We start from the raw sequence: 110,219 nt of genomic DNA, 5'->3' as shown, positions 1-110,219 counted from the left end.
GCAAAGCCAGAATTAGAGAGGCAGGGGAGAATGGCTACTGAAGTCTCCATCTACCACAGTTCTAACAGGTCCCCTATTTTCCTGTCCTGGATGGAGTCTGAGATGTATATTCTTACCATACCCACCTCACACTACCCGCAGCTTTTCTCTTTTGCTGATTAGACAGGGTTTTAACTTACCATCAAACAATTCCTGACTAAATACATGACTTTCTACTTCAGACTGCTAAAAGTCAACATGAAGACATGCCCAGATAAGAATTTAGCACTGTGTGCTTGGTACTTGGGGAGAGATGAGCTAAACAGATCAAAGAGGTATCTTGAGTATTTCGGCACTTTGAAGAGTCCTCTATGAGGGAGTTTCTCCGTAACATTACATTCAATTACCAAACTTTGTCATTTCTACTTCTCAAATATTTTTCTTATCCATCTTCTCTCCGCATACATAGCCATCTCTTATCTAGACTGTAATTACCCTCTTAGGCAACATGAAAAGATGTAAGGAAACTTGCTGTTTTAAGAAAACTCACAAATTCCAAATCTGTGGAAAGAACTCATGGCCTTCCAATTTCATCTGATAACACTCACCTTCTCTTGGGGACTTCTCACTCATGACCCTTGCTTCCACCAGAAAAGGGCCAGTTTCCCTTGTACCACTGGGGCTGGTCCCCTTCCTCTTTCCTTAAATTATTCATAGCCCTACTGAATCCAGGCTGAAATAGTTTATATAAAGCTTTAGAAAAAGACTCATGAATAACAGAAGAAAAAGCAAAACACCGAGAAAGATGCAACTTACTTATTTTTGCCAACTAGGTGGGGCTTGCAATTATTATTCAACAAGTATTTGAGCATTCTATGATTACCTCTGTGCTTAGACTGATGATCCTCTCCCGCTCTCAAGAGGAATACGGTAGTGGGAGTGTGCTAACTGCTGTGTCGGGGGTAATACAGGATGAATGAGAGCATAAAGCAGCTCCTGAACCAGTATTTCAAGGTAGGGAATCAGTGAAGTTCTGCCTTAAAAAATTAAGACTTAAGATCAAGTAAGAATTAGCAGACATGAAATTGGGGAAAGGAACGGGGAAGGATATGAACTATTCCAGAAAAGACCAACAATGTGCAAAAGCCGAGTACAATGTGTAGATTGCAAGAGGTTTCTCCCTGTTTATGCTCAGGTGACAGGCCACTATCTCCCCTACCATCCAGAAGAACCCGCAAGCACATCAGGACTTCTCGGAATCCAGGCCAAAGAGAGACAGGTCTTCAAGGCAGGAGTTTCTGTTTTCCAAGTCAATGGCAGTCGATGGTCGACTTTTCAGTTTGTTTTTCCAGACTCAGGACTCACACCTCCATCCCAGGTGGCTAATGCCAGTAAAATCCTCATACTGTAAGATTTTTACTCTATGGCCTGGATAAGGACAATACAGAAAAACAGTCCATTGTCTTTTTGCGATCAGTGAGAAATGCTTCCTCATGTTGCCAACATTCTGAAGACTTTCTGAGGATCAAAATTGGGCTTTACATCTTTAGTTTAGGTATTAACTATGCCAACCGTTACAGTTCTCTTCATAGAATGAAAAATCAGGTTTACTTCCAACCTTTGTTTTGAGGATTAGAAAACTTCCCTAAAAATAATGTAATAAAGTCATTAAAGGAAAGGAAGCAAATTAAGTTTCTAGACATTTGTAAGGTAAGTACTGCACCGTGGTTTTTCCCTGGGCCAATGTTGTTACTCAAAGTCACAATGTGCCTAATTTTCTAGAGGCCCTAGTTCCTGTTCTCAAGCCAGTGATTTATTAAATTTTCCCCTCCAAACGGATGATGGTAACATGAACAAAGCAGGATGTTTTAGGCATCAATGATCTAAAATACAGATTTTTTAAAATACAGATATTCTTGAATATGCATTTTCAGTGGGGGCAAAAAAATCTTACTCTTTGTATATATAAAGCATAAAAACATACATCCAGTATATATGTGGTATTAAAATTTCATGGGAGCAGATGATTAGGGGAAAAAAATCTAAAAAGACTCTTTAGGGAGGTGAGAATAAAAAATTTGGAAAACACTGGTGCAGATTTTTTTGCTAAGTTGGGAATCTCCAAATTAATTCCATTTTAGTGATAATTCAAAATCCCTGGATGGACTAGAAAAACATGATTGTATTTCCTACCAATGTACTTGTGAACGGCTCGAATTCTTTGGCCTTTCTTCTAGCAGAAGTCACTAAAATTGTTCAAGAGTAAAGAAAACTCTAGGAATAATTTTTAAATAGGTATATGAATCATTAAGTTTATAACACAGAGAATACAAACCAAGAAAGTAAATTTATTTAAGTTACTAAAATAGCTTTTAAAGTCATTTACAGATCAGCTGCTACAATGATTTTTTTTCCTGATATAAGTAATATTAATTACTTTGAAATTATTTTGGTCAATGAAACACTTAATAAAAATGTTTGTTTATTCATAATATATATAATATATATATATATATATATATATATATATATATAAAATAAGCCTTTCAAAAACTCTTTGTTTTAGAATCCTCTATAAATCAGAATATCTGACTTCTGACAGGAACAAATTATAACAAGGGGTGTCAATTTATGAATACTGGTGGGCCTAGTGGGAAGAAACCAGGCCACACTCCACCATCAGTCATGGGATCCTCAGAAGGTATACGGTGAAGCCAATGAGAGGATCTAGCATTCTAAAAACAGTATTTTCATTTAAAGGTTTGTAGACACACACACACACACACACAAAAAGGTGGATCCAGAACTTTAAGAATCTAAGAAAACCAAAGCAGCTGACAAATGAGAGAGCTCAGTTAGAGATGCAAAGTTAAAACTGAAATACTGTAGCAGTACAGTAATACACAGCAGTACACCTTAACATTCTGCACCTACGGTAAGCTTCACTTTCCTTTTGGCTGGAGGCAGTCAACAGAATTTATCCTGTGCACAGTATATCTATTTGCTGTAAGTGTCAGTAAAGGACTTCAAATGCAGTAAGTAGACATGCAGAAAATCAAATCCTTCTTCAACAGCCCAGGAAAGCTGGTTAGTAAGTGGTTTGCCAATTCTTGAAATTATATTTCTTAACAAAACTTTCAGGATGTGACCAAAATAAACTGCTCTGAATGTACACATTCTTAAGAGCCAAGTAAACAAATATACTAAATTTCATCATATACATACTTCAAAATCTTTGGGAGGACCAAAAATTTCTTAAAGGAAAGTAAATGATAAATGAAAAACAAATCCCAACAGAATTCACTGAGAATGGAGTTCATGTGTGACTAACCCTAAGTCTCAGTGGCGTATTTTAACATTTCACCTTGAAGATTTTTCCCCCTTTTCCTTCCCCATTCCACAACTTCTTTTTCCTGGTCTCCTCCTCCCTTCCCTCCAAAAAAAAGAAAAAAAGTCCAAACACACACTCAGATGACCTTTCATTACTTTTGTTCCAAAAGCAGAAGCTGACTAAGGAATTCACATCTAAATGATATAAAAGAGAATAAAACAGGGAAAATCCACAGTCACATTTAGGGAGCTGCCTTACTAATAACTCAACAAACTCTGCAGAAAAGAAAAAAAACAAAGTTAAAAAAATTGGGAGGATTCATAAAAAAGAGCCTATCCCTCCCACTGGTCATACCACAGCAATAATGACTCAACCCAGAACCTAAGCAGATCCTCAGTGAGACCGCATATAATCTACAGTCCTCAGATATCATTAACACAGAATTTCAATCAAAACAGGGAAATGATTCTCTCAAGTAACAGATAATTAGGTTGAATACACAATTTAGATGTTCCATGTTTACTTAAGAAGTTAACTTCCTTTAAAAAGAAACCAGTTCTTCCAAAAAGAGCTCCGAATTCTGTCTCTGGTTACAAAGACTGAAAAATTCTCACTTGGGACATGATTTTCACCCCTTATAAGCAGATACCGCTTTTCAGGTCATTTTCAGGTTGTACAGGCAGGACTAAGTGAGAAATGCGGCTCCAGAGTCCACTCAATTTGTCTGGGTCCATATGTTTGTAGGAGTTGGGTGTGTCAGAATTGGTGAACTTTACTTTGAGGAAGTCCCTCACTTTTTCTTCAATTTCCTTTAGGCCTAGACTGGTTTCAAGTGTCTCCTCCTCCAACAAGACAGTCAGGACTAAGGCTACATCTTTGAAGGCTGCATTTTCATGGTCACAATACTTATAGAAGATCAAAGCAGAGCCTGCAGGCAGTGACTCGAAGCGGTGTACCACGGCTGCACTCTGGCCGTTTGTGAATCCGTTGGTCAGTTCCTGATCTACCTCTTGTTTGACAGTGTCACTGTCTTGAGTAGCTTTGCCTGCCCCATCAATCCGGATGGCAGGAACGCTGCGGAAGGAAGAATAGGCATCGGCAATTTGCTCACTCAGACACTTGAGTGCTTCCTCAGCATCTCGGGCAGCAGTGAGCAGCAAGATAGCAGGATGAGGCCGAGGCTGGGAGCTATTAAGATGTTTTTTCAGGAATGTCAGGCTCCTTTCCCACAGCTTCTCGTCTTGACTTTGGTACTTGTTCATAAGTTGCTTCATCTGGTTCTGGAACTCTTGAACAGCAGTGGTTTCTGCCTCAGGAGTAGGAGTGAACCAAAAACTCCCAATGACAAGAGCAGCTATCAGAACAAGTGGCCACCACCACTTCATCTGGACAAAAGATGCACTTTTGTGTTGTCCAGTCACGTCTGCTCAGGAAAAAAAGAGATACAAGTATTATTTTCTTAGATTCAAGGGCAAGTGACTTTTAAAGCCAATATGAATCTTTATAAACATATAGATAAAAGAGGAAGGAATTAAAGAAGGGAGCTGAATAATTTACTTCCTTAAAGAGATAATTTATCACAGGTGTTTTAAATTATGAGTGTGCCTATGTCTCATCAATGTCAAAATGATAAAAAAATCTTAGAGGAAAAAGGAGAACTTAAATATAGGAAATGGCAAATGCCAAGTCAGAAAGAATATAATTTATAAAGCAAAACTATTATTACCACTGCTGCTAATATTTGGGAGGTAAACAATATTCAAAGACACTTTACAAAAATAATTTTAAATTTAGAAATGTGGGATGTTCTGGAAGTACATAAAGGGATAAAGAAAAAGATGCACTGTAAGTGAAATCTTCCGTATATTATAATAGCTAGCTGTCCTTTTAATTGCACTGATGCCATCCTTTGGGGTTGCAAGTTAACACTAGCAAAATTTAGTTTTCAACTCATTCCTAGTTATTAACTGGCAATGATGATAATTATTTACATTCATCTAGTGCTTTTCAGTTTATAAAGCACATTCTCATATACCATCTCATTTAATCATTTATTTAAAAAAATTTTTTTCATTTAATCATTTAATATGACAGCAACAGTACTTTTACACTTTCTATTTATTGATTGACTGCTTTAGACTAATAATTGTACCACAGACCTCCTGTTTTTTTTTTCTTTCTTAAAAAAATTTCATTTTTATTATTTTACCATGGACTTTTTAGAGCAACAGTTCTCAAAGTGTGGTTGGTGGAGTATCTCAAGATCTCTTCAGGGAGGTCCTTGAGGTTAAAGCCATCCTCCTAACACTAAGATGTTATTTGACTTTTTCCACCATGTTGACATCTGCACTGATGGTGCAAAAAGCTATGGTAGAAAAAACAACTCATGATTTAGATGAACCATTGGGCAATGGCAGCAAACTGTCCTTGTACTTTCATAGCCATGCATTAAAGATTATCAGTTTCACTTAAGAACGTAATTCATGAAGCAGTTAAAATTATTTATCTTATTAAAACTCAATCCTCGAGTACAAATCTTAACATCCTATGTGAAGAAATGGAAAGTACACATAAAGCACTTCTGACATAGAGCACAGCACGGCTGCCCCAGGGAAAGAACTGTGCGCACCTTAGCTGTGGGCTGAACAGGTGCTTTTTTCACAGGATTTTTACTCGAAAGACCAAGTGACAAACTATGCTTAGTCAGACTTTTGTATCTGGAAGACATTTTCTTGAAAATGAACAAAGTTGAGCTTGTTGCTTCTAAGAGAACTGACAATATTTGTTTCCAATTCTAAAATTCAAGGTTTCAAGTGAAAATTAGGATTGTGGGAAAGTATTGTATCTGCCATTATGAGCTTAACGGCTTCCAATAGTTAAGACTTTTTTGTCTTGAGATTGGTGGTGATACTAACAAATGCTATCTTTTTATCTTGTATTACAAGTGTGTCAACATTTGGAAGATCTACATAACTTAGTGAAACAACATTTTCCAAATGACTAGTGCATACTCATACAAAGTACAAGAAAGACCAATGGATTTTAATGTAACAGAACACAAAAAGTTCATTAAAATTGTTTCAGATTTCACATTTCAAATAACATTTAGAAACTACCACTTGTTGAGTTTTAGAGAATATCAAAACAGAATATCCACAACTGTCTGAAGGCTATTATAATTTTATGTATCTGTTTAAAGCTGGATTTTTGCAGATAACTTCAACCAAAACAATATACTTTAACAGGTTAAATACAGAAGCAGATATGAGACTCCAGCTTCATTTTATTAAGCCAGGCATTAAAAAGATTAGAAAAAACACGAAGTAAGCTATCATTCTTCTTACTAAATTATTTAAAAATAAATTAATAAACATTTAAATTTCTTTTTAATTTTAATTTCTAGATAAATATGGACATATTAAATAAAAAAGCTCTCTTGGGGTATTTATTAATTTTGCTAGTGGAAAGTGGTATTGAGACCAAAGAGTCTGAAAATCACTGTTATTTTCTTAGTACTCATTCAGGATAATAAGCAGACTTAGAGAATTAAACAAACTTCCCCGAAGGCTATACAGAAGGTAAGCGGTCCAATCTAATTCAAATACAGTTCTTTAAACTCTAAAAACTACTATGCTATGTGCATCTTTCTTCTAACTCGGTGAGGTTCAATTGGTTAATAGTATTAGTTGCTTAATTATTAATTTTTACTTTAGGTCTTATGGATAATAAAGTGTAGGGGAAAACCAGATGTTGTTTCATACAGTTTGTCCTTAAAGATTTCCCTGCTAGTATATACATACACCTTTTCCTTTATAGTGCTTAAAATACCATTCTTCAAATAGCATGAAGTTATTTGGTGTGAAAAAAAAATTTAAAAACCACCATGATCACCAATTTTAGAGACTCATTTAATAAAAACTGAATAGATAAACTTACGTTGGCTGGAGGTTGATGGAGACTGGTTTCCAAGATCTGATTTCAGAACAGTGTCATCTAATGATAAAGTAATAGAGACTATCAGTTTATGTTTCATAATTTCAGTGTTTCCAATAGAAAAGGAAAATACAAATTCCACCAAGAGAAAATAAGGCAGAGACCAGCCAGAAACAGAAGAAAATGCAGAAGCTCTGAGTGCCCATGAGATTGACAGCTGCTTGAGAAACAGGACCTATTTCATAATTATTTATGGTATGTAAAAAGCATACTCTTAGTATATCAGTATTGTGAAAAAGCCTTGAAGTATTTGACCCAAATTATTTAGTGGGAGTGGTGAAACTTCTGGGACAAAGTTAAGAGGACAAAGAAAATAAGAACAACTATAATAAAAGGAAACACATTATACCATCTGAAAAACTGCCATATATTGAACTCTTGCTTGGTGATGATGCTGAAAAGAGGCAAAGAAGGACAAAATATGGATTATGGATTACTGAGCTCTCTGGATAAGAGTTTTAAGATAAAATGCAATCTTAATCCTCACTATTTTCTACCTCAGACTGTTTCGAATATTTCCTCTGGTGCTTCTGACCATTTCAAATACCAATAATATTCTAAAAATTACATTAAAAACTTTTCACCATTTCTGTTAATAGACCAGTAATTTTGTTTTAGCTTGTGGTAAAACAATAGATTTCAAAATAATTTTCTCATAATTCCATTCAATCTCTATTTTCATTATTACTTTAGAAAACAAATTAAAAACTATCCCAACTCTTTCCTTATTTCCTCCTTCATTCTTGGCATGGTCACAGATTTTGACATCTAAGAGAGAGGAAATGGAAGGACAGGATTCAGAGGGCGAAGAGGTGGAGTTTCTCATTCGTATGATCTACATTTACCAATACTGCCACCTGTCACTTGCTTGAAGTTTTATAACTTTTATGTAAGTACTTTCCCTGGTGTTTATCAACAGCTTTCATTTGAGGAAAACTGGAATAAACTGGAGGGATAAAATTAGCACTGCTAAGATACAAAAATAGCCTTATTTTTGGTCATATGACAAAAAAACATCAAATGAAACAAAATAACATCAACCTTAACTCTATAGGCATATTGTTTTGCAAATACCAGTTTAGCTAAGAAATTGCATCCTTAGAAGTTTCTAAGTTAGGTCACCAAAAGTCACAACTGACTTAACTAAAACAGAAAAAAAAAATCCATCAGATAATGTTTATCTTGAACACCTCACTCATGACTACAAAGATCAAATGAGATAATATATAAAAGTGCTGTACAATGCTATATACTATGATGATATTAATGATGAAGAATAGCTAAATAATTGCTATTATGAAACATATGTAACATTTATATGACTCAGAACACAAAATTTAAAAAAAAATTAACACAAACACAACTAAGAAAAATTTCCATTTACAACAATATCAACAAGAATAAAATATTTAGGAATAAGCTTAACCAAGGTGAAAGACTTATTACTGAAACCTCTAAAACACTGATGAAAGAAAAGCCTACACAAGTTAAAGGAAAGACATCCCATGGTCATGAACTGGAGAATTAATATTCTTAAAATATCCATACTACTCAAAGCATTCTATAGATTCAGTGCAATCCCTATCAAAATTCCAATGCATTTTTTACAGAAATAAAAAACAATCCTAAAATTCATATGGAGCCACAAAAGACCCCCAAAATAGCCAACTTTTTTTAAAACTTTTTTTTATTGAGTTATAGTCATTTTACAATGTTGTGTCAAATCTGAGCAAGAAGAATAAAGCTGGAGTATCACACTTCCTGATTTCAAAATATATCACAAAGCTAGAGTAATCACAGCATTATGGTACTACCATAAAAAGACATACAGACCAACGGAAGAGAAAACAGAGTCAAAAATAAACCCATGAAGATATATATGGTCAATTGATTGTCGACAAGGGTGCCAAGAATACACAAGGGGGAAAGGACAGTCTCCTCAATAAACGGTATTGGGAAGACTGGATAACTACATACAAAAAAATGAAATTGGATCTCATACCATCCACAAAAATCAACTCAAAATGGACTAAAGACTTAAACAATAAAAACCCAAACAATAAAACTCCCAGAAGAAACATAAGAGAAAAAGCTTCTTGAAGTTGGCTTTGACAATGATTTCTTGGATGTGCACCAAAAGCACGGGAAACAAAAGTAAAAACACACCATGGGATTACATCAAACTTAATAAGCACAGTGACACATGTGATCAAAATCACAATGAGGTATCACCTCACGTTATCAAATGTGATGTGGCTATTATCAAAAAACCAAGGTATATGGAGACGATGTGGAGAAAAGGGAACCCCTATACACTGTTGGTGGGAATATAAGTTAGTGCAACCACTATGGAAAAGAGTATGGTGGCTCCTCAGAAAGTTAAAAATGGAACTACCATTTTATACTATAAAATGATATAAGAGAGTACCCCTATAGAAGAGAACAGAGAGTTAATACTTGTATAGTCCATAGAACACAAACAAATTTAGCAGGGTAAATGCTGCTGAGGCAGGGCATTGTCTAAAAGGTAATCTCTATCCTTATTAAAAATATTATTGAAGACAATAATAAAAATTCCTAAAAAAAATTTTTTTTTAAAAAGGTAAAGGTCAAAGCTTTTCTAGTATGAAGAATATAGTAAAATCACTCTATAAAGTCAAGAGCAGAGGGCATGAATCTTTCAGTTATTACTACTGATTATTACATAATACACTGTTAACAATAAATAAGCATTAATTATGTGGTATTTAGACTTAAAAAATTATGTTCACATATAAAATAATCTAATTAAATAACCTAGTTATAGGCACTATAGTTCCTACTTTAAAGTTAGGAAAATTGAGGTTCACCAAGGTTAAGTGACTTTATTTACCAAGATAACTCAATTAGTAAGTAGAAAAGCTGGGACTGGAACCCAGTAATTCTAACTCTAAACTTCCCTCTTTTCTCTACACCACTTTTAAAGACAGATTCTAAAGCATATATGTATTAATGAAGCATAGATTCAGAGGTCTGACTCTCCACAGACAGTGTTCCTCATTCTCACCGTTCTATCATCTGGGAAACAGGAAAAATAAAGACAGTGGTTCTATCTTTCCCAAAAGGTTTGGATATAGGCAGAAACCTGAACTGGGACCTATCTAACCAGAGATAGATAGGGTGCTAACACAGGGTCAGAATAATGATCTAAAGTCCCAGATTCTTGCCAATAACTAAATCTGAAAATAATTGTTTTTTCTCACTGAAGCAGGTAGAATTGTATAGTTAAGACAATGAGATATGAAATTTGGAATGCCAAGGAAAAATTTTTTCAAATCATCTTGGATTAAAGAGGAATCTACAAGGCTGTTTGAAAAATCACTGCAGCCTTCTACTTTGAAAATATTTTCTTCCTGTTCATTGTTCTTAAAGTCCTCATGTGGTCAGAAATCTAAAAAATTCTGGTATCTGTACCTGCAAACTTCTGCTATATAATTTCTATTTAACTCTCACAGTCCTATATTTATGGTAGATGGCTATCAACCAGTATGTAACTATTTAAGCCATAACAAATATACAAACTTAAGACAAAGTAGGATTGCAAACAGAATGCAAAAATACTAAAAACGAGCTATCAATTTAGCAACCAAAGATTATTTCTACATTCCAACCAAACCTTCAAAATATTTATTTTCCCTTCTGCATTTCACTTGTACAGTTGTCTTATTAGAATAAATAAAAACACAAACTTTTTTTTGACAACAGTGTGTCTTACACTTTTCTGGAAGTAATTTATCTGCTACTAATTATACAAAATATATAGTTAAAATAAGAAATAACATAAGAAGTCTCTGAGCTTTTCATAGGATGTATATACTTAAACTCAGGCAGTTCTGCTTCCAAGAATATCTCTCAGATCTGATCTTTAAAATAAGTTTTAATTTTTAATACTGGGTGAAAACATAATCCTAAGAAGCTGAATGATTAATACTTGGTTTCCTAACTATAATAGGTCAGGAGAACAAATTTTAAGAGGAAATAGGCTTCTAATAGCAAGTGTATATACAGCAATAAGAAATGACAACCAACAGTACGGCAAGGGCAAAAAGCTATTTGAGTTTCAGGCAGTTAAAGAACTCACTTATATGTAGGGTAAAACTCCACTGCTGGGGAAAAATTAATTGTGACCATTGCTACTTTACTAATGGAAAAACAAAGCCTCTTGTCCAATTATAGTTAGTTATTTCGTGAGTAAGAGCTATATGATGCAGATTTTTATATCGTCTAAATGAAATATAAGGGGCCACCTGATGACCTTGAGACCTACTGTGGTTACATGAGTAAGGGATAGTGGTTAAAGGTCACTTACGGCATGGCATGGATTTTTTTTTTATACAATTAAGGTTTAATGTGGACACACTACTATAGAAATTACAATAGACACTGAATTCAAAGTATGATTGTTTTATCACGTTTACTTATGTTATTTCTTAAATCCTGTGACATTTAATCCTTCCTAAACCTAAACATGAAAATACAATTTAAAAATTTCAGCCTCTATTACTTGAAATAAGTACATAAAGCTGCTCTAAGTGGTTATTTATATAAAAGTAAATAATCTGGGATTTCAAAATTTGTAGACACTGATAGGCATATGCAGAATAGATAAACAAGATTATACTGTATAGCACAGGGAAATATATACAAGACCTTGTGGTAGCTCACAGCGAAAAAAAATGTGACAATGAATATATATATGTTCATGTATAACTGAAAAATTGTGCTCTACACTGGAATTTGATACAATATTTTAAAATGATTATAACTCAGTAAAAAGTGTTAAAGTACATAATCTGTTAAAAGTAACAAACAGGTAATGTCAAAAGAGTAGAGTTTCATTTTCATGTACAGATCGTACTGTTGCTAGATAGAACTGACAGTCTGTCAAGTACAGACCCATTATCTACTGGTTTTCTTACACCACCGTCTACACTTTACACCCAGTCCATCTCCTGCTAGTCCAAGTAGAAGGAAATAACTAAACCAGTAATCATAGATTTCCTTATAAATGAAATCACAAACAACCCGAATGCTTATCTGAAGAACTAAATAATTTTATATATTAAATAATCAAGAAAACAGAAAGTAATCTTAAAATTACTTCAATAACAGGTAGAGATTCATCAACTTACTTTTCATCCTAGTCCTTATTCTTGTGGCGTGTTCAATCCATTCCTGAGGGGTTTTGTGATATCCCGAGCCTGAGGTAAATATATACATACATATATATATATAACAAGCTATCAGTTCACACAGTTTGAAAATATATACTATACCCCAGTGTTCTAAGGTAAATTCATCAGAAAAGCAAAACAAAGTTGGGGAGAAAAGACACAAAAGGCAGTAATAGTTCAAAACTAAAAGATACTGTCAAAGGATCACATCAGTGAGAATGAACCACTTCCCACAGCAAAAGAGGCAGCAAATAAATACATAATCTCCGAAGAGACAAAACTACGTGCAAGTCCTTTGCTATGATCTCTGAGAATGACTGTGTTCATTAACACTTGAACTTCATTAACACTTCAGTGTAAATTAAGAAAAAAGCTAACCATTTACTTTCATAAATAAGTTATTTTCAGTAAAATAGCCCTGAACACATTTCCACATCACAGAGTAATTATCACCTATAGTACCAATTTGTGGTGGATTAAAAGGCAAAGAGGGCAGAATGACTTAAAATCCTATTTAAATTTTTGTTGGCAGAAAAAGATTGGGTTAGAATTGCTTAAATGATAAAAGAATAGACAACCAACCACTTACTAAGCACTAATGGTTGCTTATCAAAAGCTGTGTAGTTTCGACCTGAAACAGAAAACAGAGATTAAGTCATAGAATATTTGGAAATTAAAAAAAATGAAGAAGTTGCATAGACATTTTGCTTGTTTACTATGGATACCATATCCAAAAACAAACAAAAATCAAAACTTTCTTTTATTAGTCCCAAACATATACAATATGTATGTATTTTCCCTTTCCTAAACTTCAAAATGTTCAGGAATCAGATAATAAGAAGCCAGCTTTAAGATCAACATCATCAAAATAATGGCTAAAAGTACTGAATATTTACCAGGTACCGAGTACAATTTTATTAATTCTCACACTTTATGTGGTGGATACTGTTATTCCTATTTTACAAATATGGAAACTGAAATTGTTAATTTGTTCAAGATTACATATCTAAAGGTAGTATGACAGAGAATATAAATGCAGGCAGTTCATATATAACAGTATATACTATATAAGCAAATTTGTGAACACTGCAAAGTAGTTATGAAGTGAAAGATTCTACTTCATGTTTGGGATGGTATCTAAGTACAACTGTAAAATGATACAGTGGGATAATAAAAAAATGATATTACAATTGTAACAGGGTACATTTCCAAATCTGCCCTAAAGAAATTTACTTCTACCCTCTAATTCAAGTATCAGTATAACTTTATGTTCAACTTTATTTTTCTCTGACTACAAATGCAATATATGCTAGCTGTACAGAAATGCACCATTTTAAAAATGCATAACTTAAAAATTCATTAGTATCTATTAAGTGCCTACTATGTGCAAAACATTGTAGGAAAACCATGGTGAATAAGTCAGATAGATGTAGATACCAGATTTGTATTCAGTCTAACAAGGTACTTATCTAAAAAGTAGACATTATATTGTCTTTCATTGATTCTGAAGAAGTAATTTTTAAAAAACACCTCTGATTTAGGGCTGCATCTTATAATCAACAATATGTCACACTTTAACTGCATTTTCTTTCTTTCTCAGTGATATGTAAAAGCAGTGGCATCTTAGATTCAAGGAAATATATACTGATCACCTAACTGTATATAAATAACTCATTTTCCATAACTGAAATGTATTCCACTGCAAGAGTATAGCATAATTAATACAGGGAGACAAATTTCAGAGCTTCCAAAGACCAAAGATTTAGAAAAATAAAGGGCAAATATATTAAGATGATTCAAAAGTCATTTTCCACAAATGACTTATTTCTGTTTCAGTTGCTTTTGTTTTGTCTCAGTTTAAACTCCAAACCCAGAACCTACTAAAGACTAAAACAACAGATACATATATACACACATATAAAGTAGAATTCAATGAGCACAGCGATTATGAAACAGATTTCCAAAGACTTTTTCTTTAAATACAGTCTCATATTTTAAAAATATTGATGTGGAAGGAAAAAAAGTCTTGAAGATTTTACATTCAAGGGTATTTCTGGTTGATCAATAATTAATTTGAGTTCTGGGAATTGATTAAAAAATGGGAAAAGAAAACAGAATAATTTCTGCTTAACCTAAGAAATACGTATCAATTGTAGGTTATCTGCAAAATACAGAAAAAAGGTAAAAGAAAAATGTCAACAATGATTCTACCAACCCGATTATATTACTTTCCAATCTTTTTTGTGCATTACATTTTCTTTGAAAATGAAAATTTTCAAAGCTGTAAGCAAGGCTGTAAAACTTTTATATACCCACCACCTAACTTACCATTAACTTTTTACTATACCTGATTTATCACTTATTTATTCATCCTTCCAGACTTTTGCAACATTTGCAATGGTTGAAATCATACCATCAAGGCTCAAACTAATACCTTAATTAAACTAAAACAATCAACAAATTTATATTGCAAGCAAGGACATTCAACGCATCATAGAAAGCAGTTTTTTTGTTTTTTCAATTCAAATTCAAGTTTGGGCACAGAGATGATTAACTCAAGAAGGAAAGTCAAGATGCAAGATGAATTTCTTTTTTTAGAACTCACTCTACCTTTATTTCAACATTTTACGTTAAATTGCAAAAGAGGATCTTCAAAAACAAGAACAGCATTTCACCACACCCACAACAGACAGACTTTTAAGGATGTAAATTATGGTTTTACTTACTTTGTGATGACTGCCAAAGTGATTCTGGATATTGACTTGATGATCTAATGGTTTGGTCTAAAAATGAAAAAGAAATATAGTACACTATAGAGCTTATTTAACTTTTTAAGTGCACATTTTACCAAAGAACAATGAGTAATCAAAAGAGCAAAAAATATTCACACAAACCCTAGGGAATTCAACACTTGGACATGTAATTTATTTAAAAAAATAGTTTCTAAAGGGTCATGTTATATCTAAAAATTTAATTATCTATCTTTTCTTTTTAAAGAAAAAAATAAAAGAAGCCATAGAACATTGCATGACGTAAAGGAGATAATGAAACCTTTGAGTTGAGGAAAATTCTTAAAGTTTATAATAATGGATCTTCTTGAAATCATTACTATCCATTTCGCCTCAAAATTTTCTTGCAACTGGTCAATACACTATGTATTTTAGTCTTCCCTTCTTCAAACTTTTTCTTCATTTAAAAGTGGAATTTATAACAAAATCTGTTTAAAAGTGACCAGACTGCTATCTTGGAGGCAAAAGCATTTGACACATCCAGGAGGTGGCTAAGTATTTTTGTTAGTGCGCTCCTTTTACTAAAAAAGTTTTGAGCATCAATCTCCAAAACATATTTCTAACATTACATACATGAATCACTAAAATATTAACTAATATGTATTACTGTAAAACAAACAAAAATAGATATTCTAAATGGATGAAATAAAAAATAAATATACATGAAACTCTAATATTTTCTTCCTTCACTGTGATGTATCTTCTTGTACCTCTTCGGTTATAACTGGCCCAGAAGATAGTCTGAAAAATTAGTATTCTTATTCTGATGCCTCACCTCTTTGTTCTTTAGCTAGAGTCTTCTCTTGCATGGTGTCTGTGTGCTTCAATAAGAACTTACCAGAACTCTAAAGGGATCACAGAGCCTGGGATTTATGTATTTCAAAGGGTAGCAATGGTACCAATGGCATCAAACTACTGGCCACAAGAATGGCTTAATCAGTCTCTAATTTTTAGAGCTTTATGAAGCACATACGAAAACTAATAACAGGACTTAATTTGAGTGTTTACTATGTGCCAGGTACTTTCTAAGTAATTTAACCTTACAATAAGCCAGGTGAGAAAACTGAGGAGCATAAAAGTTAAGCAATTGCCTGAGGGCACAAACCTAGTAGTGGAGGAGTGAAACCTAGGGATTCTGGCTCCAGAGAACGTGTTCTTAACCACTATGCTAGGATGTTGCATGTCTCCTTTGGATTTCTGTATCAAGGAAGAACAGGGAATGAATATACGTATGTATATGCGTGACTGGGACATTGTGCTGTACACCAGAAATTGACACTTTGTAACTGTACTTTAAAAAAAAAAAAGAAAGAATGGGGGAAAATGAGGAAGGGTGGGAAATATACAGAATACCACATGCCCATAAACTAGCTTCTGAGCTTATTTTTAAAGTGGAATGATTAAGTAAAACGTAGGATTATAGAAATTCTCAAAAGGAGGTGAGTGAAAAATGGAGACTTAATCTTCCATGGGACTATTAAAACATAAAATTACTCATTATTTACGAAGTTTACAAATTTGATCAGCACCCTCATAAGCCTCAAGTTGGTGTTTTTTCTCTTCAGTCAGTTCTTTCCTTAAATAAATTTCAATATAAATTTACATGGATAATCAGAAACTGTTGTTGCTAATTTGGTGTGAATTTGAGCAATCCAGAGACAAAAGTAGTAATCTAAGTATATTAAAACTTCCTTTCAAAAAAGAAGAACAATCTCAAATAAACAATCTAACCCACCAGCTAAAAGAACTAGAAAAAGAAAAGCAAAAAAAAAAACAAAAACAAAAACTTCCTAAAGCTAACTAACACTCCTGACAGTGTGTAGTGAGTCAATGCCAGTGTGATATCAGTTTTTTTTGTTCAGATGCCAAATTTTTTTTTCATTGAGTTATAGTCAGTTTACAATGTTGTATCAATTTCTGGTGTACAGCACAATTCTTCAGTCATACGTATATTCATTTTCATATTCTTTTTCACTGTGAGCTACTACAAGATACTGAATATATTTTCCTGTGCTATACAGTATAAACTTACCTATTTTATATATACCTGTCAGTATATCTCAAACTCCCAGTTTAACCCACAAATCCCCCTCCCCACTGGGAACCACAAGTCTGTATTCTATGTCTGTGAGTCTGTTGTGAATCAGTTCCTCTATAAAATTTTTTTAAAAAACTACAAATAATTCTTGAGAACAAAAATCTTATGTTCTAGAAATATCAAAGCAAAATAAAAGTGATTTATTTGTTTAGACATTACATGACATTGTACTACCAATTAAATGTATATATGAAATAAGTAATTTTAATAAATATTAAAAAGTTAAACTTTTAAAAAACTCTTTAAAAATTAGTTTTAATAAATACTTTAAAGTATTTTTTTAAAAAAATAAGTTCACATAAATTCTTTATATTTTAACTAAAAATACAGCTCCTAAGATAAAAGTCATATGTACATAAAGCAATGTTACCTTCAGACTCAACAGAATCCCTGGATCTGACTTTAATAGTAGAAACATCACTGTCAGAGCTGTCTTGATCGTTTTCTTCAGTTTCTCCTAAAAAGAAGTAAAAATACACGAGTATAGTTTGTATTCCAAGGCTCTACAGATCTGGATTAAAAAACAAAAACAAGTAATTCAACCTTAAAATGAAGCCTTTTAAAATATCAGGTGTATAACTGCCACTTATTATGTTTACTATTCTGAGTCACAAAGTTGTAGATAAGCTAAAAACATTTTATGTTCTCTGGGGTATATAATTATGCCCCAAATATTCAGAGTAATATCAGCAAGATTACACTCTGAGGCTTTAATGTAGAGGCAAAGAGTAAACAAATGAGCATTAAATAGAAGGAAAGTTTTACTCCGTGGGGAGGAGAAGCACATATGGTATAGTATGCCCACACCCACACACAAACATTTCAGTATGCAGGTAACAATCTCAGATTATGCAAAGTTTGAAAATGGACTAAGTTTTACTGTAGTATTCAAACACAGCCTGGTTATAAGAATTTGAAAAACTGATCATTTTAATATCATAATCAAAGGCCAGCATATGCCAGAAACTGAAAATATTAGCTTTGCTTAAATTAACTCAACAGGGCAAAAGTTGCTTAAAATGCACATAAGGGCGATTATCACTCATTGTATCCTAATTTATCTATCCATTCAAGAGTTCAGATAAATGTGAATTCTTTTTTCCCCTGAAGAAAAGGACACTATTTTCTGTTCTCTCTTAAGTACCTATCAAAATTGCTTCTAATGCTAACAACAACAAAAAAGATTTAGAATATATTGCACGATATTTTAAAAGAAAATACCTTCTTCAGAGAAATTCACCTTCTCTTGGACACTGGTGGCTTCTAGAAGACAAAAGCATACATGTTGTATATAACATCAAAAGCTAAAGCTCAGGAATAAATAAGAGCATCCATTTGGGGGGGTGGTAATTAGGTTTACTGTTAATTTACTTTCTTTTTTCAGAGGAGGTACTGGGGATTGAACCCAGGACCTCATGGATGCTAAGCCTGTGCTTTACCACTTTGAGCTATACCTTCCCCACTAAGAGCATCCATTTTAAAAAGTGAACATAACATCACACCATTTAAACTTTTTTTTCTGTTAAATCATTAAAAAAAGAATCTATTTTTTCCTTTACATTATTTCAGGAATTAAGTCTACTACAAACTAGAATCAGAAAGAGTTTAATTTTCCTTCACCCAGAGGTCTATTTGTACTATAAAATATAGAAAACATGAAACTGTTGATAAGCAAATTCACAGTATTCTCACTCTCCTATTTGCTAGATGCCCTGCACTCCATTCAAAGGCCAACCATACAAGTAGAACCGAAAATCCAGTTCTTCAATGCACTGGTGTATCTAAAGGTAAGAAAGAAATTCTCCTACTTTCAGCAGGTCCACATAGACTATTTCTCATCCAGAGAATTTGGACAAAGATACATAAGCAAAACCTGTCAAACTTAAAATGCACTATTTTTACATGGGCTATTCTGAATTTTTTTTTAATAAAGGAAGATATACCCAAATGCAGTTATTGCATAATTGGGCTAAAATACTGCTGAGCAATATGTGAGGAGAAGTAGCATGAACCAGACTCCTTCCACAAAGCTGAAAAGTTTCTTTTGCTTCCAGCATTTTCCTCTCTTAATTTTAACGCCTATTTGCTTTTAACCCCTCTTTGCTTTTGCCTGTATTGTAAAAGGCAACTGTCAACACACTATATGGTGAATTTAGAAATATTTTTTTCAAATCAGTTTAGTTAGATTGGTATAATACTAGTCAAACTCCTCTTACTCAATAGTAGCAAGTGCAAAACAGCATTTGCCAACATTTTTGCCACAGAAAAAAAAACCCTGAGAAAATTATTAGTAGCACTGTTACTCTTTCCTTAGAAAGACTGACCTTTCATCTTTTTTTCAAGCAGAAAAATGGAAAGTCAAACTTGTCTTAGTGTTATTTCCTTAAAATTTATAAATACTTCCATTCATATAAAAAGGTATTGTTCCCTTTTTGAAGTTTTATTTTCTAAGCGCATAACTATTATATGAGTACTTTTTTGTACAGCAGTTTTGCTTTATTCACTTATACAGCTATTCACATAGCATACAAACAAGAGATATTTTCTTAAGAATCAATGGTTCATGTCATTTCAGCTTATCAATGATTTCCTTCATGGATCATGCCCCTTTGGTTTATATCTAAAAAGGCATCATCATATCCAAGGTCGCCTAGGTTTTCTCCTGTTATCTTCTAGGAGTTTTATAATTTTGTGTTTACATCTAGGTCTGTGATCTATGTTGAGTTAATTTTTGCAAAAGGTGGAAGGTCTGTATTTAGACTCTTCTTTTTTTTTTTTTTTTTTTGCAAGTGGATGTCCAGTTGTAGCAGTACCATTTGTTGAAGACTCTGTCCCATTGTATTGCTTTTGTTCCTTTGTCAGAGATCAGTTGACTATACGTGGGGTCTACTTAGGGGCTTTTTATTCTAGTCCAATGACCTCCTTATCTTTTCTTTTGCCAATACCATACTGCCTCAATTACTGTAGTTTTAGGTTTAGTTTAGCTTGAAGTTGAGTCCTGTCCTTCTACTTTGTTCTTCAATATTGTATTAGCTCTTCTGAGTCTTTTATTTCTCCATATAAACTTTAGGACCAATTTACCAATACCCATGAATTAACTTGCTGGGATTTTGATTGGGATTGCATTGGGAAGAAATGATATCTTGACAATATTAAGTCCTCCTATCCATAAACATGGAATATCTCCCCACTTACTTAGTAGTTCTTTGACTTCATCTTATCATCTTATCAAGTTTTGTAGTTTTATTCATATAAATCTACATATCTCAAGGCCCATCCACATTGCCACAAATGAGTAGTATTTCATTGTATACATCTACCATATCTTCTTTATCCATTCATCTGTTGATGAGCACTTAGGTTGCTTCCATATATTGGCTATTGTAAATAGTGCTGCTATGAACATCAGGATGCACGTATCTTTTTGACTTAGAGTTCTCATCTTGTCTGGATATATGCCCAGGAGTGGAATTACTGGATCATATGGTAACTCTATTTTTAGTTTTTTAAGGAACCTCTGTATTGTTTTCCATAGTGGCTGCACCAATTTACATTCTCATCAACACTGTAAGAGGGTTCCCTTTTCTCAACACCCTCTCCAGCATTTATTATTTGTAGACTTTTTGATGATGGCCATTCTGACCCATATGAGGTGATACCTCATTGTAGTTTTGATGCATTTCTCTAATAATTAGCAATGTTGAGCATCTTTTATGTGACTAGTGGCCATCTGTATGTCTTCTTTGGAGACAGGTCTTTTTAGGTCTTCTGTCCATTTTTTGATTGGGTTTTTCTTTTGACATTGAATTGTGTGAGCTGTTTATTTTTGGAAATTAATGGTCTCTCAATTCTGTTCCACTGATCTACATATCTATTTTTCTGCCAGTATCATGCTGTTTCTATTACTATGTCTTTGTAGTCTAGTTTACAATCAGGGAGTGTGATACCTCCAGCTTTGTCCTTTTTCTCAGGATTGCTTTGGCTATTTGCAGTCTTTTGTAGTTCCACGTAAGTTTTAAAATTGTTTATTCTATTTCTATGAAAATTTGTCCTGGAGATTTTGATAGGGATTGCACTGAATCTATAGATTACTTTCAGTAATAAGTACATTTTGACAATGTTAATTCTTCCAGTCTGTGAGTCTTTCCATTTCTTTCTTTCTTCAATTCAAAAATGTCTTATAGTTTTCAGTGCACACATCTTTTACCTCCTGGATTCAATCTATTTCTAGGTATTTTTATTATTTATGTTGTAATTATAAGAGTTGTTGCTTTCTTAATTTCTCTCTCTGCTAGCTCACTGTTAGCATATAGAAATGCTACAGATTTTTGTATATTGATTTTGTACCCTGCAACTTTACTGTATTCATTTATTATTTCTAGCATTTTTGATGAAGTCTCTAGGATTTTCTATATATAAAATAATATCTAAAAATAGTGAGTTTATTTCTCCCTTTCCAATTTGGATGGCTTTTATTTCTTTTTATTACCCAACTGCTCTGGCTATGACTTCCAATACTATGTTCAGTAAAAGTGGCAAGAACGGGCATCCTTGCCTTGTTCCTCTTCTTAGAGGGATAGCTTTCAAATTTTCAATATGAAGTATGATGCTAGATGTGGGTTTATCATATATGGGTTTTATTACATTGAAGTACGTCCCTACAATACACACTTAATTGAGTTATTATAAATAGGTGTTGAGCCTTGTCAAATGCTTTTCTGCATCTATTAAGATGATTATATGGCTTTTATCCTTCATTTTGCTAAGGCAGTGTATCAATCACACTGATTGATTTGTAAATATGGAATCATCCTTGCATGGACTAAATCTCAATTATGGCATATGATTTTTTTGATGTATTGTTGAATTTGGTTTGCTAATATTTTGCATCTATGTTCTTCAGATATACTGGCCTGTAATTTTCTTTTGCTGTGCTGTCATTGTCTGGTTTTGGTATCACGGTGATATTGGCTTCTTATTTAAAATGAGTTAGGAAGTATTCCCTTCTCTTCAGTTTTATGGCATAGTTTGAAGATAGGTATTAAATCTATTTTGAACGTTTGGTAGAATTCAGTTGTGAAACCATCCTATCCTGGACTATTTTTTTGTGGGGAGGGGAGCTTTTTGATTACTGTTTCAATCTCTGTACAAGTGATTAGTCTATTTAGATTTTCTATTTCTTACTGATTCAATCTTGGAAGGTTGTATGATTTTAAGAATTTGTCCATTTTTTCTAGGTTGTCCAGTTTGTTGGTATACAGCTGTTCATAATATTCTCATATAATCCTTTGAATTTCTGTGGTATCTCTTATTACTCCTCATTTGTTTCTATTTATCAAGGCCCCCTCTTGTTTTCTCTCAGTGAGTCTAGCTAATAGTTTGTCAGTTTATCTTTTCAAGGAACTAGCTCTTAGTTTCATTGATCTTTTCTACTGTCTTTTTAGTCTCTATTTCATGTATTTCTGCTCTGATTTTTATTTTTTCCTTAATTCTACTAACTTTGGGCTTCAATTGTTCCTTTTCTAGTTACTTTAGGTGTAAGATTAGATTGAGATTATTCTTGTTTCTTGAAGTAAGCCTTATTGTTATAAACTTCCCTCTTAGTAATGCTTTAATGGCTTTCCATAGATCTTGGTATGTTGTATTTTCATTTTTGTTTTTCTCACGTAATTTTTAATTTCTCCTTTAATTTCTTTATCGACCCAGTCATTGTTCAACAGCATGTTGTTCAGTCTCCACAATTTGTGGTTTTTCTAGTTTTCTTCTAGGAGTTGATTTCTAGTTTCAGCCCATTGTGATCAGAGAATATGAATCACATGATTTCAATCTTCTTAAATTTACCAGGACTTGTTTTGTGTTCCAACATATAGTCTATCCTTGAGAAAGTTTCATGTGTGTGTGAGAAGAATGCATATTCTGCTGCATTTGGACAGATACTCTTTAGAAATCAAATCCATCTTAATGTTTCATTTAAGGCCAGTGTTTCCCTGTTGACTTTCTGTCTGGATATATTTATTGATGTTAAAGTGGGGTGTTAAAGTCCTCTACTATTATTATGTTGCTGTCAACTTCTCCCTTTAGGTCTGTTAATAATTGCTTTATATTTTGGTGCTCCTATTTTAGATGCATATATATTAATCACTATTATGTCTCCTTGATAAATTGTCCCCTTTATCATTATATGCTGATCCATTTTTGTCTCTTCTTATCTTCTTTGGCTTGAAGTCTGTTTTTTTCTGACATGCGTATGGCTACTCCAGTTTTTTTTTGGCTATTTGCTTGGCATATCATCTTCCACTCCATCACTTTTAGCCTATATTTGTCTTTGCAGCTGAGATCTGTCTCCTAGAGACAACCTGGAGCTGTTTTTTCAATTCATCCAACCACTCTGTGCCTTTTGATAGGTGAATGCAATCCATTTATACTTAGGGTGATTACTGATAAGGACTTAGTATTGCCATTTTATCTACTGTTTTCTGGTTGGTCTATATCTCCATTGTTTCTTTCTTGTGTTTATGTCTACCATTTTGGTTTGGTGGTTTTCTACGATATTTTTCTGTATCCTCTTTTGTTATGTCTTGTGTCTTTGCTCTGTGTTTATGCTGTGTTTACCCTATGGTATGTAGAAACATCTCAGTTAAAATAGTCCTTTTTCTACTGATAGTATCTTACCCTTATTTACCTATACAAGTTGTCCTTTTCCTCTTCTCCTTTTATGTTGTTTTCTTAAATTACCCCTCTTTATGTTGTGAGTTTGGTATCCAAGTGAGATAGCTATATTTATGGTTTTTTTTCTCCTTTTAACCTTTATGCTATAATAGAGTGTCTAAAAACCTATTTTGATAGAGAGTTGTAATTTTCTGGTTCTATTTCTCACCTTGCTCAAAGTTCTGTATATTGTGGCCATTTTGTTTCTGGTTGAAGAGCTCCTTTCAACATCTCCTTTAAGGCAGATCTAATGGGGATGGACTCCCTCAGCTTCTGTTTGTTTGGGAAAGTCTATTTGTCCTTTATATATGAATGACAACTTTGCTGAATAGAGTATTATTGGATGACAATTTTTATCTTTCAGTATTTTCACAGCATCATTCTATTCCCTTGTGGCCTCTAGGGTTTCTGCTGAGAAATCTACTAATAGCCTAATGGGGGTTCCTTTGTAGGTCACCATCCTTTTTTCCCTGGCTGCCTTTCAAATGCTGTCATTGACTTCTGAAAAATTATTCTCTTAGAGGAGGTCTTTTTGCATAGAGGTAAATAGGTATTATTCTCTTAGCTTCATGGGTTTGTATACCCAGTTCCTTCCTCAGTTTGGGAAGTTCTCAGCTACTTCTTTAAATAATCTCTCTGTTCTCTTCTACCTCTATTCTCCTTCCGAGATACCCATTATCCTAATGCTGCCTTTCCAAAAAGAGTTGGACAGCTCTCACAGGATTTCCTCATTTTAAAAATATATTATTTCACTTCCCTCTTCTACTTGTATTATTTCTAGATTTATATCTTAGAGCTCACTAATTCTGTATGTGGCTTGCTCTATTTCTAATACTTTCTAATGTGTTTTTAATTTTACTGCATTCTTCAGCTCAAAAATTTGTCTCTTTTTTAGAATTTCAACACCTCTCGTAAAGTATTCCTTCTGTTCATAAATTTTATTCTTGAGCTCATTAAACTAAGTTTTATTGTATCTCACTGCCTGTTGTCATGATGGCTGTTTTTGAATTCTCTATCAGTCAAATTATGATATTTTGTGCTTTAAGTTTCATTTCCAGAGAACTATCATTTTCTTTTTTGTGGTTCTTCATGTTGTTTGATGAAGAACTGTTCCTCTGCCAGAACATCTGATATTAAATGATAGGTCAGAAGTTAAATTTCTTTCTTTTGTTTTCCAGGGATAGCACTATCATACAAGTTTTTAGTTTTTCCTACCTGAGCTGCCCCTCGTTATATTTGAGAGTGGCACTTTCCATGCTCCACCTTCTCTGTAAGAGGTGTGGCTCTGTGCCTTTGTTGTTGCTTTCTCACCAGCAGCACCACTGCTGCCTTGTTTCTGCCAGAGCCACTGTCATCCACTCTTTTCTTTGCATCTGAGATCCCCTGAGACACAGGCTCCACCATGAGGGCAGGAAACCAGGGGTGGCAGGGGCACCTCCATAGCTGTTGGGATGGGGTCCAAGGCCCCACTGCCACTGCTGCCAAGTTACCTGTGACCACAGATGCCAGTGTGATTAGGTGGCTAGAGTCACATGTGCAGCCTTTCCTTATGTTAGTGGGCTTTCTGAAGGTATGGGCTCTGCTGCCCCCCTCAGAGGGCCTGAATTCCAGGTCCCATCTTCCCTATTCCTCTGGTTCCACTTCTTCTAAGTGCCACAGTCCATCCACGTTTAGATGTATGTGTGGAATTCACTAGCGTCCTGTTGTGTTGGGCAGAGGCACCTCTGTTGAGGTGTGGATGGTTCACTGGTTGTAGCATGAAGGGGAAAGACAAAGTTAGATGTTTCACTCTGTCGCATTTTAGATGGTATTTTTTAGTTTTTTCTTATAAGTCTTTGTCTGGTTTTGGTATTAGCATAATGCTGGCCTAATGGAATGAGTTAGGAATTTTCTCTGCTTCTATCATCCAAGAGGTTGCAGAGACTCAGTATTTCTTCCTTAAATGTTTGACAGAATTCACTAATAAACTCAACTGGGCCTGGTGCTTTCTGTTTTTGAAGGTTATTATTGATTCCATTTACTCAAGAAATATATACCAATTTAGACTGTCCATTCTTCTTGCATAATTTTGGCAAATTATGCCTTTTAAGGAAATCAGTTCATTTCATCTAGGTTATTAAATTTGTAGGCATAGAGTTGTTCATAATATTCTTGTATTATCCTTTCAATTTCCATGGGATCTATAGTGTCCTCTCCTTTAATTTCTGATAATATTAGAGTCCTATCTTTTTTTTCTTAGTTTTTTTCCCCCTAGTTAGTATACTGTTCAACTTTGAAGGATAATTTTGCAAGGTACAGAATTCAAGGTTGGTGGTTTTTCCTTTGAACATTTTAAATACTTCACTCCAATCTCTTCTTGCTTACATGGTTTCTGAGATGTTGGATGTAATTCTTATCTTTGTTCCTTTACAGGTCATGTGTTTTCTTCCCTTCGCTTCTTTTGGGATTTTTTTTTCTTTACCTTTGATTCTAAGTGTGTGTGTGTGTGTGTGTGTGTGTGTGTGTGTGTGTGTGTGCGCGCGCGCGTGTTTGGCTTGGAGTGGGTTGGGCAGTCATTTATCTTGTTTGTGTTCTGTGAGGTTCCTGGATCTGAGGTTTGTTGTTTGACATTAATTTGGGAAATTCTTAGTCATTATTGTGTCAAATCATTTCTTCTGTTCCTCTCTTCTCCTTCTGTTATTCACATTATCTGTACATTACACCTTTCATAGTTGTTGCAGTCTAGGACATTCTGTATTATTCAGTTGTTCTCTTTGCTTTTTGGTTTTCAAGGATTTCATTTTTTAAATTGAGATACAATTGATATTTAACATTGTGTAAGATGTACAAAGTGTTGATTGTTACATTTCTATACTGCAATATGATTATCATGCAGCATTAACACACTTACCACACCACATAATTATCCTCTAGAAATTCTTCCCTTAGCTGTATCCAGTCCAATAAGGCCATCAAAGGCATTCATTTGTTACAGTGTTTTTTTATCTGTAGCATTTCTTTTTGACTCTTTCTTAGGATTTCCATCTCTCTGCTTACATTGTTCATCTGTTCTTGCATGTGGTCTACTTTATCCTTTAGAGCCCTTAGATATTAATTATAGTTGTTTTAAATTCCTGGTCTGATAATTCTAACATCCCTGCCAAGTCTGGTTGATGTTTGCTCTATCTTTTCAAATTGTGTTCTTTCATTTTAGCATGTCTTGTAATTTTTTCTTCATAGCTGGACATGAAGTATTGGGTAAAAAGAACTGCTGTAAATAGGCCTTTAGTAATGTGGTGAGGTACTGGGGGAGGGAAAGCATTCTATAGTTCTAGGTCTCGGTGTTTTAGTAAGCCTGTGCCTCTGCACTGTAAACTTCATAATAGTTCTTCCTTTTTTTTTTTTCCCCCTTTCCCCTTTAGGTGGGACAGGACATCCAGAGTGGTCTGGAGTTAGGTATTTCCCCTCCCTCAGGTCAGTTAGGCTTTGATAGTAATATAGTAGATTAAGATTTAGTTAACCAGATTTCCCTGGGGGCTTGACTTGTTAAGAAGAACAGGGTGCTCTGACATAGTTCAGAATGGGGAAAGCTCTCCCTTGCAGAGGTATGAGGGGATTTTTTGTTGATATTTGTTATGGGAGCCTGGTTGAGATTCTGGAGGTAAATCTCACAATATAGTGGGGACCTCTCTTTGACTGGGTCCCCCTGTAATTTTGAACTCTCAGACTTGTCCACACTGAGTCTCCAGCAATCCCTCAGTTGCAGCTCAGGTTTTCTTACCCAGAATGACTTCCTGCAGAGGTTCCTGCTTGTGAGTCTCTGCTCCAGTAAGCCATGACTCCCTATATTTGCCTGTCTTTCCAATCTTGGGGGCAGTGATTTGACCTGTGGCCTTTTAATGATCTAAGAAGAGTTGTTGATTTTTCAGCTGTCAGTTTTTTACTTGTTACTAGGTAGAAGTGGCAATTTCCAAGCTCCTTATACATGAATCAAAAATCTCCTTCAATAATTTTTTGAATAAATGAATGAATGATGAAGAAAAGGCTCATAAGTGAGCTCTTCCTAAAATGAGAGGCTCCAACAACACCTAAGTGTAAGTCATGTAATACAGTAGCTTTGCTTAAGTTACATTTACATTAGAGCATTACGTTGTATATAATTTAAAAATTATTTGGTGTAGCAAAATTTCTTTAAGGCTGAACCGATTTTTGAATCTGTATTAATGGAAAGAAAGTATGTTGAAGATTTACACTCATTCACTGAGCTATCAGAAAAAATAAATAGTACAGAAATCCCTCCCTTTTTCATCCTGATAAATTTATTTCCATATACTTTTGAAATTCCAGGTCAACTTGTCTAAAGTCAATTAGTTAATAATCAATGCTTCACATACCAGGTTGCCTAAAATTCAATTTTTTTCTATTTATGTTTATTATTGGATTTAAGAATTATTTTATAACCACATTATATAAGGGAGCTCCCCATTTACTTTTAATACTTCTAATATGTTATTATCATATTTGAAGTATTGAATAAATCATGGATTTAATCTATTTTTGAACACTTCTAAGACTTTTAATCTAGTGTCGAAAGATCCTTTCTTTAGAATTCCCTGTTCCTAACAATAAATATTTATCAGCAGTATCTAAAACATAAACAATAATTTGCCAGGCAAGGCTACCCTGATAATACCACTAAAAACAAAAAATAGTACTATTTTGTGCCTCATAATCCAGTAATATTTTATGAATTAGATAGCTTAAATAATAACACATCCTATATATTTGACAAGTAATCATCATAATAGGCTTTCATCTTGGCTATATATACATTTTTAAACATGGTTCTCACACTAGTAAGTGAATCTCTAGAAACCCAAGCCTACGGATTTAGAATGTCATTCTAAATAAGATCCCTCAAAGAGCCACAGCTGACGTGAGAGTGTTGTCTCTAATGTAAGGGAGTTTCTCACACTGCACAGACTCTAAAGGTCAAAGAACGACATTCCACTATAAGACAAACTGTAGTATTAGCAAATCTTCTTCCCCATTTTGTCTGCTATTCATCCTTCAAAACTCAATTCATATGCCATCTCCATAAAACCTTCCTGACCTCTTCCAGAGAGTAGGGTACTTCTCTAGACTACCGTGTACATATACCACTATGTTAACAAGTAACAATTTTCTTCTTCTTATCCCAAGCTGCAAAGAATGTACACATAAATATTTAAATGCAATCTGATGATGAATCACTAACAGCTAATGACTACAGAAGTTTTAATTTCATTTCCCTCTTTTAGTATTCAGCTTCCTTTATTTTAAATTTCTTGGCTGCTACATGTAAAAGGTTAAAGCATTTTTAAAAAATATTTTTTAAAAAAGGTAATTACTCTTCCCTATACTCATGCAGAAACTGTTAGAAATTACAGTCCTATTTGGAGCAATAATACCCTTTAACCAAAAAAAGTCATTTTAAGAAATTATAAAAGCTGTGGCTTTAAGACCAATGACAATAATTAAATGTGCTATTAAAGGAGGTGTCACTTTTCCAACAACTTCAACCAATTAGGAAAAGGTTCTTTAGGAAGTCCTAGGTCTTCACGTTTGTTATAAAATTAGATCACATACAATCATCTCTTCTGGTGAAGACTATCCACTAAATGTATCACTTTCTGTTCACTTTCTTTTGCCTGGTCACAGTTTTTAAGAAAAACACGAAGTTCAAGATATATTTCTACTACAGACTTTCCTATTCCTAGAGACTCACAGAATGTACTGCTGTGAGAATTGAAGGGTACTCAAGGAAATTTAAACTGTGTTTACTTGTGTTGTGACTGGGGTCAAAGATATGAAGATTCAGACCTGAGACTATCATGCTTTCTCAAAGAGGATGCTACACAGAATACAGGAGTCATTGTATCTCCTGTCTTTTTGTGTTGTCAGTAAAACCTAGTGTGGAGTGTTACACTAAACTATGTCCAGGCAAGTATGTAACTCTCTGAATTTGCTCTTAGAACAAACAAATGAAAATTTAGGTGATTTCCCGTCTTTATTTCTGCCATTGCTATAAATCAGTGGTTGGTAAACTTTCCCCATCAAGAGCCAAATAGTAAATATTTTAGACTTTTCAAGCCATGTAAGGTCTGTCACACATATATATGTATATATTTATTTCACAAAATGTAGAAATCTTTTCCTAGCTCATAGGCTATACAAAAAACAGGACTGCCAGTCAGATTTTATTCAGAGGCTGGAGTTTGTGGACCCCTGCTACAGTTACCTTTAAGAACAGTAACTTTTAAGACTATTCAGTATCAATCATGCTTTGGAGAACAGAAAGTGGAGCAGCAAGAAAAAGAGAATAAAGAATAGTCTGGAGATATCACTAGTGTTCAAGCTCCGTGAATAGCCATTTCATATACTCCAAGATGCACTAGCATTACTATTAAAAAAGGAAAGAAAAAAGTCAGGTATCATTCTCTATATTAAGTTCACAAAAATTTCCTTTAAACTGGAAAGCACTTTTTTAAAAGTTAGTGTTTTTTATCAAGTACTTATAGGAATGATTTCTAAATTTGGCATAGAAAGTACATAAGAGTGCTCGATTATCTCAGCTCCAAGTTCTCTTCCAATTAAGACCGACTTTTTTTTTAAACAAATACCCTTTCTAAAAAAAATTTTTTTTTGTCTTTTGCTTCTTTTTTAGGGGAGAGGTAATTAGACTTATTATTTATTTACCAATGGAGGTACTGGGAATTGAGCCCTCGGGCATGCTAAGCAATCACTCTACCATTGAGCTATACAGACCCTCCCCCAAGACTCTGTGACTTAAAAAAATTTTTTTTTAATGTTTTTAAACAGAGCATTTGAGAAACTCTGCTAGGTAAAAGTATACATGGTAAGTCATACACTGCAAGGACCATTTTCAGTACCCAGACACTATAAATTCTGAAGTCTCTAAAAAAAAAAAAAAAAAAAATCAGCCTGAGCTTAAGCGAAAGACAAATTTAAAACAAGTTGCAACTATTTATAAAGAAAAATGATGCTTCCCTCCTTTTGACTCATCTCAAAATTTAGGAAAGAATTGTAACTTAAGACTAAGTCCAACCACAATCAATGTAGGTTCACTTAAAGCCACAGATCTTGGTACTTACACCAAGGCAAACACTAAAAAGACTATAAACCACTTCAACAAATATGGCAAAGGACTTACTATGAAAAAAATCTCAAATTCAATGTCTCAACCAAGAAAAAAACCTTAATTGGTAAGTTGGTATCTCTCTTTTCTCAATAGTGTGAATTTAACAAATACTAATAAAAGCTAAAATGAATCGGCTATTACATTTTCTTACATGTACTTAAACAATAATATAACAAAAGACAATTTCAGAAAGAATAAAAACCAAGGCTATCAGTAAAGGCCATGGTCATAAGGACACTGTTCCTCAAGCTGAGAGAATGAACAAATATTCTCAAGCCAGTGACCAAAAGAATATACTTCTGTATTCTACTGATAATTAGAACCCTCAAAGAGAACCTATAAGAATTAGAGATAAACAAACCTAATTCACTCATTTTAGTATTTCCATTTGTTTTGTATGTCGAATCTGCAAGAGAGATAGCAAGAAAATGATTAGGGCTTAAAAGGAAATGCATCATATGGTTCTTTACCACAGGTTCGTCAGCAAAACCTTAACAGATTTTTATCGTTTATAACACTTAATAGGATAGTCATCTAGCAAAAAAAAAAAAAAAACCTAATTCTTTTTTAAAGAGAATGAGTGAGGAATAGAAACCTCATGTAAAGATAAGCTTCCTTTTTAATTCTTGTGAAAAAGCATCCATATGGGTCAATAAACTCTAAAACAGAAGTAGAAGTAGGCTGCTTAGAATGACATTACTCATTTCCTTTCATAGTCATGAAATCAACTAAAGGGCAATATACTCTTTTAAAGTTTTAGTCAAAAAGAAATGTAATTCCAGCAGGGAAAGTTTATAGTCCTGAGCCACAAAGTCTCAGTCTTGAATTTTTTATTTGCATTATACTGAGAATAAAAGTCCCTAACCCTAATTTAAAACCATTATGCTAACAAAAAGAATCACAGCAACATGTAAGAAACACTCTCTTAAAAAAAAAAAAAAAAAAGAGGAAGTCCTTCATACACTTATGTGGAAAGATGTCTCAATGTATTTTAAGTAAAAATAAAAACAAAGAATAAGAAAGCATAGGAAAAAGTATTTACTGGGCTAAAATAAAATTTGGGTTAATAAAAGGGAGGAAAAAATCATTTATACATGAATTTCCTTTTATCTCCATAAAATATCTCTGGAAAAATAAGAAACTGACAACATTGGTTGCCTCTGATGAGGAGACTGGGTGGGTAATGGACAGAGGAGGCTGGGAGACTTTTCATTGAATATTTACAGAAATGTTTGAATTTTGAACCATATGAATACATGTAGTACCCCACTTAAAAATAAAATTACTAGTATAAAAAAGTTAAACCAACAGACAAAACAATTTCTTACCAGATCGTGAGCCTCTTAGAGGGGGTCTACACAGGCTGATTACAGGATCTTCACTCACCACTAACAGGAAAAGAAAACATTTTAAAAAATACAAAATGGCAAACATACTAGATTTATTATACAATCATCTATTTATTCAGCAAAGTTTTTTTCTGAGCTTCCCATCATGCTAAGTATGGGAATACAATAGTGAACTAGGGACAAGTTTCCTGCCATAAAAAATTTATGAACTTGATGGAAAAATGTGCAGTTTTTCTCACCATACCATATTTGTATAAAAGGAAAGGAATATCAAATAAAACTCTTCTAAATTTCTCAAATAAGAACCAAAATATGTACTGTAGCACCAACTCAATTATCCATTCCATTTGTGGCATACTCATGTCATTATTTTAATTTGAGGGTTGACTTCCTAAGAGTTAATACACTCCCTCCAGTTATTTAACCTTGTGTGTGTTCAGGAAGTGCAAGTTCTAATTTTTTAAAAAATGTTAATGTTAGCCAGGAGACTGTCTAAGGTTCAATGGCATAGGTTTAATGGGAAAGTCAATCACATTAAATAAAATGTTAATGCAAGCCTAGAAATCCAAGCTGTGCTTTCTCAAAGAGCCTCACATAACATAATATAAAACCCAATCTACATCTAAATTTGGATTATATTATGTCTTGTTTCATTTGTCTCTGTAAAAAAGCATTATGTTTGGCTCCATATGAGAAGCGCAAAAATCACATTCTGAACTGGCTATTACTGACCCCCTCCCTTACACTGGCTGCCTATGTTTGTTTTAAAAATACTTATTGAGCATGTTTTTATACATCTTAAAGACAGAGATCTAGAACAGCAATTAAACTGATTTTGTGCAGCTTAAAAAGGCAGAACTAAGATCAAGAGAAAGTTATAGCAAAGTAGCTTTTAGTTCAATAGTAAAAACAAAAACAACCAATTAGTGTTGTCTCCAAAACAGAACAGTGATGGAGTGATTCCCACATCACTGCAGATGATCAACAATGTGTGAATGGATGTTAACAGAAGGACACCTACATTGATAGAAGCTCTGAGTAGATGACTTCCCTAAATCTTCCAGCTCTAAGATTCTATGAAATACATCAGTTGTCAGCATTTTATGCGTCAGGTACCTAGAACTCATATAGGTAGCTTTAAAAAGAAACCTTGTACATTTCCATTACTCTTATTATTACAACTACCTTCCTCTTTTTCTCTGCTGTATTTCCACCCTTTTCAGGTTTAATTAAAACAACTTAATCTGTAGACATCAATTAATATTTCAGTTCCCATCTTTTCATTTCAGCGTTTCCTGTATGCTCTCCCATATTCATAGCCCTATGTAAGATGCCTCAAGGAGACAGAGTAAGAGAGAGAGGTATTAGGGAATAAAATAACTGGTACCCTTCCTTCGTAGCAATCTCCTTCCCTTGCCTGCTTTTGCAGTACCCTCAGCATCTAGCACGGGGACTGGAATAAAAAAGGTGCTCAGTAAGTATCTAGAGAATGAATGCATGCTATAATTACAGCGGCCAAAGAATCAAATGCTCACGACAAAATAGTAGGCATTAAAAATACTTAAGTATTAATTATTTAGCTAGAAACCACAACTGTTAAAAATACTTAACTTTAGGAAAAGTAAATGAAATTTTCCTAATCCATTTTTACATTATGAAATTAATTTTAAGAAAGGAATGAATCTAGCCATAGATGAAGTTATACATGTATATGTAGGTTAGACTAACTGAACAACCTAATGGCTATTTTAATGTGAAAATCATGCAATTCTGAAACTTCAAACAATGAGCAGAGTTCAAACTGTATGCCCATCCTAAACTAATATAAACAATATTTTTTCACGGCTTCTAAAATAGGGTGACAAGTGATATGGTTATCTTTGCTAGATTGTTTTAGAAAGTGGCCCCTTGGTTTAGGTCTTTATTTTTGAGGACATTTTTGGATAGAGTTCTCTCAGACCACACCAGTGGCCCTAGATAAAATTACAGCACTATTTTGAATGCCAAAGTTAAACTGAAAGTCTGTGACTCTTATCAGGAGGAGGAAGGGCCTAACTTTAAACTTGTACTCAAAGCAGTTTTCCATCAAAGTAACTCCTTTTTTAATAATTCTTCTGCCAAACAGACTTTATAAGCATTTATTTATCGATTTTTCTAAACTATTTTTCATTTTATTAAGAGGAATGCGACAGGACCATGTCAAGGGATAGATGTAGTATGATTTTTAAAAAGTATCTTTTAGTGTAAGAGAACCCTGAGTATCTCAAATCTCCCAAAGATGTACATACCCTTATTTCTAGTTATATTGCATGCACAGTATGCTATCGATACATTCCAGGTAATCTATGCATGGGTTCCATCAATCTATCATCTATATTGGGAAATGTTTTCTATTTTCTGTTATCGACTATAGCATAAGGTTCTTGAGAAAAAGAAACGCTTAAGTAATCTTTTATGAACTTCACATCTCCTGTAAAGTGCCCTGCGGGGAAAAAAACCATACTGTATATTTGTATGTTTTACTATGTACAAAGTGATTTTGCAAGTACTGTAGCATTTCTGCGGTGGCCTTGTGAGTTAGGCAGGGCAAGTCATATAGATAAAGGGCTGAAGTTCAAGGTGGGTAGCTAACTCAACCAAGATCCAGTGCTCTTTCCACGACATTATGCAGCCACAGACCCCTTTAGCAGTCCTTAAATGCAGGCCTAACGTGAACTCCAAAAGACTGTTCGAGACATTCTATTACATAATAGTTTTATAATGGTCTATAGGCTGGTGCTCAACAGTCTTCATAACATCAATGTACTTAATTCCAAAATTTTTACAAATTTACTGTAAATTTTAAAAATGAGAAATTTTTGTTTCTTCAGGTATAAGGGACATGCAATTATATGAATATATTACTATAAATAAAATTTCAAGAATATGGTTTTTCCAACTGGCTTGGAAAATCTTAATATAGCACCTATCAGTCAAAGCATTTTTCTAAGATTTTTCTAAGTCAGAGTATGGGTTAAGGGGGAAAAAAAAAGCTAGGGATGATCAGTTTCAATAGCTATAATCATTTACTGATGTGAACTTTCCTAATATCAAAAGAAGCAAACTGAAAATAAATAGAACTAAAACCAAAGGACATTAAATGTTAATAACTGATCTTAATCCTTTCCCTTGCTTTTCAGTATAGTTTAAACAGGTTTTAAAACTTTAAGCCGACTATCAAATGTAGCCTACTTCCATGTTGTGTTAACAGTAAGATACAAATATTTTTACACTTTAACATCTCTGAAATTGGGATGTAGCATACAATCTTTGGCATGTTACAGTTTAATTGGCAGCATTTCTTCCTTCTGGGTGGTACATAAAACAGTGATGGTGTATCTTACAATTTTTGAGATTTTAGATTTGATGAAATACAGTATCAAACTGAGAAGACTGACCATATTGTGTCATGATTTTTACTATGTAGATCATTTAATTCATTATAAATGGACTATAATGTGACATATTCATTCATTGAACACTTAACAAGCTTTCCAGAGTAGCTAATTATTGTGTAGCAGAGTGACAGTGAGGTACTTGGGGCAAATGAAAGAGCTTTGGAAAAGACAAATCTGGGTCTGAATTTAGCTCAGTCACCTATCGAGTAATCTTAGGGAAAAGTCTTAGCCTCTCTAAGCTCCAGTTTTCTCATTTATAAAATGAATATATCCATCCTGCATAGTTATGCGAATGAATTAACATAGTTATGTGAATGAACTGAGTAACTGGTACTTAGTAGTTACTCAAGTATGTGTGCTGTCTTTTCTTGACACATGCCACTATTGCTTAATTCAGTAAACAACCTGTAAAGAAGATTTACTGAAACTCTGAATGTCATATGATTTGGGACCCTTGATGGACTAGGTTATAATCCGTACATTAAAAAAAAAAATTGACAGGTAAGGGAAAAAACAAACTCACTCTTCTTACCTGGAGTCTCTTGTGTTCTCCTGATAGTTTTCTTTGAGACTGTTTGGCTTAAAACAGTTTGTGAAGGTGGTTCATCCTCTAAAGAACAGATATGGCAATTGTAAAATTCAGAATATACGAACTGGGTAGATTATGCATATTAACAGCAATATATAAACAAATGTAATTCATTCTTTTAGAAATGTGTAATTAGGTTTATCAAAACTTAGGAATTAAACTAGTCAGAACTACTCTTTGAGACAATATAAAAATAAACTATTCACCAATGACACTTTATAACAAAAATATATTTCATTAGAATATTTAAAAGATGGGCTGGGATGTCATAAATGATGTGGAAGAAAGCAGAAGAGTGAAAAATGTTTCGATCCTTACAGATTTACTAAAATAGAGGTAAATCGTTTATGTGTTAAAAAAAATTATTTTGTACAACTGCACCAGCCTGTGTGGGAGTCAATACAATTTAATATATTTACTGCCTACGAAAGCATTCTTCCAGATTTTGGAGAAACAGAATGAACTAAGTACTTAAGTATGACGTGGTTCTCCAAACACATATGTAGGATCTTTGTCTTCAGAGAGTTTATAATGTTAAAAGAGAGACAAAACTAGAATTGCTACTCCCAATAGTAACTTACATATCTTTAACACCAAAATCAACACATCTTCCCATATGTCAGCACTTCACGTGTCAGCAGCCTATTACTCTTGCTCTAAACTAAAAATGGTCTATCACTATGTAATCCCATTATGATTCAAATCCCCTGATTTTACCTCATAGGTACCCTACCCGGGGCCAATATGAAACTTCATCTGTGACTCAGTGTTACACGAGGCGGGGAAGAAGACAATGGATTAAGGGAGTGACTTCATCTGTGACTTATCTAAAACAATACACTCACTTTGTCAGTTTTCTTATGGTCCATTTATTAGAAAACGAATTAAGAGTCTTGCTTTGTCGGGCTACTACTTAACCACCCAGGTTACACTGGGACTCCCCAACGTGGCGAATTTCTGCCAGACAACCACTGCACTCGAGAATAAGAGATCAGATCAAGTTTATCAGACACTGGGGAGGGGAAGCTTCAAATTTAGGATAACTGTCTTTACCCCATTTCGGTGTATTTGGGTGGGGTCTCAAATCACTTCACCGACTACACTAGCCCTCAAAACGACCACTCACAAAATTCCCCTCCTTCTCTCCCCACCTAAGTAGTGATGGAAAAAGACTGGAAGGTTAAATTAGAACCAAAATTCTCAGCTGGGAACTTCTGTTCTCTGAGAGTTAAAGGAGGAAATGGAAGTGGCTTTGGTAGAAACATTCGGAGGACAGAGAGAACCGGCATGAAACCGAGCCTGCAGTGATTCAGTGACCCGCCTGCCGCCTAACTCGCTGTCCCAAAGTGCTGGCCTGCAGAAAGAGGCAATCCTGACACCCCTAAATTGATGTAAAGGGATGCACGGGGCTCCCCGGCTCTGCTCAGGTCGCTCCACATGACTCTCTTTCCTTCCAGTGCCCCACCCCTGCCTCTTTCCCGCCTGCAGTGGGGGCGAACCCGGGGTGCAGGCGCACGTCCATCCCGGCGAAGGAGCCCCGGAGGGGTGAGCTCCGGGAAGGCTCACGCCCGCCCGCCCGCTCGGAGCGCGCACACCGTCCGCGCGCGCGCGCGCTTCCCTTCCCGCGGCTCTCCCTTCCCGGCTCGCGGCTGAGACTGTTAACCTCCGTCGGCCTCACCTTCAGATGAACGGGAGGAGTCCCGTAATCCTCTCCGGGTCGTAACCGGAGACGACTGTAGGGGAGACGACTGTGAGTTCTGCTGCTGGAGGCGAGTAGCCCTTCGCGTCTTCATCTCCTCTGCTTCCTGGAGTCGCGGTTGCCTCCGCTGCCGAGACCGAAGGTAGTAGGCGCTTTCTCTCACTTCCTCTTTTGCTGAATCGGGCCGGAACTCTTCTAGCGGAATTTGTCTTCCCCCCGGGGCCTTTTGCTTGGCCGCCCGGGGCTCGAAGTCACCGTACACTTCGGGCGGCTCTTCTGAGAACCTCACTTCCCGCCGGCCGTGGCGCGACGGCGTAGGAGTTCCGTACGCAGGCGCGTCACTGCCGCCGCCATTTTGAAGGGCGAGCCGGGGCCTTCCCTCCCGCAGCGGAGCCCTGGGCGTGACGTACAGCCCCCAACCTTCCCTCACCGGCTCCGCCCGCTGCTCCTCGCCCGCCATAGTTGTTGACGTATCTTGAGTAAATCGCGAAGGTGTTTTGGGAGGCCCCTAGATTCTCCTGCCGTTGGTGGCGATGGCTTTTCGGGGTGCTGGGCGGTGATGTCGGCAGTCAGGGAGGCAGTTGAGAGTCGCCGGGGCTGCCGCCTGCGTCGTCGCTGCTGTGCTGCAAACCCGCCTCTGGGCCCATGATGTGTTCTGAGGGCTGTGGGACAGGCAGTGCCCGTGTTGGGTCAGCTGCTGCGGGTCACTCCCGCCTCCTGGCTGAAGGCACCAAAGAGGAGGAGAAGAGGGAGGAGGACGTCGCTGTCCTCGGCCCTCGCGGAGGGAGGGAGGGGAAGACGGAGAAGGGACAACTGGCTGGGCAAATTGCCGGTCCTCAACTTAGCTGTTCCTGGCAACTGTTACCCGCACGCAGGAGACGCCCGGCCCCCTAGTACCGAGTCCCTGGAAAAGGCGGAGTGAGACGGGGTGGAGGAGAACTTTCCGTCCTCGTTCCCAGGCTGTTGCGCAGTTTCCCAGCAGCCTTTTGGATCGACTGCTGCCTCAGCCGACCCTTTGCAAGTGTCCGTAGCAGGAGTGATAAGAAAGCTACTACTGGAGGTGTCCTCATCTGGAGAAAATTTTTAGTTTCAGGCTCCTTATGAAGGCAGTTAACCAGTTTTAGGTTTTAATCACTTGTTGAGAGTGTACAAAATCTGATCTACAGGCTTACTCGAGTGGGTTTCCATTTGCAAAATGTGCGCATGCAAACAGTCTCGTTCTTGGTTTCGTATAAGAGCTCTTGTCCAGCAACACTGTTCAGACACCTTGTTAGTGCTGTATTACGGACAGTGAGAAACGCACACACACTGATTAAAGATAAGCTCTGTAATGTTCACTTGTGTTCCATGATTTTTACCTTAATTTTGGGCATGACTTGATATACTGCTTTGAGTTAGGGTTTCTTGCGTTTTGTTTTCTGAATAAAAAAGGATGATAAAAGCTGTTCCATCTCTATAACATATTTACAGATGTGGATAATCTGCAAATAATCTAACCCAATTTAGACACACAGAGGGGAGGTTAAATTAGTGTATAGTGAAAATTATGGAAAAACATTGTCTTCAAATATACACGTGTTCTTGGACGACTTTCTATGATTGATTTTAGTGAATAGATTTTAAAAATTGTAGCCAATTACAACGAATGATTTTGAAAATTTTAAAGGTATTTAATTGTTCTTTCAAGTATTCAAAATCACCTTGGAATGTTTTTGAACAACTAATTTGTGCAAACTGGGCACAAATTTCAATTTAATGAAATCTTAAGGTGTCTTAGGTTTTCATTAACAGTTCATAAATTTCACCAGACACGAGGAATTACAGGCTTTAGGGAGTCACCTGGATTTTCGCCCGTTAGGAGCTTGGTTTAGTTTAGCTTTGTTTACTATACACCATACAGCCAAAGAAACTGGAGGAACAGTAACAAGGGAGATGCTACTTTTATTTATCTTTTTCTTAAGGAAAAACTAAAAGCATGTTCTCCCTTGTCAGCCTATGTTAGTATATTTGGAAAATCTGTGAGACTACTGTTTTCTGACAAAATGCTGAGTGTTGATACTTGGTTAATACTTGGGTTTTATTTATGTTTTAACTAATGCTTTATAAGGTGCCTATTACATTACTCATTAATAACGTATGATAGTAAAAGTTCTGTAATAGAAGAAATTATTAAAGGATATAAAACTTTATAGTATTAATAAACAAAGTTCATATGATGAGCACTAATGCATATATTAAGAGACTCTTTAAAACATTTACCAGGACAGATTCCTGTATAGAAACTTGGATACAGATTTGTAAAACTTAGGTTTGGGGGATATATTGAAAAAGAGAGGACAAGAGGTTTTACATATTATTGAATAATCAGTACATGTGTTATTTTGTAATTAAAAATGCTTGTGAAGACTTAGGAATGGCTTTTCAAAGAAACAAATCATGAGAATCTTGAAGTAAAATCAGAGGCATGGTAACCATAATTTAACATTAACAGGTATATTTGCTTAGGATTTTCCGTAAGACAGAATTCTCTTTTGTACTGGTAATGAAGATACGTAATCCTAGCTCTGCCACATGTGCCTCCCACACCTAGCAACCTTACAAATAACGAACTTTCATCACTAACTGTAAGGTAAAGCTAAACTCTTGTCAAACCAGATATTCTGTAGATGTTTGCCAGACTACAAGGGTTGCCCAAAAGAGGTGACATTATAGAGACAGTAGACTCATAGCTAATATTATAAAGGAATTGCTGGCCAGCCAATACCAAGAGGAGGCATGACCTCTGGATATTTAGTTACTTTGGGAGTTTGAAATATGTGGAGGAATTCAGTGAATCAAAAGAGAACAAGAGAAGAGATGATTAGAACAAAGAGTATGCTCATTAATTCACGTATTTATTAAACATCTTTGTTGACACAGAATAGATGCTCAATAAATACATGAATTAAGTTAGAGTAGTCTTCTCTCTGAGGGAATTTGCCATGTACTAGGGAAGACTGATATACAAAAAAATTATAATTCAGGTTAAATGACTGGCATTTAAGTACAGTACATTTCTAAATAAAACAACTATTTTAAATGAAACATTTTATTTTAAAATAAGATAATTTTTGTACATGATTTTTTTTTTCAGGATAAGTAGAAATCCAGTTATTTACTTGAGAAAGCATTTATCAGTTCATTGTATGTGATATTCACATTTCTGGTCAGATAGGGAAATAACTTTGGGGTTATATCTTAGTGGAAAGAGGAAACATTGTTATTTTTAATAAGGAAAAGATTAAAGTATTAAATAAAAGGAAGTAAATTAAAGATATAGTAGCTAGCTCCAGTTATTCCCCGTTCTCACAAGTGATAGGAAACATATTTTAAAAGTGTTAATACAAATGAAAATGTCTAGCTGGAAATGTTATACTGAAATTCAGAAAATTGAAACAGTGAAGTGACTAGAATGTAATATTTGTCCACTTACTCTTTGTTGATCCCAAATCCTGTGCCTTTTGCCAAAAGAGGATGGTTGAGAGGTGAACACCAAAAAAATCAGTTACATGAAGAATCACTAATCCAATAAGTAGTTGAGCTTGTGCTGTGTACTAGGTGAACCCTGTTCTAGGTCTGGGGATACAGCAGTAAAAGAATAGACGGAAAGACAACCTTCCCTGCCTTCTTGGAGTTCATATTCTATGGGAGTCAGATAAAAAAATCAGAATAAGTAGAACAGTGTGTTGGTCATAAGTGTTACGGAAAAAAATTAGGAAAAGGGAAGTGAGATTTACGTGAGCAGATTTCTTCCCCGTTGTCTTGAATTGGTGGAGGTCAGGAACAGGAACTTCAGACTCACTCAACTTTGCCCTAAACCAATTATGTGTTCTTAGGTAAATTGCTTGCCACCTCTCAATTTTCACATTTATAAAATTAATAGATCAATAGCTACTTTCTATTCATCATTTACTAAGTCATTTAGCGGACACTCACAACCACATTATAAGGTATGTAGCGTTGTCCGCATTTGACACGAGCAAACTGAGGTTTAGATTAAGCAACTCGTTTGAGGACACGCACCTAGTAATGGTAGAGGCCGGCTTCCAAGCCAAGCCTGACAGGTGCTTTCCCTTATCTCTTGGGTAGTGCCTCTCACTGTTGGTTCCATGGATTCTTCGCGTCTATTAATTTTAGGTCTTTTTGAGGGTTAGGGGCATCCACTGTCTTGCAGAGATGCCTGCCTCCGGGTCAGAATGTAACGCGAGAACCCGCGGAGGCCTGCCGTTCGGTAGCGCGCACTCACCACGCCTCCAGCCTCTCGCCAGCCCGGAGCGGGCGGGCGCTGGGCCTGAGGGGTAGGGGGTGCCGACGGGAGGGGGAGGGGCCGGCGCCTACCAGTCCCAGCATTCCGCGGGCGCCCGCCCTCCCCGCGGAGGTCGCCGTCACGTGGGCAGGGACGGGGACGACGTTCGCTTGGGCCGCGTCCGAGGGGTGCAGCCCGGCGTTGTGGAGCGGAGAGAACACTCGAAGGGCTCTCCTGACATTGACAGTCGACGATTTAAAACCCCGCTAGAATTTGTAAGTAAAATGTATATGCAACTTCTACATGTTTTAATATTTGATCTGATATCTTCTTTTTAAATATCTTTCAAAACCGATCCCTCCCCACCCCCACCTCCCTACCGCAAAAACCTTAAAACGGACCAGGTTGGAGGTATATTTTTGTTTTGGAGTGAAAAAAGAGAAACAGAATTGTATAGACATTAAACAGAATAAGGTGGAATGAATGTTTGGTTTGGACTCTGAGATGAGAAGCAAAATTCTTAACAAGGTTCCAGTGTAAACCGGAAATTTACCAGTGTAGATGTTGATTACTCCCTTACCTCCGTGCTTAACAGGATCCCATCATTGGTCTTCTTAATCCTTGTAAAATTGTATCCCCCTTACCTTTTTTTAGCCTTAATGGTGCTAAAAAGAGCAAAGTTAATGAAGTTTTAGTACGACCCTACGGTTACCAATTGCTTACGTATACGTATGTATCCCCAATTGTATTCCACACCTTATGAGAAAGTTGACCCCATTTTCCTTCCTTCAAAAATGTGTATACTCGACTTAGTAGAGCTTGTTAGACTTTATCACACGTAGACAGAAATGAGTTACCTAAATCTTATTCAACATACTGTTTTTGTTTTAATTTTATCTGTCTTTAGGTTTTAAAACATTTTATTTTGAATCTGTATGAGAGATCCTTTCCTTATCTCTATTTTTTAAGAATTAGGCAGTTTTCCCTGTTTATCAGTTTCGTTTTTCAAGCACAGGATTAGTATATAAACGGCTAGTGGAAAATAATCTAAAACGAAACTTAGTGGTAGAGGAGCTAAAACTGTTCCTGGAAGCCTTTGTGTGGATTAGAACAATTTGAAAACACTGGTATTTGCTATGAAAACTTAAAGTGAGAGCCTCGCCTCAGACATGTTTATTATGCTGAATGCGGACTCCAGAACTCGATGACCAGTTTTGCTGCTGGTTTATCATGTAACCATAAGTGACTCATTTAAGCTCTGTTTCACTTATTTTTCTTCCTAGTGTAGCGATAATACTAGCCTGAGAGCGTCTATAATTCACAAATAAAATAATTTAAGGATGTAGCTAATTATTTGGGGATGGATTATTGGGTATTTTAATAATGTGTATTGCCTTATATGTAATTTATTTTTGCCTAGAAAGTAATTTTAAACACTATGCCAAGGAAATCCACATTCTCTGAAGTGCCACTTGGATTTTCTGAAGGAAAGTTTGCTCAGAGAAGCCTTGTCTGCTTTATACTGTTTTTCATTTTGCATTTAGTATTTTAATTGTGTTAAATTTTTGTTAATAGTCTATATATTTTACAGTTACTACTGTGTGCCACAAGAGATAATTCAGTATAGTGATTATACTTTATCGGAAGTTTTGCACAGCAGACCAAGCATTTGTGAATAAAGAAAGATGTCTCCGACACTGGTTATGAGCATAGACTTTGGAGTCAGCTGCATTTGAGTTTTCTTTTCTGTTACTGTGTGACTTGGTCAGGCTGCTTTATCACTTTGAGGCCATTTCCTCATTTTTAAAGTGGGATTCATAGGGTTATTTGGAATATTAAATGGGATAGTTTAAGGACTCAAATGGAAACAGTTATTGCTAATTGGGCTACTTTTCTCTTTACTAATATTAAAGGACTTGGCACATGGTTTTGATAATCAAAATAGAAAGGAAGAATATTCACCTAAAATTCCACGACCTCAACAGATCATGTTGTTTTGATTTTTATATACTCTTCTTTAGCCCTTGACCATGGGTATATATAATGTAAATATATATATACATAATGTAAATATAACAACATTTTTGCAAAAAGTTGAATTTAAAACATTGGATTGTAAACTTCTGAGGGTTTTAATTATATAAATAGAGCTCTCTGGTCCTGCTTTTATTCTCATCTACTAGTGAAGAAACAGCTGAGCTTTTCCTTTAGCGCAGTTTCCACTTGCTTTCCCCATCACAAAAAATAAAATGTCTAGTTGCGCTTTTACTTAATAATTTAAAAAATAATAAACAGTATCTGAGACTCCTTTTGTGCCCCGTAGTGATCAGTGATGCACATTCTCTCTTCATTCCTCATAATGCCTCGTTCATCTAGGTAGTGTTACTCCATTATGTGGTTAAGAAAACCAGGGAAACAGGGAAGAGTTCACCAAGTTGGGTGCTGGAGAGTCATTCAAGTCTAGGCAGTCTGACTTAAGAAGACAGTGCTGCAAGGGTTACATATTTATAGATTCGCTCTATGGATGTTAGGTCATATATGTAGGCAGGCGTTGATCCTGGAGGCTGACTTACAACTTCTTTGTAGAAGAGTAACAGTTATTTGTACTTAACTACTGTGACCACCATATTTTAAAAAAATATTGTAAGAAAACAAAGAAAGTGTTTAGTGCCTTAACAGACGAGGCATTCACCTTTAGTTTTATTAGTTGTGGGAGTAAAAATATGGTTTATACACAAGACACATTATTAAGACTAAAATTTCCTTTTTTTTAATTAAATGTAGTAAACATAGGGTTTATAGTGACAGAAAACTAACATTTATTCATTAAAGCTGTGTTTCTTAAACTTTATAACAAGCAACAGAATCATCTGGTGAACACAATTTCTGCACCAGACCCTCAAAAGATTCTGGTCTCATAGGTCTGGGGTGGAGCCCAAGAGTTTGCATGTATAGTAAGGTCTCAGGATATGCTAATGATTTCAAATAATGAGTTTAGTTAGGGAATGGATATTAGTGGTGGTTGTCCAAATTGTTGGCCTGATAGTGAAATGCCAGTAGCAGTAAGCACCCACTCTTGTTTTTAAACACTATCCTTTTATTCTCATCTACTAGTGAAGAAACAGCTGAGCTTTTCCTTTAGCGCAGTTTCCACTTGCTTTCCCCATCACAAAAAATAAAATGTCTAGTTGCGCTTTTGCTTAATAATTTAAAAAAGTAAATTTTTTTTGTGGGTGGGGGGAACTACTTGATTTCAGGACTGCGGCAGGGAAAGTACAAGATGAGCCTGGAATATCTTGTAGTGCTTGAAATTAAGGAAATGCTCAAAAAGTTTGAGGGCTTGTTGAAAGGACACAGGAGCAACTTGAAGGAGCTCCTGGTGACCGAAGTTGGGACAACTTGAGTAACAAAATGAATAACGATAGTATTGCATTCTAACCCATAGAGTAAAGTAAATGTCCGTGAGTCCATGCTGACATAGTTGAATAAACAAACAGGGTTTGAGAAGGAATAACTCTTTCCTACAGGAGAATTCTGACAAATAAACACGGCAAAAAGGAAGTAGAAAAATCACTATTACACAAACAGCACCATAGTAATTATTGTAGACAAAATCTACCTGTGATGCTAGTGGATGAAAGTTTGAGGAAAATCAGGATATTTACATAGTCTCAGAGTACCTCACCAAGAAAATTATTAGCTGCAAAGGAAAAATAGTAACTTGACAATGGAGATACCATGTTAACCAGCTGATTGAGGTTAACATCACCAGTAATAAAACATGTGGACATCATGAACCCAATCATATGATACACTTAGAAGGACACAACATTATTTCTGTGGTATTATTCTTGCCAAAAATGCTCTTTATCTTGCTACTCATGAGAAAACATTATACAAACCTAAATTGAGGGTCATTCTACAAAATAACTGACCAGTACTTTTCAAACATATCAAGGTCAAAAAGACCAAGAAAGTTCACAAAAGACAAAGACAGAAACTGTCACAGATTGGAGACTCAGGAGAATTAACAACTAAATGCAGTGGGGGATCCCAGATTGGACCATGGAACAGAAAAGGGACATTAGTGGAGAAACTGGTGAAATTCACATAGTCTGTAGTTTGGTTAATTGACTTGTACCAATGTTAATTTCTTGATTTTATAATTGTATTTTAATTTTATGAGATGTTGACTTTAGAAGAAACTAGATAAAGGATATAAGGGAACTCTGCACTATTTTTGAAACTTTTTTACGAATTTAAAAATCTTAATAAAAATGTGCTGGCTTCATGTAGATACTAAAGGTAATTAGGGGAGTTGGGCTAAAACTGGAAATCAGTTATACCACCCACTGCCTGAAATCGTAGCAATCTCTTTGATCCTTTGCTTGTGCTTTTTTGCCTCTCCGTGGTTAGCCTAAACCTAAGATACAAATCAAGGGAGCTGGGAAGGAGTAAGAAGAGGGTAAGAAGAAAAAGAAGTCTTTCTATAGTCAGGGAAAAAAAAAAAAAAATGGAAGTGCTCCAGGCATCCAGTCCCTATATAAGAAACAGTTGCCTAAGGAAGTAATTAGAGTGCATCTTGTGTCTAGTTTTTAGTACTTTTTCCACCTCCCTTTCAAAAATACAGAATAACTACTAGACAGTAAAAACACTGGGAAATGAGGGGGAAATTGTGAAAATAATAATCCTGGCATATTATGACAATGGATATAGTGCAAAGGAGTGGACAAGACTTACTTAGTTTTCAATAGACACAAACACCTGGTACAAGTATAGAAATACTTAAGCTTGGCACTGGGTTTCGCTATTGAAAGCTGCACATTAACCTTTAAGGTTTGGCTGCTGGTGTTTTAAATGGAAACTGTAGACAGAATTTGAACCATGGACTTTCAGTCCATGAGGGCAAAGTAGATTGAAGTTGCACCAGTAAATTTCTAAACCAGTTGTTCCCTTTTATGGAATGCCAGCAATGCACACGTACACCTGTTATGTTTGTCAGTTCCTGGGTGACTCAAGATCATATTTTTTGTTTGGCTTATCTGTTCTTCGTAAGAGGGAACAGTGCGTGTGCGAAATAGTACTGAAGATTGTCACCTATATGCCTTCTCTCTGTGATTTCAAGACTTTGCCAAATTAAAAGTAGTTCCTCACAAAGGAGGCTGAAGATTTTTTTCAGGAGCATATATTTTCATAATATATTTTTAACAAAGAATTATTAGATTATGTGAATTTAAAAATGAAAGTGATTCCTTTTTTTCATACTCCTTAATCTCCCAACATCTAAATTCAAAACTAGTAAAGAAATATGAAACTCTTAAGATTTCCCTTTGTGTCTAAAACTTATCAGAAAAACTGTCTCATACAAAAAATAGTTTTGATTATTGATTAGCCTTAGAGTAAAATGTTCTATGGAGGAAAGTGCTTAAAATGGGAACTCAAGAAAATTTAGAATATTTATGTTTTTTCTATGTAGCTGTTCCTTTGATTTTATGTATCTTGTGAGGACTTGGCTGAGGCTGAGGTTTCAGGATATATTGCCTGGAGAAGTCACCCCAATCCTGACTCGATCAGAAACCACTATAAAGAACAAGGGGATTTTTGTCTATCAGAGGCAGAATTGACCTTGCTTACTAACATCCATTTAGGAAATAACAAAAAATTATATAGAATCAGAATATTTAAGAGATGATAATTATTTAATATGTATTAAGCTGCCATCATTAGTAGTTGTAAATTTCACTGGTTTAAGTAGAACTGCATTTTCTATTTTGGTGTTAAAATGCTATTTTCTAAATTTTCTTCTAACAAAGCTGGAAGAATCCTAAATTTACTTTAGTTCTCACACATAAAAAAATCTGATTTGTATTTTTCTCTTGTAGAGTTGGCCCTCTGTTTCCACAGGTCCAACTTCTGTGGATTCAACCAACCTGGATCAAAAATATTTGGGAAAAAAATTCCAGAAATTTCCAAGAGGTAAAACTTGAGCTTGCTGTGCTCTGGCAACTGTTTACATAGCACTTACATTGTGTCAGGTATTATAAGTACTCTAGAGATGATTTAACGTATACAGCAGGGTGTGCATAGGTTGTATGCAGATACTGTGCCCTTTATGTAAGGGACTTCTGAGCATCTTTGGATTTTTTAATCCATGGGTGGTCTTGGAACCAACCCTTCACTGATACTGAAGGACAACTGTATAGTGTTTATGTGCTAGAGAAGCCTTTTAAACTTTGGTTTTTGCCCACTGTTGTTGGCTAGAAGGTTTGCTTGAAAATAAAGACATTCCATCTTCTTCTGTGGGCCTTCATGAATTTCCTGTGTTTTCTCCAGGCTGTCTTTATATCCATCTAAAAGCCCTTAACTTTTACCTAAATCATTGGTTCCACTTTGGATTTGCTGGACACCTAGAAGTCCTGTACGATTTTTCCTCTGTATTTACAGCACTTTGCTTTGGGCCTAGTACTACGAATGGCGGTTTCCTTAATAATGTAAACAGTAAACAGTAGAGTAATGGTGGTTCTCAAAGTGTTTTCAGCGTTTCTACAAGCCTGACGGCAACCATGCATTTACCTCACATCAACCGCTTTTGACTTAAGCTAATGGAGTTGAGGAAGGAAACATCTAGAATATCTAAATCTTTCTAACTTTATGTTATAGGCATTTTCAATATTATCTGTAACTTAAAATATTGAAAATTTCCAAACCAGGGTTAGTAATACTAGTTATCTTCTTGTTTTATTAGAAGTTCTGATTGGCAGATCTACATGTCTAATTAATAAAGCGAGAAAACAAGTTATTACAAGAATGCTCGTTATTTAGGCATGCTTCTGAGCTCTCGGGAGGGGGGGCGCTAGGAATAAAAATTGCCTTAATAGTACAGTGATTAGGAACCATTCATGCCTGATGGTTCTGAACCATTGCAGACTCCTTTAGGAGTCTAAAAGTATATACAGTTGGCCCTTGAACAACAGTTTGAACCGTGGGTCTACTTTCACGCAGACTTTTTTCAACAGTAAATTCTACAGTATTACACGGTTTGTGGTTGATTGAATCTGAGGATGTGGAACAACATGCAGAGGGGTCACGGTATGAAACAGGGCACACATGAATTACATGCAGATTTTTGACTGCTAGGGGTTCCGTGCCCCTAACCCCTACATTGGGTCAAGGGTCACCTGTACTCTCCTTCCAGAAAAAAAATACGCATGTGTACATAAAAAATTTTATATGTAATTTCAGAGGATTCAGTACTCCCTGAAACCTATCCTGGATTTTTTTTGTTTGAAAGTAGAAAATTATGAGAGATGGTTTCCCCCACCCCCATTTTAATATATCAGACACAATTGAAGAGTATCCTGTAGCTTCACGAATAGTATATGAAAGGACTGTCTAAGTCTTAACTGTCACTGCTTCAGAAAGGCAGTATCTTACAGTGGTTAAGAGTACAGGTGAGTACAGGCTCTGGAACCAGTCTTCCTGAATTCAAATACTGATTTTTCTACGAAGACCTGTGTGCCTTTGGGCAAGTTGCTCAACCTCTCAGTTTCTTTCACTATAAAATGGATTATTGTAAGGATTACATGAGTCAAGTGTATTACATGTATTAGAACAGGTAGTGGCACTTTGTAAGTGTTAGCTATTGTTATTATTATCTCACAGATGGAGGATTACTGTTGAATACCTGGCCAAGTGAGGTTCTTTGGGCTTCATCTTGCCTGGAAGGAGGGTGCTTTTTCTAATTTGCACAAAGGCACCATATGAAAAAAACAAAGTCCAGCACACAGATGCATGCCAAGATAAACTTTCTATTCCATTAGGTAGCCTAGAGGAAGAATTAATTCCATTAATTAGCATTAGGTAGGCCTCTTTTACCTTTTTTTCTTTCCATAGGGATTGTTTTAATTGAAGTATAGTAGATTTACAATATTATAGTTTCTTTTACTTTACTTCTATGAAGAGATAGTTGCTTACAATAGTATGAGAAAAATAAAGATCTGTGTCTTTCTGTAGGACTCCTCTTTTCCTCAGTGTATCGGTCACCCACTTGGCCTCTGAGCAGAGTCCCTGCTGCCGGTCTTCTTGTCCAGTGTGAAAGTTTGCTTTTGCCTGTTAATCTCTTTTTCTAGCCCATTGCTATTTCCACTCTCCTCTTTTTTAAAAATTATCAGAGATTATGTAAACTAGGATTTATGATACAGTGACCATTCTTGTGCCTCCACCTATTCACAGAAAAAAATGCTTACAGTTATCTTTGAAATACTCTGTATACTCTCCCCAATCCCAGTGCCTTTTTTCTCCCATCAGAGGTAATAATTATCCCTGTGCTTATCCTTTTCTTTTTAGCTTTATTGCAATATTTATTACTAAACAATATATTGAAACTTTACGTAAATGGAAACTGTATATTAGAGGGAGTGTGAGAGAGAGAGAGAGAGAGAGAGTGAGTGTGTGTGTGTGTTCCTCTGATACTTGCTTTTTTATTTTTAGCTCAATATTCTTGACTTTCGTCTGTGTCTGTATGGAAATACCTTGGTTTTTTATCCATTCAGTTGTTCATGGACATTATCGCTGTTATTTTGCTGTTCTACAAAGTACGGCCATGAATATTTTTATTCATATTTTTAGATAAACATGTATAAATTTCTCTAGGTTAGTTATCTAAGAGTGGAATTACTGAGTTATAGAAAATGCACATCCTAAGCTGAACTAGATAATGCCAATGTCAAATTAATTCCAAAAGTGGTTGTACTAATTCATGCTCCTATTGTTAAGGTAAAGATTCCAGTTACTATGTATTCTCACAATTTATTCATTCAAAAAATGTTGGTTGAGCATGTACAGCTGTAAATAAAAATACAAAAAGCCCTACTCTTGAGGAGTTTAGATTTTAGTAGAGACAAATAGCTGATATATATATATTTGATATAATATATCAAAATGGTGCATGTTTTATGGGGGAAAAATACAGCATAGGATACTGTTTCACTGCTCTCAGAGCCATGAGAGGAGTAGAGACTGAGGGGATGAGGTATAACCAGGAAGCTCTGGGCTTCATGTGGCGATCGACATAAGCAGGTACGGATGTGAGGAGATTGGCTGGTCCTCATGCCTGCTGGCAGATAGTGGTAGTGGAGCTGTGAGGGTGGGAGTTGGGGGAAGTTTGAGAACCTTGCCTGGAGCACTTTCAGGAGGCCCTCCTTACTCTTCTGGTAGTGGTAAGGCTAAGGAGGAGTGAGTCGGGCTGGTGATAGGTGATCTTACTCTGAGCACTCAGTGCCTTGGAGCCCCGTCTTGACTCTTGACCTTAGTGGTTTGGAGGACCAGGGGAGGGGCAGTCTTCTTGGGAACACGTGGAGCACTAGAGTTCTCTTGATTCAGGAATGTTTGGAGCTCTGGTGCTTGCTTAACTCTTTAAGTTGGAGAAGTGAAGGTTGGGGGAAGGGTGGGTTTATTTTGAGCATGTGGAGCTTTAGGGCTTCTTGACTCTGCCAGTGGAGACGTGGAGTCCTGAGGGAGGGGTGGGTGGTCTTGGCTGGGGTATATGGAGCCCACATTGTCAACCTTGTTAATTTTTTGCCAGTCTGGTGGATGTGAAATACTGTATCTTGTTGAGGTTTTAATAGAATTTCCCCCTTTCACTCTAAAAATCCAAAATTCCAGATCTTTCCACTGTCAGACTTAGTCAGAAAACTTTACTACTAACTTCTGTGCTAAACCCTACAATCAAGTGAATTCTATTTGTCATCTGTCTTTCCATGTACTGGACACCCAAGATTTCCCAGTTCAACAACTGAAACTCTTATTTATTCTAGTGGCTCATGACAGTAGACTCTCAGGGAAGTCTGTTACATCCTGTGTTTATCCACTGAGTCTATCTCCCTCATCTAGGACTCCCATCAGAATATTGGCCCCAGATGGATCGCACTGTCAGGAGCTGCTCCTCGGTTGTCTTTTATAGTTGCCGTTTTAAAATCTGAGAATCACAGCTACTGTTGATAGTCTGTAAGGAACATGGTTTGGCTGATCACAGCTAAGGCCGTAATTCCCTCCGCTTTTCAGGCTGTATCTTTATACTGTTTTAACCCTCATACTCTCCCCAGTGTCTCCTAGTGCTCTCACAGGATCAAGCCTCAGAATTCACAAAAGAATGCTGGAAAAAGGCAGCATGTGTGTGGTACTCTGATGCTCTATGGCACTCCCAAGGTGGCTGTCTAGTTGTCCCATAGATTCTACTCCACTCCACCTTGTTTACTTGTTACAGTCAGTGTCAGACAAAGATGATGACGGCATCTGTAAGTTCCAGCTGATTTGCTATACATTTTTTAAGAATAGCTCAGGACTATGCCTTAATTGCCTTCTTAAACTTAAAATGTGTATAAACCTATAAAGATAGATTTGAGCAATTGGACATGCCCCTCATGGCTTCTTTTTCAGCCTTCAGAAGGATTTCCTCCAACTTCCTATGGTTATTATTTAATAATTTTGTAAGCTTTTCCCTGCATGGATTGAGGTTTATTACGGAAGGCTGTCACCATTGTTGGTTGTCCCACCCATTATAGGAATACTGTGTATGGCACCCATCTCACAGAAGAGAGATATGAGAAATCTCAAAGTTCTACCACATTAAACATGATTGTACAGGCCTTATTATTCCCAAAGTACAAAAGGAATAGGAAAAAGAAATACACTAAAAAAGAAAAATTAAGCTAGTATGAATCTTCAGTGAACCAAAAGTCTCCCTATTGCCCAAAGAAGAATAACTCCCAGCAGATAAATTGGTTTGAACGAACATGAAATTGTCATGATGAAACCCATGAGACAATTCTCATCCACCCTGACTGACCCAGATGATTTCCAGATGCATGTTTCTAATACTGTTGTGAGCAAGTCAAAGCCCACATGAGTCGTCTGAAGTTTTATCATTTACAGGTATGTGAAGCATTTCCAGACCCTCCAACCAACTCAGCAGCAGCTACTTCTCTGTGACTGGGTCCTGATTAAGGTCCTCCCAAGAAAGACTTCACTGGACCACGCTCAAGAGGACTGACTACGAGGTTTTCCTGACCCCTCTGCATCGCTCTAAAGTGCCAAGGCCTTAAGACGTGGGTACGTGTATTACAGCGGCAAGAGTGCCAGCGCCCACCAGAGACCCATTGGACCCGTCAGCTCCTCTGTTTCACCACGCAGACATAACAACTTACCAGCAAAGCAGAGTAAGCCAGGTGCCTCTGCATGATACCACCAGCTGATAACACACAGGAAAAACTAACTAACTTAGACTAGAACGCTATCTTTTCTTGAGAAGCTGGGATTTAAAGGAGCTGTTCTGAGATCTGTGCTACTAGTAAGTGACTGAAAACGTTAGAGACTGGATCAGTCCCTGAGTTCAGAGACTGGGTTGCAAGTGAGTGAAAAATAGACAACGAAATCTTGAAGAATTGCGCGGAGGTGCCAGCCAAATTTAATCTTCTCCAAGTAATGTTGGTTGGACTGAGAAATTGCTAAACCAAACCTGTAATAGGACTGGTTATTTGGGTGTCTCTCTCTCTCTCATTTTTGCCTCTGTTACGTTGGTTTCTGTGTTGTCTTTCTAGGCCCCAATGTTCTCAGATAATTCACATTGCCCTGACTGTGGACAGCAGTGGTTCCCTAGTCTAGAACTGGGCCATTGGTTGTACCAAACTGAACTTGTTGAAAATGAGTGTTACCAAGTATTCTTAGACCGTATTAACAGAGCTGATTACTGCCCTGAGTGTTATCCTGATAATCCTGCTAACAGAAGCCTTGTTCTTCCTTGGTCTTTCCCACTTGAGTGGGCTCCCCAAAATCTTACCAGGTGGACCTTTGAAAAAGCTTGCCACCCGTTTCTTCTCGGTCCTCCGCTGGTCAGAAAAAGGATACATGACTCTAGAGTAGCTGGTTTTAACCCTGCGTTACAGTTAATCTTGACCAGAACAGACAAAACCTTAAACAAAAAACTTGGCCAAAGCAAGTAACTTCTTAAACAGTTAAAATCATGGAAACTCTAGAGAGTTTTGTACCAGTAGCCCAAGGAAGATGGAAAAATTACTCCTTTCTGAATCTGATCCAAACTGTCACTACTTTGGGGAACTGCTTGAATTGCTGGATTGGCTTCCAGGGTCTGCGTGTTTCTGGTTCAGCATGAATTTAATCAGTATTCCAAGCCACACTGTTCATCTAGAACCAGACTAATCTGTGTTCCCTATGTTTTGGAATTAGCTTACTCTTCCTAAAAAGCTCCACAGCCTAACTATTAACATATGACAAGGTAGCCCTGGAGGAGAAGCCCATACCTTGTGCACCATAATGATATTTCTCATGGTAACTTTTGTGGGAAAGCATCTTTGTAGCTGGGTTCTAGATTATTCCAGTAAAACAGCTAGACATTTTAGTAAGAAACTACATTGTTCTAGATTCCACCTCATATATTAATCAGTGATTATATATATATAATTTATTCATATATAACCACTTGCTCATCATTGGCTCTTTGGCTCACCCTTGGTGGGGCTTTGACATTATTGATAACTGGTCACTGTCAGAAAAATCACATTCAATCAGGCAGCACCTACCCAGGTTACATAAAAACACGCAGAAGTATGACTGTCAGCACTTACTTGGCTGGCTCTACGTAAGAAAGAGTATCCTATCTTTGTGGTGACTGGACTTAGAATGTCCTCCCCTGGAAAGGGAAAAGTATTTGTATTAGGAGAGAGGTGACAAAAGGAGTTACCAAGCTTGACTCCATATGTATTATGTACAGTTTAGGGAAAGCATTCTTAGAACTAAGAAGGTCTTACCTGACATTGGCCTCATTCTGGCCTTCACTTGTTCATAAGAATCATGGATCAGAGTTTGGATTAAGAAACTTGGAAAAAGCTGTTGAAAACATCTCGGAGGCCACTGAACAATTTTTACATTCCACGTAAGATGCTAGATAATCCAGTGCTTGTGTAGCAACTCAGCAATGGTCCCGAGGTTCTAGGTTCTTTCTGTCTTTCCCTCTGGGATCTGTGTCTTAATGGCTTTTTGTCCTAGTTGTTTCCTCAGTGAGTACAGTGTGGCTTGCTGCTCCAGACATTTCAGTCCCAAAGGTTGGAAGTAGGGAGCAGAAAGTTTTCTTTCAAGTATCTTTTATCTGAGAAGAAAATCTTTCTCAAAAGTCCCTCACAGATTCCTCTTACATCCCATTGGAAGGTACTGATTCACAAGGGAGCCCAGGATGCCCGGCAAAGGGGAATGGAGTTGGCATTGCCTGGGTGGGACACAGTGTCTCCCCTGATAAAATCAGAGCCTTTTCAGAAAGGAAGAAGTGAGGAATGAATGGCTGCTGGTGTGCAACAAATCATGCCTGCCACATGTTGTGAAACCAAATCATTTGTTAGTCTGTATAAAGAATGTACCCCGGAGATCTATCCTGTATCTGCCTTATGTCTGTCATGATGGAAGTTCTCTCCTGTTCTATTGCTGAATAAACTGTGTGGACTGCTAAAATGAGTGAAGACTAATTAGTTTATCATTAACCCTTGGTTAAGAACTTCACTATTCTAAAGCTCTTTCTAAAAAGTGAAAATTTACTTGGAGGTATTGCTTTTGAGGATGGTGTCATGATCAATATTATTGTCCCTTAAATTTTTTCAGACACACACTAAGAAACCCTGCATATGTGCAATCTTAAATACCAGCCAAATAGAGACAGGATTTTTTGTTTTTGTTTTTAACCAATCTCTCCTTTAAATAGTAAGGACATATTAATGGATTTATACAATCAATTTTCAAATCAGTGCCTGAATGAGCTTGTCAAAAATGAGAATATCGTGATCTTACAGAAATTTTGATTCCTTAGGTTGCTCATGGGGCCCAGGAATCTGCATTTTATGAAGAGTGCCTCAGGAGATTCTTACTCAGGTGCTCTGTACACCATACTTTGAGAAATAGAATAGCAGCACATCCATGGTATTTAGTTATCTGGCTTAAGAGGACGGGAACTGAGTACTCATAGTACTGCGAGGTAGTGATCGTTACTGTACTTTGCTGATGACATGTGAAGAGGTTTCATGTCGGACTGAAAGGTCACTGCTGATATTTCAGGTTGTAACTCGTCACATTTTTCTCGTTAATTGAAATAATTGAGACCGTTGTAGCCCTCCTCAAATGGTCCTGTGTGGTGTCATCATAAGCGGGGTGAGTACGTGGGCAAGAGAAAAGAATCAGAAACACTAATCTTAAAATTACATTTAGAAATTTACTTTGCCCTCATTCATGATTATTATCACACACCTGATAAATGTTCCGTTCTCAGAAATAATGTGGTAGATTTCATAAAATTGAGCAAGGAGAAAATTTAGAAAACTTTCAGGTTTCAGCTTAGGTTGTTTTAGTATTTCTTCACTTGCTTAAAATATTACAGGTTATTCTAGAATACTCCACTTCATAGCTATGAACAGTGAATTTTAAGGTATAAATATGTTCCTAAAATTAATTCTCATAACAAATGATCCCGTTTTAGATTATGTGAGCCATATTAATCTCTACTTCCATACTGTGGAAGAGTTGATAATATTACTTACACATAATGACCATTCCTGAAATGACTCTAGGACCACTTTCTGTTACTTTACTTCCTGGGAGTGGAAGTTTAATGAAAACACGCTGGATCTCCTGGAAGGAAAATATCTCCTCAAGAGGAAGCTGTCCTGAATTAAGGTTCATCCCTAAGTTGTAGGAGAAGGTAGACAAGAAAGTATTGCATGGCATCCAGAGAGGATGTGGCAATCAGCATGGTACAGGTACCTGTGAAAGTGAGTTGAACCATAACTTACCTCTTCGGTGTCCCCTGGCAGCCCTTGAGTCTCCATGGAATCGGGAACACAGCTTGAAAACTGCTTGTTATAGAGGAAAAATAATGGCCTTGTAGCCAGCTGACCTGGGTTTGTCTTGTAATTCTGACACTTACTAAATGACCCTGGGCACTTTAACCTTTCTGTATCCAGTTTCTTCATCTGTGAAATAGGTTGTGTAATAATGCCTACCTCATGCTGTTGGGAGTTTCAAATGTGGTAACGTGTTAATCATGTGACACGTGGTAATTCTTTAGGGCTGGGAAGGGTACAAGAGAACAAAGCAGAAGTTAGAACTCTAGGGATAAGGTAGTCTTCGCTTTAGAACAGGGATTAAAGCCAATTGTAAGAACTCAATCCTGAATTATTGAAAACTTCTTAAATCCTTTCTGATGAAGGACAAGATTTATCTTGGGACTGAGGGCAAGCCTGTAGTTGTGTGAGTCAAACGGTCTTTGATGTAAAGATTAAGAGGCCTGGAGGGATGGATGACCAGAGGCAGATCCTTGTCACATTTTTAAGGCCCATTTATAATCATAATTACAGTAGATGTAATTGCTACATGATTTATTAAATCACCTGAGACTTTCTGACAACTCTGAAATAAGCAGTTTGAGAAAAGTTGAAGGACACGTGCAAATTCACCCAGGTCGTACGTGCTAGAGTCACAATTCAAACCTAGATTCCAGGTGCTATGTAGTATGTTTACTATAAGGTGGTGTTTTTTTGGTGGTTGTTTTGGGGTTTTTTTGTGGTTTTTTTGTTTTTTTTTAGTGTCATAGTTAAAAGCTTGGGTCCCATGGACTGAGTTCAAATCCTAACTGCTTTTACTAGTGGTGTGTTCTTGGGTAAGATTCTTAACCTCTCTGTATCTCAGCTTCCTCATTTGTAAGATAGTGGGAATGTTAATAATAGTCCATACATCATAAGATTTTTGTGGAAATTACATGAGTAAATGCATAAAATGCTTTGAATTTTGCCTGGCACAAAGAAAGCACTGAATTAATGCTATTATTTTTGTTATGTATGTTTTATATGGTATTTGTCTCCACAACAGGATCATAAATTGTTTGAGGGCCAAGATAGCTGCCTTTTTTTTTTAATCATCCCTAGAGCCTAAAATGGCATCATTCACTAAAATGTAAGAGTCTTTACAAATAGAAAAGATAAGTACTTATTGGGCCCTGACTGCCATTAAATTTGTCATGATGGCATTTATCTCTAAACTATCATCCTAGATTTACTGATGCTCTTTTGTCCTTCTTAGCAGCTAAACTAATTTCCCTTTCTTCTTTTTTTTTTTTTAATTTAATTTATGTTTAAATGTTGCAGATAACCAGAGCTGCTTGATACCTACCTCTTCCCTGTTCCCCAGTTTTCCTCCAGGTCTCCATCCCCACCCCTCCCATACTTGTCCCCAGTCCCTGTGGTGAGACTAGGGGGTCCCAGGATGGAGTAGAGGTTGGGTGAGGTCCTACTGCTCCCCCAGCCCCACTCACAAGGGTAGCTTTTCCTTACCTCCTCTCAGCTGGTTGTAACAAAACACACAGAAGCCTGTGGTTGACGTGCACGTCTGTCACATTCAGTTTGGTGTGTCTGGGCTCAGAGTTACCACTACAGGCCTTTCCTCTTGATTCTTTTCCCCACAGAAGCTAATATACTTCATTTTATTACTTACTTAAAAAATTGTTAACTATATCAATCACATAGGAAAGTGCAGAAAATAACATTCAGCTATGTACCCAGATCTAAAGTACATTAACATTTTGCCACATTTACCTCATTTTTTAAAAAGATACTTTATATATGTAGCTGAAACCCATTCTTGTTCTCAGCCTATTCCTATCCTTCCCTCAGCAGAAGCAAGCATGTATCCTTTCTGTTCACGTTTAATTTTTATATAAATTTAAATAAGGTACAGAGCAATAAAAAAGAAATGAACACTTTCAAAATTGTATTACTCAGTAACATTCATATATAAACATGTATTATGCATCAATTTATAGAGTTACCCTTACAACACTTTATTTTATATGTTGGCGTCTGCTGAACTTGGCTGTATTGCTGCATTGCAAAGGTCATTCTGTGGACCAGACAATGAACCAGGCTGTCAAAGCACTACCGTTGGTACATTGAGATGAAGCAGAAAGGGTACATCTTAAAAGACAGAGCACAGGGCAGCCACAACTGAAGAGGAAGCAGTGAAGCAATTTTGTGTCCTCTTCAGAGAAGTCCCAGGATATCGAAATTAAGGAAGACATTCTCCGTAAGTGGAGGAAAAAACCTTACTCCTTTCACCTCTTTCAAGCCCTCATGGAGACAGTTAAAGCAAAACAAGCTTTGCTGATTTCAGGGTCACAGGGAAGTGGAGATAACTACCAGTGATAAGACTAAGTTTTATTTAAGTGGAAAAATGAATCACTATAACCTCCACAAATAGGGCACTGAAAACCAACATTTCACAACTGAGCTTGTAAGGAATTCACTAAAAGTAAACGTCTTTTGTGCCAAATGAAGCATGTGGGTCTTCATGACTTCTCTTTTGCAGAAGATATCATCAAAGGAATTTTTTCCTCTTTTGGACATACTTATGGACTGGTTTTTTTCCCTACAGCTGCCAAAAGTCTTCAACGCCCCTGTTTTCCACCAGGATGAGGCTCTGCCTCACTTCTGTTATGCAGTCCACAGATTCCTAATGTATACACTTCCTGGTATGGACTGGACACTGTTCAAAAGATTGACCCGCTCCTGGAATAGTGGCCTCCAGATCTCCCAGACACCTCACCATGTGACTTCTTGTGAGGATGAGTCAAGAACCTCCGTGTTTGTACTGCTTCCTCCTTGTAGCCTTGAGGGGATACCATTTCAGCTGTGAACAGCGATATGTTACAGAGGGTCTGAGTGAAGTGGGCTACAGGAACGATGTGCACCTTGTGCAAGAAAAGCATATGCTGAGCATTTGTAAGATTACAGAAGTGTCTCTGATGATTCCTTTGCACATTGTTTATTGGCTACAACCCAGTTTCCAAGGAGTTCGTTTTGAAAGCACTCAGTTCTGTTTATTTGAAATAAGGTTTATTGAGGATATTCTACATGCAATAAAATGTACAGATTTTAAGTTCAATGACAAATGTAACTACCACCTCAATAAAGATATGAAACACTTCATTCCCCCAGAAGGTTTCCTCGGCCCTTTTCCAGTGGGTAATCCTCCCCCTAGGAACCGCTGGTCTGTTTTCCATCACCGTAGAGCATGGGCCATTCTAGACCTTCATGTAAATGGAGTCTGGCATATAATCTTGCGTGTGGCTTTTTTCACTCTTCACATTTTTTAGATCCATCCATGTTATGGTACGTATCAGTAGTTGGTTCACTTTTACTCCATTCGTTCAATCTTTAAATCACTCTATGCAGTATTTTGTTTCTTAAATTTTATAAAAATGCTATCATGTGCTTTTACACATTTTTAATATATAAATCATTAATCTAATTCTATATCTAATATTAAAGAATATGCCACACATTTGAAAATCCACTTCCTTATATATGGACATTTAGGCTTTCTCATTTTCCCTCATTTTAAACAATGCTGCTACAAACATCATTGGGCACTTGAGGAAAAGTTCCTCTAAGGTATTATCTAAAAGCAGAAATGCTGTTTTATAGAGTATGTGTGTCTTAACTAGATATTACGAATTGCTCTCCAAAGTAGCACTAACATTTACCTCATTGCTAGTAGAGTTTAAGAGTTCTCTGTATCCAAATCCTTACCAATACTTGGTATTGCCCGATTTTTAAACTTTTGCCAATCTGATGGTTATGAAATGGTATCTTACCATTATTTTGCATTTCCTTCACTACTTCTCTTACCAACTCATTAGACTTTGAGATGTCCTCCTTATTTAACTACTTGTCCATCTCTTTTGCCCACTTTTTTAAAAAAAAACATTATTTGTCCCTCACTGATTTTGAGGCATCTTCATGTATTCTAGCTATTAATCCTTCGCCGATTATATATGTTACTGATACTTGTCTAGTCAGCAAGTTTATCTTTTAACTTTGATTTTGATAATTTGATAGATATTAACATTTTTAACACCATCCCATTTGTTAAATTTCCCTTTATGGTTTGTGTATTTGGTATCTTGCTTAAGAAAATCTTGAGGTTATAAAGATAATCCATAATTTCTTCTGAAAATTTCAAAGTTTTGTTCTTTACATTTAGGTCTCTGATCTGGAATTGATCTCATTTTTTTCCCCATTTGAAAATTCAGTTGTCCCCAAACTATTTGTTCGCCAATCCATTCTTTTTCTTGTGTCACTCCGTTTCCTTTACATATGTACGCATGTATTTCTTGGCTCTGTATTCTGTATAATCTTTTTGTCTGTTCTTGTATCAGTGCCGTATTGTTTTTAATGTCTTGATAGATCTGATAAAGATATCCCCCCTCCTTCACGATTCTTTTTTCTTCCTTCAGAATTATCTTAACTCTTCTTAATCCTTTACTGCTCTTTGTGAATTTTAGGGTCAGTTTGTCTGCTCCATAAGAACACATAACAATAAATTGTCCCGAGATTTTGTTTTAAATTGCAGTGAATTTATAGATTAATTTGGAGAGAATTGGCATTAAATGGTTTTAAGTCTTACTGTCTATATGCACAATATATTTCGCTACTTACTTCGTTTTTACGTCCTTCAATAAAGTTTTATAGTTTTCTTCCTAAAAGTCCTTTTTTTTAAAAGTTTCATTGAGGTATAATTTACATACCATATATTTCACCCCACTCTAAAGTTCCTGCATATATGTTGCTAGATTTATTACTATGTCCCTTTCAGTTTTTATTATGAAGTACCAAACAGTTACTGTGAATAGCATCTGTACTTTCTAAAATTTTTCTCACTGGACTTTCTATTTATTTTTTAAAGGATTGGGGGCTTTTTATTTTCTATCATGAACTAGGGTAGGTGATAATCCTCACTGCAACATGATGGTAATGAAAAACAGCTGGAAGCCCAGTCCCAGGGGACTGGAGATAAAAGAGTGACAAGGAACCCTCCAGATGTGAAACACCAGCAGAAAGGAAACCTGTTTTTAACCCCTCCCTTCACATCCAGTTTATAATTGGCACAACTCTTTACTCACACATTCATGCATTCATTCATTTATTCATTTTTTAAATTAAAATATGGGGTTCTCAAGATATAATGGAAAAGAATCTGAAAAGAAAAAATATATATGTATGTGTATGTAAAAAAAATTGGGTTCTTACTCTACTAAGATCAGTGCTAGCCATTTGGAATTTAAATTTCTAACTTGTAAAATTACATTTTACAAAAGAGTGTGAGAAAGATACAAAAAGGCTAGCTTCTCAACTAGGCTGTCAGAAACAGTGTAACACTTTACAAAGCTCTTTCATGTATATTTTTGTATTTAATCATCATAGCAACCCTTAATCATTTTTATAGATAGTGAAGGTTGGGTAACTTGGGGTGGTATGGTTTTTGACAGTAAGATTTAACTATAAAAGATAAAAGTAACTTTTTATTGCTTAAAAATTGCCTCTGATTTTGACTCCCTTTGTACAGCTCATAATAATTTATATATCAGTCTTTGAGCACTGCATAGAAGGGCACTGTATAAAGAGATATTTGTCTCCACATTTTACAAAAGAATACTGTGAGAAAACCACTGAGAAGGCAGTGACAAGACACTAAGTGTATCTCCTGCTCCTGACACCAAAACAGCCATCTTTGTTTGTTGGTTGGCTCTGTGCATTATTACTTGTTAATGATAAGTGAAAGCTTCTGATAGGCAAACTGAGAAATTTATATGGAACAGAAACTAAAGACACAAAGGGAATCTGCAGTGATTAACTCAGCAGTGACTTAAATCTCCACTCTTAAATTTTTTATTTCAGTTTCAAAAAGATGTTCTCTTCAAGATTCTGGTCACTTGGTCTTGCTTTTTACATCCTTTCAGACACTGGAATGTGTTAGGAGGTTGTGGCATCTATGCTAGGTTAATAATCTAAAGCTTTTTTTCTGCTTGTAGCCTAGGATTTGGAATATGGTCTTCATGAAAGCCAGAAAATGTTTCTCTTCACTAGAAAAGTTTCAGAGAGGAAATATTACTCAAACTAAACAGACTTAGTAAATAAAGCTGAAATTGACATTTCTCCTATGTATGAGTAAAAAGTCATTTAATTTTTTTCATTTTATTTTAGTCACTGTGTATATGCCTTGTTTCCCGGGTCCTCGGGAAGCATGAGTCTATCTGGACTTGAGACAAGAAGAAAACAAGACATCTTCAGAAGGAAAACCAGACACTAGCAAAAAGTATCCCAAAGTCTGAAGAGACAGAACACAAACATGACCGACAGAGGACTTAGGGATCCTCCACAGGGTAAGACTAGTTTGTACAGCACGAGATTTGTGCTATAGGAAAACTAGGGCTGTGCTAAGTGAGAAAATCTGCTGACGGAAACTGAAGTTTGGAAGTAAAAAAGAAGTTAATGTAATTGCTTAATTTGTTATAAGTCTTGTTCTTTCACATCTCCTGGATCACCATAGTGTCAGACCCTAATTATGAAGAAGAGTAATGTTTTAGAGACTCCAATAGTAGGAACCTAGAGTATTGGGAAAATAAAATGCATTTTAAAAAAAGATGGTAGGCAAATTGTTTTATATATTTTAAAAAATCAAAATATAAGCTAAATATTTAGAAGGGGGAATCTTTCAATCATAGGGAAAGATGAAATTTAAATTATTCCTGCATATATATATATATATATAGGAGATATAAAGTAGGCAAAGTACGACGTAAGCTTTTCAGGAAAAAAGTGCATATTTAAATCTTTTATTAAGGATATTTTAAAATATATAAGAATGAACAGTATAGTGTACTCCCATGTACTCAATATCTAACTTCAACTTTTACCTACATAATGCTAATCTTGTTGCCTGCCTTGAAAGATTTAAGTGCAAATCCAAGACATTATATCATTTTATTCAACAGTACTTTAGCTTACATCTAAAGATAAATTTTTAAAAAACAGAACTAGCATTATCACACCTAAAAAATAAATTAATAGTTACTCCTCACTGTTACCACATATATAGCCAGTGTTCACATTTTCCCAATTGTCTCATGATCTTTTTTTCTTTGCAGTTGGGTTTTTAATTTTTTTAAATTCTTTTCAGTTGGGTCACATACTGCATTTGATTGATACATCTTTTAGGTTACTCTTTTTTAAAGCTTTATAATAGAAATTTTCAAACATACATAAAAGTAGGGAGAGAGATGAAATGAATCCCATGTACTGGTCAAACAGCTTCATCTGCTGTCCACATATGCTCAGTGTTGTCTCATTTACCTTCCCTTCTCCTTACCCCCATGTCAGTAATTGAAGCAAATTCTAGATATCATATAATTCTAGCCATAAATTCTTGAATACTTACATCTAAATGATATGGATTCCTTTTTAAAAACATGATCACAATACCTTTATATACCTAAAAGATGAACAATAATTCCTTAGTCTCATCAGACATCTGGTGTTCAAGTTTTCCTGATTGTCTCATAAATATTTCTTTAACAACTGATTTGTTTGACATCAGATCTAAATCATGTAGCCCACACAGTGCATTTGGGTGATGTGTCCCATGTATCTCTTAACCGACACGTCACCCCTGCTTTTTTTTCCTTTTCTTGCTATTGATTTTTACTTCTTGCTGTTATTAAAGAAACAAAGTCTTTTGTCCCTTGGAACTTCCTACATTCTGGGTTTTGCTGATTATGTTCCTGAGGTGAAATTTAATATAACCCCTCTATCCCTGTATTTCTTAGAAACTGGTAGAGGTTTGATAGTTTCCGGTTCAGCTTGGCAAGAATACTTCCTATTGCATTGAATTGGGAGGTTAAGGATGTCTGTATTTTGCCTCTTTTTGTGGTGTTAAGATTGATCAGTGGGTTCCAGCAGTTGTCAGTCTGGTTTATCTATTACAGAATTCTTCACTAGCCTTTACATAATGGTTTTAGCTGTTACTGATGATTATTGCCTAGATTCATTATTTCATTAGGGAAGAGAGTGTATTTAATATAACCAAAAGTTGGTTCTGCCATTCAAAATAGTTCTATATTAATATTACTTATTAGATTTATTAACATGATGATAGATGTGTTTGTTTAATCAATCGCCTTTAGTGGAAGTCAGAAGAAATACTGTTTGGGAAGAGTACCTTGTAAGCCATAAAAATCAATATAAATACTACTTTTTATTAACCAGGGAGCTTGTTAAAGTACAAAAATTGAGGGAAGTTTTTTTCCAATAAAAATTATACATTTTTATCTCAATAGATTCTCAAAAGAATTTGGAAAATGACCCATCATTAAGCCCTCAGGCACAGGAGACCACGGTCACAGCAAGTACCACTGAAGAAGCTCAGACCCCAAATCCTGCCTCTGGTCTTAACAAAGATCACCAAGAGATAGAATCAATTGGTCCAGAAAGTCCAGAAGTAGGCAATCAGTCAGCAAGTCCAGATGAAACAAATTATGGGAAAGATCCAGAGGATGTGGAAGGTGAGAACAACCAGAGTTTTCAGGATGGAGAACCAGGGAATCCACTCCCTTCAGAAAGTGAAGAAGAGCCCCTGGATCCAGAATCCAGCTGTTCTCCAAGTGACAAGATGGGAAGAGCAGGTCCACACTCGGTGAGCAGCTCTGCAGCCCTCCCCGAGGACGTGACCGACAGACCCGGAGCCTCACGGGAGCCGCCTACCGCAGACCCTGAGGACGCCCAGAGCCCTGGTGGTTCCACTGCGGGGCTGGAGGGCCAGGACACACTGAGGAGGAGACTGCTGGCGCCAGGTGAGAGAAGCCCTGGACTTCTACCCTGTTTTGTATGCTCTGTCACTGGGAACACAGCATAGGCCAGGCCGCTTCTCTTCAGAGAACTTCTCTTTCCTTCAAAGGGTTAAGGCCTTTGCTCCTTGCCCAAGGTCACATAAAGAGAGGACTGCATTGAGATTACAGTGAGGTTTCTCATCTCCTGAACTGGCTCATTCCACTACATTAAGTTGCTTCCCACACATAAACTGCATTTTAAAACACTTTTTATTTATTTGCTGTTTGTATTAATGCAGTATAATTTTTTTAAAGGCTTAACTTTTAAAAAAAATCACCTCTAGCTTCTTCTTTATTTCTTATGAGTGTATTTTCACTTTCAGTTTTTAACATCTTTTCATTTGGTGGGTAACCGAATGCTACTTAAATCAAGAGCTAGGTATATTTTAAAACCACCACCAGTGAGTATAGTACCTTCAATCAGTCATATTTCAGTTTTGAACTGAACTGAGCAAGTCAGTTAATTTCTCTGTACCGGATTTTCCCTGCTTGTATATTAAGGAGAACAAGCATCGTATCTCCCCTCATGAAGATAATGGCTGCAGGGTGCTAAGTCTTTCTGTAACTCCAGGGAAAGGCAAGGGCTGTCTCTCATTTATTGTATTTCTGTGGTACCTGGCACAGAGAAGCAACTTTATGAATATTTGTTAAATGAATGAATGAATGCATGTGATTTGTATGGACCACCATCTGCCATCAGAATTTCAGTGTGCAAGTTCACTGAGTAGAGGAAGAAAATACTATTTTTAAAATGCAATTTATGTGTGAGAAGCAACTTATTATAATGGAATGAGCTAATCTAGGAAACGAGAAACCTTGTTCTGATCTCAACTCGGCCACATCTCTTTATGTGAACTCGGGCGAAGCCCTTAACATCCCTGGACCTTTTGTTACAATAGGTAAGGCAGGGAGCTAGACTAGGTGATCATTAAAGATTCCTTCCGCCCTTGAATTCTGTAACATTTTAAAATGCCATTTTTTGTGTGATATGACTGGGTGAACTGTCCTTTATAGGTGAAGATGACTCTACTTTTTGTATGTTGATGGAGTGTGCTATTTGAGTTATTTCTCCTCGGAGGATATATGGGCAGTGCTCAGCTTTCACTATTTCATGAGGTACCTGGCAGGGGTCAACCACACGTTGAGACTCTAGAGTGACTTGGCTTAGAGTCTACAAAATGCTACCCTCCTTTTCACCCACACATTTTAAGATTGGTGTCACATCCTACACGTACATTTTTATATAGTTCATAAATTTTCTTAACCTTATACTCTTTGCTTTGAATACCTCACTCACGAAGAGTTCCAAACTTGTTTTCGTAAGCTGTTTTGCAAAGTAAGCTACTACCACTGCACAGTGATCTCTCCTGCCTCTGAGTGCAGTGCCTCTGTCATTGAGGAGCCACGTGAGACTTGAACACTGAAATCGGAGTGTCATTGCTCTGTGTTGTTGAGTCTGGCATACAGACATTTCTTAAATCCCTTCTTAATTCTGTACATTTTGTTGAATCACATTTTAGATAGGTTTGCCTGCAATATTAAGCTATCTGTTTCTTTGTCCCTGATCTCAGGGCCAGTGAAGAATTGTGGATGGAGCAAAAGCATCCTTAAGTGAATTTTACAGCACTTTATTTTTTTATTCTAAGTAGAATAAAGGTAATAGTGAGCCTTAAGGAAAAGACAGGGAAAAAGTTCACTTTTTATAAAAAAAAATTTTATAAAGTATGGAAAACTCTCAGTCAAATAATTCTTTGGCAAGAGGTATAAAGGTATACAGACTCTCATTGGTGTACTGTCTAAAAATAATGTTCCTTTTTTTTCCCCCAGAGGCTGAGAGGCATCAACAAGAGATACAGAAATTGGAAGAAAACAAAGAGAATGCACAGGATACCGGGAGAAAGATGAATAAAAAGGATTTTTTGAGCTATGGTGAGAACAAAACTGGTCTTACTGCAGCGTTGATTCACATTCAGAAATCCTCAGAGAAATACCTAGCAAACTAGCAGATTTAAATATCTTTAACATTGTCTTAATGGTTTTTAAAAAAAAGTTTGTCATATTAGAATACAGCAATGGAGGTTTAGGGATTTTTCCTTTAGGGGTGTTGGCCAATATTTTGCCATCCTCAACAAAATGGGAATTCCCACAGGAGTTAGGGCTTTTCATCAACAAGAAACTAAAACTACTGTTTCAATGAGAGAGCATTAATTTCTCAAGTGGCATTTTTACATTTTGACCTTTTAGGAAAAAATGGCCTTCTCCAGGCAGTGAATCCTTTGAGAAGGTAGAACAGACCTCTTGTTTCAAAATCACATCATTAGTTATAGCAACAAATACATAAACTTAGCTTTTACCTTTTAACAGAGATGTTGTCTCTTCAAATAATTTAAGAAATTTAAGAAAAGGTGTTTCTGGTAGACTTCAGTGGCTGGAAGTTTAAAGGGTTTAGGCAAAAGAAAGTCACCACAGCCAGTAAAATCAGTGTGTCTGCCTCTTTTCAATTTACCGCAGGCTTTATTTCTGACTTACGTTCTCTCTAATTTCGTCTTTTGTTTTCTCATTCTCTGACAGGCTCCATCTTTCTTGGCTTCATGGTTCTGACTCTTGTTTTGCTAAGTTCTGTTAATAGCTACTATTCCTCTCCAGCCCAGCAAGTGCCCAAAAATCCAGCTTTGGAGGCCTTCTTGGTTCATTTCAGCCAATTGAAGGATAAATTTCCAGGCCAGAGTTCCTTTTTGTGGCAGAGAGGACTTAAGTTTCTCCAGAAGCACCTCAATTCTTCAAACCCCACTGAGCCAGCCACCATCATATTTACAGCAGCTCGAGAGGGAAGAGAGACCCTGAGGTGCCTGAGCCACCACGTGGCAGATGCCTACACGTCCTCCCAGAAAGTCTCTGCCATTCAGATTGATGGGGCTGGGAGAACCTTGCAGGACAGTGACAAGGTCAAGCATTCAGTTGACATGGAGCTGAGCTCCGGGTTTGAGAAGGGCCAGAAGGCTGCTGTGGTACATCGCTTTGAATCCCTCCCTGCAGGCTCCACCTTGATCTTCTACAAGTATTGTGACCATGAGAATGCTGCCTTTAAAGATGTGGCCCTGGTCCTAACGGTCCTACTGGAGGAGGAGACCTTAGACGCAAGTGTCGGCCCACGGGAAACTGAAGAGAAAGTGCGAGATTTACTCTGGGCGAGGTTTACCAACTCCAGCACTCCCAGCTCTTTCAACCACATGGATTCAGACAAACTGAGCGGGCTGTGGAGCCGCATTTCCCACCTGGTGCTGCCCGTCCAGCCCGTGAGGAACATAGAAGAACAGGGCTGCTCTCTATAAGCCAAGCACGGAGTTGGTTATGGAAGGCATGGGTATATTAAAAAGTCAGTTTAAAAGCCTTCTGTTCATATGGAAGGAGCTTGATGAATGTGAGGAAATAGCCTGGAAAGTACAAATGAGCTTATTTTAGAAAAAAATTCATTTTTTACTTTTTTTAAAATTTTTCTTATCTAAGCTTGACAAAGCTAAAAGTTGACCTGACTTTTTCTTTCCTTGCCTTTCAGGCAAATCAGGTATATATAACAGGTATTTTTTTAATCCACAAATATAGCAGCATAATCATTGCGTGGGAAGGTAATCTCAGAGTAATTACAGATTGATTTTTGTTTTCTTGAGACTCTAAAGAGCCTTTTAGATAGTATTTGGACCCGGATTAAAGCAATTACAGTTTATGAAACAATGAAAATTTTTAAAAAATTGTATCATGTTAAATATTTTTTAAATTTGTCTTAATAATCTGGTTGGGGGATTACAGCTTATGCTTATTGGCACTTTTGAGTAGTATGAAACAGGAAATAAGAATTCAAATTCTTACTTACCTAAGTACTATACGTAAGATATGCTGTGTTTTTACTCCGTTAATTAGCTCTGAGATAAAAGCAGCTGTACTCAAGAGATGTTTTTAAAAATTGGAAACAATGGGGCAATTGTTTATAATGGCTGCAAATGAAGATATTCCAGGTGCCTGTATCTTTGTTTCAACTTTCTTGAATGATTCAGAGCAGTGATTTTTTTAAGCTGTCTATTGGTACCCCTCCCCTTTGTATCAGCAGTTCTGCTTTTGACCATTTTATATATTGGGATTCTCCATACGATTTGAAAACCATTGATTAGTGGGAAAAAAATCTTAAAAGATAGGAAATGGGTAGGAAAAAATGAATGTAGTAAAACTCATGAGTAGAAAGGGGATGAAACACAGGTTTATCATATAGACTTGGCTATTTATGAAGGATAAAGACCCACAGATGAATAGCAGAATGTATACATTAGTATTTACTAGCATATTTCTGATGCTTTTAAAAATTTCTGTTCATCATTTTTGTCTCCTCTGAATAAACTGTATAGGATGAGAGGTTGAACGCCGTTTAAGCAGAACAGATTTTAATAACCAGCTGAATAGTAGATTTTTATATGGGCACATTAGCATAACTTTACCACACTGTTTACTTGTTAGACAGTGATGGAACATTATATAATGCAGCTAATTTCTTGCCCTGCTAGTTAGAAGTACCATTAGGTTAACAGTTAGGAAAATGTAAGAGATGTTATACTTAGAGGAAACAGAAATGGTAGGTAGATTCTAAGAGGTTTTAATATTTTATTGTTGGACCATGTTTGTAATTGTAAGAAAGCTTGAGAACAGTGTTTATGGAGATAGTACTTGTTGATTTGCATTTCAACCCCAAAACCAGAACTTTAGTAAAATGATCTTGACCTCATGAATGATCTGTTCCATTACATGGCATACCCAGGACCTATCACCGTGAACCTGGAATCTTTTAGCTAAGTTTTGGCCTCTCTACTGCTGTGAGAGCATATATATATATATATATATATATTTAAAATGAAGTCACATGATTAAATTATGGAAGGATTTTTTTTTTTTTCAGAAACAGTAAAAAGATATATGGCTCTTTGATACCTAAACAGAGATCATAAAGAATTGGGGGAAGAATCTATTTGAAAATGACTGTCACAGGAAAAACAAATCTGTTCTAACCAAGGCCTGACATCCAGTGGAGGGCCATACGTAAAGGAACTGTTTTCGTTTGGGATTTTGCGAAGGACTCTCCCGCTAGATTTGAGGAGACCTTCCTGAATAAGAAGTTAAAGCACAGTGAATATAATGTCAGTGTCAATCCGGTATTTCCAGATCTCCGATGCCAGCGTTACATCACACAAAACCAGCAGTGCCTTGTAGAAGTGTTCTGTCGGCCTGCTGACCTGTGCTACCTCAGCTCCTTAAAAAACCAGTGTGAAGTGTGCACATCTAAGCTGTCAGTGACGCAGATCACAGTTGAGACAAAGATTGTTTCTTCATTCAGTTGAGTTGATTTTTCATCATTTCCTTTCAGTATAATTTCCAAAAGTCACAATTTTTTTTTTTTTTTTTTACTATTTGGTCTTTGTTAAAAATACTTTCCTTCCATGTATAAGTGCAATCAGCTGAAACTGTTGTCAGTTTTCTGTCCACTATCTCAGAAACCCTTTTAAAAAGCAATATATTAGCTCTGTGATTTCTCATGAGAAAGCAAAAAATTATATTTTTAAATGTATGAATAAAATCTATTATCTAATGTACTCTTAGGTTGGCTTCTATTCAGTTGCATCTATTTTTTACGTTTGCCAAGTTTCCAGATTTTCTTTTGTGTATCTAGTAGTTCATCTTTCATTACTGTAATAGATAGTTAGCTTGTCTGACTTAGAACAGTGGCTTGTGGGCATACGATACCATACATGCTACCCAAACACTGCTGTTTAATTATTATCACAGAACAACTCCTGTTACATTACATATTAATATAAATCACTTCTTGAATGATACCAGAGTTCTAGAAGCAACTGGTAGGATTATAAACTGCCTCTGGACTTGAGTTTTTCCCCCTGTGGGGTGAACTTTAGGTTCCCCAATTAGTTCCCAAAAGTTGGCAGAGAAGTTCCAGGGGATTCGTATAACTAAATGTAGCAATGCTGTTATTTCTGTTTCTCTTTTTTAAATCAATAAAGTAATTTAAATGTATTTTACTTGGAAGCTGCCGCAGTCAACGTGGTGCGTAAGGCTCAGCAGGCCTGTTACTACCCACCGTCCTCTGGCTAATGTCCCAGGTGAACAGTGTTATTAGCCCCTGAGGTGGTTTTGACCCTTTTGCAGTTTTTAATTGTTTGATTTATACTTTTATCTGGTAAAGACAGGAAATATAATGAGCATTGTTAAAATACAACAAATTCAGCATGTAAAAGTGATAACAATTCAGCAAGATGATCTTCACCAGGACTATACTTGCATACCTCTGACCACAGTTTTTATGCATATTCAGGTGTCTAGTACTTCAAAAACTAATGTTAAATAGAAAATATAGTTACATCTGATTAAGGTTATCATTTAATGGGAGTAAAGCTTGTCTCCATACACAGGGTATTTGTAGAGAAGTACTTTCAAATAGAAACATGACACCTTTTATCTTTTGTCATCTGAAAATAAAACGTAACAATTATAAAAATAAACCAATACCTCTTTGTAAAGCCCTCAATATATCATTTTATAAAAGCAGTTTTTAATCTTTTTCAAGTCGACTATGTAGTTAAATATTAATCTTCGTTTTAACATATTTCATTTTAAAATTTGTTGAAAAGTCATAGTGGTTTTGCTTTTTGTTTTCATTTTTTTTTTCAAAATTAAGATACCTTGAACACTGTGTATCACTTGTTTAATAGGAATGTTGAAAAATGATGAAATGATTATTTTAAAATATTTCTAAGGGTGTCTGTAAGATTATAAAATACTTTAGGCTTATGAGTCATGTAGGAAACAAGTCATGTACTTGTTTTGAATAATAATATATTTGTAAAGAAGATGTTACCAATTCTAGAGAGAACTGAATAGAGTTAAGATATCCATGTAAAACAGGTTTCCCAGATGACTTTAAAATATGCCTTATTTCTATTATGTGAAGTTTTAGGTGTTAGGTTGTGAAGTAGCTGATGATAGGGGCCTAAATTTGCCTCATTCAGACTGAGACTGGGCTGTTGAAACTCATCTGCAGCTAATATGCTGCCCCGTCACCCCCCATCTATGCCAGTGCTGCTCCCCCGTTTTTAAAAATGTATATACATACTGGTTAAGAGCACTAGCCTTATCCAGACGGTCTGAGAACATAACCAGTATCCCCTAATCTGTGAGTAATCTGTAAAGATGTAAACAGTTTAATCTTCAATGCATTTCCTTCCCGTGTTACGTGCTGTGTTTATTTCAGCTTGTTTTGATGTCTTTAAAAATCCAGAGACTGGTTCCTATACTGGGAAGTGATCTCCCACTTTTCCTCACTGAGGTTCATAAACTAAATCTGCCCTTGGCTAAGAGCAATTCCCTGAACTACAAAGAACATTTTGGACTTGGGAAGCAGCGGGCTGCGTAGGGAGGGTAGAGCTGGCAAGAAGTGATGCCTGCTACTGCCGGCCCACAGCGGTGGCAGCCTGCCTTCCCCGGTGTCCAGCTCGGCTCAGCGTCCTCATCCCAGAGCTCTAGGCCACCGCTCTGAGTTGACCAGATTACAAGACGTGTAAATCTGTTTGCCATCCCTTTCGTGAAAGAAGCATTGACTTTCAAACAACTGCATTTTGATTTTTTTTTCCTACTTAACAACAAAAAAAGGGCTTTGCCAATATTAATGTCAAAATTCTTGGCATTCCCCTTCTTCCTTATGTAACCATGATTGCATTTGCATTTGTTTCTTATAGAGGTTGAAGGATGTGCCTTATTCAAATTTGTTGTCTGGTTTTACCAAAAATAAATCATTTTAATTTTTCTCAGTTGACTGATTCTTGATTATAGTTCCCAAAGGAGCAAGTTTATAGAAATGAGCATGGGTCATTAATGATGGGAAATGGGCAATAAGTTCAAGAGCCGAAAGAGTCCTGTGCGTGTCCCGGTGGCACTTGGACATCAGTGAAATGTACAGCACGGAGGCTGTGCCTGGAATCTACTGCACGTCTCCTTTAGCATTCTTAGAACTATCTCTACTTAACGAGGCTGTCTTCAGGAGGGAGAGAGTCTTGTAAGAGCCCTGGGAATTGCTCCTCACCCCAGTGTGCTGACAACTTCCAGTTGTGTGTTGGGAAGTGGGAAAGGCCAGAATGTGTTCAGAATTTCTGCCTTAAAATGATGTCAAACCAGAATTAGCAGAAGTACCTGAATACCCATCTCAGCCCCTTACCTACCCTTCTCTCAGCTTTCTGCCCCCACAATCTATACCCAACTAAGAACAGTGGATCTGCTGACATTTTATTGTACATTTTTCTACCAAATCTGAATTCAGTTTTGAAAGTCTGAAAGATTTATTCTTGCAGTTTAGAAAAATGGGAACTCCTGGGAGTCAGTGTGTCTTAAAAGAGGAGCTTTCAGTGGAATGGGCTAAAGTCAAAGGATAAGACAAGCCTGAAGGGATTTCCAAACATTCACAGTGGGTTTGCGACAACAGGATTTGTTTGTCTTACTTCACAAACTCACCACTAGAGGATGTTAACATACTTCTCCAAATACATTGGAACAGACTGAGGCCTCAATTATGTGAAAATTGATTAATAAGGAAGAGAGGTGCTAAGCAGTAGTTACTGTGGAATTTTTCATTTTAAATAGTGTATAATAAAACTGTCAAGTCTGAAGTTGCAATCTGGGTCATGGAATGTCTGATAAAGAAGCTGACCATGATTCTTTGCTTGTCTAAACCTCAGTCAGGCTCCTGAATATTTTCCTAGGCCCATCTGTATACTTCCTTGGAAAATACAGTTTTAGCAAGAAACCTGCTAAGTTAGTTTAACCAGAACTGCCCCCCCCCAATATCTGATCACCCTCAATATCTAACACAGTTCCTCATCCTCCAGCATGCCCTAGGTGATGTCTGATCACCCTGGCCTGCGTCCAGCAAGAATTCTGATAGATCGGTTTGGCCTGAACCCATTATCCCTGTTGTGTCCGCTTAGTTGTTTCCCATCCACTGACCCCTACCCAGCTCCTTGGCTGTAAATTCCTACTTGCTCCAACTGCATTTGGAGTTGAACCCAATCTCTCTGTAACATTCCATTGCAGTGGTCCCTACTCCTATCACGAGGGTCCTAAATAAAGTCTGCCTTACCATCTTTACTAAGTGTCACTGGATTTTTTTTTTCTTTAACAAAGTAGCTTCATCAAGCTAAACTAGGGAAGGGTCCTAGCTACTGAGTGAAGACCCTAGCCACTTTGAGAAAAGGAAGCAGAGTAGACAGATCCTGCTTTATATACGTGCAGGGCACTCTTCACACTAACTTACCCACCCACCCACGTGATCAATTTAGGACCTGCAGGAAGCCCCCACACACACAAACACTAAAAATGAGACACAAGTTGTTTCTTTGAACCTGTAGCCTGCCACTTACTAGGATCCCTAATTTTCTAACGTACAAATCAATACTTACGATGGACCATCAACATGGTAATACTTTTTATTATCATATTACCTGAGATGCCATTTTAAGTTCTTACTTTGAGTTAACATCTTCCTGTAACTCCAAACGTAACAATAATAGATAAAATAATTCAAGGGAAATTTAAACACAAAGAGCCAGGTTCAAAAACAAGAGTTGCATTTTTAAGGTATCAGAAACAGAATAAAAATGAAGTAACGAGTGGGACTAAAGCCACAGGCTTGCTAGGCCCTGCGTCCAGGCAGGCAGACGCTGCTGGGTGCTTAGAACTAAGTACCCCACATGAAGCACACCAGTCTGGTTATACAAGCAAGATAGCTGATAGGCAAGTCCTACAAAATTGGCATTGTTCATTGTAAATATTCAGTAATTCGTCTGTTTTAAGCAGCCTTTTAAAAAGCATCTTGTTTGAATGCCTCCTGTAAGTGTGCTAGAAGTCAGTTTCATAATTTCTCATTTGCCATGTAGTTTGGCCAGAGGGGGTTAATTTAAATGTGTCCTACTGTCTTCCTGCTTATAGCCACGAATTTCATTACATGATGTGGAGCTATAATTACTCACCAGACACATTACTGAACAGTGTCAACAAACATCATGCTTCTGGTAACTGAATCACCAAATTTATGAGTTTCATAGAGAAGGTAAGCAGTATGCAGAGCATTCCCCAGGCAAAACCTAGAGTGAATAGCTTTTAGAAGAATGTCAGCATGCTTACTGGAAACTAGAAAAATAAGTAACAAAAACTTTAGCAACTCCATTTGATTTGAAAAGTATACAGCAGCAATCCAAATAAACAGGAGCCACAACAGAAGATCTGGTACCATTTTTAACATTACTCTTGGTTTGTACAGAAAGAAAAAACAATTGTCTCCCTTTTTTTAAATTAAAAAATATCTCCCCCCCAAATCACTACATGTGCACTCTTGGTAATATTCTTTCTTCCTACAGAGTTGTCTTCAAACTTGATGCCTGAATTAGCAGAATTAATCAAAACAAAGAAGGAAAGGATCTTTCACAACAGCCATCAGTTCAGTGGGTTTTATTTAGTGGTGAAAGTGTGGGGCTGGATTACCAAGTGGTTAGCTTTCCCAGTTAGAAAAGAAACATCATGGAGAAGGTGTATATTTCTTCAATCATATTTCCACCATATTGCTTCCTGAGCGAGAGCATAAATTCCCAGAAAGCAAGAAAAGCCAAAGCACAGATGAATTCATCATTAATCCACTGTGGTTTCAAAACCATTAATGGTTGTTTTCACATGAGCAAGCGTCCCTTTGTATTATTAACTAATAATAACTATTATTTAATAAGAGTAGTTAGCATTTATATTGCATGTCTTCATACTCTGTGTTCTTTATTATATCTGATTCATGGATGTTCTTACACATAATTTTCAGGTAGGAAAGCTGATGTCTTATTTTCAATGTATCCTTAGAGGATGTGAAAAATTCCTAATAGGACTTTTTTAAAGAAGGACTCATGACCTAAATGGAAATAAATACCTAAAAATTAATTGTAGTTTTTAAAGACTATTTTGTTAACTACTAGCATCCTGAATAATCATAGGAAGATTAGAATTATGATATCTAATCTCTTATCCTCTTTTAATTATTTACATTTTTCCAGCTTTATCGAGGTATAATTATAATTAGCAGATAAAATTGTATATATTTCAGGTGTACAATATGATAATTTGATAAACTTGTACTGTGAAATGATCACCACAACCAAGTTAATTAACACATCCATCACCTAATTACCATTTTTGTGGTGAGAACAGTTAAGATTTACTCTCTTGGCAAATTTCAAGCATATAATACAGTATTATTAGCTATAGTCACCATACTGTTACAGTGCTCCCCAAAACTTACCTGTATTTGAAAATTTGTTCCTTTTGACCAACATCTATTATTATTTGCATTTCAATAAGTGGTGTTTGTCTTAAAAAGAATATAATGTTATTTTCCTAAGGGTACCTTTTTTGATATTCGTATCAGTTCCCAATTTGTTTTTAAGCTCATAATTTTTTACATAAACTTAACAGCCTTCACCATCATAACTCATTGCAGTATTTTACTCTTGCAATAATAACTATTAAATTAAATCATAGATCTTTAAACTTATCACATAAGATGACTTTCACTCCAAGTTATATTAGAAACTTCATTTATATATTTGAAAGTGAATATTCAGATTTGAAAGTGAATGTTCAGATTTAAAAAAAGTCAGAGTGACCTGCTTCGTTGAATTACTGTAGCTGTTCAGACATCATTTATTAAGAATCTATCTTTTCCCCATTGACTTGAAATACTTATCATTCATTTAACAAAGCTTCCCATGCAATTCAACATACCAACTTATCCTAGTTAAATATTTTTCTCAGAGATGCTACAGGGGCCCTCTGTGGCAACCCAAAGTTAGATGAAGTCAAAAGAACTTTAATTAGAATTTAATAGGAAGTTTGTAAAAAAAAAAAAAATATCCAAAAGTTTCACACAATCTTCTCTCAGAAGCATTCTAAGTAAACTTGTCCTCTTAACAGAGAGGAACCAAATCTAGTCCTATTACTAGCTTATTTTTAATAACAAAATTCATTGACCTAATTACATTTAATCTAATGTCAGCCTGACCATGCACAGAACTCCTTTTTCAGGGCTTCCTTTCTACAAACTTCCCACAACTTTCTGTATCCGTATTAGTTTGTCCCTTATTTTTCCCATCTAGAAACAACTAGCTCTAGGACCCAATCACTTCATTTTCCCTTAACAAAATGCAATTCCATTCTCACACTTCTTTTTTTATTACTCAAAACATATTTCATAATTTTCTACCGTATACTGAAATGTTTCCCCCATTATTTTTAGTAGCTTCAATTACACATCCAAATTGGAATCCTCAGTTCTTAAAAATCTCAATTTCTCAATTTCTAGTGAATGTTTTGGTATCTTATTTTGTTTGGGAATGCCCTATCTATTCAACTACTCAGTAAACTCCCATCATTTAACTTAACTCAGCACAACTCCAAAATTTCAAGTTTCCAAAAATCCGGAGAGATCATTTTTAAGCAGACATTCCCAAAGCACAATCATTCCCAAAGGGTTCATCCAAAAGCTCCCATCTCATTTGCTTTCAATTCACTTGTAAGAATTTACCAAGTTAATTTTTTTCTTTCTGCTGACAAACTCTGCAACAGAAACAACATGAACCTACTGACCTTCAGTAAACCTGCGAACAATAAGACATGTTCATATTGATTATACCAACAAGCTTAAGCTAGCTTAATACCAGTATTGAACACTTTCTAGATCACGTGAACCTGAATTTTGTTCTGCCTAGCTTCTTTCATACTTAGAAGTTATCTGTAAGCACTTACTCTTAAGTCAATTAACTAGAGCTCATTTACAAGTTAATTTTTTATGTAAAGACAGACAAAATCAGGGATCTCAATTTTCCAGCTAGAATTAAAAAAAAAATTTTTTTCCCCCTTGAGAGCCCAGGGAGATCATGTACATCTCAAATACACAGGAAGAGAAATGCAAATTTCTCCTCTAACTGCTCTTGCAAAACCCAAGCATCTGGCTATTTTCAGGATATTTTTTTTTCCAGTTCCCAAATATCTAGAAGACAATAACATATATACCATTCACTCACATTTGCATGCCTCACTTTCAGCAGAACCAGGAGGAGAGAACAGGGTTTGGACCCAGCCACGGAGATTTTCACACACACATCTCCCAAAATAAAAGCCAAACTGCAAAATATAATAGCAGGGCCATTAGGGGCCACTGTTGTCCAGATCTCAGGGAGTACTGAGTCCACACAGTGTTACAATAAAAGATATCACTTTCTTTCCTTTATGGGAGTATAACTGAAGATCTCTTGCAAAATATACCCTAGGGAGACGAGACTACGATGAACTGAGCTCTGATCATCCATAATTGATTATTCATGGCTGATGTTATCAAGTATCAAGCAAATGACAATCCAAAATGGTCTCTCAGGGTCACAGTTTCCTAGCTCCAAAAGGCAGATTCCCAACCAAAGCCCCATGAAGCCGACGCAACAGGGAAGGATGCCCTGGGTTGTCATACTAGGAGCCCTGTTACTCATCAAAGACGTCTCAACCTGCAAGCGAAAGTGCTGATACACACACGTGCAAACAGCAAGTGTGGTCCCACAAAGCAAAGGTCAGATGAGGTGTAGCCCAAAAATTTCACCTCTACTTCCAGACGGAGGCTTCCAGAGTGGCCTGGCTCCCGAAAGAGAATAGACCCAGAGTGGCTCCCAATGAGCCCAGAGCAGCTCACTTCCCGGAAGGAAACGAGGCCAGGTGGAGCTGGTAGAATTTTCCCTTCCTGCACAAGCTGGAATGGTTCACCCCAAAATGACACACACAAAACCACAACCAACAAATAAGCTACAGTTGCACAGACAGAGAATCAGAGGGTGTAGCCTAAAAATTCTATTTCTACTTCCAGACTGAGGCCTCCAAAAAGACTGGCCCAGCTCTGGGAAAAGAACAGACCCAGAGCGGCTTGCAACGAGCCCAGAGCGACTCACTTTCCGCAGTAATAAGCCTAGATGAAGTGGAGAGAATTGCCAGCCTGCACAAGCTGGAGCAACTTACCTCCAGGCAACAGTGAATGTGGACTGTAGCTCAGCTCCAAACTGCCTCGTGCGGTGGGGTGGCTGGTGCCTGTCACGGAGAATCCCTCCTGGTTCCCTAGAGCAAAGGGAACCTCCGGCAGCTGCTGGGAAGTGGCTGCCCCTGGCCAGGGTTGACCCACCACGGACACAGACTCCTAGGCTGGCTTCACCAAAATTATTACCCAATACAAACTCACGTGCCTGAGGCACAGTGAAGCCAAACAAACCAAAATGACGGTATTTTGAGCAGAGGAAGGTTTATTGCAGGGCTGAGCAAGAATAGGTGCTCGTGCCCCAAAAACCTCAAACTCCCTGAAGGGTTTCAGCTGTGCCTAATTCTCTGATTGGTTGATGGTGCTCAATCCTTAGGCACCAGAAGGTCTGCAGGCTATCGGCTCATGATCATCAAGTAGTTAACTTCTTCCACTTGGTGGTAGTTTTTAACCATCTGAAAAACTCCAAATATCATCGCTCCAACCTAGAGTGTCACAGAGAGATATAGATGTGTTGGTTTTGTTCAGGAAAAGGGAGCCATTACTTCCAGGGGTGGCAAAGGAGTAAATCATTGAATCATAGAAAAGGTTTGAAGGACACAGGTAAAATTGGGGCTGGTGGAGAAGAGTATGTGTATGTGGAGTCAAAGTTGTAATTGAAAAGTCACTCCAGGTGGGAACAAGAGAGAAAAGTCATTCCAGGTTTTGTTTGTTTTTACTTTTTTTTTTTTTTTTTTTGATGAGGGAGATATTTTCAGAGCTCTAATACACAGGCATTTGTGTCAAATCCCAGTGGGTTCATAGACCTCATGTCCATTCAGACAGATCAGTTTGGTTGAGGTCCCTGCAGAGAGGCTGGTGATGCTGGTGTGCACCTGGTTTGCTCTCCTTCCCGCCCTCCTCCCTCCCCTCTCTGTGGCCAGTGGTCCAGCAGCTGTGGCACTCTGGGGACCGTGAGGGGACGGGCAGCTGCTCAGTGGAGCAGGCCCAGTGCAGTGAGTTCTGCTGCTCAGAAGGCTACCAAGGCTTCTGCCTGGGAACCCGTGAATGGTCTGCCCAAGGCCTCCCCATCCATCCGATTGGCTGGTGCAGCCTAGGACCTGAGTGTGCTGACAGCCAGGAAGGAAGGAGGTCGGGTCACGGAGCTGCTCACCCACTCACTGAGCCTTGTACCTCCCTCCCAGCTGCTTCATTCTCCCCGCTATCCAAATCTCCTTTTCATCTTAGGATCATCCCAAGTCATCTGAGAGTGGCTGCCTGAGCCACGTCACAAATCTCTTAAGATGTTGCCTGCCTGACCAGGCCTCCCCTGACCTTTCCTTCAGGATAGGCTGTAAAGCTACATTCCAACCCTTTTATCTTTGGAGCTTCCTTGCCATCAGTTTTTGCCTAGAGATTTCATCGTGGCAGAAGGGAAGTGATGATCCTGCATCAGCCTGCCTTCTTCCAGATTTACTGAGCCCCATCCCCAGAAGGATGAGTTTATCTGACAACTTTAATACAAAAATAAATCAAACACAGCTGTTAAAAGTAATTCTAACATGAGTGGTTATGGAGTTTCTGTTTGGGGTGATAAAAAAGCACGGGAAACAGTGGTGATGGCTGCACAACATGTGAATGTAACTAGTCACTGAATCGTACACCTCGACATGGTTAGAATTGTAAATTTTACGTACAATTACAGATATTTTACCACCACAAAGATTTTTTTAATTTGTCAAATATGCACCTATGTTGCTTGACACTGTTTTCCCTTCTAGTCTGCCTGTTGGCCTTGGGGGGAGAAAACCATACGTGCAGCATGGAAGCCCCTGGGCCTTCGGTGGGTGCCCTACGGCAGCCATGACCCAGCCCCAGAGCTGGGAGGATCTGAGTGCGGTAGCATCTTAAGAGACTCAGCCGCCCAGGTCGCTGCCCTGAGACCACGCGGCACCCTTTCCAGTTAAGGGGTCAGAGCGGGGGCCTCAGCAAGCTTCCCCCAGGGCTCTGCTCACAGCCAGAGCCAGGCATGTGTGTACCTGTGCATGAATTCCTGGAGGGACCTCAGCTATTCTCAGCCAGTTTTGGTATAATTTAACTGAGGAAAAAAAAAAAGTTTTGAAATGTAGAGTCACCAAGTCAAAATAATATAACAAGGCATATGTGGAAAAGCTTTGTTTCTGCCGTCACCCTGACTCCCTCCCATTGGGAAGCCATTTTTATTTGTTTTTTATGGATCCTCCCCATGGCCAATATTTTATATTACCACTTTTTCTCCCTCATGTAAAATTCTCAAGTCTTCATTTTTTCCTCATTTGATTTCCTCCTCATTCACTGTCACCAGCTCAAGACTCCTCCTCAGATGGGGGTACTGGGGGCCACATGGGGTGGGAGAGAGGCAAAGGCAAGAGGCAGGTGAGGGGTCTGGTGAGACCCTCGGTTTCTAGGCAGGAGCCTGGGGTTCGGGGTCTTCTGATAATCCGTAGCCCTTTGGTGGGGCCCTAAATGTTTGCGGAAAGAATTCAGAGAATGTTGTGAGGAGGGCCAGGCCTCTGCTATAACTTCAGGATGTTTAAATTAGACCCAGAACACAAGTTTTCTCAGGAGAGTGATCTTTTGTTGCAAATAAGGATGTGACTCCCAATGGGTAGAAAACCCCTGGCCCAAGGCAAAACCCAATTCAGGTGGATGTATAGCTATCGGGATGGGCTGGAGAAGAGAGAGACCTGGCTTGCACCTGCAGGCCAGCGCTGGAGCCTCATGCTCCTCCAGGGGCTCAGGTGCCTGTGGCCAGGGCTGGATGACCTGGGTCTTCTGTGCCGACCTGGAAGGTGATCTCAGATGGCCAGTGTGATCCAGCCTCTGGATGCTTACCCCTGTGAAGACTGGAACTGTCCTGCCCACGGGGTGGAGTCGGCCTGGGAGCCAGGGAGCTGGGGTAGAGGCTCCCTGCAACTTCTATTGGGTGGGGTCACCTGGTGACAGAATAGAGAGGAAGGTGGGAAGCCAAGTGCTTCCCTGGAGGCCTGGGCAAACTGTCCCCCAGAGACCAGCCACCCTGGAGAAGGACGTCCCAGGGAAGCAGGCTCACCTGGGGTTGTGGGGGACAGTCTGCTGGAGAGAGGAGTGACTTCTGCCATGATTAGGGCAAGAGCCCCAGGTGGGTGCTCATCTCCTAAACTTCAGGAAGAGTTCATGGCTGCCCAACAAATGGGCTACAAAGCAGAAAATATTCTTAAGGATATTCATGGTTGAGGGGGAGAAGGGTATAGCTCAAGTAGTAAAGCAAGTGCTTAGCATGCATGAGATCCTGGGTTGAATCCCCAGTACCGTCATTAAATAAATTTTTTTGAAAAGACAAAAAATGAAAAAAAAAAGGATATTCATGGTAAGTGTGTTTATCTCTAATGTATTTGAATTTGTTCTCTGGACAACACTTGGAGAATGTTGAGATTTTCACAGCCTGCACGCGGCTGCTTTTGATGATCTTGCCTTTTAGAGATTAAAAGATAGAGGTGCCATCCTCCACCCGCTCTCATCCTCCATCCAGGACCCCGCCCCGCCTCAGGAGTCCTGCCTTAGGAAGAGTTCCAGAGACCCCTCCCTGCGGACTGAGTTGTGGCCTCCTTGGCTATACTGTTATAGTGGGTTTAACAATACTGGTTAACGGGAGGGGGCCTCTCCCTTCAGCTGGGCCCTGTGTGTGGGAGAAGTTGAGAGGACTTTGTGAGGAGGGCCAGGCCTCTGTCTAACCTTGAGTTGTTTAGTTAGATCCAGAACAGAACTCAAAGTGTCAACATCATACTTACAGGTTCTATTTCCTCCCATCTAAATAGTAGCCTGTTAGCCCCTTAAGCAAAGGGAAAAGGGGGGAAGGCAGAGGTACCCCGAGCTGGCCTGATGAAGCCCTTTCCCACTCACACCCCCCAGCAAGACGCAGATGAGAGATGAAGGCAGGCGGTGCAGGAGGTCTGTAGGTGACGCTTGGTGGCTGCCCAGATCTGTCCGGCCATCCCTCCTCCAAGGGTGCATGTGGAGCGGGGCCATGGGAATTGTATGTCCGAATACTCTCGCGCTCATTTGTACAGTTTGCTGTGGCAAACGCAAGGCCAAAATGCAGTCCTAGGTTGATGGGACACTTGGTCCCTCAGAGAGTCACGAGCAGTTATAATGGGGAGGGAGGTTCCAGATGCAGGGAGAGGCAGTAAATGGGTGGAGTAATGGGCTGCAAAGGGCGGGGAGAGGTTCTTGCTTCTGCTTTTTCTCGTTGCTGTGCTGTTCAAGAGCCCAGCCTTAGATACTGGTGGTTTGGGCCTCTTACCCCGGAAATTATCAGTGGCCTCTGAGCAGCACTTTTAAACTTGAGTGTAGAAAATGGGATGCAAAAGGTTTTTTTTTTTTTTTTTTTTTTTTGTAGGGGCGACGGTGGTAATTAGGTTTACTTATTTATTATTTAATGTAGGTGCTGGGGCTTGAACGCAGGACCTCACGCTGCTAAGCATGTGCTCTACCACTAAGCTATACCCACAGGATGCAAAGTTTTTATCATGGAAGAAGCTTCTCTCTGAAGTCCATGCAGAAACCCCAGGGACAGCATAACGATCTGGAGATCTGGGATGGCAAGGCGCAGTTTATGGGGTTGATGGTGTCCAGGGCACTGTGTAAGTCAGAGGCCCATGGGTGGCGGGCCTATGATCCTGACCAGGGCTCCGGCTCTCCCCTCCCTGCCCCCGTGGGCCTAGACGGTGCAGTGAGACCTGTGGCCCAGGCTCAGGCTGGAGGACTGGCTCTGGCGCTCCAAGGGAGAAGAGTGGAGGTGGAGGACATGGCTTAAGGCTGCTGCGGGTGCCCTCAGGAGAGATTGGCCTCAGGGTTTTGTTCCAGCGGCGGACAACTGGTGACAGGGCTGCAGCCGCCTGCCCCCTGCCGGGGGTGGAGCTGTGCCCGGTGCTGCTACAGGAAGTTCTGCTGGGGCAGCGCCCTGGGCTTCGGGCGTCCGGGGGCCCGCTACACAGCCGGCTGTGGTCGGGGCTGGACGCGGCCCTGGGACAGGGACACAGTGTCCCTCTCACACACGCAGAGAGCGTGCTGTCCGCCCGCATCCCCTCCAATCCTCCCTTTGTCCCGGTTCTCGGGGCATCGCTCCACACTTCTCCCCTTCCTAACATTTCTGCTGGGGTCTCAGCTGACGATGTGGTCCCCAAACTTTCTTCTCTTCCCTCCTCAGCTTGTTAGGGTCTCTGCAGGCTTCACTGTGGGGGATTGAACCGGACTGGGCGTGGGGACCCCAGGGGCCGGGACAGTGGGGGGGGGGCAGGCTGCTCCCCATCATTGCAGGGCTCCTTCCACCTCAGGGGGCAGCAGCTGCTACATGTCAGTTCCCTTCCCTGACAAAGGACACAGCCTGCCTGCTATGTGAGCTCTGACTGAGGCCGCGGGGGGCGGAGGGGGTTTGTCAGCGAGGAAGCCGGAGGGGAGAGGAGTCCGGAGGACCTCGGTGTTGGACATGGATGTTCTGGGCAATGAACGGGAGCGTTCACTCCCAAACCCACACCCAGCCGCCCCTTCCCCAGCTAGAGAACGGAGGGCCCCTCGGGATTTCTATTTCAAATTCCTCCTTTATTTTGACATTGACTTGGTTGTGACTCCAAGTTATCAAAGATGCGGGACGAGAAGTCTGTAGCGGGCGCCGTGCAGCCGAGGTGGAGAGAAACGGTGGAGAGAACCGGACGCTCCCAGCCTCTCCTCTTCCTGTTGAGGGTGCAGGTTGGAAAGTGTCCAAGTGGTGTCCCAGGGCACAGACTCCGCGGCCAAAAAGCACAGTGTGGCTGAGTGGGGGGAGCTTCCTCTTCCACAGACGAGGCCCTCGCAGCGCCAGGGAGGTGGGGGTGGGGTGGGGGCATCTTGAGCCTGTGCCCTGAGCAATGTGGGGCGGCGGGGGGACAGCCGCGGCCCACCATCTCTCCAACGCCCCAAACCCAGATTCGGATTTGTGGGTTGATTTAGGCTGGGAAAGCTAGAAGAGGCGATGGGATTACACATAAGAGGAGACGGGATTACACAAGATGCTTTTCACTCAGGGACCCAACAGATTAGGGCCAAGGAGCAGGGGAGAGGTGACGGGGTCCTCCTGATTTCTCCAAAGGCAGGATGTACTATAATTTTGGGGTGAGGAGGGACAGCCTCTGCTGGGGTGGTTTGGCTGTGGAATTCCAGGGCAGCAGGGCACTGGGGCTGGTTCTCAGGAAGCAGTGAGGGCAGCCAGGCCCAGCAACTCGTGTTAAGGGGGTGTGCTTGGTCCAGGAAGGGCTGGCGGTGGGATGGGGCATGTTGAGGCTGCTGTCCTGAGCCGGTCCCTCCCGGCTTTGAGATAGAGCTCATAACCCCCACCTAGAGCTGCCTCCCGAGAGAAGAGAAATGTTATTACCATTCGAGGTCACTCAGTAGGAGAGTCAAACATGTTTGCTTTTCACTGAGAATTAAAATTGTTTTGCTTGCTCATCCTGTATTTTACTGTGGTCCTTCATCCGTCAGCATGCATCCCTGCACCCAGGGTCAGGCAGCTGGCAGGTGCAGCCCTTGCCAGGATTAGGACAAGAGAGAGTGGTCTGGCTGGCAGAACTTTTCGGGGTGTCTTGGCTTTGTGGAGCACTAAACGGCCCTTAGAGTTTATCTGGGCAAATCTTATTTCCATGGAGAAAACAGGGTCACAGAGGAGGTAAGTGACTGGTCCTAGAGCTAATGAGTGACCGAAGTGTGACTGGACCCCAGGTCCTCTGATTCTCAACCCAGTGAGCCTCGATTATAGATCGAGATGCGAGGTGACAAGGGCCCAGAGTGATGCAAAAGGCCTGGTGAATTCTCTTCCTCCTCCCCCTCCCCCGGCCACACCCTGCTTTCCTCAAATGCAAAATCAAGATTTCAGCGGAGGGGCCAGCTCCCTTCTGGCCCCACGCTCGGCAGCATTCAGTGACTCAGGAGAGCCTTAGAAGGCGGGCAGCCCCCTTACTGCAGAGGCAACTGGAAAACTCACCAGATGCATTTACTCAAACAGCACGAGGCCACAGCTGAGCTGTAAGTGGGAGTTGGACTTGGGGCTTGAGTGACACAGCAATAAAGAGGCCCTCGTCAGAGGCTGGGGGGTGGGGCAGCGGAGGGAGGGCAAGCGTGGACTCTTGATTGCTAAGTCAGGTCCCTCCCAATCAGCACAAAGGCTGCTGTCCCTGCTGGAATGAAGGGGTCCTGCGCTACGGCCTCACGGCTGGCTGCCCAAGTAGAACACCAGGTGTCTGGAGGGGCTTACGTGGCTTCAGCGCCGCAGCATCGTCCCACGGGAGCCTCCGCGGGCTCCTCCTGTGCCAGCCAGCTGGTCGCTGTGCAGACTGGCTGCCACTTTAACCGCCGTTTGCTCGCGCTGCCTGGAGTCTGATTTTTCTTTCTAGCTGGTACATCAGAGACCCTTCCACTCTGCGGCTCCCAAAGATGGCAAAGCCCCGGTGTGTGCTGGTGGGGACAGGCGCGTGTGTGCACACCTGGGGACACACACGTCCTCACAGGGCTGCGTCCACGCCCAGCGCTCAGCCTGGTGGACCAGGGCCCCAGAGACCACCAGCAAGATCGCCCTCACTAAGCTGCTCCAACTCTAGCAACTAAACTTGGAAAAGGTTCTCCAGCAGGTGCAGCAGTCTCCCGAGGCCAAGAAAGAGGATTTGTGGGGAGACAAGGTGAGATAGTCACCTTTGGGGTGCATTTGCCGCAAATAACCTCATGCCATGGCCTTTAAAGTCCTGTCACCATGTTCCACGAGGAAGGGGGCAGTTACAGATGGGTGTGTTCAGGAAGGAACATCCAAGTTGGAACAGCGACAGGGGCTGCCGTCTCTTTGATAGCCAAAGTACAAAACTAGATTGTGAACTAGCTCTTGGATTTGTTTTAGCAAGCAAGTCCCGAAGAGGTCCCTTTCACCCCCGCCTCTCCCTTCTCAAGTTCTGCAGTGCCTGAGTTCTCGCCTCTCCCCTCGCCCTTTGCCCCACCGGCTCCTTTCCTCCCGCAAGGACTCCGGAAGCCTCAGGAGCCTTTGCTTAGCTCTGCCTGGTGTTCCTCTTTTCACAGTCCAGCAAAGCCAGGGGACGGAGGGGAGTGAGAGAGGAGTGGCGGTGCTGGCACTGGCCACAAGAATGTCCCAGCAGAGAAACTGGCCAAGCTGCCACCCTGACCTGTCAGGCCCCCACCTCTGGGCCGGGGGGCCAGGCCCTGCCCTGGTTCTTGACGGCCTTAACAGCTTGAATCCAGGTGAGCCTTCCACAGAGGGGCAAGGGAAGCCAGAAACACTGAGACGGTCCTCGTGGGCGGTGGAGGGTTCTTCCGCTGCCCCCAGTGCTCCCGTGGGGCAGCAGCCCTGGTGTGCGTTGTGGGGGATCGGGGTGAAAGGGGTTACACGTCTGTACTAATAGCCCTTGGATTGGTGAAGGCCTCACGCCCGGAGCCTGGCCACGTCACCGGGTAACTCTGGGGCGCTGCCACTTTGAGGGATGGGGGTCCCCCCTCTTTGTAGTACATGGGAGCAAAGGAGAGCCTCTCGCCTCCGCCCCCATTGGGCACCATGTCGGCCGTCCGTATGTAGAAGGGGGAGCTGTACGGGGGGGAGCAGGTGGCGCAGCGGCTGGCGGCCACCCCGCACGGCTGGCCGCAGGGCTCGCTGGTGAGAGGCGCCAGGCTGCCTCGGCCGTCCAGGGCTTGGGAGCTGCAGGCATTGCAGGTGGGGCCTCTGGGGTGCGCGCACAGGTCATGCTCCTCCTCCTCCGCCTCCTCCTCCTCGTCGGCATCCTCCGCTCCGCTCTTCTTGCAGCAGTAATACTGAGGGGAGAGGGGGGCGAGATGCCTATGGGCTGAGTGCTCCCCTCGGGGGGCGCACAGGCAGCCGTGCCCCTGCTCCACTGAGGACCCTGTGCTGCGCACTGGGCTGGTGCTGGGGAGAAAACCCCAGCCTGGCAAGACCAGCACTTGCCCTCTTCCTTCCCATTACTTCCTAGTACGTGAACTCCAGGCCGGGGTTGAGGGAGGCAGGGAGGCAGAGAGGGAGGGACACAAAACCAAGCTGAGGACAGGCTGGGAGTGCTGGGGGCTGCATTCAGAGTCTCTCCGGAATGATGTCCTTCCCACCACTCCTGAAATCTCCAACGTGCAGGAGACATGACACAGTGACCCAGTATTTTCCCAGCTCATCCCCTTTGGGTGCCCGAAGTGTGCAGGGGGTGAGGGATACATAACTCCCTGCTGACCCCCCCAACTCCTAGCCCCCTTGACTCACACCTCCCACATTCCATGGCCTTGGGGTTTGTCACCCCCTCAGTGGGCCTCCAGGTTCTGCCCCCACGATGGGGAGGTGGTTTGCTGGTGGCCTCTGGCCGCAGGCCCAGGGGACTGACCTGGAGCCTACAGTAGCAGAGGACAGCGATGATGCAGAGGAGGATGACCGTAGCTAGGATTCCGCCAGTGATCACAACCGTTCCCGCTGTCATCCGCCCGATGCTCCATCAAACTGCAAAGACGTGTGCGAACAGGTGAGGGGCAGCTGCGGCTGCCACCTTGGGCACGGGGCCGGGAGCCCTCCTGGAACTTTCTCAGCTGGAGGCACGGGGAACTTGAGAGCAGGGAGAGCCCTGGGCACTGGGACACCAGGGGATTCCTGAGGACAGAGCAGTTGGGCCAGCCTAACCTGCGGGGCTTACAGCTGCGGGAGGTGGAGAGCAAACTGAACTTGTAATTCTGTCCCCTGTTTCTGTCCAGTTTCAAAGGTTCTTGCTGTCATTTCTGCTTAAATTCCCTTCTCCCTCTCCTCCCCCTCTCCTCGTATCATGCTTAGCCCCGGCCCCCTTCCCCACACCCCATGGCGCCAAGACACAGAGAAAATAACTTCTGTTTACTGAGGGCTTAGTCTGTGTGAGGCACTGTGCTAAGCCCTCCCCTGGTCATCTCAGTTAATCTTCAAAATAACCTTTGGAAATAGTTACCAATGAGCTCTATTTCACTCATGATGAACTGAGGCTTGGATAGATGTGGTTGAGATTCCACCCAGCCTGGTTCCCCACAAAGGCCATGCTTTTCATCACCAACCTCCAGGGCACAAACACCAATGGTCCCTGAGCCCTTGACCCAGGTGGAAGGGCCAGGGTCTGCACCTCAGAAGTTCACCTGGTTCTGCCCTGGCTCCAACCCATACTCCTTTTGCAGGGCATCTCTCCTCTCTTTCCAAGTCTGGTGGACAACAAGGGCAGGGCGAGCTTAGGGGGAGCTGCAGGTGCATTCTGGCTCCTGGACGGGTCCTGCTAATGGGGGCTAACAGGGCAGGGGCACGCTCTGGATGTGAGACTGTCTGATGGCCAGCTCCCCTTTCAGGTCACTGAACAGGTATTCTTGAACCCCCAGGCACACAGGGACCAAGGCTGCCTCTGCCAAAGGAGCAGGAGGTTGGGAGGAGACTTGGCATCTTGAGGACGGAAGAATGACTGTGAGCACTTACATTCATAAAGGGAACGGTGACCTGCAAGACAACAAAAGGGACGGAGATGTTGGAAGCAGAGTGTTAGGCCCTGTAGAAGGCGTCAGGGTTAGACTGGTCCCTGAGCTCCACCTCACCTCATCTTACACTCTCACCACCTGCTCTAGCATCAATCAGCCTGTAAGTCCCAAATCTGAGTCTCCAGCTGCTAGTCGTCAGACCTGTCACTTGGATGCTCCAGACTGGCACCTCGAACTCAGTTATTACAGGCTAAGCCATCACCCTCTCTCCAGATGGGCTCCCCTACCTCCAACCCCTGTTAGTGGTTCCACCAGAACAGCCAGGAAGGGGTTTGCAGGTTGTCCGTTATTCAAAGGGCAAGTGGGGGCTGGAACACAGGGTGCTCAGGAAGCCATGTGCCCCACTGTGCTCACCTGGGGAAGGGGCACCTCCTCTTCACCCAAGGACACCACGTGCTCCTCACCATTGTGCTCCCACAGCCTTGCGCGCACCTGGCACTGCTTTGAACTCACTCAGAAGTGCTCGCAGTATGAGCAGCACCTGGGAGCTGGTTAGAAACATAGCATCTCAGGCCCCGCCACAGGCCTGATGAGTCAGAATGTGCATTTTTAACCAGGTCTCAGGGGATTGATCTGCGTCTTAGAGTTTGGCAAGGCTCTGGCATCTTCCCCTAGCAGCCTAGACTTTGTCCTCAAATTCTTCTTTGGCCTCCCCCATTCTTTTCCACACCAATGAAGGCTGTGCATGGCGCACCTGCACTGGTGCAATGCTTTCCTAACTGACCTCGCAGGTTTTGTCTCTGTAGAGCCCACAGTTAGCCCTTCCTCATGCCCCTGCACCCCTCTTACCCCAGAGCCTTCCTGGCACCACACTGCCTGCAGGACACATTTATCTGGGCGCAACTTTTAGATGGAGCTTCAGAAGCTTTGCCCGCCCCCACTTCCCTGCAGGCGCACACTGATCTATCTTTCCTTCCTCACTGCCCACTGTCCTTCCTACATGGATCCTCTGCCCACCAGGCAGTCCCAATTCTTAAGAAGCTCATAGCCTAGTGATGAAAAGACACTTAACATACACTATGAACCAGAGATGCACAGACCAGGGGCTGTGGGAACACAGAGGAGGGGGCAGCTAACAACTCAGGGGAAAGTTCCATAGAATGTGTTGTGTTTGAGCTGAATCCTAAAAGCTGAGTTGGGGGGGGTTGTCCAGGAGACCTGATGGAGAGGGCAGAATGAAGAGTCCAGGGGTGTGGAACACAGGGGTTCCAGGAACTAACTGTCTGGACTCTGGAAAGGCCGGGGTAGGCACGCAGCTGGAGAGGTGGTAAGGCAGGCTAGGAACTAGGGGGTAACTCACTTGGAGACACTGGGGGCTCCTGAAGGGTTTCAGGACGGGAGGGCGTGATCTCTCTTTCTCCATCTATTTAAATCCTGCCCACCCTTCCAGTCCTTTGGGATCAGGAGTTGTGTCTTATATTGTGTCCTATCCCCCTGCAGTGTTACACACAGTGCCTGGCACACAGCGGGCACTTAATAAAAGTTTGGTAATCATCTCACCGTACAGTGTTTCTTTCACTGGCCTGGTAGTTATGATGCTGATCTACCACCAGGGGGCAGCAAGTTGTACCGCTCAGCTCACATCCTGTCTGCGGACTTGAGCAACATCCTTCAAGACCAATTTGACTTTGCCCAGATGCCTGGTGAGCCATGCTTTAGAGATTCCCTGGGGCATTTCAGGGAGAGGGGTAGGTGAACCTCAGCCTTGGGAGGACTTAACATACCTTCAGAACAACACCCCCCACCCTCCCCTGCTTCCCCTGCATGCTCACCCCCGAGAGCTGCTTAAGAGACAGAGAGGCCCAGGGGCCTGAAGTTGGGGGAGGCAGCAGTGCCCCACTCTCCTGAAAGTCTTGGCCTAGTCCCCTGGGATGTGCCCAGGCTGCTTTAGGAAACAGGGAATTACGAAGCCATATTCGAACTGTGCCCTCCCTTCTCTGCCCTGGTGCCTGGCTTCCTTCTTTCAGTCACAGGAAGGTTGTACAGCAGAAGCGGCCTGGAAATGGGGCGCAGGGCCGTGCGGGCTGGGCCACGGGTCTGAAGGCCCATTCGAGGCCCAGCTGTGCCACTTAGCAGACACCTCATCTTGGAAACTGATCTTCTTTCTCATTTGTAAAAGAGAGATTGCTGAAACACTCAGCTTGCAAGTATGATTGTGAGGGAACAGACTCATGTATGCAAGGGCCCCTTGTAAACTCTAAGATATCCTTCAGACATGGTTATTTGTGGGGAAAAAGGAAAGCCCAGACATTTTGTGGGTCTGTAAGTCTGGCCTTACAGTCATAAACCAAGAGGGCACATGTCAAGTGCATGTGGTGAGCCGGCCAGGCCCCAGCCAGCTTCCCTGAGGGCCCAGTCCTCAAGGTGCAATTTAGCACTGACGCTGCCACACGGAGTGGCCCTGTGATTTCAGGTGGGCTCATTTTCTCTTTGCAACTAGATGCAAATGGTCATGATAACTCACTGCGTCTACAGAGCATTCATTCATTCTGCAGTTTACAACGTGTTTGCATTTCTGGCCCCTTTTATGATGCACAGGCTCTAAGATGGCCCCAAATGAGCTTGTCCCCTGGCAGTCATGCCTTGTGAACTCCGCTCCCCTCGAGGGCGGGTGCCACCTCTGACTGGCTTCTAACTAACAGAATACAGCCAAGGGGATGGGATGTCACTGCTGTGAGAAGACTGCATGAGTTTCTGACTTCCCTCGTGCTAACCAGCTCTCTGCCTTGCTGGTTTTGGTGCAGCGAGTCGCCATGTCGAGGAGGCCCACGTGGCGAGGAGCTGAGGGTGGCCTCTGGCCCTCAGTCCAATGGCCAGGGAACAGAACAATCACAGAATTGAAAGCCCAAGCAGACCCTTCCCCAGCTGAGATTGTGACCCCAGCAGACACCTTGAATGCAGCCTCACGACAGACCCTGAAGCAGTGGCCCCAGCTGGCCGTGCCTGGACTCCCGACTCACAGAAACCGTGAGATAATCAGTGTGTGTTGTTTCAAGCTACTAAGTCTGTGGTGGTTTGTTATGCAGCAAAAGATAACTAATACGTCTCCTCGGAACCATACAAAATCCCCCCACACAGGAGGGAAAGCCAGGCTTTTAAGTGATTTACGTCAGGTCACACAATGGCGAGTGTCTGAGTCAGGACTCAAGGGCCAGTGCCGTGGAGTTCCTGTCATACAATTTGCCTGATTAAATTCCCGAGGACTTGAGAACAAGTTCCCTCCCAGGGCCTGCATCACGGGTCTGGACAGAACAGGTTCAGTGGGGACCAACTCAGGGGCAGAGGGCAGCCAAAGAGGACAAACCTGTTGCCAGCGGCAACCCCCAGGGCCTGCCCTCTGTGACCAGGACTTTCTGGAGGTCCCCCTCCACCAACACCTCTCTCCACTGGGGGTCCAGGCAGCTTCTCCGGAGGGGGAGCGGGGGGCCTGGGCCTCACACTTACGTGAAACAGCTGGAGCAGCGATGGCCCGGTCACGCAGGCTGTGCCTGGGCAGACAGCAGCTGGGGGTGCGTCATGGCCAAGGGCATGAGTCCCTGCCAGAGAAGAGACAGGAAGGTCAGTGGGAGCCGGAGGGGGAGGCTGAGAGGACAGATGGGCACACACTGGCACCTGGTTATGACCCTAAGACTCTGAAGTGATGCCCCTGATGGGGCTTGTTTTCTGACCTCATGACCGCCTTGGTCTCTGAGGTCCCAGACTAAGAACCTGAGGTCAGACTTCTAAGGCCACATCCTATCTTGTCCTGGTTTCCTTGTTTCCTTCCCTTAGTGCTGCTGCCTGGAACCCTCTGCCCGATGCAGCAGGACACTGGGCAGGACCCTCGGCCCGTTCTGGGAAGTGAGGCTCAGTGGCGGAAGCAAGTCTAGCTGCCCCGTCATGCTCCACTGGAGAATTCTGACCTGTCTCCTGGTGGATGTGTCCTTGTTAGCTCATGGCCGATCCCCCTCTCTCTGGCCCCACACACCTCTCTCCCATTCCCTTCCGCACACTCCCCTGGGCCTGTCCCTATCACCAGTGCCCAGAGCTGCTCACTCCTTTCTCTTCCTCCAATATCCCCACTTCCTCAGGCCAACATGCCAACACTGGATGGACAAGTTCATGCTGATGTGCAGATGGAGGAGGCAAGACCCTATGGAGACACTGAGGAATCCAGTGCAGGCTAATTATGGGCGGCCCCTTCAAGCCAAAACTCTTTATCCACTCGCCATTACTCAGAGGAGAGTCTGGGCCCTACACTGGGAATGGGGAATGGGTAGGAAGGTCACCTCTGATGGTGACACTGGCCCCTGCTCACTATCCGGGGGATGAGCCGCCACACTGGGTGTGTGTTTGTGTTGGGGAGGGAACCCAAGCGTTAACAGGATGTGCAGAACCACCTTCCACAGGGACAAAAGCTGGAGGTCAAAGGAAAGACATTTTCACACGTCAAGGACTGGCACTCATCTGAGTTCCGCAGGTCTCAGGAACAGAACTCCGGGAGAAGCTGAGAAGGCAGATGGTCACCTACAGAGTTACCCCATCCCCGCCTTCACCTCCCTTTTAGATCTAAGCCTTAATACTGTCTTCAGCACTGGCCTTGGATGTTCTGGGCATTCAGGCTTTCTTTTCTCAAAGATGTTTTTTTCTCACACACATGAAAATGTACATTGTATGTAACTGGATGTCAGAGTGGAACTCTTCCCACCAAAGGTTTGATTGAGATGCCAGTGGGTGGAAATCAGAAAGCTAAAGTGAATTTGGGATTGGTCCCTCTTCCCTGGCCACGTGCAGGGAAATGTCCATGGGGATACAAGAATGTCTGTTTCAGGATTCAGGAAGCCTTTCCCCCACTTCGTAAAATACAAATGGGTCAATAATTTGGTGAGGGTTTGGGGAGGAAGAGTTCCTTGGCAAGAGCTGTTGTTGAGACATGAATCTCTCACTGCAACAAGCAAAAGAAGAGACGGCTGTGGGGCTCGCGGGACTGGCTGTCTTGAGTCCTGTCCAATGGTGCCACCTGGAGGCAGGAGAAGACCCCAGGCCACGAGGCTGGAAGTGGCCTCCAGATGCCCAGGGGCTGAGCAAGGAGTTCCACAGGATTCCTGAAATAGAGATGAGGTGCTCGCCTGGATGAAGGGCTGGAAAAGCCCCCAGAACATTCACAAAAGCAAGAGCCAGTCTGAAGCTTCCCCCTGCTCTCTAACCAATGTGAATTCCCATTTCGATCCTGGCAGCTAGTGAAATGGCAGCTCTCAGGGATGGTGGGAGGGAGGGTAAGAAGAGTAGGGGGGTGTGGACAGAGAGGATGCTGCCCACTGCCCCACTGCTTCCAGCCTGAAGTGGGTCTGAACTGGAGGAAGGCAGAGGGTAATGCTGTCAGACTGGCAGTATTTTGATGATCACTCACTACTCGCATTCTAATTTCTGAGTTGAAACTATCTGTAACAGAGTGACTATAAAACTATCACCTAAGAACGAATGAAAAAGCAACAGGGCTGACCCAAGCTTTTATCTAGGGGCTGGGAAGATTTCTCCCCCTGAATACATTTTACAGTAAAGGGATACTTGAAGAAAAAAAAATCAAAGTTACTTTTTGGGCATAAACCATGCAGCATGCTTGTTAACGAACCAGTTACTCATAGAAAAATAATCCATGGAAATGGAAGGACTCCAAGAGATCTGGCCCAGTGTCTTTATTTCCTAGATGAAGAAACCAAGTTCACAGAGGACGAGTGACTTGCTCAATCACACACAGCAAGATAGAGATGGAGCAGCAGAGGCACTGGGAGCGGAGCTCCTGGCTCCAGCCCAGGGTCCTGTCATTAGGACGTTGTCTCTCCTCCAGAAGATCTGCACCTGTTTCCCCAGGAGCGAAGGGGTCCCCTGAAGTAGGGGTCCTCAAGTTGCCTTGATGGTAACAATCACCTGAGCCACGTGTTTAAACAGACTCCAGACCGACTGAAGCAGCCATCTCCAGGGCGGGGCCCAGGAATCTGCGTCTTTAACAGGTTTGAGTCTTACCATCTGGCCCTTTTGGGAAATGATGCAGGAATGAAGGTCTCTGGGAGGATTTCAGGCTGGAGGCAGCAGGGGAGGTGGGTGATCTGGCAGAGCCTGGGGCACCATCATCTGCTGCCCTTAACAAGCCTGGCTCTGGATTCGGTGTCCTTGGGGCAAGCAGGCCAGAAGGCAGAAGATGGGAGTGTGAGGAGGACCAAAGGTACCTGGTGTCTCTGGGTGGGATGGAGCCAATAAAAAGGTCAGGATGGGGGGACCTTAAGGCTACTCTTCTAGTAAATGCTGGGGGCGCATTAAAGCCATCCTGATAGAATGTATTGGAAATGGGTTCCCCTCTCCCCGTAAGGCCAGGGGTCTGTGCTCTCTTTGAAGGGCCCCTGCCCTCAGTGAATTCAGGGCCCTGAGGCAGAGTCACCTCCCTCACTGCCTGGATCACCACTGGCTGGACAGGCCCGCCGCAGCTGGCACCAGCACATGTAATTAAGGATGGGCTGCCCCCTGCTCGGCCCCCTTAGGAGCACAAGTTAATTGAGTGGGGCCTGAGCACCGGCTGATTCCAATTACTTCTGATGCAATTAAGCCTTCTCCAATCATTTATTAACTCATGCAATTGACACAACAGGTTAGCAGCCCTGGAGAAGAGGAACAGTTTTTTCTCTTGTTCCCTGTCTCCTCGACAGCAATCCTCAGGCAAGGCTGACAGGGATCTGAGGAAGGCGCTCCTTTTACTTTGACTGTCCTTATGGCCATCACCAAGCCCTGACCCCCAGGATGCGGGTGGGAAGAGTTCATGGTCAGATCGGTTCGTTTGCCCCAGATGGGGTACTGCAGTAGCAAAGAGGTATGTTTGAGAAGGAGCCTCCCTAAGAGATACAAGGAGTGTCTGCAAACCATCAACAGGGTAAAAAGAGAACCTCACTGTAACAATGGGTAATAAACAGGTGTTTTATGGAAAAAAAGAAAAGGCAACCCAAAGGCTAACAAGAAAATGAAGAGATGCCCAAACTCACTAGTACTCTGAGAAATGCAAATTGAAACCACAGTGAGCTGTCACTCTACACGAGCTGACCGGCAAAAATTAGGATGCTGGACAATGCCAAATGTTGGAGCAGATGTGGGAATTCAGGGTGGGGTGTAGCTAGGGCAGCTGTTAGGGAGAAACCTGCTACCACTTGATCATATTAAGTTCACACAAACCCCATGAAACAGCAATTCTGCTCCTGGGTCTACGTCTCCAAAATTTCTCAACATATCCATAAGGCGCCATGCCTGAAGATGTTCATGACTGTGTTTTATGGTGCCAGGGAATTGGAAGCAAGCTCGGTGATAACCACTGGAGAGTGGAGAGGTAAAATCAGGCAGAGGCGCACCTCAGAGGACAACGCAACTGTTGAAAGCAATGGACCAGCTGGACCATAGCAACACAGAGCAACAAGGGTAAATCTTAGGGCGCAGCTAAATGGAAAAAAAAAAAAAACACCAAAATGAGGTGTATAAAGATATATAATACTGCTTACATACATTTAAAACGCAAGCATACAGATCAACAATTGACATTTTCAAGAACACATACCAAAACAAAACCAAAAAATCCCCACGCTCATAAATACAGAGAACAGACTCGTGGTTGCCAAAGGCGGAGGCTGGGGGGTGGGAGAAATGGGTGAAGGGGGTCAAAAGATACAAACTTCCAGTTGTAAAGTAAATAAGTCACGGAGAAGTAATGCACCAGAGAAGTAACGCACCGCATAGAGACCACAGTTAATAATACTCCAGTGTATATTTGAAAGTTGCCACAACAGTTAGACCTTAAAGGTTCTCATCACAAGAAAAACATTTTTCTGTAACTATGTGTGGTGACAGGTGATAAGTGGACTTACTGTGGTGATCGTTTTGCAATGTACACAAAATATGGAATCGTCACGTTGTACACCTGAAACGAATACAATGTTGTGTGTCGATTACACCTCAATAAACCAAACCAAACCAAACCAAAACACATACCCCCCACATGGATACATATCAAATATGTTAAAATGCTGACTAACATACTCAGTCACATAACATACGCTGACTGTGGAAGGAGGAGAATGAGAATGGGAATAAGAATAAAAGAAACAAATAAACTAACAAACCAACCAGGAGAGGGGCCATGCCCCGAGTCGTGAATAGTAACATGGCGTGTCTGAGAAGTAATGCTGAGGAGTATGGTTAACCTTCTACATCTGAGGTCCAACTTGAACAAAAAGAAACAAAGGGGTCTCTCACCACCCCCGGGAAGCCTTCCAGGATTGATTTAATGCTGCACATTCCTATTTGACCTTCCTAGCTGTTCTCAGGTAACTGTATTGTTGATACACTGGTGTCAAGTGGGTGTATTTGGCCTCCTTCTTAGATTTCAGACCATTTGAGGGCACAGACTTGGAATCTTGTGTCTTCATAAAGCTCCACTCCAGCTGCCTGGTGTTCTGCGCATCATAGACACAGAAATGGCAGGTCCAGTGGGGAAGCTGCTTTGCATGCAGAGTGCTGTCCCGACGCATAGGCTTCCATTCTGGTCTCACTTGCTGCGTATAGTGGAAAGAGCACTGGGCTAGGAGTCCTAAGATGTTGGTTTAAATTCTGCTTTCTCTACTCACTGCTTGGGTGATTTTGGACAATTAAGGTTCATCTACAAAATGAAGGTAAATCATATACCTTCCCTTACAGGGTGAGGATAATGGGGAAAGAGTGGGGGTTATTTAAAATGCTGCAGCCTTCTAAGGAGGGTTCCCGATGTCCTCTGTGCTAACAGGAGAGACGGCCTTTCGTGCTCACTCATCCCTTGATGAGTTGGCTCTACCAAGGTCTGGGAGCAGACATGGTAAGAGCTGGACCACTTAGCATAAGAGAGAGAGAGAAAGGAGTTTATTGGGGTGTTGCAGGCGGCAGGCAGACCAGAGAGATGGGTCAGGGACAGAGAGGAGCCAGAAAAAATGGCCAAAGCTGGGGGACCCTGTGGAGTCTCTTGGCCAGTTAAACACCCCAGCAGTTAGTATGTGAGAAAGGCTTTTAAGATTTTGGAGGTTAAGTTTTCTGTATTGCCTTCTCAAACTCTTGGTAACTCACAGGTGTGAGTGATATTTTTCTTATTTGTGGCAATCAGATGAAGGTGCTGAGCTCAGACCTGGGTGCGTATCCACGGGACACAGATACCACTCACAAGAACTATTCCACGTGTGCAGGAGTTTAGAGCCAGGGGTGACCGTGAGAACGATGGCTCTCGGGACAGAGTCTACCCTCCTATGAGCGCTGGAGCGGGGTTAGAGCCAGTCCTATCTAGATCCTTAGAACACAGGATCCCAGCTCTTATGTGACAGCCTCTTCTCTTCTGGCCTTGCCCTGCCTCCCAGATAAAATGCGTCCCTAAGGCTCCTGACCATCACCTTGACTAGCGTCCTGGCTGGGACCTTAGTGTCTCAGCACGACACTCACGGAAGCTATGCAACCCCCCTCACTTACTCTTCGTCTGCTAGTTCCTGAGCACTAAGTGCCTGGCATTGAGCTCCACCCCAGGGACACAAGGAAGAAGAGGCAGACTTCCCTCAAGGAGCTCACAGGGGCAGGAGACCAGTAAACAATAGTGGCGTGGCCCGTCCGCAGGTCCCAGGACCCCCAGACGGAAGGCCTGGGGGTGACCCTGCAGTGCAATCCTGTGAACTCCCTGCAGCAGGAGGGGCCGCTTGTCCAGCGCTCGGGGTCACCAGCGAATGTTTCTGCAGGTAAACGGCAAAGACGAGAGGGCCCTGCCCCCGAAAGCCCAGGGCCGCCCCACAGGTGCTGCCTGCAACCCTGGTGCCTCTGTGTGAGGCGAGGCTGAGCTCACCTCCTCCCTGACCGGGGCGGCACAGAGATGGGCTGCTCTGCCTGGTCCCCCAGGAAGGACTCTGCTGATCATGGACGAACAGCGGGCGCATGTGTGTAGGAGGCCTCATACCTCCAGAGCCGGACAGCCTGGCTACAGGCCCCTCGGGCTGGGGAGGGGGTGCGAATTCGATCTAAAACCCCCTAAACATGCTGCTTTGTGTCTGCCAGCAAATCCTCAGCCCTAGAACATAGTAGATGCTCAGTTCATGCTTGTCAAACAGAAAGTAGTGAATAGCACACGCCAAGTTTGTGGGGAATCTTCCTCACCACTCCCCCTGCCCCCCACCCCACTGCCCGCTGTCCCTGCTGCAGAGCATCACTCGGGCACCTCCAGCCCCACCTGCCCCGCCTCACAGCCTTCCCTGAGCTCTCTGCCTGCAAACCCCACTGTGCCAATAGTCCATAGGATGCAGGGGACTTAATTATGTGTCATTTTAGATGAGTGTGGGCGCTTTTGTGCAGATGACGCTCGTCTCTGCAGCTCTTGGGGTGGGGGTTCCCATCATGGACGTGTTCTCTCTGCTTCAGAGAAACAGCCGCGGAGGCCAGTAAACGTGTTACGGGCTTGGTTCACCTTGGACTTGGCTTTCTTTCCCTTTCTGCCTTTCAAAACAATGTCCATCACTGCTGACAGAGTTTTCCTGTGTTCATCTTGTTTCATCTCTACGCATGGCAGTTTTTGATTTCTCTTGTTTTACAGAAAATATTAAGTTCAGGAAGGCCAAGTGGCTTGGCCAAGGTCACACAGCTATTTCGGGGAGAGCTGGGACACCCTGCCTACAGGTTCTTCCATGACCAGTGTAGTTCTTGCTCTGCAGGTAACACATGCCCTGTGCCACGGGTCCCGTCTCTGCGCTGCCCCAGCTCTCCTGACTGCACGTTCCATTTTCTGACCTGACCACTCACAGGAAGCGCAGGGGTACCTGTGTCTTGGGAAAGGGGTCACTTTTCTGTTTCATAGCATGCGTTGTTCGCCACTGTAAGTTTGGATTTCTCTCCATCCATATTTGATCTCTACTGTTGTTCGCAAGGTGTTCCGAGATCCCCAGGCATCAGGCCTCCAGCCCAGTGACGGCTGAACAGGCTTGTTAGGAAAGGCAGAGGCATCTGTGGGGTTTTTTTCTCCTTGCTGGCAAGAGGTAGGCGGACTGGAAGAGATCCAGTAAGAACCCAGGCCACTGAAGGGACAGAGTTTGATTTTCAAGGCCAGATGGAGATAAGGAGGGGCAAGACGTTAGGCTAACAAGTGGGCCCGAGGGAGCTGGCCTGTGAGGGTCTGGTCACCGAACCCTTGGGTCATCAAACTCAGAGCAGCAGGAAGGGGGAGGCTTGCTCAAGGCTTTCCAAGGGGACAGGATTTGAAGTAAAGGGATAAGAGTAGACCGAGGAAATTTTGCAAGGCAAATCTCACAGGCCCTACACAAACGTAACGGGAGATTTGGAAACTGTCAACCCATGTGGCACAGGGACTGGCTCGGCGTTACTGAGCTCCCCGTCTCCCGTCCTCCCGCCCAGAGACCTGGCGCATTCTTGCCGCCAGTCGGCTCTGACCGGGGTCAGGCTGAGGGCAGGACGAACGTGGGACAAGGCAGCTTCTGGGTGTGGAGACCTTAAAAACAGCACCAGAGTTTATTGCGAATCCTTAATCACGTCAAAGAAAATATCCTAAAATGGGCAAGAGGGCCCTGAGGAAGACTCTCAAAAGTCCATCCGCAAGTGGTCAAGGGATGGAGGCAGGAGGCCTTCTGCTACTCACGTGGGCGGGGGCAGCGCTCCCTGGAGACCACGGGAGGCTCCGCCAGAGCCCCACGGCACGCCCGGCGCAGACACAGCAGGGTCTGGGGGGTGTCCAGCAGGCCCCGCAAGGACGGCATCCAGCTGGATCAGAGTAAACCTGTCCCCGGGCCACATGGAGCGCAGCTCCCACTCCCAGGGAGCAGAATGGGAAATTCACCTCCAGATCTGCCTCCTGCTCTTAATAGTTTACACGCACACGCTCAAGGCAACTGCACACCACAGCATATGTGGTTCCTATTCCACAGGCTGGGTTTGGTCATTCTCAACTAATTCTTTGGGTGTCCAAGTTAAACTTCTCTAAAAATTGACCTACTTGACTTGTGAAGTACCATGTGGTGCAGAGGGAACAAAACCAAGGAAGAAGCATCTGTACCCCAGTGACTCACACGTCTGTCTGCATTACATGCTCTGGTTTCTCTGGCGGTGGGAGGGGCCTGTGACGGCTCTTCCAGCTGAATCTTTATCACTTTGCACCCTGTAGGTGGGGTGGGGAGGCTTGTGCTGACTCTAAATCGCAGCTTCCAGCCCTCCCTGACCCAAGTGGAGTTGGAGACAGGAATCTCACTTCATCCACTGGTACCTGAGGGCTGAAGTGGGTGAGAACCGCACGTGGTCAGCTTACCCATCGGGGAAACCTCCAGAACAGGCTGATCCAGACAGCCATACTCTTTCAGGAAACATGTTAAAAGAGAGCAACTTTACAGTTTTGTGTGTGTGTGTGTGTGTGTGTGTGTGTGTGCAATAGGAAAACATACTGTGTAACAGGAAAAGATAGAATGTTGATAGCTTTTCCCTTCCTCTGCTTTCTGCTAAACCATGTCTACCAGCTCATCTCCTGGACTGGGCAGTTTTGGAGTAAAAGGTAAGTCAGGAGGTACCGTGTTGCCTGAATTGAAATGACCTAACCCGAATACACTTACACAATGAGAGGAGAGGAGGAGAAATTCGAAAGCCAGCATGAAAGGTATTTGAAAAACATTCCGGAGAGACCGCAGGGAGGAGATGTGAGGCGGCTGCCGTATGCCTGAGATGTTGGGAGAGATGGAGATGGGGAAAGAGGAGTTTTAAGTTTTTTATGTATTATGAATGAAATTTATCCCATTGGGATTTCCCCCAATCTCCTATGGAGGTTAAAATTGCTTTTCCAGATAGGTTTGGCATATTGGAATTGAGTTTCTTTAAATGAGAACCTTGAAGAGACTGAGCCCACAGGGCAACTTTTCCTTTTCTTTACTGAGTTATAATCATAAAGGAGGGCGACTTGTCCAAAGGAAAAAGTCTATAAATAATAAATGTTGGAGAGGGTGTGGAGAAAAAGGAAATCGTCTATACTGTTGGGAATGTAAACTGGTGCAGCCACTATGGAAAACAGTATGGAGGTTCCTTAAAAAAAACTAAAAATAGAGTTACCATATGATCCAGCAATCTTAATCGTGGGCATATATCTGGAGAAAACCCTGATTTGAAAAAGTACATGCACCCAAATGTTCATAGCAGCGCTATTTACAATAGCCAAGACATGGAGGAAACCTAAGTGTCCATCAACAAATGAACAGATAAAGAATGGAATATTACTCAGCCATAAAAAGAATGAAATAAGACCATTTGCAGCAACATGGATGAACCTAGAGATGATCATACTAAGTAAAGGAAGACAGAGAAAGACAAATGTCATATGAGATCACTTTTATGTGGAATCTAAAAAAGTGTTACAAATGAACTTATTTACGAAACATAAATAGACTCACACACATAGAAAACAAACTTATGTTTACTGAAGGGGGAAGGGTTGGAGAAGGGATAAACTGGGAATTGGGAATTAATAGATACACACTACTGTATGACAGATAATAAGGATCTATAGGGAACTATATTCAATATCTTGTAGTAACTTTAATGGAAAAGAATCTGAGAAAGAACATATATACATATGTATCCCTGAATCACTTTGCTGTACACCTGAAACATTGTAAATCAGCTATACTCCAAATAAAAAATGTTGCATGTCAATTTTAACTTGAAAAAAAGGCATGAATAGTATCTACCATAGATATCATTACCCACGACAGCCTTTTAAAGTGGGAGTTATTATTTCCATTTTATAAATGAGGAAACTGAAGGTCAGAGAGATTAAGGAACTTGCCCAAAGTCACACATCTAGTAAGTGGCAGGGTCAGGATCTGGACCCCGGTCTACGTGACACCAAAGCTCATTAACCGCTGCACTCTGTTGCTCGGCAGAGTAAGCCCTCAGCTAGCGCTACTATATGTTGTTTCTGGAACAGGAAGATCGACTTTCACTCAAAAGAAAGGAACGCTTTTTAGAAGCGAGAAACTGCAGCGACAGAGTGGTCCAGAGACTCAGGAGGCAATCACAATTGGAGGTGTTTAAGCATTTGATGGGAACCTGAACTTGACTAGGTGGTTGAAATCGTTGACTTTTATGGTTCCTTTTATCCAAGGTCTTCCTGCTAACACTTGTGGGACCCAGGGCAAGATGACAAATGGGGCTTCAGACCGTATGTCTAAATATTTCAAAGTGAAACTCAAGCTAGCACCTGTGAAATAAGAAGGGTTCTGTCCTCCTGCCTTGATAAATATACTTTACAACACCTGGACATCCAGGCTCAACTTTAGAAAGCCAAGGCTACTTGGAGTTCCATGCTGAGATGTGGCAGCGTGGGGCTAGCCAGCCTAGTTTCCAGCCTGCCACCCACCCTACCCCTCTTTCCACTCCAGACTTGGTCCTGTACCTGTGGGGGGCCTCATGTGCATGGAGTGTGGACACTCCAGACTGACAGTCCAGGCTCCATTCACTGTCCCCAAAGAACTGCCTCTTGGCCACCCCACACAGAAATATGCACACCTGCAGAAGGACAGACAAGGGGGAAGAGGCCTGAACAGGCCCGGGAAGCAGCTCGAGGCTGTTCGGACAGGGCCAGGGCGTGGTTTAGAAGGGAAGGCACAGATGCATTCTCTTGACCCCACAGGCTTGTCCTCACTTAGGAGGGGCATGGCCGAGGAGATCCGGGGCAGGGGCCTTGGCTGGGTCTAAGGGCCTCTTCCAATATGAGATTTCCATGATGGTTAGTTCCTTGGGTCTTACCTTTCTTCTGGATATTTATATTATCTTGAGTTTAAGACCAAAATCCTCTGTCTGGGACAAAGACATCTTAGGCTGGATGATTCGGAGCTGGGCATTAGGGAAGCTTTGCAAGGCTGTTGGACTGGGTGCAGTGGCCTAAAAAGGACTATGGCTGGAGAAACCCAGACAAAATAACTGGTGGAAACTCTTTCTTTCTGTTTTTGCTCATTTCTCCTTGCTTGGCTGCTCATACAACATGGTTTACTTAAGAAAATATTCTGGGCTTTGGGGAATTTGCCTCCTTTATCCCACAACTTTCTTTCACTGACCTCACCTCTCTCCTCATTCTCTGATGTTCCACAGGCCACCGTCTTTCCAAGTCTGCCCTAAATCTGAACTGCAGTTGCCTTCTCCCACCCCTACGGCAGATCTTTTCCACAGCAAATATCTTAAACAGAAATTCCAATCTGAGCGAGAGCTGACTGCCATCTCCCCAGGTGGGTGGAAGGGTGCATTTGGTCTTTTTGGGGTGACAGCAGCTACAGAGCCCAGGTTTGCCTTGCTCACCAAACCAACTCTCCCTTCATGCCAGCTTACATCTGCAGGGGGGTTGACGGGGCTGCTCAGTGCTGGGTTAAGAGTATAGATTCTAGAGACTGTCAGTCAGACCTGGGCTGAAATACTGTTCCATGCTTTGTAACCTTGGACAAATTATGTAATCACCTTGGGCCTCAGTTTTCCATCTCCAAAATCTCTAAAATGGGGTTGATAATTTTAACTATATTAGAGGGCCTTTAGGAAGACTTCATGAAAAAATTCACAAAAAGCTCTTAATTTTGCAGTGGCCAGCACAAAACAGCTGCTCAAAAAAAAAAAAAAAGCCAGCTGTTGTTATTAATCCTTCCTACTTCTGTTGATGATAATCTTTCCACCCCAAGGCTTGGAACCTTGGTGTTATCTCTGACCTCCTTTAATTGTCTCCTGCATTTAATTATCTGTCTCTTTCTTTCTATGCCTACTGCCACCATCTGAGTTGAGGGTCACATTTCAAATAGTTTGTTCTGCCATTTTTTCTGTGTGCTGCTGTATTCCCCTTTCTAAATCATTCTTTGGTCATGTTCCCTCCCTCCTCTAAAACATTCTGGCCTCACCACTGCCCACTGCACAGCCCTGTTCAGCCCTCCAGAATGAAGTCCCAGGCCTCCTTTTCTCCGTTACTTCCCACCATCCAACATGAGTCTTTAGCTCAAACCAGATTGGTCTGTTTGTGAATCCTGCTGGTCAGCTGTCCTGGGTTCAAGTCCAGTATGCGTCATTTACTGGTTGTGTGACTCTGGACAGGGCTCTTAATTATTTTAGAGCCTGTGTTCTCACCCTGCAAAATGGGGGGGTGGTGGTAATACCACTTAATTAGAGAATGACTTTATCTTCCTCCTAGGGCAGGTGTGTGGACCAATGAAGATAATGTGATAGCACTTTGTAAACTTAAATCACTCTGCAAATATTAAATTTTTAGTTCTTGTAGGTCTGGTCCAGGATATTATTTGTCCTTCTATTTTAAGGGACACCTCCTGGTTGGATGATCAGATCCGGGACTTGACAATGTTTTAAAATAAGAAAAAGGAGGAAAAAGAAGAAAGAGGATGGTAGAAGGAGAGAAGAATCTGATCTCTTCTACAAACACATTTGAAGATTTTGAGGTGAAGTAACCAGAAATTTTCACTTATTTTAAATTGATCTGATGGCCCACCAGAGCCATCACTGGGCTCACAGAAGAGGGGCTGGTGACAGACGTGTTCACAAGGAGACCATGCTGTCTGTATTAGCATGGGGCTGGAGGTTGAAGGCTGACAAGTGCTAATGAAGGAGGCTGTTTTAGGGAACATGGGAGGCTAGAAAGGTCTGAGGCCTGAATGTGGTGCCCAGAGGGGGCCAGTTGGTTCTCTGTGCTGAGTGAGCACACTTGAGGATTCAATGACATCATTATGGCAAAAGGCTTAGCAGGTGGTTATGTGCTGCACAGGCACGTGGCTAGTAAGACTGAGCCTGGAGATCCCTCTCTGCTGCTGAGCTGAGGCTCTGATGGGGAAGCAGAAGAGCCGGGCCTGGGCTGAGCCCACAGCCTGGGTTGGGTTTCCGGTCAGATTTGAGCTTCACCTTGTGTGTGACTCTCAGGCCTGTGGCCCTGGTTGGCATCTGGCCCTGAGTGTCCTTCTTTAAGCTGATCCCCCTTGTGCTGGCTCTGGATCTGCCTTGGGGGGACCTGGGACCCCAGTGCTGTCACTGCCACCCTCCTGAGGGTGAGGACCTCTGGGGGTGGGAGGAAGGTGCGTCCACTTCAGGTTAAGTGCCTGGTGGTTCCGGGAGCCTCTGTGATGTGTTAGTGGGTACCAAGTGGCTTTTTAGATTAAAACGACATGACATCTTTTTTCCAACCCAACAAATTGGTCAAGATTAAAAAAATATATATCACGAAGCATTTTTTGGCCAGGGGGTGGGGAAATGGTCACAAGCATACACTAGTGAAGTGGAAACAGGCTCGATCTTTCTAGAAGGCATCTTGGCAACATGTACCAGTCTTAAAAGTCAAGGGCCCAGCAATTCTACTTTGCATATTTACCCAAAAGAAGTAATTATGGCTACATGCAAACTTTCAGTCAATAGTGTTCACTGCAGCATTGTACATGAGGGGCAATCTGGAAGCAATCTGACTGCTGAACAGCAGGGGAAAGTTAAATACGTGCTGGTACACAGAGGGTACTACGGGAAAATACTATTAACATAAATACTGCTGAGCAGCAGGCTACAAAACAGTATTACTAAATGACACTAAATTACTAAATGACAAACATGGATGTGTATAGCCTGGGGTAGGGGAGGGGGGATCTGAAATAATATATCCTAAAATGTTAGTTTTTTTAAGGGGTGGGATTATGGGTTCTTATTTCTCCATTGTGCTTTTCAGTGTTTTCCAAGTTTGAACTCATATACGCACTTTGCCTGGTGAAGAAGTGATTGTTATGAAACAAAATAAAACCCGGACTCCGGCTGGGGTGCCCAGGGCCTGCAGTCCCAGCGGAGCGCAGAACTCCCAGGCACGCCCCAGACGGCGATCTGCAGAATGAAAACCCTGGGGGATACCTTTCTGATCAAGGACTGGATATTCTCTCTGTTCATCAAAGGAAAACCTCAGCTGGAAGATGTGGGTGTGGAGGGGAGAACGGCCTTCAGACAGACTTCCACTCACAGTTTTGAAACGCCTGTATTTATAGCCTGTGCGGTGACCTTTCTAGTCAACCGCAATTTATGGCTTCTTAATTGGTTTTCCTGAAACAAGCAGTGGTAACTTATATTCCAGGCGAGGGAGGAGCGAACCTCATCAGAGGCAGGGGTGAGGGCTGGGGGTGGGTGGGAGGGGCAGGACCTGTTCTCTTCGCAGCCTCCCTGACACGCTGAATTACGGCGTCTTGAATTAATCTGGTGAATCACAGCAGGGAGCTGTGAGAGGAGCTGGGCTCTAAACGAATAATCTCTTGATGTTCTATATTTATTTGTCCTCCCGCAGTGACGTCCACGGCCAGTTTCTAAGGTTGGGCAGCTTTTTTTTCCCACATTTGGGACCACCTGCCTGGTAACCAGGCAACAGAAGAGTCCAGCTTGCCTGGCAGAACTGAAGAGATAGGGGCGGGGAGGATTCAAGTCATTTGTTAAGTCAATGAAATAAAATAATCACAAGGAAAGGAAACTGGAAGGAATGCCCTAAACCCTCAGCAACTAGCTTTTGTAAACTACAGTGTGTCTCAATTCTGGGCTGTCTTCTATATGAAAGCAATGCAGTATCTTTTTGTTTTCTCTACATATAACAGGAATTCAACAAACGTTAGCCTGTTTTTCTTCCTAATTTTGTTTCATATGTGCAGGGGTTTTGGCTTCACAAGATGACAAGCCCTGCAAAGGACGATGCCGTGTCGGGTTTTCTCTGGATTTGGGTATGTAGGTATTTGGGGCCGTGCTGGACACAGACTAGGAAGGGAACAGCAGAAGGTTACAGCAGAGGGATACCTTCGATGCGCCAGGCACTGCAGCTGCAAATTTAGTTCATCCTCACAACAAATTCTGTGATGCATAACTGTATTTATTTTCACATAAGAGTTTCAGAAAGATTAAAGTAACTTTTAGCCCAGGTCACTCCACTGGGAAGCTACAGAGCTGAGCTGTGAACTTAGCAGCATGGCTTGGATCCCACACTCTTTTCTCCTCCACCACTGATCTCCAAGAGGGGACACTGGCCCAGGGGGAG

The 110,219-nt window shown here is 40.5% G+C and overlaps 4 protein-coding genes and 1 long non-coding RNA gene across 13 annotated transcripts; 3 read left to right on the top strand and 2 right to left on the bottom strand.

The window, feature by feature from the left end:
- Positions 1-2,307: 2,307 nt before the first annotated feature.
- Positions 2,308-39,329, bottom strand: TOR1AIP1 (torsin 1A interacting protein 1). 7 transcript variants are annotated; one of them, XM_074349877.1, is made up of 13 exons: positions 38,345-39,329; positions 36,610-36,687; positions 34,028-34,093; positions 32,620-32,679; positions 31,653-31,697; positions 18,625-18,666; positions 17,774-17,860; positions 15,243-15,299; positions 13,106-13,147; positions 12,475-12,543; positions 7,653-7,697; positions 7,247-7,303; positions 2,308-4,733 (listed from the first exon to the last, which is right to left on the bottom strand). In XM_074349877.1, exons 1-13 carry the CDS (start codon positions 38,823-38,825, stop codon positions 3,946-3,948), a joined length of 1,917 nt encoding a protein of 638 aa, XP_074205978.1. In that variant the 5' UTR covers positions 38,826-39,329; the 3' UTR covers positions 2,308-3,945. The 7 variants fall into 7 exon arrangements, with proteins under 7 accessions (XP_074205978.1, XP_074205980.1, XP_074205979.1 ...); XM_074349879.1 differs by lacking the exon at positions 7,653-7,697 and having other exon boundaries at positions 38,345-39,328; XM_074349878.1 differs by lacking the exon at positions 31,653-31,697 and having other exon boundaries at positions 38,345-39,328.
- Positions 39,330-42,787: 3,458 nt separating this feature from the next.
- On the top strand, positions 42,788-74,278 carry TOR1AIP2 (torsin 1A interacting protein 2). Of its 2 annotated transcripts, XM_010954921.3 has the most exons (6): positions 42,880-42,925; positions 48,533-48,626; positions 63,740-63,918; positions 65,872-66,384; positions 68,248-68,349; positions 68,992-74,278. In XM_010954921.3, exons 3-6 carry the CDS (start codon positions 63,885-63,887, stop codon positions 69,750-69,752), a joined length of 1,410 nt encoding a protein of 469 aa, XP_010953223.1. In that variant the 5' UTR covers positions 42,880-42,925; positions 48,533-48,626; positions 63,740-63,884; the 3' UTR covers positions 69,753-74,278. The 2 variants fall into 2 exon arrangements, with proteins under 2 accessions (XP_045372580.1, XP_010953223.1); XM_045516624.2 differs by lacking the exon at positions 48,533-48,626 and having other exon boundaries at positions 42,788-42,925.
- On the top strand, positions 42,789-56,168 carry LOC105068924 (torsin-1A-interacting protein 2). 2 transcript variants are annotated; one of them, XM_045516625.2, is made up of 3 exons: positions 42,882-42,925; positions 48,533-48,626; positions 53,583-56,168. In XM_045516625.2, exon 3 carries the CDS (start codon positions 54,254-54,256, stop codon positions 54,647-54,649), a length of 396 nt encoding a protein of 131 aa, XP_045372581.1. In that variant the 5' UTR covers positions 42,882-42,925; positions 48,533-48,626; positions 53,583-54,253; the 3' UTR covers positions 54,650-56,168. The 2 variants fall into 2 exon arrangements, with proteins under 2 accessions (XP_010953222.1, XP_045372581.1); XM_010954920.3 differs by lacking the exon at positions 48,533-48,626 and having other exon boundaries at positions 42,789-42,925.
- An 11,856-nt stretch (positions 74,279-86,134) lies between the features above and the next one.
- LOC105068923 (protein FAM163A) lies at positions 86,135-90,086 on the bottom strand. Its single transcript, XM_045516621.2, has 2 exons — positions 89,980-90,086; positions 86,135-89,407 (listed from the first exon to the last, which is right to left on the bottom strand). The coding sequence occupies exons 1-2, from the start codon at positions 90,070-90,072 to the stop codon at positions 88,985-88,987; spliced, it is 516 nt and encodes a 171-aa protein (XP_045372577.1). The 5' UTR covers positions 90,073-90,086; the 3' UTR covers positions 86,135-88,984.
- LOC141574390 (uncharacterized) lies at positions 88,704-92,626 on the top strand. The gene is made up of 3 exons (XR_012501409.1): positions 88,704-88,843; positions 89,904-90,114; positions 90,980-92,626. It is a non-coding gene; the product is annotated as an uncharacterized LOC141574390 (long non-coding RNA).
- The last annotated feature ends 17,593 nt before the right edge of the window (positions 92,627-110,219 follow it).

The sequence above is a fragment of the Camelus bactrianus genome, chromosome 21 (genome assembly GCF_048773025.1).
Source record: "Camelus bactrianus isolate YW-2024 breed Bactrian camel chromosome 21, ASM4877302v1, whole genome shotgun sequence".
NCBI classification, from domain to species: Eukaryota; Metazoa; Chordata; class Mammalia; order Artiodactyla; family Camelidae; genus Camelus; species Camelus bactrianus.
Note: the sequence above shows the minus strand (reverse complement) of the source record. Positions and strands in the feature narration are given on the sequence as shown.

Excerpts from the sequence above, each read along its gene's own strand:
- TOR1AIP1 (XM_074349877.1), bottom strand. The coding sequence starts at position 38,825 with ATGGCGGGCGAGGAGCAGCGGGCGGAGCCGGTGAGGGAAGGTTGGGGG. Across the intron at positions 31,698-32,619 it reads TCTAAGAGGCTCACGATCTG|ATTCGACATACAAAACAAAT; the intron begins GTAAGAAATTGT and ends TCTCTCTTGCAG. Across the intron at positions 4,734-7,246 it reads TCCATCAACCTCCAGCCAAC|ACGTGACTGGACAACACAAA; the intron begins GTAAGTTTATCT and ends TTTCCTGAGCAG.
- LOC105068924 (XM_010954920.3), top strand. The coding sequence starts at position 54,254 with ATGTTCTCAGATAATTCACATTGCCCTGACTGTGGACAGCAGTGGTTC.
- TOR1AIP2 (XM_045516624.2), top strand. The coding sequence starts at position 63,885 with ATGACCGACAGAGGACTTAGGGATCCTCCACAGG. Across the intron at positions 63,919-65,871 it reads ACTTAGGGATCCTCCACAGG|ATTCTCAAAAGAATTTGGAA; the intron begins GTAAGACTAGTT and ends TTATCTCAATAG. Across the intron at positions 66,385-68,247 it reads GAGGAGACTGCTGGCGCCAG|AGGCTGAGAGGCATCAACAA; the intron begins GTGAGAGAAGCC and ends TTTTTCCCCCAG.
- LOC105068923 (XM_045516621.2), bottom strand. The coding sequence starts at position 90,072 with ATGACAGCGGGAACGGTTGTGATCACTGGCGGAATCCTAGCTACGGTC. Across the intron at positions 89,408-89,979 it reads TCTGCTACTGTAGGCTCCAG|TATTACTGCTGCAAGAAGAG; the intron begins GTCAGTCCCCTG and ends CTCTCCCCTCAG.